The sequence below is a fragment of the Watersipora subatra genome, chromosome 4 (assembly GCF_963576615.1).
Source record: "Watersipora subatra chromosome 4, tzWatSuba1.1, whole genome shotgun sequence".
NCBI classification, from domain to species: domain Eukaryota; kingdom Metazoa; phylum Bryozoa; class Gymnolaemata; order Cheilostomatida; family Watersiporidae; genus Watersipora; species Watersipora subatra.
Window position 1 is genome coordinate 43795300 of NC_088711.1, and position 144179 is coordinate 43939478.

Genomic DNA, 144179 nt, shown 5'->3' on the forward strand with positions numbered 1-144179 from the left:
TCAGCCAGGTGGTTGATCAATCTATTTCTCTTGAATGATTTGATGATTGGTTTATTCAGCAGTTAATCCTAAACATTGACTATCCACTTCAAATAATCATCCACTTATGGTACTTGCATGTTTCCAGATTTGGTGTAGCTCTTCAGAGCTACACCAAAGAGCAACTGAGCAACACCCAATTCTTAAAGCACTGTGGGAATTTAGCCTTAATTGGAAGCCTGTATGAATTTAGTGCATCTTCCTGGAATTGCCGATATATCAACCTGGATCATCTTAAATTATTTGTTTGTGGCAGTGCTGTTGTTACTTCGGCAAGAGGGCACTTTCTAAACATAAAAAACAATGATCTCCCGCAGAAACTCTGAAGTTAGGTTGGTTGAAAAAGGTGCAGCCAGCCCAGCAAAAATGGAAAATATTTATGAACTTGATGATGATACCCTCAATCGATTGGTTGCTCCTGGGTAAGTTGTATGATCAACATTCGAATCCGTTAGAATGAGCGGTCAGCATGACAATAAGGAGCAGTTTGTATGACTGCTGTTCTTCACAGGAAACTCTCATACTTCCTTATTTTCAACTAATAGACTGCTCGAGTAAGCCAAGTAGATGGCCGTCTTATTGGCAGCATATATCTATGCTAAATTAGAAGCGTGCTGCCTCTGCTCAATAAACAGTAAGTAGTCCCTGATCTTCTATGGTCCTTCTTTAGCTTCATCTGATAAGTTGTCATTGGGCGGTGTGAGACCAAGGTTTGATGAAGCAAAGATTTTTTTAACCAGCCAAAACATGTGAGCTCTTCTCTCTGGATTATCGTGCAGCTGACACACAACTTCATATGATGTTACCGATTAACTCATCTGATGAACATCTCATAAAAATCCTTGTCTTTCAAAGTGTTTTCAGCACCTTAGAGCCGCTTGGTTGAAGGACTAGAACATGACGGAATTACCTTCAATTAAACCGTGAGCTGTGCTTTCTGGTTCATGGTGTTTGTCTGTTCATGTTCTGTTTGTCACATGAATGAGGAGCCTTTTTGATTTTTGTTGCCTGTTATATTGCTCAGCACATCAACTTGAAGGGCCTGTCATAGATCCTTTTTTTAAAAATTAGTCACATCTTCAAATTGAAACTGTTTGTCATTGTCACTAGGATTTTTAGGTTTCTATTGGGCTTTATAGACATTTAAACACGTTCATACTTTATGCCTTCAAAAGAAAGCAGCAAAACTTGAAAGCGATGCAAAAAATATTCCCACAAAAAATGTTAAATCATAAAGGCTGCCATTAAAGATCATCACACACTTTGTTACAAGTCATCTTGGTTTACTTTCTAGTGTCTAAAAATAAATGCATAATTCAGTAAATCATTCTTCCCTTACACTTTATGAAGAGATTTCAACTCTAAATATTGCCAAAATAGATGAATTCGCGAAATGACAATCAATTGGAGGGCAGTGCTCTGTTTTTCAATCCTTTCTTAAAAAGTGATGTTCAATTAGAGGTGGTGTTAAATAGCAATGACACTCAAATATATGCTTTATGGTATTTGGAAAGTATAGTCAGGCCTTCATACATTTAAAAAAGTATTATTTAAAGATTTATAAATAGAAAGTATGGTGCTTTCTCACAACCTATATTGCAATTTTAGCATCATCAAGTAGGTCCCAAAAAGTGAAACTAAAAATGAAACAGTACTCGCTAGCAGTTGTCAACAGGGCAACCTAGTAGTTTTGAGAAAAAGTATCGTTTTTCAAAACGATACTTTTGAATTTCTGGCAGAAGGGAAAAAGAAAGCTTATTTATTACTAGTTTGCAAATCTTTTAGATTTTTACACAATTTATTCTATATTGATCTGCAGTGATGCAGGGGAGCCTCTTTTATCTATCTCCAAAGTAGAGAGTAGTTTTTTTATAACATAATATCAATGAAGGATAACTTAACTAATAAGATGTTTGGTTGGTAGGCTTCTTGATTAGTGGATTTGTTGTATGATGCAAGCAGAAGACATTCTTGGCATTGTGTGATTCGGCATTCAGCATATCAACATCCGTCGCAATGGGGATGTTAAAGGTTGACTCGCAACAAAATTCACATTAGAGTTATTTGATATGAAAAGATTGACCATGTCTTACTCTGTTGTGTTGTAGGTGCAAAATATGTAGAAATGTGATTAAAAGCTCTTAAAAACGAACAGTTAATCGCAGCCACACGAGACTGCCGTAGTTTGGATTCGCTTTCCAAAACGGCTCAAATGTGACGTAGCATTGGTAGATGGTTTTTGTTTACACTTTCATGCAAATTTATTCGTCAAAACATTTTCACAAATATACTTCACACATTCAATAAAACCATGTCTATTGTTCTTAGGCATCTGTTTTATCGTCATTGTAAATGCTGTCACTTTTAGCAGTGATATCTTATAACTTACCATAAAAATTCATTTAATTTTTTAGCCTTACCTCGAAGGAGTACATATCATTGTCTGATAATCATGACGAGCTTATTGATCACCTGTGATAATCGAAAAGTGCCGCAAAAATTATTTGCGAAGTATTGGGTCACATGATCAGATTACGACTTGCCAATTAGACCAGGCCGAAACAAAACTGTAAAGTAGCGAGCATCTATATTTGATACGGGGTCTTCGGTAAAACCCGAAGTGTTTGTCATAAACTAGTGCTACGATAAGTTTTATATTGAGCTTTTTATTGGCCTTTCAATTCACGTAAGAACATCCGTGAAAAGACAATAAATAGATTTCATGACTACGTCAGAGAAATAAAGAGATTCCAGGCTAGCTGTTTTTCGTTTTTGAGCTTTTAAGAGCTTGTAATCACATTTCCATATATTTTGCACCTACAGCACAACAGAGTAAGACATGGTGAATCTTTTGATATCAAATAACTGTAATGTGAATTTTATTGCGAGTCAACCTTTAAGAAGGGATGCGATAATTAATCTTGAGATGGTGAAAGGAATATTACCACTCAAAGCCACCATTTTGAATTTATATCAAATGAATTGAAAATGTCTCCGATGTACTCTCATTTAAAATGGACAAAGGATAATTATAGGAACCCCTAGATGAAGTTTAAACACACCTTGAATAAAAGTATGCAGACAGTGGCTATCGGACGTAAAGGGTGTAAAGGATGTTATTGGAATAGACCAAGATGAATAATCATTTTTCCATGACGGCCTAATTTGACTACAGATAGAATATCTTTTTTTATCTTGTAAACACAAATTATAATAGTTTGATCGAAACAATAGCATTACCGCCCTATTAGTATATTCTACTTGCTTTCATTCGCTCATTCGCATAGAGTTCTTTGAACGAGTTAGCATTTACCTGAACCTTTATTTTTAGGCGGAGGCTCATGTAAATCTGCTTGAAAAAGGAATACCTGAGATTGCAATATATTATTCTTATGTGCTTTTCTTTAGGTTTACAACTTGTTTATACTTAAACATTAGGCATACTTGCTACGGAGAAGGCTTGCTTACCTGCCAGTGTGTAAATATTCGAGTAAAAGTCACTAGTTTATTTTGTCACTATAGGTCGACCAAAATGTCTATTTCTCAAGTAATCGATGCTCTGAGAAGTTCTTACATGAAGGGAGAACCATTGACAACTAATCAAGAAAGAGAACTTTTCCGTCAGCTACACACTTTGTATAACCGTAACAGTTCACATGGCCGTAAGGCTTCTTTCTCATACAAAGGCATGACTGTGACTGTGCGAAGGTTCGAGAATCTGAATGATGCTGATGATAGGCTCCCATGGATTGAATACAAAAGAGTAAGTACTATGTTTATATATTAATATGTCTTTATAGTTATAACAATTGGACTTTCATGTTATTTGAAGTTACACTCGCGAATGTTTAGAAATATTTCTATACATGAAGATTTGTAATTCACTTTTTTGTTGCTTATAGCTATCAACTGTATACTCAATCTATTGTTGATTATAGCTATCAACTGTATTCCCACAAAAAATGTTAAATCATAAAGGCTGCCATTAAAGATCATCACACACTTTGTTACAAGTCATCTTGGTTTACTTTCTAGTGTCTAAAAATAAATGCATAATTCAGTAAATCATTCTTCCCTTACACTTTATGAAGAGATTTCAACTCTAAATATTGCCAAAATAGATGAATTCGCGAAATGACAATCAATTGGAGGGCAGTGCTCTGTTTTTCAATCCTTTCTTAAAAAGTGATGTTCAATTAGAGGTGGTGTTAAATAGCAATGACACTCAAATATATGCTTTATGGTATTTGGAAAGTATAGTCAGGCCTTCATACATTTAAAAAAGTATTATTTAAAGATTTATAAATAGAAAGTATGGTGCTTTCTCACAACCTATATTGCAATTTTAGCATCATCAAGTAGGTCCCAAAAAGTGAAACTAAAAATGAAACAGTACTCGCTAGCAGTTGTCAACAGGGCAACCTAGTAGTTTTGAGAAAAAGTATCGTTTTTCAAAACGATACTTTTGAATTTCTGGCAGAAGGGAAAAAGAAAGCTTATTTATTACTAGTTTGCAAATCTTTTAGATTTTTACACAATTTATTCTATATTGATCTGCAGTGATGCAGGGGAGCCTCTTTTATCTATCTCCAAAGTAGAGAGTAGTTTTTTTATAACATAATATCAATGAAGGATAACTTAACTAATAAGATGTTTGGTTGGTAGGCTTCTTGATTAGTGGATTTGTTGTATGATGCAAGCAGAAGACATTCTTGGCATTGTGTGATTCGGCATTCAGCATATCAACATCCGTCGCAATGGGGATGTTAAAGGTTGACTCGCAACAAAATTCACATTAGAGTTATTTGATATGAAAAGATTGACCATGTCTTACTCTGTTGTGTTGTAGGTGCAAAATATGTAGAAATGTGATTAAAAGCTCTTAAAAACGAACAGTTAATCGCAGCCACACGAGACTGCCGTAGTTTGGATTCGCTTTCCAAAACGGCTCAAATGTGACGTAGCATTGGTAGATGGTTTTTGTTTACACTTTCATGCAAATTTATTCGTCAAAACATTTTCACAAATATACTTCACACATTCAATAAAACCATGTCTATTGTTCTTAGGCATCTGTTTTATCGTCATTGTAAATGCTGTCACTTTTAGCAGTGATATCTTATAACTTACCATAAAAATTCATTTAATTTTTTAGCCTTACCTCGAAGGAGTACATATCATTGTCTGATAATCATGACGAGCTTATTGATCACCTGTGATAATCGAAAAGTGCCGCAAAAATTATTTGCGAAGTATTGGGTCACATGATCAGATTACGACTTGCCAATTAGACCAGGCCGAAACAAAACTGTAAAGTAGCGAGCATCTATATTTGATACGGGGTCTTCGGTAAAACCCGAAGTGTTTGTCATAAACTAGTGCTACGATAAGTTTTATATTGAGCTTTTTATTGGCCTTTCAATTCACGTAAGAACATCCGTGAAAAGACAATAAATAGATTTCATGACTACGTCAGAGAAATAAAGAGATTCCAGGCTAGCTGTTTTTCGTTTTTGAGCTTTTAAGAGCTTGTAATCACATTTCCATATATTTTGCACCTACAGCACAACAGAGTAAGACATGGTGAATCTTTTGATATCAAATAACTGTAATGTGAATTTTATTGCGAGTCAACCTTTAAGAAGGGATGCGATAATTAATCTTGAGATGGTGAAAGGAATATTACCACTCAAAGCCACCATTTTGAATTTATATCAAATGAATTGAAAATGTCTCCGATGTACTCTCATTTAAAATGGACAAAGGATAATTATAGGAACCCCTAGATGAAGTTTAAACACACCTTGAATAAAAGTATGCAGACAGTGGCTATCGGACGTAAAGGGTGTAAAGGATGTTATTGGAATAGACCAAGATGAATAATCATTTTTCCATGACGGCCTAATTTGACTACAGATAGAATATCTTTTTTTATCTTGTAAACACAAATTATAATAGTTTGATCGAAACAATAGCATTACCGCCCTATTAGTATATTCTACTTGCTTTCATTCGCTCATTCGCATAGAGTTCTTTGAACGAGTTAGCATTTACCTGAACCTTTATTTTTAGGCGGAGGCTCATGTAAATCTGCTTGAAAAAGGAATACCTGAGATTGCAATATATTATTCTTATGTGCTTTTCTTTAGGTTTACAACTTGTTTATACTTAAACATTAGGCATACTTGCTACGGAGAAGGCTTGCTTACCTGCCAGTGTGTAAATATTCGAGTAAAAGTCACTAGTTTATTTTGTCACTATAGGTCGACCAAAATGTCTATTTCTCAAGTAATCGATGCTCTGAGAAGTTCTTACATGAAGGGAGAACCATTGACAACTAATCAAGAAAGAGAACTTTTCCGTCAGCTACACACTTTGTATAACCGTAACAGTTCACATGGCCGTAAGGCTTCTTTCTCATACAAAGGCATGACTGTGACTGTGCGAAGGTTCGAGAATCTGAATGATGCTGATGATAGGCTCCCATGGATTGAATACAAAAGAGTAAGTACTATGTTTATATATTAATATGTCTTTATAGTTATAACAATTGGACTTTCATGTTATTTGAAGTTACACTCGCGAATGTTTAGAAATATTTCTATACATGAAGATTTGTAATTCACTTTTTTGTTGCTTATAGCTATCAACTGTATACTCAATCTATTGTTGATTATAGCTATCAACTGTATACTCACACTATGGTTGATTATAGCTATCAACTCTATACTCACTCAATAGTTGATTATAGCTATCAATTCTATACTCACTCTATGGTTGATTATAGCTATCAATTCTATACTCACTCTATGGTTGACTATAGCTATCAACTCTATACTCACTCTATGGTTGATTATAGCTATCAACTCTATACTCACTCTATGGTTGATTATAGCTATCAACTCTATACTCACTCTATGGTTGATTATAGCTATCAACTCTATACTCACTCTATGGTTGATTATAGCTATCAAATCTATACTCACTCTATGGTTGACTATAGCTATCAACTCTATACTCACTCTATGGTTGATTATAGCTATCAACTCTATACTCACTTTATGGTTGATTATAGCTATTAACTCTATACCCACTCTATGGTTGATTATAGCTATTAACTCTATACTCACTCTATAGTTGATTATAGCTATCAAATCTATACTCACTCTATAGTTGACTGTAGCTATTAACTCTATACTCACTCTATGGTTGATTACAGCTATCAACTTTATACTCACTCTATGGTTGATTATAGCTATCAAATCTATACTCACTCTATAGTTGATTATAGCTATCAATTCTATACTCACTCTATGGTTGATTATAGCCATCAAATCTAAACTCACTCTATGGTTGACTATAGCTATAAACTCTATACTCACTCTATAGTTGACTGTAGCTATCAACTCCATACTCACTCTATGGTTGATTATAGCTATCAAATCTATACTCACTCTATAGTTGATTATAGCTATCAAATCTAAACTCACTCTATGGTTGACTATAGCTATAAACTCTATACTCACTCTATGGTTAATTATAGCTATCAACTCTATACTCACTCTATAGTTGACTGTAGCTATCAAGTGTATACTCACTCTCTGGTTGATTATATCTATCAACTCTATACTCACTCTATGGTTGATTATAGCTATCAACTGTATACTCACTCTATAGTTGATTATAGCCATTTACTCTATACTCATTCCATGGTTGATTATAGCTATCAACTCTATACTCACTCCATAGTTGATTATAGCTATTAACTCTATACTCACTCTATGGTTGATTACAGCTATCAACTTTATACTCACTCTATGGTTGATTATAGCTATCAAATCTAAACTCACTCTATGGTTGACTATAGCTATAAACTCTATACTCACTCTATAGTTGACTGTAGCTATCAACTCCATACTCACTCTATGGTTGATTATAGCTATCAAATCTATACTCACTCTATGGTTGATTATAGCTATCAACTCTATACTCACTCAATAAGTGGTTATAGCTATTTACTCTATACTCACTCTATGGTTAATTATAGCTATCAACTCTATACTCACTCTATAGTTGACTGTAGCTATCAAGTGTATACTCACTCTCTGGTTGATTATATCTATCAACTCTATACTCACTCTATGGTTGATTATAGCTATCAACTCTATACTCACTCTATAGTTGACTATAGCTATCAACTCGATACTCACTCTATAGTTGACTATAGCTATCAACTCTATATTCACTCTATAGTTGACTATAGCTATCAACTCTATACTCACTCTATGGTTGATTATAGCTATCAAATCTATACTCACTCTATGGTCGATTACAACTATTAACTCTATACCCACTCTATGGTTGATTATAGCTATCAACTCTATACTCACTCTATAGTTGATTATAGCTATCAACTCTATACTCACTCTATGGTTGATTATAGCTATCAACTCTATACTCACTCTATAGTTGATTATAGCTATCAACTCTATACTCACTCTATAGTTGACTATAGCTATCAACTCTATACTCACTCTATAGTTGACTATAGCTATCAACTCTATACTCACTTTATAGTTGACTATAGCTATCAACTATATACTCACTCTATGGTTGATTATAGCTATCGACTCTAAAATCACTCAATGGTTGATTATAGCTATTAACTGTATACTCACTCTATAGTTGATTATAGCCATTTACTCTATACTCACTCCATGGTTGATTATAGCTATCAACTCTATACTCACTCCATAGTTGATTATAGCTATTAACTCTATACTCACTCTATGGTTGATTACAGCTATCAACTTTATACTCACTCTATGGTTGATTATAGCTATCAAATCTATACTCACTCTATAGTTGATTATAGCTATCAATTCTATACTCACTCTATGGTTGATTATAGCCATCAAATCTAAACTCACTCTATGGTTGACTATAGCTATAAACTCTATACTCACTCTATAGTTGACTGTAGCTATCAACTCCATACTCACTCTATGGTTGATTATAGCTATCAAGTCTATACTCACTCTTTGGTTGATTATAGCTATCAACTGTATACTCACTCTATGGTTGATTATAGCTATCAAATCTATACTCATTCTATGGTTGAATATAGCTATTAACTCTATATTCACTCCATGGTTGATTATAGCTAATAACTCTATACTCACTCTATGGTTGACTATAGCTATTAACTGTATACTCACTCTATAGTTGACTATAGCTATCAACTATATACTCACTCTATGGTTGATTATAGCTATCAACTCTATACTCACTCTATAGTTGACTATAGCTATCAACTCGATACTCACTCTATAGTTGACTATAGCTATCAACTCTATATTCACTCTATAGTTGACTATAGCTATCAACTCTATACTCACTCTATGGTTGATTATAGCTATCAAATCTATACTCACTCTATGGTCGATTACAACTATTAACTCTATACCCACTCTATGGTTGATTATAGCTATCAACTCTATACTCACTCTATAGTTGATTATAGCTATCAACTCTATACTCACTCTATGGTTGATTATAGCTATCAACTCTATACTCACTCTATAGTTGATTATAGCTATCAACTCTATACTCACTCTATAGTTGACTATAGCTATCAACTCTATACTCACTCTATAGTTGACTATAGCTATCAACTCTATACTCACTTTATAGTTGACTATAGCTATCAACTATATACTCACTCTATGGTTGATTATAGCTATCAAATCTATACTCACTCTATGGTCGATTACAACTATTAACTCTATACCCACTCTATGGTTGATTATAGCTATCAACTATATACTCACTCAATAGTTGATTATAGCTATCAACTCTATACTCACTCTATGGTTGATTATAGCTATCAACTCTATACTCACTTTATAGTTGACTATAGCTATCAACTGTATACTCACTCTATGGTTGATTACAGCTATCAAATCTATACTCACTCTATGGTCGATTACAACTATTAACTCTATACCCACTCTATGGTTGATTATAGCTATCGACTGTATATTCACTCTATGGTTGATTATAGCTATCAACTCTATACTCACTCTATGGTCGATTATAACTATTAACTATATACTCACTCAATAGTTGATTATAGCTATCAACTCTATACTCACTCTATGGTTGATTATAGCTATCAACTCTATACTCACTCTATATTGATTATAGCTATCAACTCTATACTCACTCTATGGTTGATTATAGCTATTAACTCTACACTCACTCTATAATTGAATACAGCTATTAGCTCTATACTCACTCTATGGTTGATTATAGCTAACAAATCTATACTCACTCTATAGTTGATTATAGCTATCAACTTTATACCCACTCTATAGTTGACTACAGCTATCAAATCTATACTCAGTCTATAGTTGACTGTAGCTATCAACTCTATACTCACTCTATGGTTGATTATAGCTATCAACTCTATACTCACTCTATAGTTGATTATAGCTATCAACTTTATACCCACTCTATAGTTGACTACAGCTATCAAATCTATACTCAGTCTATAGTTGACTGTAGCTATCAACTCTATACTCACTCTATGGTTGATTATAGCTATCAACTCTATACTCACTCTATGGTTGATTATAGCTATCAACTCTATACTCACTCTATATTGATTATAGCTATCAACTCTATACTCACTCTATGGTTGATTATAGCTATCAACTCTATACTCACTTTATGGTTGATTATAGCTATCAACTGTATACTCACTCTATAATTGAATACAGCTATTATCTCTATACTCACTCTATGGTTGATTATAGCTAACAAATCTATACTCACTCTATAGTTGATTATAGCTATCAACTTTATACCCACTCTATAGTTGACTACAGCTATCAAATCTATACTCAGTCTATAGTTGACTGTAGCTATCAACTCTATACTCACTCTATGGTTGATTATAGCTAACAAATCTATACTCACTCTATAGTTGATTATAGCTATCAACTTTATACCCACTCTATAGTTGACTACAGCTATCAAATCTATACTCAGTCTATAGTTGACTGTAGCTATCAACTCTATACTCACTCTATGGTTGATTATAGCTATCAACTCTATACTCACTCTATAGTTGATTATAGCTATCAACTTTATACCCACTCTATAGTTGACTACAGCTATCAAATCTATACTCAGTCTATAGTTGACTGTAGCTATCAACTCTATACTCACTCTATGGTTGATTATAGCTATCAACTTTATACTCACTCTATGGTTGATTATAGCTATTAACTCTATATTCACTCCATGCTTGATTATAGCTAATAACTCTATACTCACTCTATGGTTGATTATAGCTATCAACTGTAGACTCACTCTATTGTTGATTATAGCTATCAACTCTATACTCACTCTATAGTTGATTATAGCTATCAACTCTATACTCACTCTATGGTTGATTATAGCTATCAACTCTATACTCACTCTATGGTTGATTATAGCTATCAACTCTATACTCACTCTATGGTTGAATATAGCTATTAATTCTATACTCACTCTATGGTTGATTATAGCTATCAACTCTATACTCACTCTATGGTTGAATATAGCTATTAACTCTATATTCACTCCATGCTTGATTATAGCTAATAACTCTATACTCACTCTATGGTTGATTATAGCTATCAACTGTAGACTCACTCTATGGTTGATTATAGCTATCAACTCTATACTCACTCTATAGTTGATTATAGCTATCAACTCTATACTCACTCTATGGTTGATTATAGCTATCAACTCTATACTCACTCTATGGTTGATTATAGCTATCAACTCTATACTCACTCTATGGTTGAATATAGCTATTAATTCTATACTCACTCTATGGTTGATTATAGCTATCAACTCTATACTCACTCTATGGTTGAATATAGCTATCAACTCTATACTCACTCTATGGTTGAATATAGCTATTAATTCTATACTCACTCTATAGTTGAATATAGCCATCAACTCTATACTCACTCTATAGTTGACTATAGCTATCAACTCTATACTCACTCTATAGTTGACTATAGCTATCAACTCTATACTCACTCTATAGTTGACTATAGCTATCAACTCTATACTCACTCCATGGTTGATTATAGCTATCAAATCTATACTCACTCTATGGTCGATTACAACTATTAACTCTATACCCACTCTATGGTTGATTATAGCTATCGAATGTATATTCACTCTATGGTTGATTATTGCTATCAACTTTATACTCACTCTATAGTTGATTATAGCTATCAACTGCATACTCACTCTTTAGTTGATCATAGCTATTAACTTGATACTCACTCTATAGTTGACTATAGCTATCAACTCTATACTCACTCTATGGTTGATTATAGCTATCAACTCTATACTCTGTCTATGATCGATTATAGCTATTAACTATATACTCACTCAATAGTTGATTATAGTTATCAACTCTATACTCACTCTATGGTTGATTATAGCTATCAACTGTATACTCACTCTATGGTTGATTACAGGTATCAACTGTATATTCAAGAAAGATGTACAACAAATTCTTTGTGCCAATCTGGGGATCAGTTACAGATAAGTCTCACTCTGTTGGGTAAGTTACTCAGCTGTATTTGCTCTAATGTATGTACAGAAAAGATTCTAAGTTCATCGCTGTGATTCTCTTGTATATCGTACTAGTAATATATTGTATCAATTCTTCATTGACTTAGAGCAGCAGATACCGTTCTTGTATATATGCTCATTGAAATACTCTAATGATGCGTTTTATGGTCCTCTAATAAGTTGAAACACAAGTCAAACCATATGTCAAATTAGTCTTAAAGTTCTCTTCCCCTCATAGTGAATAGGTGTCAAGGTCATTTATTTTCCCTTCATACTGAATAGGTGTCAAGGTCATTTATCTTCCCCTCATACTGAATATGTGTTAAGGTCATTTATCTGCCATCTTGGTTTCAGTTTGATACAAGAAAAAGAAATTGGGGGAGAAAATAATTTATAACATACATGTAGTATGTAAGTTTTTTTGTGGGCTAAAAATTTTTAGTTGTCAGAATTTTTATATTCATTTCAAGATCAGTTCTTTTATGTCATGTTATTCAGTTTGCTTAAATTGTTGAGTAGTTGAACTATGGTTATACTTTTTTTGATCATGTGACCAAAATGACTTTAACAATTTCCTTCATTGTCTCATAAGCTGTCAGTTATAAGTTTTTATCTTACTTTTAGCATAGTTCATCTGGCAGCAACTATTTCAGCTACAAAAGAAAAGATACTCACTGTTGTGCCTATATTGAAGTTTTGTAAACTTGTCATTGTTGATTTTACTGATAGTTCTTTAAAAACATCTCAAACTTGGAATATTTGAGGGGCCACTACTTCACACTTGATTACATGAATGTTCATTGTCAACTATCGAAAAATTTATTTCCTCATCAAACTGTTTAATGATAAATATGTAATAATTCTTTATATATGTCTACTAGCTGAATCCTCTGCATTGAACGAGTAATAAAAAAGCTTATGAACATTATTTTACCTACTAAATAACCTTTACACTACACTACTTGCAACCGTTTATAAGCTGTTTTATTACCTATGCAATGCTGGGTATTCTCTAGTAAGGCCAGTTAGTAATCGTAACATGTGACGCAACGTCGTTATGCGTATTTTAACCGATGTAATGAATATCTTCGATATTATTGATCGCCACGCTCAATTGAGAGCATATTTTAATGGGTAAGTTTGACGTTTTCAGAACTGATGGTTCTGAAATCGAATCATCTGCGAAATGGATCTTTTGTTACTAAAACTTTATTGCCATAATTGGACGGACAGACACTCATATATATATATATATATATATATATATATATATATATATATATATATATATATATATATATATATATATATATATATATATATATATATATATATATATATATATATATGTATATATATATATTTATATATATATCTATATATATATATATATATATATATATATATATATATATAAATTTTAAATTGTTTCTATTAAATATCGAATAAAGTTGGTGATCTTTGGGTAATTCTTCACTCAGGGCTCTGAAAAAAGGTTTTCCTATTAATATTGGTGGCAACATTTTTAGAGAAAGGGGGGTTATACCAAAGTATATTTTTCCTGCGTTTGTTTCTGGTGTTATGCAATGTTGTATTCTTACTGAATGTCAATTTAAGATGTTATTCACTTCTATTTAGGGCTTCTTGGTGTTCGTTCGTATTTTGTCTAAATATATCTTGATTGGATGATAATGCGGAGAGGCGCAGGTTGGCTGATGCTGGAATGTTTTTGATGATGGAGGGTGGGTGGTTAAATCTTGTGTGCACGTATTTAGGCATATTATTGGGCTTGCTGAAGGGTCTATATAATTCATTCTGTAGATCTAACGATATATCCGAAAAGTCAATGGTGCTTTTATTTGCATCTACAGATATAGGAAAGCTTTTTTTCAGAGCTCTGAGTGAATAATTTCACAAAGATCACAAACTTTATTCGATATTTAATAGAAACAATTTAAAACTTAGCTATAGCTGCATGAAGAATATTGGACAGATTATTGCAAATAACAACAAAGCGCATCTATCAAACGAAAAAGCCAACAGCAACATGCAACTGTCGAGATAAAGGTACATGTCCACCGCCAAATGCCTGCATGTCCAGTTCTGTCATCTATTAGGCTACAGTTATGACCAATGAACCTGATGCTACCAAACAGACATATGTTGGCCTGACAGAGGGCTCATTCAAGAAAATATATTACAACCATCGTAGCAGCTTCAACAATCCATCAAAACGAACTTCAACAGAACTAAGTAATTATATATGGCAGCTTAAAGATCGATCTATCCAGTACGACATCAAGTGGAGAGTATTGAAAAAAGCGAGTAATTACAATAAGACCAGTCAACGCTGTAATTTTTGTATTTGGGAGAAGTACTTCATTCTATACAAACCTGAGCTTGCAAGCTTAAACTCGAGAAACGAGCTTATGTCAAACTGCAGGCATTCAAATAAGCACTTAATTTGCAATGCTGTGACATGAACCAATTAAATTGTTGAATTATAGGTAGCTGGCCTTTATCGTTAAGCTACTTGATGTGTTTTTGCGTACAGTCATATGAGCTTCAGATCATTTTAATTTTACCTGATGAATGGTAACAACCATGAAACTTCAACTAGTAAAATGTTTTAAAAGTTTTCAGTTTTTAATATATTTTATATAAATGCTCTATTTTAATATTGAGCACTCTCGTCTAGTGAACTGCAACCTTCTTCTTCATCAGTATATTTATATATATATATATATATATATATATATATATATATATATATATATATATATATATATATATATATATATATATATATATATATATATTTATATATATATAAATATATATAAATACATAAATATATATAAATACATATACATGTAAATATATATATTTATATATATGAAGTTTATTAAAAACTACAGGTTAAAATCATTACTACTCATTACTACTAAATCATTACTCATTAGTTTCATGCAATCGCGTTGCAATCTTCAGGTTCTACCTGAAGATTGCAACCTGAAGATTTTCATATACTGTGTATGTTTTTGGTGATTGCACACGCTAACTGTGCACTTATTATCATCAATTTTAGTACCGTGTGCCCTCGGGTTACGATTCCTCTGATATAAGATTATTTTGCCTTACGAAATAGGACAGTGTTTATTAATCCTCGCCATACGAGGACTAAAATTTGTTCTTCTTTTCCCCCGCCATACAATATCAAAAAAAAGTATCGAAATAAAAATTTGGCAGTTGGTGTGCTGATTACGTCGAAATAACGCAGATAAGCTATTCGCCAAAGTACCTCTCACATCGCTTGACAAAGATACTATGTTCGCTCTCTCTTTCTTCGTTCAATGTTATTTGTTATTAGTTTTAGTGAAAACAAAATTGAAAACAGGTGATACAATTTTAATTGAGGACAAGTTGAAGTTTAATAAAATACATACTAAAACCTAGCATTAAGTATGTGTTTAATAAGCTATATTCTTTTAAGTTCAATTAAAAGTTTATGTTATACGCCTGCTTCGAGGTAAGAACTTCCTGTGGTACATATTTATATAAATACATACATACTCCACACGTAGTACATTGTAATGTTATATTTGATTGCAGATCATAACCACTAAACACACTAAAGTAGGTATGTTAATTAATAGGATAGGTAGGTAACTATAGTTACTAAGGTTAACAAATTATTTTGTAGCTAGTTTTCAGTATGTACAGTACTTATATAAGACTGCTGATTTCTACTGCCATATAGAAGTCTTATATATGTACAGTACATATATAAGACTTTTACATGGCTGTAGAAATCTTATATACTTACAGTACATATATAAGACTTCTACAGCCATATAAAAGGCTGGGGTGTTTGCATTAGATATGGGTTTCTATACTTTTCCATATGACATTTCTGCCTTACGATGCCAAAACTGGAACGAATTAAAGTCGTATGGCAAAGGCCCACACATGCATTAATTAACATTACCTTTTGTGTTTGTTACTTTAACAGAACATTTTTAAAACTAATTTTTACCAGTAAATCATATTTTTTAATTTGTAATTTTCAAATGTGCTGTTTCAATTTCAAATGTGCTGTTTCAATTTCAAATGTGCTGTTTCAATTTCAAATGTGCTGTTTCAATTTCAAATGTGCTGTTTCAATTTCAAATGTGCTGTTTCAATTTCAAATGTGCTGTTTCAATTTCAAATGTGCTGTTTCAATTTCAAATGTGCTGTTTCAATTTCAAATGTGCTGTTTCAATTTCAAATGTGCTGTTTCAATTTCAAATGTGCTGTTTCAATTTCAAATGTGCTGTTTCAATTTCAAATGTGCTGTTTCAATTTCAAATGTGCTGTTTCAATTTCAAATGTGCTGTTTCAATTTCAAATGTGCTGTTTCAATTTCAAATGTGCTGTTTCAATTTTAAATGTGCTGTTTCAATTTCAAATGTGCTGTTTCAATTTCAAATGTGCTGTTTCAATTTCAAATGTGCTGTTTCTATTTCAAATGTGCTGTTTCAATTTCAAATGTGCTGTTTCAATTTCAAATGTGCTGTTTCAATTTCAAATGTGCTGTTTCAATTTCAAATGTGCTGTTTCAATTTCAAATGTGCTGTTTCAATTTCAAATGTGCTGTTTCAATTTCAAATGTGCTGTTATACTCCTATTTCCGATTTTGGTAAGTCTGCAAAAGCTAGATACTTTTTAGCCATTTTATTTTTTGAAGTAGAAATTGCCTCTACATTTTCTCTCTATTTGGTCAGACAAAATATCGGACTAAGAAAGCGCGATATCTCATTTTAAAATTTGTACCAGTATCGACAGTTACCAGCGTCATCCATCAAAACTTTGAGTACAACGAGCTTCTGCTGCGACAGTAACCTTTTTTATACACACTTCGACGAACTCATTGTTCATTTTTACTCTTAACATCTCTTCTTTGAACTGCACAAAAACAATTTTTTAATGGTATGAAGTTTCAAAGTTAAAATGGGAATTTTTGTATATATTAAATATAGATGGATTTTCTGCGCAGATTTTTTATTATTACCCGAGCACTCTTTGAGTCTGTGTACACCGGTATTTATTTATTTATAGTATATTTATTTATAACTAGTGTTGAAATAGATTAATTCTACTTATCTTTTCCCAGATCTATTTTTTTCTTTTGAGTCACTATAGGTCTGTTTGGTTCTTCTGTACTTTTCAGGTGGCTGGTGGGGAATTCACCACCAGCCACCAGTTTTTAACTTATGAGAGATGTGAAAATAGAAAAAGTTTTTTGTCCTTATTTTGTTTTATCATAATCCTAAGTCGAAGTTTGTTTTTGTATCGTAAGTATATGGTATATATTGTAGGTACATCGTGTTTCCTCAACTCACCCCTTTAAAGGAGGTGTTGAAGGACTTCCGGGATGCCAAGTTACCTAACAATATATATTTAAGAGAGCTGAAGAAAATTTTGCGTCTCTGTTTTGCCCCAGTAGCTCTCGCCCTTGATGCTCTCCACACACCCCAGCCAAGCAAAAGGTAAATTCCTTAAGACATTACTTTAGAGGAAAAGGGGTGTACCATGTATGAAGAACAACCTGGTTCGTAATTACATGGTTGGATTGTACACGATTGGTAACCCTGAAATGTGGAAGGAAGTGTTGGCTACTTATTTTTTAGCATTGTTTTGATTAACCTGTTGACCTAACCATTGCGTTTCAATGCTTTGAATATGTTCAGAGTTGCCTGTTACATACGAATTCGCACCCTAATGTTTAAAAGGTTTGGAGTTGCCCGCTGCTGATGATTTCAAATCCTACTGTTTAACTGATTTGGAGTTGCACTATATAGATATTTCTAAGATTCATGATGTGTCCATCAAAACAAAGCTTGTAAAAGTGGACTCAGTTCAGGGTCATGGTCAAATTTTAATCCATGCGCAGTCAACTAGTTGCATTAACTTAGCCACGATGCTTGATGGCAATTAATTACAATGCTGAAATTCTTTACTTCCACTGAGGCGTGCTGAGCCAAGTACTATCGCTTTCTATCCATCAGCAGTGGCTGTTTCTATGATGTCCATGTCCTCTCACAACGAAGTTCCTTACACTAATTTAGAGCTGCAAATTGGTGTCGAATGAATTCGGATTTTACTGTTTCTGTGATTCAGAGAGGAAACAACTCTGCACCTGTTCAGAGCATGAAAAACCACTGATTCTTATCATACCTGGTATGCAGGCAACATTCTAAAATCCTAAGACAATCTATTTATGGCAGAGTGATGTACTACCACAGAGACGTGTGCCTTGGGAACATCTACATGAGAACCAGAGGAACATATGGTGGAGACCAGAGGTCCAAGGACTATGAGGATGCCCGGATCATGCTAACTAAACTCACCAGAGGTTCTCACAAGGAGTTCATCGCAGCACATCATTCATTGAAGGAGGTGTCCAAAGATATGTTTTGTAACCTTAATCTTTAATCATTAGCTAGAGGCTTAGCTTGTGCTCCTTCAAACTAAGCTAAATGCGCCGAGGTTTTGTGTAAGGCGCTGCCGAAGGTCTGTTACATAATTGCTGATTCAAAGAAGATTAAAAAACTGTTGCTACAGGCTGCTTTAAACTATATCGCTGTTTGTCGGCAATTTTCTTTCGATGTTCACCGTTGACTATGTGATCTGTGATGGCATTGATGAAGCAATGAAGATATGTCAGGAAAGTTTGCGGCTGTCAAACTTTCCTGATATTTTGCTGAGCATCGATGACTGCCTTTACTTTGTGAACCATTTCGGTGAACATGATTTGTGGTCGCGGATAGCGCGATTTATTTATTTCCGTTCATGCTAGTTGCTACAGGATTAGTAATTTGATTCAAGCGCGTGAAAACAATGAGGTTCTTCAGTGAAAAATTACCGAAAAGTATTAATTTGATGATCACTGAAGTATTGGGGCATCAATGCCGAGATATGCCGATATAGTGTGAACGAGCCTTTAGTCGCTGCCTTTCTATTATGGGCCACATTATGCCATTTTCTAACATTGTTAGTCAGCAAAGTTTTTTATTACTCACTGTTTATGATTTTTAAACACGACTTACTTATTGTTGTGAAAACAAAAGACGGTATTTTCCATTTTTGCTACACTAAAGCTATGAAAGCAGCCCAAATTGTCCCACACTTGCTACATATTCATACATGAACAATTATGTAGGCAGCTGTGAAAATGTGTAGTCATCAAGAGGCTGAACATATTTTCCGAAAAATTAGGTTTGGATATCACAGTGAGTATTTCATTAATTTTTGATGTGTCTAATTTAAATACAGAAGGTAAAATTTAAGGATACTGCTCTTACGGACTGTTTATACACCAGTAGGCCTAAGTATATTTATATTCCTTTTGTAGCGAGATAATTTAAATTTTGTCTGCACCCATTTAACATATCTCTGTAGAGCCTTGTGTAATTAGTTAATTTAAAATCTCTTTTAGCAAGTTGATTTAAAGATTGACTCGGTCTACTTTTAGCTCCAGGAATACCACCATAGACAGGCTTTTCAAACAAGCCGAGAGTATCATCGGAGACATGACTGGAATTCATTCGGTGTCTGTAAGTTATTACTATCCATAATGATTAGCATTCGCTTTCTTGTGTTAAACATATACTGGAAAGAATATTTTCTTACCAGCAGAAGTTGTCATGTAAGCTGTTAAAGATTATGATGACATTTGTCAGCTGTCAATGACAGGGTTGAAGATTATGGTCACAGTTGTCAGTTGTTGGTGACAGGGTTGAAGATTATGGTGACAGTTGTCAGCTGTTAGTGACAGGGTTAAAGATTATGGTGACAGTTGTCAGCTGTTAGTGACAGGGTTAAAGATTATGGGGACAGTTGTCAGCTGTTAGTGACAGGGTTAAAAATTATGGGGACAGTTGTCAGCTGTTAGTGACAGGGTTAAAATTATGGTGACAGTTGTCAGCTGTTAGTGACAGAGTTAAAGATTATGGGGACAGTTGTCAGCTGTTAGTGACAGGGTTAAAAATTATGGTGACAGTTGTCAGCTGTTAGTGACAGGGTTAAAAATTATGGTGACAGTTGTCAGCTGTTAGTGACAGGGTTGTCATTTCAGTGCTCATCCATCGACTATGAGCACAATAAATCGATGGCATTGTTGAAGCAACGTGAATATGTTGAGAAATATTGCAACTGTCAAACTTTTACAATAGTTTGTCGAGGATCTGCGACAGCCTATCCAATGTGTACCACTTTGGTACTGGTGATTGGCCATCGCAAACTGCTCGATCTATAGTTTGTTTCATGACAGTTGCTGCAGGACTCTAATTTCAACTTTGTCGTGTCTGCATTGTATAACGAAAATGCTCCTGCACGGAGTTTGTGAGTGTAAACACTGACGGGTTTGTGATAGTGTGAACAATGTTATCTCAGATGATCGCCGAAGTGTCTGACTAACACTGACATCTGGTGAATATTGTGAACCAGCCTTTACTTTTATGATAATGTTTCAACATTTCATGTCGAACTCGCCAAGATGGCTCAGATTTCTCAGATCATAAAGACTGAGTCAGGGAAGGAGTGGGCCGCAACCCCCTCCTTTCCTATTGGCTGCTACTTAGACTCCTGTGCTGGAGTTGGAACTTACCTGACCAGCTGGCAAAAATAACCGTGATTAAAACTGAAAAGTTTATAACACAAGAGACCCGAAACAAGGTTAAGAAGGCTCTGTGAGACCGACCCAACACTTGTGGGTTGTGCTGCTTTACCACAGTTGGGAGTACGAGCCGATAGCACGCCCTTCAGCATTTAGTCATATTTCTGTGTCCTTGCCAGTGGAAGCATGTGTCGCGTGATCAAATCATGTTGCACTAGGGGTGCATAAAAGTGGCGAGTGCAGAGGAGGCTGTCTACCATGTATACGAGGCCAAGTAGTCAACCTTCTCAAAAGTGAAAGGGTGGCACCAAGGACTTCCAGTAAAGCCATGTGCACCCACCTTAACTAGAGCTTGCCAACTCCAAAAAGAGGTGATGGTCAAGCCAGTAAGGGAGGACATACACGGATTGGGGGAAGACATAAGACAAAGACCAGCTGAATTGTCAGAACCATAGCTGAATTGGCTGTCTAGGGTCGCCTACTCCTGCATGACAACCTGGAGTCGTTGAGCAACTGGCTTGAGAGTAGATGAGCCAGCTACTATTCGACCAGCAACTCTGACCTGCTTTCTGCCTTGTCCTGAGCTCATCAGGACTGACTGGCTCAGGTGTTACGATGTCAGCTGACCAGCTCTTACACAACCACCAGGAACGTCGGACTAGACAGCTCTTCGAGAATAGTCACCACTGGCAAGAATTGGTCAAATGCATTACTGATTTTATTAGGGTCAGGAAACTCAGGGATGCAGACCGGGCTTTCGCCAAATAGCAGGTCCGTCATATTGAGCACAGCCGCCAACAGCGTTGGCTCTGGGCTCAGTTGATCTCTCTTCCTGGAAATAAGTTAAAGGCTTCCATGGCCTCTACTGGAGAAAGATTGTGGCGGCAGATCAATGAGCCCAGAGGTACGAGGAGGTAACTCAGAGAGATTGCTGAGATGAGACAAGGAGTTCGACCTGATCCCTCCGCGATGACCGGGAACGACGAAGCGATCGAGCTGGCCATTGTCTCGGCCAGAAGTATATCCCTCGACAGTGCCACCGAGTCGGCCACCGGGTTGGCCTCTGTGACTGAGGGGCGGAGCTTGTTGCTTCAAAGATGTATGAAAGGAGTGCGGATGAGCCATGACAGCAGAGCACCTGGCAGTCCCGTACCGCAGTTGGCTGTTGCTTATTGCATATTATGCTCATCGAACTGTATACTTACGTATTTGAGAAATGTATACTTGTATTGTGGATTGTACTAAAGTGGTTTGGTTATTTATGAAGCAGTAAAGATATGCCCGTTTTTCATTGTGAACGAATAATTGTGCACATACTCATTACACGGATTAAGATATCCATGCTTAATGCACTTACGAAAATACTATTGATTACTACTAGCACGCTTGAGGATCATGATTGCGTGATGATTGTGATCGTGACGATCACAAGCTGGCTTCACTGCTCTTATTATATAGTAAAGATTTAGACAGAGCTCAAGTTAATAGTTCAAGTTACTCAAATTATCCACTTTGCTTATTTTGCCATTGGCTAATTAGTCAAATTAGCCAATGGCAACTACACTACCTGCCACTGTTTATAACCTGTATTTGATGATTCGTGTAATGTCGGGCATTGAGCTAGTATATCTACATGTATATATCAGTGGTTTTTTAGTCAGAAACAGTTTTGCTTTCACATCCTTTTAGTACAGCATGTGCGTGTACAGCATGTGCGTGTACAGCATGTGCGTGTACAGCATGTGTGTGTACAGCATGTGCGTGTACAGCATGTGCGTGTACAGTATGTGCGTGTACAGCATGTGCATGTACAGCATGTGTGTGTATAACATGTGCGTGTACAGCATGTGCATGTACAGCATGTGCCTGTACAGTATGTGCGTGTACAGCATGTGTATGTACAGCATGTGCGTGTACAGTATGTGTATGTGCAGCATGCGCGTGTGCAGCATGTGCATGTACATCATATGTATGTACAGCATGTGCATGTACAGCATATGTATGTACAGCATGTGCGTGTACAGCATGTGCGTGAACAGCTTGTGCGTGTACAGCATGTACGTGTACATCATGTGCGTGTACAGCATGTGCGTGTACAGCATGTGCGTGTACAGCATGTGCATGTACAGTATGTGTGTGTACAGCATGTGCGTGTACAGCATGTGGGTGTACAATATGTGAGTGTATAGCATGTGCGTGTACAGCATGTGTATGTGCAGCATGTGCGTGTACAGCATGTGCATGTACAGCATGTGCGTGTACAGCATGTGCATGTATAGCATGTACGTGTACAGCTTGTGCGTGTATGGCATGTGCGTGTACAGTATGTGCGTGTACAGCATGTGTATGTACAGCATGTGTGTGTACAGCTTGTGCATGTACAGCATGTACGTGTACAGCTTGTGCGTGTACAGCATGTGCGTGTACAGTATGTGCGTGTACAGCATGTGTATGTACAGCATGTGCGTGTACAGCTTGTGCATGTACAGCATGTACGTGTACAGCTTGTGCGTGTACAGCATGTACGTGTACAGCATGTGCGTGTACATCATGTGCATGTACAGCATATGTATGTACAGCATGTGCGTGTACAGCATGTGTATGTGCAGCATGTGCGTGTACATCATGTGCATGTACAGCATATGTATGTACAGCATGTGCATGTACAGCATGTGTATGTGCAGCATGTGCGTGTACAGCATATGTATGTGCAGCATATGTGCAACATTTGCTTCTTCTATCACATCTCATTGCTTGTTGAAATGTACCTGATCAAATAAAAACGCTGTTGACTCAGCTGATGGCTTGAGCTGAACTCATCAATCTCATCTTGATCTCAAAAGCTCATAACTCAAAAATTGAGGCGGTGTACTAGAAAATATGCTTACAGTTACCTGAAAACAAAACCAATCTTTACTTGAAAAAGAGCCATGCCTGTCTGTTCAAAGCTATGGTGGAATTTTGAGAAAAAAAAGAGTGCATCGCATGGGATTCAAACTCTGCCATTCATCTTAATAAGTTAAGCATGCTATTGCCTGCTAAACTCGACCACTATGCAGCATGTCGGCATAATGTCAGAATAATTGTGCTGATACCGGTTACACATGACAATCTCCCTCAGCGCACTGGGTTATCAAGGTATTAGTATGTTATAAAACCACGGCGAAGTTGTAATGAGTTTTGAGGGGCTTTGGAACAGCAGATAGGAAAGAAGGTTTTACTTGTTGCCTTTGAATGAATTTTAGATATCTTAGAAGTGCTCAATCTACTGTGGCCAAAAACAACTGACTTTAAGGATATTAAAGATTACACCAACTTTGCTTCTGAATTGAAAGACTTTCTAATGGCTTCTGAAGGAGAAGCGCATTGCTTAAGTGGGCTCGTAGACATCAAGTCAGATGTTAAAAAGTATATAGGTGGGTACAGAACATATGATACTTATCGTAGGTATGTGGGATGTAATTTCATAATACACATTGAATGTGCAGTATAGTTGTTCTGGTACAGACTGCAGGTACAAAAGGTATACCTATGTATTTATGCAGTATGTATGTGTGTAGTAAGAAAATATACTCATTACAGTGTATGAGTATGTACTGTGTAGTAAGAAGATACACTCAATACAGTATAAAGGTCTGTAGTAAGGAGATATGCTAATCTATATATATATATCTCTCTCAAAGTAGCTGTGTTGCTCAAGCTATAGCTATTAAAATCTTGGAATAAAGAAGCCGTACCGAAGACGATTGGATCTTGGATTCTCCCATTCACCAGTCCGACACCGTACCTATTAGGTCACAGAGATTGATTTCTTGGCTAGCCAATATATGCCGCTATATGGGAGCAAATACCCAACGGCTTTGCGTACTATACAGGGTGATTGCGTAACGTGAGACGAATAGCTCTCATTAGTAAGCTTACTAAAATTTTCCATTGGTGATGTGCCAGGCTAATAGCAAGTGGCAGGCAACTCTCATTACATATATATGAGCAATCTTTATTGTGGTAACTAACAGTCATATTTTACAATATGTTTTCCACAAGGTACCACGGCAAGTAAACTAAATAAAAAGCAGTGTACAACAAAAAAATATAAAGGAACGCAAGGAAACTATAGTCTAACTAAAAAGCTAGTAAATAGTCTAACTAATATAATAATATTAGAACTGAATGCATAAAATATGTAAAACGCAAGCTTGAGGGTTGATATGAGTATTTTTTAAACAAAAAGTGGACAAATAATAGCTCTGTGAAAATAGTATACATATCTATGAAAACACTTTTCTAGTTATGAAAACAAAGTGTAATATAAAATGGTTAAAATAGGTAAGGCTAGATGGTGAATGGTATTATTGGTCAGAGGATAGTAGGTGTAGTTTGAGTTTTATTTTAAATGGTTGCGGAGGAAGAGTTCTTAAATGAGTGCAGAGATTATTAAATGAATTTAGCAGGTTACTGTTGAGTTTGTTGTGGTTTACGGCACTTCTCATTGTTTTATAAGCTGATTTTTAATACCCGGGCAATGCCAGGAAGCACAGCTAGCTGTAGTGTATAGGTGTGTAGTAAGGAGATATAGTGTGTGGTAAAGAGCTATACTTATTACAGTACAGTGCGCCCTCAGGATACGATTACCCTGATATATGGTTTTGTCATCTTACCAAGTGAAACTTAATGATTTTTTTTACCTCACCATACGAATCTTATTTCACCATACGAATCCATCAACAATTTTTGCTTAATTTTAAATTTGACAGTCGTTATATTTATTACGTATGCCAAAATAACAAAGACACCGAAATGCTGTTTGCCGAAAATATTTTCACTACGCTTGAAAGAGATTTGATACTGATTTTATCTCAGTTCGGCAATTCTTGTGTTAATGCGCTAACATTTTCCCTTTAAAACCAATATGTAAGCTGGAGTTGCGTTCCCTTCAAACTGGTCAGTGGTCAGACAACTTCCCTTAACCCATTAACAGAAATCCACTTCATTACGAAAACTGCATCGTTCAAGCTTTTTTGCCGAATTAGGTTGAAAAATGTTTTAAACAGCTAAAACTTATAGTGAAGACGAAGACTGATGAGTGATAAAAAGTTGAAATTCAGTGAAATAGTTAAAAGATATACTAAAACTTAGCTTCAAGTGTGTGTTTAGTAAGCTAAACTTATTTGAGGTGAATTCAAAGTTTATGTTATACATACGTCTGTCTTGAAGGTAAAAACTCTTTATGGTATGCACTGTGCATAGCACATTATAATATTACATTTTATTGCAGATCATAACAGATCATAACATTTTATTGCAGATCACTAAATGCAATAAAGTTACTGTAGGTTACTATAGTTACTAAAGTTAACATTCTATTTTGTTACTAGTTTTTAATATGTACCATACAAAGCACCCTCAAGATAGGATTTTAATCTGTTTTAGGGTTGAACATTGTATGGTGATAAAATCGTATTTAGGGGTATAGAAACCGTCGTAATTACTTAATTTGTATATAATGCAAAGATTCCTCGGTAAAAATCGGCAATATTTTATATAAGCGCTGTACGTATTAAAAATTAGTAACAAAATAGTATGTTAACCTTAGTAACTATAGTTACTTACAGTAATTTTATTGTATTTAATGGTTACGATCTGCAATAAAATGTAACATTGTAATGTACCACATGCATACGTACCATTGAGATTTTTTACCTTCATGACTGATGTACACATAACATATTTTTAGTTCATCCTACATAGATTTAGCTCACTAACTACATGCACTTAAAGCTAAGTTCCCGTATGTATTTTTAACTATTTTACTGAAGTTAAACTTTTTATCACTAACATTTTATCGCTTATTAATATCCGTTTTCACTTTTACTATAACTTTTAGGGGACCTGTTTAAAAACTTTGTCAACCTTATCCAGTAAAAAAGCCCGAATGATGCTGTTTTCGTAATGAAGTGGATTTTTGTTAGCACGTTAGGGACGTTGTCTGACCCAGTGATCTTCTTTTTGAAGGGGTCGAAACTCCAACTTTGCTACTGGCTTTAAAGGGAAAATCTTACCGTTTCACACGCAAGAATTGTTGAACTGAGAGAAATTGGTCATCGCGCCTCTTTCAAGCGTTTTGAAAATGTTTTCGGTGAACAGTACATGTATTTCGGTGTTTTTGATCTTTTGACGTATGTAATAAGCACAGTATTTAGGTAGGTAGTAAGGAAATATTCTCATTTTTCTAGAGATTGCCGAACACTGTTTGATTTTGGATTCGACTCAACCGAGGATCTACCACCTAAATGACAGGAAGTTTGAGTATAAACTTTCCCTTCAAACTGCTCAACTGTTGGTGAGCATCATGATCTTTCTTTTTAAATTTCAATCTAGTTTCTTAACATTTTATAGACTGTATCATGCAGGTCCTTAGCATTTGCAAACGTTCATCGTTTGTGTTTCTGCCTAATTTTTTTACACTGCAACAAGTTATTTATTGTTGAATTTGACATTGCTTCCCTTGTCATAGTCTATAATTCTCAGTGTTTGTTGGTTGTCTGTCATTCGTGTGTCCAGTTATAACGATAAAAGTCTAGGAATGAATAACCTGCTTTGCATTGCAATTGAACTCGTAACCTCCAGTTTGGCAGACAGTTGAGCTAACTAATACGCTACGCTGGCTATGCCGCACTATGGAATAATTGTGCACATACTCAGACCAGTTATGACACGCACGCTTAGAGTGTTTGCAAAAATGCTATTGGTTTCTACTAGCATGCTTGAACGTCATGATTGTGGGAAAGATCATGCCCTACAACGTAATGGTCACAAGCTATCTTTACGGCTCTTATTATAGTGAAGATTTAGACTAGGTTAAGTTACTAGCTTAAGTTACTCAAATACATCGGGTAACGAAACATCACCAATAGCAACTACATTACGTTCCACTTAATTCCACTTACGTTCCACATTACCTACCAGAGTTTATAAGCCGGTTTATTACCAGTTCAATGCCAGACATTCACCCAGAATTTGCTACTTGCATTATTTTTTGAAGGCTCCACCAACTCTAACCAAAGGCATATTTTTATGTACACATGATAGTACCTCCTACACATGATAGTATTCCCTACACATGATAGTACCTCCTACACATGATAGTAGCTCCTACACATGATAGTATCTCCTACATATGATAGTACCTCCTACACATGATAGTACCTCCTACACATGATAGTATCCCCTACACATGATAGTACCTCCTACACATGATAGTATCTCCTACACATGATAGTATCTCCTACATATGATAGTACCTCCTACACATGATAGTACCTCCTACACATGATAGTATCCCCTACACATGATAGTACCTCCTACACATGATAGTACCTCCTACACATGATAGTATCCCCTACACATGATAGTACCTCCTACACATGATAGTATCCCCTACACATGATAGTACCTCCTACACATGATAGTACCTCCTACACATGATAGTATCTCCTACATATGATAGTACCTCCTACACATGATAGTACCTCCTACACATGATAGTATCCCCTACACATGATAGTACCTCCTACACATGATAGTACCTCTTACAAATGATAGTACCTCTTACAAATAATAGTACCTCCTACACATGATAGTATCTCCTACACATGATAGTATCCCCTACACATGATAGTACCTCCTACACATGATAGTACCTCCTACGCATGATAGTTTCTCCTACACATGATAGTATCCTCTACACATGATAGTGCCTCCTACATATGATAGTACCTCCTACACATGATAGTACCTCCTACACATGATAGTACCTCTTACAAATGATAGTACCTCCTACACATGATAGTATCTCCTACACATGATAGTATCCCTTACACATGATAGTACTTCCTACGCATGATAGTATCCTCTACACATGATAGTACCTCCTACACATGATAGTGCCTCCTACATATGATAGTACCTTCTACACATGATAGTTTCTCCTACACATGATAGTATCCTCTACACATGATAGTACCTCTCACAAATGATAGTACCTCCTACACATGATAGTATCTCCTACACATGATAGTATCCCCTACACATGATAGTACCTCCTACGCATGATAGTTTCTCCTTCACATGATAGTATCCTCTGCACATGATAGTACCTCCTACACATGATAGTGCCTCCTACATATGATAGTACCTCCTACACATGATAGTACCTCCTACACATGATAGTACCTCTTACAAATGATAGTACCTCCTACACATGATAGTATCTCCTACACATGATAGTATCCCCTACACATGATAGTACCTCCTACGCGTGATAGTTTCTCCTACACATGATATTATCCTCTACACATGATAGTACCTCCTACACATGATAGTACCTCCTACATATGATAGTACCTCCTACGCATGATAGTTTCTCCTACACATGATAGTATCCTCTACACATGATAGTGCCTCCTACATATGATAGTACCTCCTACACATGATAGTACCTCCTACACATGATAGTACCTCTTACAAATGATAGTACCTCCTACACATGATAGTATCTCCTACACATGATAGTATCCCCTACACATGATAGTATCCCCTACACATGATAGTACTTCCTACGCATGATAGTACCTCCTACACATGATAGTACCTCCTTATATCATACTTATATGTTAGTGCTTATATCATACTTATAGATTAGTGCAAATATCATACTTATAGGTTAATGCATATATCATACTTATATGTTAGTACTTATATTGTACTTATATGTTAGTGCTTATATCATACTTACATGTTAGTGCTTATATTATACTTATAGGTTAGTGAAAATATCATACTCATATATGTAGGTTAGTGCTTATATCATAATTATAGGTTAGTGCATACATCATACTTATAGGTTAATGCATATATCATACTTATAGGTTAGTGCATATATCATACTTATATGTTAGTGCTTATATCATACGTATATGTTAGTGCTTATATCATACTTATATGTTAGTGCTTATATCATACTTATAGGTTAGTGCATATATCATACTTATAGGTTAATGCATATATCATACTTATATGTTAGTACTTATATTATACTTATATGTTAGTGCTTATATCATACTTACAGGTTAGTGCATATATCATACTCATAGGTTAGTGCTTATATCATGCTTATAGGTTAGTGCATATATCATACTTATAGGTTAATGCATATATCATACTTATAGCTTAGTGCATATATCATACTTATATGTTAGTGCTTATATCATACTTATATGTTAGTGCTTATATCATACTTATAAGTTAGTGCTTTATCATACTTATAGGTTAGTACTTACCATAAAACCTCTAATTGTCTTCTTCTAAAGTGGCGTTCATATGGAAGCGGCTTTCAAATAGAGACTGGCGGTCTATTTTTCAAATGGCTCGTCAGATTTTTCGGAAGTTAGATTTAGCCCTATCGCGGGCGAAGTGAATGTTGCCTATTTTTGCTCTCTCTTTTCGGTGGAGCGATATTAAACCTTTTGAATGCCATAAATCTGCTTACTTACCTCTAACTTGTCAAATATCTCTTAATAAATATGCATTGAGAAACTGAGAAGTAGCTCTACCAGTTGATATCTATTGCTTGCAATTGACCCGTGATGATTTTATAGCCGATGTCCTTCTTTACAATTGGCTGGCATTGTCAATTTTTAATTAATTTTGAATTTGAAGACATATTTTTATTTATATTTATCTATATATTTATCTATACTTAACATTGTTGAATAAAAGCTCATTGCACTCTTTGATATGTTTGGTACAGTTTGCAGCCAAAAATAGCTTTTTATGTGCAATAGAAGTGGAGTTATGAGCATCGATCCATCGTGAGCCGTGTTAAGATAGCCGCAAAAATGCTATTAAAAACATGCTATAAATCTGCATATTTATAAATTCTACAATAATAATCTATCAAATAATGCAAATATACATTTATGAACAAGTAACATAAATGAACCATACTAATATTACATTCAGAAACAAAAGTTAACGTTTTTAAAACAAAAATATTTCTATCGTTTGCTCGGATAGCTGCGTTCTGATTGTTGCTGTCGATGGAACGAACATCTTCTAGTTGTCCAATACCGTCCACATTATCTTCTGGCCTCAACTTTTTTCTTTACTGTTGAACTAGTCGATATTAGTGTCCAAACAATTTTTTACCAGAGCAAAACTTTCACCGCTGCATTTAGCACTAATGCAGCGCATAAAGGTTTTGCGCACAATAAACGTAATTTTTGGTTCAAAACTTGCGAACCGGTTTTTATACACACGTCCTTCGAGGGATTAAAACCGCGTTAAGCAAGGAACTGCTATAATTAGCCTGAGACAGTTAGTAATTATTTCTATGGCGTTGCTTTCGAAGTTCCATCTATGATCGTAAATTTAAACCGTTTTTTATATATGTACATGTACTTCAAAGTATCAGGACCGCATTAAACAAGGAACCACTATTAGCCTGAGACAGTAATTATTTCTATAGTGTGGCTTTGAAAGTTCATCTATCATCGTAAATTTAAGCCATTTTTATATGTAGGCTACTTCAAAGTAGAAAGATCGCGTTAAACAAGAAACTACTATTAGCCTCAGACTGTTATTGGTTATTTCTAGGGTGTTGCTTTCAAAGTTTTAGCGAAAAAAAACCAAAAGCTTTGGAATTGAACAACGAGAGAATTAACCGTTATTGATATAAACGATTTATTATTAATACGATTTTGTGGAAACTTTTCTACTGATCAGTTAATATTATGGGCTCATAAAGATCAAATACTGTCACAGTGGCGGTCAAATGAAGGCGGCGTTCAATTAGAGAGGGGCGGTCTACTTTTCAACTCTTCTCTCAGGGAGGTGGCGTTCAAATAGAGGTGGCATTCAAATAGAGGTGGCATTCAATTAGAGGTTTTACGGTATATCATACTTATATGTTAGTGTTTGTACCATACTTATAGATAGGTTCATGGGAATAATTTTTTTTACCATTTTATGGCAATTTGATTGCCTGCTGAACATGTCTTAATTATCTTATGTTTGATAATACAATGAAATGGTAGGCTCATGTATATAATAATAATGTGCTATTTATATTCTATATCTATATATAAATCTCCAAGTTTGTCGTCTGTCATTTCCTGTCCGCCCAGCTATAGCTATTAAAATCTACGAATGACAATTTCACTTCTTTCGTGGTTTTAACTCACAAAGATTGCAACTGCAAGTGTGTAAACATGCGCATCTAAGCACAAGGCTACGCAGTTTTTACCATTCCATCGCTCTCACCATATACTGTATACTCTTTTCCCCAATTGCACACGCTAAATTACGTATTAATACAATGAGCCCACTTGTTACGAGGTTTTATGACTGGTTTTATAACCACTGGTTTTATAACATCTGTTATAAAACATTTTTTGTCTAACTCTATGCTTTTTTATCTAACTCTATGCTTTTTTATCATCGCCGTGAGAGCAAATTTGCTTTCCACCATACGAGATCAACCCAAATTTCTCTCCATTTTAAAATTTGGCAGTCGTACCGACTACGTTGAAATCGCTGATGTGCTATTTGTCGGAATCTCTTCCACAATGCATGAAAGGGATGTTCATTGTTAATTGGTGTAAGTTATTGTGAAAAAGAAAAATACATGTAATCGATAACATTTTAGCTGGTGACAATTTAAAAGTTTAGTTTCGTAAAATACATGCTTTCACAATCATTAAATTCAAACAAAATCTGGTTGTTTATTTACGGCTTTTACGTTATACCTATCTCTTTCAATTAAGATTAACTTTTCAATCAGTTCTATTTAAAACATCTTTGTTTGAATGAATACTGATTATCTGTACTTTAATGTTTATTTTAATATGGGTATAGTATATTAACAGTCCTTAACATAATTAATAGTCCTTTCCTCAGATGAATATCAATTTCGTTACACACGCGGTTCACAAATGTTCATTACAGCGCTCGCTTTGTGTATTAGCTTACACATATTTCCTTTGAATCTAACGATTTTCTGACTCGTGATTGATTTCACATTTAATTTAGAACAAACATAGTTACAGTACTACTTTACTGTACTATCGTGTAAGATTATAAGTTTCAGCTATTATATTATGATTATAGTACGATTATATGTATCACTCTCTAATATTTATTCAATAAATATTTATTACATTCACAAATTTACATTTCTACAAATTTAGAAAATTATAATATAAGTTTTTAAAGTTTGTTTTAGAATTATTGTTTCCGAGTTGCATTTTTTAAACATAATTTGAATATAGTGTTTTAAGTTTAAACATTTTAAATTTTCCGATCACTGTTATTATCACTTAATTGGTTTCCATTCTTTCTTTATTATTAATATTAATTAATCATCTAACCAGTTTTTTTAGACATTTTTCTGATAAAATTTTAATTCTGAAATACTTCCATATTCAGTTATAGTTTTTATTTTAAATTAATCTGGTAATTACATGTATTCTGAAATGTCACAGATAATCTAATGCCTAAAAAAAGAACCTGCAATCATTCACCTTTTGGGTGATGTGGTAATAACATATGTCTACAAACATTAAAATTTATAAATAAATAACTTCATATAAAAGTTAAAATATAACATGTTTTACATGTTAAATGAACTTAATTTTCTGTGCACAAACTTTTTCAGTACCCGAACAACACCGGGTATTCGTCTAGCATATATCTATATCTCAAAGTTTGTCTGTGGTCGTCTGTTGTCTGTCCCGCTATAGCAATTAAAATCTAGGAATAAACCATGCTCTGCATACTGGATTTAAACTCTCAGAGATTGCAACAACTAATATGTAGGTGTGCGTATCTGACCGCAAAGCTAAGCCATTCCTGCCATTCCCATTGCTCTTACCATCTACCGAACAACCTTTCCGCGATTGCATACCCTAAATTACTGATTAATACAGTACATACTTGGGTTACGATGCCCCTGGTATAAATTTTTTTTGCCTCACTCTATGAAACACGATGCATTTTAGTCCTTGCCATACTAGGGCGACGACATTATTGCGATATAAACAAAAACTTTTCTCCAAATTAAAGTTTCCGATATGCTATTCCCTGAAATCCCTCCTACAACGCCCAAAGCGATATACGATTCTCGCTATCTCAGTTTAGCCTTATTCGTTATGAGTTATAGTAAAAAGGAATTCAAAACTAGATAAGTGATAACCTTTTAGTCTATGACAAAGTTGAAGTTTAGTTTAGTGAAATACATACTAAAACATAGGTTTAAGTATGTGTTTAGTAAATTAAATTCATTTGAGTTAAGTTTAACGTTTATGTTATACGTCTGTCCCAAAGGTAAAATTTTCTCTTGGTACGCACATGCGCGAATGTACTACATGGTAATGTTACATTTTTTTGCAGATCATAACCACTAAATACAAAAAAGGTCACTTCAGGTAGATATAGTTACTAAGGTTAGCAAATTGTTTTGTTACTAGCTTTTAATATATTAAAAAATATAAAAATGTAATAAAATTTTGATGATTGTTACCAGGAGGTGTTTACATTAGATAATTACTATGAATTTCTCTGCCACTCTATACGACATTATCGCCTTATGCTGCCAACACTGACACGAATTAAAATCGTATAATTGTATACCAAATAATTTTTCATTGGAATCATAGCACCCAGACTTTATTTAGCCATTATTTGCTAGTTATTTCACATTTACATTTAAGCACCTTTACAGTTGTTTTATCTTTTCTCTCAATTTATTTCAACAAAACACTTTCCTGATATGAAATTTAAAATGTACGGTTGTTTGAAAAACCTTTACGGTAGATTTTTTCTCCTAATTTATTTGAACTGCACAAAACACTTTTCTCATGATATGAAGTTGGAAAGTTAGAATTTTATATTAAATAAAAATAACTTTTTTTATTTAAAGACCTTTTTACTACTCCGGCAAGTAATTATATGTTATGTTAAATATTTGTTATATATATGAATAATCTAATATCATACACACTAATAATTGGTAGAATATTGCTAGAGACTACTAAGAAATGGAATAGTGGCACTCACCTCGCAATTATGACCATTAATTCTGAACTTGCTAACGCAAGGCTTCACTTAGAGGTGTATTTTAGCTATTCTATTTCCAATAATCTTTTCCTAGATTTGGGATTGAATTTGATGCAGAGACTCCTGTTATCTTGATTTCAGAACATCTATAAGTCAACAGCAACACCTGATGGTTATGAAGCCTACAATCATCCTTTGGAAGGTGAACAAGTGGCCGACTGTCAATCTTGTCTTCTATGCCCCCAAGGTGAGGATGCATCTGGCAGTTGTGTCTTCTGTGTACTCATGGTGAGGGTGTGTCTGGCAGTTGTATCTCCTGTGTCCCCAAGGTGAGGGTGTGCCTGGCAGTTGTGTCTTCTGTGTCCTCAATGTGAGGGTGTGTCTGGCAGTTGTGTCTCCTGTGTCCCCAAGGTGAGGGTGTGTCTGGCAGTTGTGTCTTCTGTGTCCTCACAGTGAGGGTGTGTCCAACAGTTGTGTCTTCTGTGTACTCATGGTGAGGGTGTGTCTAACAGTTGTGTCTTTTGTGTCCCCAAGGTGAGGTTGTGTCTAACAGTTGTGTCTCCTGTGTCCCCAAGGTGAGGGTGTGTCTGGCAGTTGTGTCTTCTGTGTCCTCACAATGAGGGTGTGTCTAACGGTTGTGTCTTCTGTGTCCCCAAGGAGTTTGTACCTTCAAGACAGATGTAGTGGTTAACAGCGGTGTGAGAGAAACTTGACAGGAATGCATTCGATACACTTAAAATTATGATCCTACATAATATAGCAAACTTTAAATTTAACTTAAATGAATTTATCTCACTAAAAACACACTTGAAGCTAAATTTTAATTTTTTACTAAACTTACTTTAATTTTGTCATTGTCTTAATTTTTTATTATTTGTTCCTGGTTTGGCGCATTTTGTCTCGCTTTCACTTTAACTTTTGGCCAACCTTATTAAAACTTTTTTCATTTGAGATGAGAAAGAGCAATTGATGTTGTTCTCGAAAGCAGCCTCTCGCATACTTGGCAATTTAGTGGCCATCATCAACCGGCTCGTATACTTGTATCTCAAAGGTTTTTTTTGTCTCAAGGAGGTTACTCGATCGATTTTTTGCTCATCTCTCGATTTTCTCATGTTAGGGTACTTGTATTACAAGGTATTGTATATACTGTATATATAGCGTGTACATGTATATAGCATATCTACTGTATATACATGTAAGTACACTATATAAAGTATATACTGCATGTATCCTTCGATTTTTCGTGATGTCATTTTATTGTAGTCGGCCATCTTTGTAGACAACTTTGGTCGTTAAAAAAGCGAAGCTTCTGCAATGAGTTTTTGAAAGCGATGCTTTTGTTTGCAATTTTTTTATTATAGTATCAAAACAACACCAAAAAATACTATTAAATAAGAGAATGACAATCGTTTTCTACAAATATGGTGGCTTTTTCGCGAATGAGCGCATGTGCAAACAGATTGATGGCGTCAACAAAAATGATGGATATGCTGTATATACATGTATTTACACTATATACACGTTTATGCTGTATATATATGTATACATTGTACATTTATATACATGTATATAAATCTCCAAGTTTGTTGTCTGTCCAATTATAGTGAGAAAACATTAGCAAAGAAAAATTACCTTCGTGCTGTATTTGAACTCGCGATATGCAAATTGCAAATTTGCTAACAATCACGCATAGCCACAAGGCTAAACCGCTCTTATCCTTCCTATCACTCTTACCATATACGGTATATCCTTGTCACTCTTACCATATACGGTATATCCTTGTCACTCTTACCATATACAGTATATCCTTGTCACTCTTACCATATACGGTATATCCTTGTCATACAAGGATATACCGTATATGGTAAATTAAAATTTGGCAGTCGGTGTATTGATTACGACAAACTAACAAAAGTGTCAATATGCTATTAGCCGTAATTCATAATGCTATGGGTCTGCCATAGCCATTATCATAGCCATATGGATAATTCCATGCATTAGATAATTACTATGGGTTTCTATTTTATTTTTAACAAAATATCCTTACGAAGAGCAACAAATTAAATAGAATAGTTTAAAGGTTGACATACAATAAAATTCATATTACAGTTATTTGGTATCAAAAGATTCATCATGTCTTACTCTGTTGTGTTGTAGGTGCAAATATGTGGAAATGTGATTAAAAGCTCTTAAAAGCTCAAAAACAAACAGTTAATCACAGCCATCATGAAAAGCCGTAGTTTGCGATCTCTTTATTTCGATGACGTACTCAAACATTGTGGTTATCTTGTAACACGTGATGTTATCATTATATAATTTGCAGATTAATAGCATATTATTTGATAGCATCATGCGGTAATCTGATCAATGCTCGTAACTCCTTTTCTATTGCACATAGAAAGCCAGCTTTGGCTGCAAATTAGCAAACAGATCAATGAGTGCAAGGAGATTTATCCAAAATTGGTAAATATAGATGTAAAATAAAAATTTCTTCAAATTCACAAAGAAATAAAAATTGAAAGCTCAAGCAAATTGCTCGGCAGGACACAGGCTGTAACGCAATAGCAGGTTAATTGTAAGCAATAAATTTCAACTGATAGAGATATTTCTCTGTTTGTCGATGCATATTTATTAAGAGGTCTTTGACAAGTTGGGGATAAGTTAGCAGATTTATTGCATGCAAATGGTTTTATATAGCTCTATCGGAAAAAGAGGACAAAATATAGCTGACATCCGCTTCACCAATAATAGGGCTAAATTTATCTTCCCAAAACTCCGACGAGCCATTTGAAAAATACACCGCCAGCCTCTCTATAAATGCCGCCTCCAATTGACTGCCATTATAAAATAAGGGCTGAAAATTAGAGCACCATGTCGTTCAATTAGAGGTTTTAAGGTATGGATGTAAGCTTGTAAAAACTATTTGTAAGAATTAGTGTAAGATTTATAAGCAAAAATCAGTGAAGAGATAGGTTTTTGGTGGTTCAAAATTCAAATAATGAAAATTGTGAATAACTAATTGCAGTGCTGCCGTTATTTCATTGAGTCCAATAGGAAACAAGAGTTATGGCACTATGTTTTCAGAAAGTTAGGTTAAGTTTTCTGCGATGATAATATGATAAAATGTGCCAAACTGTTTGTGGATCACGGTTTTAGCAGTAAACGGCCAATTTTGTTTTTGCTTAGCAAACAATACTGCATGAATTATTGCTGTATCGATTTTACATTTGTGGACTGCTTAAACGTTGTTAGGACTTAGAATTTATTAGTTATTGATTTACAGATTTTTACTGATGATCTTTCTTTGTTTGCATTGCTATGTTTTTTTTCTGTTTCACATCAGCTAGAATAGATTTGTAGTTTTTATTGCAATTTTGAACTCAGAGATGGAAACTAAAGTGCACAATGAGATGAGGTGTACAGAAATTTGCAAGCTCTACTGCTTTCAGTGCTACATCAATGGAGAGAGATTGTTTTGCCCCAAATGTGATGAGACTGCGAGTGCCTCTCTAGGTAGGTTCTAAATGATGTGTGCTGCTTTAGGAATGTACAAACTAGTGTTACTTTAGGTGTATGATAGAGATGATACAGCTAGTGTTACTTTAGGTATATGATAGAGATGATACAGCTAGTACTACTTTATGTATATGATAGAGATGATACAGCTAGTGCTACTTTAGGTATATGATAGAGATGATACAGCTAGTCTTACTTTAGGTATATGATAGATATGATACAGCTAGTACTACTATAGGTATATGATAGAGATGATACAGCTAGTACTACTTTAGGTATATGATAGAGATGATACAGCTAGTACTACTTTAGGTATATGATAGAAATGATACAGCTAGTACTACTTTATGTATATGATAGAGATGATACAGCTAGTACTACTATAGGTATATGATAGAGATGATACAGCTAGTACTACTTTAGGTATATGATAGAGGTGATACAGCTAGTACTACTTTAGGTATATGATGAAGATGATACAGCTAGTACTACTTTATGTATATGATAGAGATGATACAGCTAGTACTACTATAGGTATATGATAGAGATGATACAGCTAGTACTACTTTAGGTATATGATAGAGATGATACAGCTAGTACTACTTTAGGTATATGATAGAGATGATACAGCTAGTACTACTTTAGGTATATGATAGAAATGATACAGCTAGTACTACTTTATGTATATGATAGAGATGATACAGCTAGTACTACTATAGGTATATGATAGAGATGATACAGCTAGTACTACTTTAGGTATATGATAGAGGTGATACAGCTAGTACTACTTTAGGTATATGATGAAGATGATACAGCTAGTACTACTTAATGTATATGATAGAGATGATACAGCTAGTACTACTATAGGTATATGATAGAGATGATACAGCTAGTACTACTTTAGGTATATGATAGAGATGATACAGCTAGTACTACTTTAGGTATATGATAGAGATGATACAGTGAGTACTACTTTAGGTAAATGATAGAGATTATACAGTGAGTACTACTTTAGGTATATGATAGAGATGATACAGCTAGTACTACTATAGGTATATGATAGAGATTATACAGCTAGTGCTACTTTAGGTATATGATAGAGATGATACAGCTAGTCTTACTTTAGGTATATGATAGATATGATACAGCTAATACTACTTTAGGTATATGATAGGGATGATACATCTAGTCTTACTTTAGGTATATGATAGAGATGATACATCTAGTACTACTTTAGGTATATGATAGAGGTGATACAGCTAGTATTACTTTAGCTATATGATAGATATGATACAGCTAGTCTTACTATAGGTGTATGATAAAGATGATACAGCTAGTACTACTTTAGGTATGTGATAGAGATGATACAGTGAGTACTACTTTAGGTATATGATAGAGATGAGACAGCTAGTACTACTATAGGTATATGATATAGATAATACAGTGAGTACTACTTTAGGTATATGATAAAGATGATACAGCTAGTACTACTTTAGGTATATGATAGAGATGATACAGCTAGTACTACTTTAGGTATATGATAGAGATTATACGGTGAGTACTACTTTAGGTATATGATAGAGATGATACAGCTAGTACTACTATAGGTATATGAGAGAGATTATACAGCTAGTGCTACTTTAGGTATATGATAGAGATGATACAGCTAGTCTTACTTTAGGTATATGATAGATATGATACAGCTAAAACTACTTTAGGTATATGATAGGGATGATACATCTAGTCTTACTTTAGGTATATGATAGAGATGATACATCTAGTACTACTTTAGGTATATGATAGAGATGATACAGCTAGTATTACTTTAGGTATATGATAGATATGATACAGCTAGTCTTACTATAGGTGTATGATAAAAATGATACAGCTAGTACAACTTTAGGTATATGATAGGGGTGATACATCTAGTCTTACTTTAGGTATATGATAGAGATGATACAGCTAGTATTACTTTAGGTATATGATAGATATGATACAGCTAGTCTTACTATAGGTGTATGATAAAGATGATACAGCTAGTACTACTTTATGTATATGATAGAGATGATACAGTGAGTACTACTTTAGGTATATGATAGAGATGATACAGCTAGTACTACTTTAGGGATATGATAGAGATGATACAGTGAGTACTACTTTAGGTATACGATAGAAATCATACAGCTAGTACTACTTTAGGTATATGATAAAGATGATACTGCTAGTACTACTCTAGGTATATGATAAAGATGATATAGCTAGTATTAGTTTAAGTATATGATAGAGATGATACAGCTAGTCTTAGTATAGGTATATGATAAAGATGATACAGCTAGTACTACTATAGGTATATGATAGAGATGATACAGTGAGTACTACTTTAGGTATATGATAGAGATGATGCAGCTAGTACTACTTTAGGTATATGATAGAGATGATACATCTAGTCTTACTTTAGGTATATCATAGGGATAATACAGCTAGTCTTACTATACGTATATGATAAAGATGATACAGCTAGTACTACTATAGGTATATGATAGAGATGATACAGCTAGTACTACTTTAGGTATATGATAGAGATGATGCAGCTAGTACTACTTTAGGTATATGATAGAGATGATACATCTAGTCTTACTTTAGGTATATCATAGGGATAATACAGCTAGTCTTACTATACGTATATGATAAAGATGATACAGCTAGTACTACTATAGGTATATGATAGAGATGATACAGCTAGTAATACTTTAGGTGTATGATAGAGACGATACAGGTAGTACTACTTTAGGTATGTGATGGAGATGATACAGCTAGTACTACTTTAGGTGTATGATAGAGATGATACATCTAGTCTTACTTTAGGTATATGATGGAGATGATACAGCTAGTACTAATCTAGGTATATGATAGAGATGATACAGCTAGTACTACTATAGGTATATGACAGGGATGAATCAGTTAGTACTACTTTAGGTATATGATAGAGATGATACAGCTAGTATTACTTTAGGTATATGATAGAGATGATACAGTGAGTACTACTTTAGGTATATGATAGAGATGATACAGTGAGTACTACTTTAGGTATATGATAGAGATGATACATCTAGTCTTACTTTAGGTATATCATAGGGATGATACAGCTAGTCTTACTTTAGGTGTATGATAAAGATGATACAGCTAGTATTACTTTTGGTATATGATACATATGATACAGCTAGTACAACTTTAGGTATATGATAAATATGATACAGCTAGTACTACTATTGGTATATGATAGAGATGATACAGCTAGTACTACTTTAGGTATATGATAGAGATGATACAGCTAGTCTTACTTTAGGTATATGATAGAGATGATACAGCTAGTACTACTATAGGTATATGATAAAGATGATACAGTTAGTACTACTATTGGTATATGATAGAGATAATACAGTGAGTACTACTTTAGGTATATGATAGAGATGATACAGTGAGTACTACTTTATGTATATGATAGAGATGATACAGCTAGTACTACTATAGGTATATGATAAAGATGATACAGTTAGTACTACTATTGGTATATGATAGAGATAATACAGTGAGTACTACTTTAGGTATAAGATAGAGATGATACAGTGAGTACTACTTTAGGTATATGATAGAGATGATACAGCTAGTACTACTTTAGGTGTATGATAGAGATGATACAGCTAGTATTACTTTAGGTATATGATAGAGATGATGCAGTGAGTACTACTTTAGGTATATGATAGAGATGATACAGCTAGTACTACTTTATGTATATGATAGAGATGATACAGCTAGTGCTACTTTAGGTATATAATAGGGATGATACAGCTAGTACTACTATAGGTATATGATAAAGATGATACAGTTAGTACTACTATTGGTATATGATAGAGATAATACAGTGAGTACTACTTTAGGTATATGATAGAGATGATACAGTGAGTACTACTTTAGGTATATGATAGAGATGATACAGCTAGTACTACTATAGGTATATGATAAAGATGATACAGTTAGTACTACTATTGGTATATGATAGAGATAATACAGTGAGTACTACTTTAGGTATATGATAGAGATGATACAGTGAGTACTACTTTAGGTATATGATAGAGATGATACAGCTAGTATTACTTTAGGTATATGATAGAGATGATGCAGTGAGTACTACTTTAGGTATATGATAGAGATGATACAGCTAGTACTACTTTATGTATATGATAGAGATGATACAGCTAGTGCTACTTTAGGTATATAATAGGGATGATACAGCTAGTACTACTCTAGGTATATGATTGAGATGATACAGCTAGTACTACTATAGGTATATGATAGAGATGATACAGTGAGTACTAATTTAGGTGTATGATAGAGATGATACAGTGAGTACTACTTTAGGTATATGATAGAGATGATACAGCTAGTACTACTTTATGTATATGACAGAGATGATACAGTGAGTACTACTTTAGGTATATGATAGAGATGATACAGCTAGTATTACTTTAGGTGTATGATAGAGATGATACAGCTAGTACTACTCTAGGTATACCTATATGATAAAGATGATACAGCTAGTATTACTTTAAGTATATGATAGAGATGATACAGCTAGTCTTACTACAGGTATATGATAAAGATGATACAGCTAGTACTACTATAGGTATATGATAGAGATGATACAGTGAGTACTACTTTAGGTATATGATAGAGATGATACAGTGAGTACTACTTTAGGTATATGATAGTGATGATACAGCTGGTACTACTTTAGGTGTATGATAGAGATGATACAGTGAGTACTACTATAGGTATATGATAGAGATGATACAGTGAGTACTACTTTAGGTATATGATAGAGATGATACAACTAGTACTACTTTAGGTATATGATAGAGATGATACAGTGAGTACTACTTTAGGTATATGATAGAGATGATACAGCTAGTACTACTCTAGGTATATGATAAAGATGATACAGCTAGTACTACTCTGGGTATATGATAGAGATGATACAGCTAGTACTACTATAGGTATATGATAGAGATTATACAGTGAGTACTACTTTAGGTATATGATAGAGATGATACAGCTAGTACTGCTTCATGTATATGATATAGATGATACAGCTAGTATTACTATAGGTATATGATAAAGATGATACAGCTAGTACTACTCTAGGTATATGATAGAGATGATACAGCTAGTACTACTATAAGTATATGATAGAGATGATACAGTGAGTACTACTTTAGGTATATGATAGAGATGATACAGTGAGTACTACTTTAGGTATATGATAGAGATGATACAGCTAGTACTACTTTAGGTATATGATAGAGATGATACAGTGAGTACTACTTTAGGTATATGATAGAGATCATACAGCTAGTACTACTTTATTTATATGATAGAGATGATACAGCTAGTACTACTCTAGGTATATGATAAAGATGATACAGCTAGTACTACTATAGGTATATGATAGAGATGATACAGTGAGTACTACTTTAGGTATATGATAGAGATGATACAGCTAGTACTACTTTAAGTATATGATAGAGATGATACATCTAGTCTTACTTTAGGTATATGATAAAGATGATACAGCTAGTACTACTCTAGGTATATGATAGAGATGATACAGCTAGTACTACTATAGGTATATGATAGAGATGATACAGCTAGTACTACTTTAGGTATATGATAGAGATGATACATTTAGTCTTACTTTAGGTATATCATAGGGATGATACAGCTAGTCTTACTATACGTATATGATAAAGATGATACAGCTAGTACTACTATAGGTATATGATAGAGATGATACAGCTAGTACTACCTTAGTTATATGATAGAGATGATACAGCTAGTCTTACTTTAGGTATATGATAGATATGATACAGCTAGTACTATTTTAGATATATGATAGAGATGATACAGCTAGTACTACTCTAGGTATATGACAGGGATGAATCACCTAGTAATACTTTAGGTATATGATAGAGATGATACAGCTAGTAATACTTTAGGTGTATGATAGAGACGATACAGGTAGTACTACTTTAGGTATGTGATAGAGATGATACAGCTAATACTACTTTAGGTGTATGATAGAGATGATACATCTAGTCTTACTTTAGGCATATGATGGAGATGATACAGCTAGTACTAATCTAGGTATATGATAGAGATGATACAGCTAGTACTACTATAGGTATATGACAGGGATGAATCAGCTAGTACTACTTTAGGTATATGATAGAGATGATACAGCTAGTATTACTTTAGGTATATGATAAAGATGATACAGTGAATACTACTTTAGGTATATGATAGAGATGATACAGTGAGTACTACTTTAGGTATATGATAGAGATGATACATCTAGTCTTACTTTAGGTATATCATAGGGATGATACAGCTAGTCTTACTTTAGGTGTATGATAAAGATGATACAGCTAGTATTACTTTTGGTATATGATACATATGATACAGCTAGTACAACTTTAGGTATATGATAAAGATGATACAGCTAGTACCGCTATTGGTATATGATAGAGATGATACAGCTAGTACTACTTTAGGTATATGATAGAGATGATACAGCTAGTCTTACTTTAGGTATATGATAGAGATGATACAGTGAGTACTACTATAGGCATATGATAGAGATTATACAGTGAGTACTACTTTATGTATATGATAGAGATGATACAGCTAGTACTACTTTAGGGGTATGATTTATATGATACAGCTAGTACAATTTTAGGTATATGATAAAGATGATACAGCTAGTACTACTTTAGGTATATGATAGAGATGATACAGCTAGTCTTACTTTAGGTATATGATAGAGATTATACAGCGAGTTCTACTATAGGTATATGGTAGAGATTATACAGTGAGTACTACTTTAGGTATATGATAGATATGATACAGCTAGTACAACTTTAGGTATATGATAAAAATGATACAGCTAGTACTACTATAGGTATATGATAGAGATGTTACAGCTAATACTACTTTAGGTTTATGATAGAGATGATACATCTAGTCTTACTTTAGGTATATCATAGGGATGATACAGCTAGTCTTACTATAGGTATATGATAGAGATGATACAGTGAGTACTACTTTAGGTATATGATAGAGATGATACAGTGAGTACTACTTTAGGTATATGATAGAGATGATACAGCTAGTACTACTTTAGGTGTATGATAGAGATGATACAGTGAGTACTACTTTAGGTATATGATAGAGATGATACAGCTAGTACTACTTTAGGTATATGATAGAGATGATACAGTGAGTACTACTTTAGGTATATGATAGAGATGATACAGGTAGTACTACTATAGGTATATGATAGAGATTATACAGTGAGTACTACTTTAGGTATATGATAGAGATGATACAGCTAGTACTACTTCATGTATATGATAGAGATGATACAGCTAGTATTACTATAGGTATATGATAAAGATGATACAGCTAGTATTACTCTAGGTATATGATTGAGATGATACATCTAGTCTTACTTTAGGTATATCATAGGGATGATACAGCTAGTCTTACTATACCTATATGATAAAGATGATACAGCTAGTACTACTATAGGTATATGATAGAGATGGTACAGCTAGTACTGCTTTAGGTATATGATAGAGATGATACATTTAGTCTTACTTTAGGTATATCATAGGGATGATACAGCTAGTCTTACTATAGGTATACGATAAAGATGATACAGCTAGTACTACTATAGGTATATGATAGAGATGATACAGCTAGTACTACTTTAGGTATATGATAGAGATGATACAGCTAGTCTTACTTTAGGTATACGATAAAGATGATACAGCTAGTACTACTATAGGTATATGATAGAGATGATACAGCTAGTACTGCTTTAGGTATATGATAGAGATGATACATTTCGTCTTACTTTAGCTATATCATAGGGATGTTACAGCTAGTCTTACTATAGGTATACGATAAAGATGATACAGCTAGTACTACTATAGGTATATGATAGAGATGATACAGCTAGTCTTACTATAGGTATATGATAAAGATGATACAGCTACTATTACTATAGGTATATGATAAAGATGATACAGCTAGTACTACTCTAGGTATATGATTGAGATGATACATCTAGTCTTACTTTAGGTATATCATAGGGATGATACAGCTAGTCTCACTATACCTATATGATAAATATGATACAGCTAGTTCTACTATAGGTATATGATAGAGATGATACAGCTAGTACTGCTTTAGGTATATGATAGAGATGATACATTTAGTCTTACTTTAGGTATATCATAGGGATGATACAGCTAGTCTTATTATAGGTATACGATAAAGATGATACAGCTAGTACTACTATAGGTATATGATAGAGATGATACAGCTAGTACTACTATAGGTATATGATAGAGATGATGCAGTGAGTACTACTTTAGGTATATGATAGAGATGATACAGTGAGTACTACTTTAGGTATATGATAGAGATGATACAGCTAGTACTGCTTTAGGTATATGATAGATATGATACAGTGAGTACTACTTTAGGTATATGATAGAGATCATACAGCTAGCACTACTTTATGTATATGATAGAGATGATACAGCTAGTACTATTCTAGGTATATGATAAAGATGATACAGCTAGTATTAGTTTAAGTATATGATAGAGATGATAGATAGTACTACTATAGGTATATCATAGGGATGATACAGCTAGTCTTACTTTAGGTATATGATAGAGATGATACAGCTAGTACTACTTTAGGTATATGATAGAGATGATACAGCTAGTATTACTTTAGGTATATGATAGAGACGATACAGGTAGTACTACTTTAGGTATGTGATGGAGATGATACAGCTAGTACTACTTTAGGTGTATGATAAAGATGATACAGTTAGTACTACTATAGGTATATGATAGAGATATTACAGTGAGTACTACTTTAGGTATATGATAGAGATGATACAGTGAGTACTCCTTTAGGTATATGATAGAGATGATACAGCTAGTACTACTTTAGGTGTATGATAGAGATGATACAGCTAGTATTACTTTAGGTATATGATAGAGATGATGCAGTGAGTACTACTTTAGGTATATGATAGAGATGATACAGCTAGTACTACTTTATGTATATGATAGAGATAATACAGCTAGTACTACTTTAGGTGTATGATAGAGATGATACAGCTAGTATTACTTTAGGTATATGATAGAGATGATGCAGTGAGTACTACTTTAGGTATATGATAGAGATGATACAGCTAGTACTACTGTATGTATATGATAGAGATGATACAGCTAGTGCTACTTTAGGTATATAATAGGGATGATACAGCTAGTACTACTCTAGGTATATGATTGAGATGATACAGCTAGTACTACTATAGGTATATGATAGAGATGATACAGTGAGTACTAATTTAGGTGTATGATAGAGATGATACAGTGAGTACTACTTTAGGTATATGATAGAGATGATACAGCTAGTACTACTTTATGTATATGACGGAGATGATACAGTGAGTACTACTTTAGGTATGTGATAGAGATGATACAGCTAGTATTACTTTAGGTGTATGATAGAGATGATACAGCTATTACTACTCTAGGTATATGATAAAGATGATACAGCTAGTATTACTTTAAGTATATGATAGAGATGATACAGCTAGTCTTACTACAGGTATATGATAAAGATGATACAGCTAGTACTACTATAGGTATATGATAGAGATGATACAGTGAGTACTACTTTAGGTATATGATAGAGATGATACAGTGAGTACTACTTTAGGTCTATAATAGAGATGATACAGTGAGTACTACTTTAGGTATATGATAGAGATAATACAGCTAGTACTACTTTAGGTGTATGATAGAGATGATACAGCTAGTATTACTTTAGGTATATGATAGAGATGATGCAGTGAGTACTACTTTAGGTATATGATAGAGATGATACAGCTAGTACTACTTTATGTATATGATAGAGATGATACAGCTAGTGCTACTTTAGGTATATAATAGGGATGATACAGCTAGTACTACTCTAGGTATATGATTGAGATGATACAGCTAGTACTACTATAGGTATATGATAGAGATGATACAGTGAGTACTAATTTAGGTGTATGATAGAGATGATACAGTGAGTACTACTTTAGGTATATGATAGAGATGATACAGCTAGTACTACTTTATGTATATGACAGAGATGATACAGTGAGTACTACTTTAGGTATATGATAGAGATGATACAGCTAGTATTACTTTAGGTGTATGATAGAGATGATACAGCTAGTACTACTCTAGGTATATGATAAAGATGATACAGCTAGTATTACTTCAAGTATATGATAGAGATGATACAGCTAGTCTTACTACAGGTATATGATAAAGATGATACAGCTAGTACTACTATAGGTATATGATAGAGATGATACAGTGAGTACTACTTTAGGTATATGATAGAGATGATTTAGTGAGTACTACTTTAGGTATATGATAGTGATGTTACAGCTGGTACTACTTTAGGTGTATGATAGAGATGATACGGTGAGTACTACTTTAGGTATATTATAGAGATGATACAGTGAGTACTACTTTAGGTATATGATAGAGATGATACAGCTAGTACTACTTTAGGTATATGATAGAGATGATACAGTGAGTACTACTTTAGGTATATGATAGAGATGATACAGCTAGTACTACTCTAGGTATATGATAAAGATGATACAGCTAGTACTACTCTAGGTATATGATAAAGATGATACAGCTAGTACTACTCTAGGTATATGATAGAGATGATACAGCTAGTACTACTATAGGTATATGATAGAGATGATACAGTGAGTACTACTTTAGGTATATGATAGAGATGATACAGCTAGTACTACTTCATGTATATGATAGAGATGATACAGCTAGTATTACTATAGGTATATGACAAAGATGATACAGCTAGTACTACTCTAGGTATATGATAGAGATGATACAGCTAGTACTACTATAAGTATATGATAGAGATGATACAGTGAGTACTACTTTAGGTATATGATAGAGATGATACAGTGAGTACTACTTTAGGTATATGATAGAGATGATACAGCTAGTACTACTTTAGGTATATGATAGAGATGATACAGTGAGTACTACTTTAGGTATATGATAGAGATCATACAGCTAGTACTACTTTATGTATATGATAGAGATGATACAGCTAGTACTACTCTAGGTATATGATAAAGATGATACAGCTAGTACTACTATAGGTATATGATAGAGATGATACAGTGAGTACTACTTTAGGTATATGATAGAGATGATACAGCTAGTACTACTTTAAGTATATGATAGAGATGATACATCTAGTCTTACTTTAGGTATATCATAGGGATGATACAGCTAGTCTTACTATACGTATATGATAAAGATGATACAGCTAGTACTACTATAGGTATATGATAGAGATGATACAGCTAGTACTACTTTAGGTATATGATAGAGATGATACATTTAGTCTTACTTTAGGTATATCATAGGGATGAAACAGCTAGTCTTATTATAGGTATACGATAAAGATGATACAGCTAGTACTACTATAGGTATATGATAGAGATGATACAGCTAGTACTACTTTAGGTATATGATAGAGATGATACAGCTAGTCTTACTTTAGGTATATGATAGAGATGATACAGCTAGTACTACCTTAGTTATATGATAGAGATGATACAGCTAGTCTTACTTTAGGTATATGATAGATATGATACAGCTAGTACTATTTTAGATATATGATAGAGATGATACAGCTAGTACTATTCTAGGTATATGACAGGGATGAATCACCTAGAAATACTTTAGGTATATGATAGAAATGATACAGCTAGTAATACTTTAGGTGTATGATAGAGACGATACAGGTAGTACTACTTTAGGTATGTGATAGAGATGATACAGCTAGTACTACTTTAGGTGTATGATAGAGATGATACATCTAGTCTTACTTTAGGTATATGATGGAGATGATACAGCTAGTACTAATCTAGTTATATGATAGAGATGATACAGCTAGTACTACTATAGGTATATGACAGGGATGAATCAGCTAGTACTACTTTAGGTATATGATAGAGATGATACAGCTAGTATTACTTTAGGTATATGATAGAGATGATACAGTGAGTACTACTTTAGGTATATGATAGAGATGATACAGTGAGTACTACTTTAGGTATATGATAGAGATGATACATCTAGTCTTACTTTAGGTATATCATATGGATGATACAGCTAGTCTTACTTTAGGTGTATGATAAAGATGATACAGCTAGTATTACTTTTGGTATATGATACATATGATACAGCTAGTACAACTTTAGGTATATGATAAAGATGATACAGCTAGTACCACTTTTGGTATATGATAGAGATGATACAGCTAGTACTACTTTAGGTATATGATAGAGATGATACAGCTAGTCTTACTTTAGGTATATGATAGAGATGATACAGCTAGTACTACTCTAGGTATATGATAGAGATTATACAGTGAGTACTACTATAGGTATATGATAGAGATTATACAGTGAGTACTACTTTATGTATATGATAGAGATGATACAGCTAGTACTACTTTAGGTATATGATTTTTATGATACAGCTAGTACAATTTTAGGTATATGATAAAGATGATACAGCTAGTACTACTTTAGGTATATGATAGAGATGATACTGCTAGTCTTACTTTAGGTATATGATAGAGATTATACAGAGAGTTCTACTATAGGTATATGATAGAGATTATACAGTGAGTACTACTTTAGGTATATGATAGATATGATACAGCTAGTACAACTTTAGGTATATGATAAAGATGATACAGCTAGTACTACTATAGGTATATGATAGAGATGATACAGCTAATACTACTTTAGGTTTATGATAGAGATGATACATCTAGTCTTACTTTAGGTATATCATAGGGATGATACAGCTAGTCCTACTATAGGTATATGATAGAGATGATACAGTGAGTACTACTTTAGGTATATGATAGAGATCATACAGTGAGTACTACTTTAGGTATATGATAGAGATGATACAGCTAGTACTACTTCAGGTGTATGATAGAGATGATACAGTGAGTACTACTTTAGGTATATGATAGAGATGATACAGTGAGTACTACTTTAGGTATATGATAGAGATGATACAGCTAGTACTACTTTAGGTATATGATAGAGATGATACAGTGAGTATTACTTTAGGTATATGACAGAGATGATACAGGTAGTACTACTATAGGTATATGATAGAGATTATACAGTGAGTACTACTATAAGTATATGATAGAGATGATACAGTGAGTACTACTTTAGGTATATGATAGAGATGATACAGTGAGTACTACTTTAGGTATATGATAGAGATGATACAGCTAGTACTACTTTAGGTATATGATAGAGATGATACAGTGAGTACTACTTTAGGTATATGATAGAGATCATACAGCTAGTACTACTTTATGTATATGATAGAGATGATACAGCTAGTACTACTCTAGGTATATGATAAAGATGATACAGCTAGTACTACTATAGGTATATGATAGAGATGATACAGTGAGTACTACTTTAGGTATATGATAGAGATGATACAGCTAGTACTACTTTAAGTATATGATAGAGATGATACATCTAGTCCTACTTTAGGTATATCATAGGGATGATACAGCTAGTCTTACTATACGTATATGATAAAGATGATACAGCTAGTACTACTATAGGTATATGATAGAGATGATACAGCTAGTACTACTTTAGGTATATGATAGAGATGATACATTTAGTCTTACTTTAGGTATATCATAGGGATGAAACAGCTAGTCTTATTATAGGTATACGATAAAGATGATACAGCTAGTACTACTATAGGTATATGATAGAGATGATACAGCTAGTACTACTTTAGGTATATGATAGAGATGATACAGCTAGTCTTACTTTAGGTATATGATAGAGATGATACAGCTAGTACTACCTTAGTTATATGATAGAGATGATACAGCTAGTCTTACTTTAGGTATATGATAGATATGATACAGCTAGTACTATTTTAGATATATGATAGAGATGATACAGCTAGTACTACTCTAGGTATATGACAGGGATGAATCACCTAGTAATACTTTAGGTATATGATAGAAATGATACAGCTAGTAATACTTTAGGTGTATGATAGAGACGATACAGGTAGTACTACTTTAGGTATGTGATAGAGATGATACAGCTAGTACTACTTTAGGTGTATGATAGAGATGATACATCTAGTCTTACTTTAGGTATATGATGGAGATGATACAGCTAGTACTAATCTAGTTATATGATAGAGATGATACAGCTAGTACTACTATAGGTATATGACAGGGATGAATCAGCTAGTACTACTTTAGGTATATGATAGAGATGATACAGCTAGTATTACTTTAGGTATATGATAGAGATGATACAGTGAGTACTACTTTAGGTATATGATAGAGATGATACAGTGAGTACTACTTTAGGTATATGATAGAGATGATACATCTAGTCTTACTTTAGGTATACCATATGGATGATACAGCTAGTCTTACTTTAGGTGTATGATAAAGATGATACAGCTAGTATTACTTTTGGTATATGATACATATGATACAGCTAGTACAACTTTAGGTATATGATAAAGATGATACAGCTAGTACCACTATTGGTATATGATAGAGATGATACAGCTAGTACTACTTTAGGTATATGATAGAGATGATACAGCTAGTCTTACTTTAGGTATATGATAGAGATGATACAGCTAGTACTACTCTAGGTATATGATAGAGATTATACAGTGAGTACTACTATAGGTATATGATAGAGATTATACAGTGAGTACTACTTTATGTATATGATAGAGATGATACAGCTAGTACTACTTTAGGTATATGATTTATATGATACAGCTAGTACAATTTTAGGTATATGATAAAGATGATACAGCTAGTACTACTTTAGGTATATGATAGAGATTATACAGCTAGTCTTACTTTAGGTATATGATAGAGATTATACAGAGAGTTCTACTATAGGTATATGATAGAGATTATACAGTGAGTACTACTTTAGGTATATGATAGATATGATACAGCTAGTACAACTTTAGGTATATGATAAAGATGATACAGCTAGTACTACTATAGGTATATGATAGAGATGATACAGCTAATACTACTTTAGGTTTATGATAGAGATGATACATCTAGTCTTACTTTAGGTATATCATAGGGATGATACAGCTAGTCTTACTGTAGGTATATGATAGAGATGATACAGTGAGTACTACTTTAGGTATATGATAGAGATGATACAGTGAATACTACTTTAGGTATATGATAGAGATGATACAGCTAGTACTACTTCAGGTGTATGATAGAGATGATACAGTAAGTACTACTTTAGGTATATGATAGAGATGATACAGTGAGTACTACTTTAGGTATATGATAGTGATGATACAGCTAGTACTACTTTAGGTATATGATAGAGATGATACAGTGAGTACTACTTTAGGTATATGACAGAGATGATACAGGTAGTACTACTATAGGTATATGATAGAGATTATACAGTGAGTACTACTTTAGGTATATGATAGAGATGATACAGCTAGTACTACTTCATGTATATGATAGAGATGATACAGCTAGTATTACTATAGGTATATGATAAAGATGATACAGCTAGTACTACTCTAGGTGTATGATTGAGATGATACATCTAGTCTTACTTTAGGTATATCATAGGGATGATACAGCTAGTCTTACTATACCTATATGATAAAGATGATACAGCTAGTACTACTATAGGTATATGATAGAGATGATACAGCTAGTAATGCTTTAGGTGTATGATAGAGACGATACAGGTAGTACTACTTTAGGTATGTGATAGAGATGATACAGCTAGTACTACTTTAGGTGTATGATAGAGATGATACATCTAGTTTTAATTTAGGTATATGATGGAGATGATACAGCTAGTACTAATCTAGTTATATGATAGAGATGATACAGCTGGTACTACTATAGGTATATGACAGGGATGAATCAGCTAGTACTACTTTAGGTATATGATAGAGATGATACAGCTAGTATTACTTTAGGTATATGATAGAGATGATACAGCGAGTACTACTTTAGGTATATGATAGAGATGATACATCTAGTCTTACTTTAGGTATATCATAGGGATGATACAGCTAGTCTTACTTTAAGTGTATGATAAAGATGATACAGCTAGTATTACTTTTGGTATATGATACATATGATACAGCTGGTACAACTTTAGGTATATGATAAAGATGATACAGCTAGTACCACTATTGGTATATGATAGAGATGATACAGCTAGTACTACTTTAGGTATATGATAGAGATGATACAGCTAGTCTTACTTTAGGTATATAATAGAGATGATACAGCTAGTACTACTCTAGGTATATGATAGAGATTATACAGTGAGTACTACTATAGGTATATGATAGAGATTATACAGTGAGTACTACTTTATGTATATGATAGAGATGATACAGCTAGTACTACTTTAGGTATATGATTTATATGATACAGCTAGTACAATTTTAGGTATATGATAAAGATGATACAGCTAGTACTACTTTAGGTATATGATAGAGATGATACAGCTAGTCTTACTTTAGGTATATGATAGAGATTATACAGAGAGTTCTACTATAGGTATATGATAGAGATTATACAGTGAGTACTACTTTAGGTATATGATAGATATGATACAGCTAGTACAACTTTAGGTATATGATAAAGATGATACAGCTAGTACTACTATAGGTATATGATAGAGATGATACAGCTAATACTACTTTAGGTTTATGATAGAGATGATACACCTAGTCTTACTTTAGGTATATCATAGGGATGATACAGCTAGTCTTACTATAGGTATATGATAGAGATGATACAGTGAGTACTACTTTAGGTATATGATAGAGATGATACAGTGAGTACTACTTTAGGTATATGATAGAGATGATACAGCTAGTACTACTTCAGGTGTATGATAGAGATGATACAGTGAGTACTACTTTAGGTATATGATAGAGATGATACAGTGAGTACTACTTTAGGTATATGATAGAGATGATACAGCTAGTACTACTTTAGGTATATGATAGAGATGATACAGTGAGTACTACTTTAGGTATATGACAGAGATGATACAGGTAGTACTACTATAGGTATATGATAGAGATTATACAGTGAGTACTACTTTAGGTATATGATAGAGATGATACAGCTAGTACTACTTCATGTATATGATAGAGATGATACAGCTAGTATTACTATAGGTATATGATAAAGATGATACAGCTAGTACTACTCTAGGTATATGATTGAGATGATACATCTAGTCTTACTTTAGGTATATCATAGGGATGATACAGCTAGTCTTACTATACCTATATGATAAAGATGATACAGCTAGTACTACTATAGGTATATGATAGAGATGATACAGCTAGTACTGCTTTAGGTATATGATAGAGATCATACATTTAGTCTTACTTTAGGTATATCATACGGATGATACAGCTAGTCTTACTATAGGTATACGATAAAGATGATACAGCTAGTACTACTATAGGTATATGATAGAGATGATACAGCTAGTACTACTTTAGGTATATGATAGAGATGATACAGCTAGTCTTACTTTAGGTATACGATAAAGATGATACAGCTAGTACTACTATAGGTATATGATAGAGATGATACAGCTAGTACTGCTTTAGGTATATGATAGAGATGATACATTTAGTCTTACTTTAGGTATATCATAGGGATGATACAGCTAGTCTTACTATAGGTATACGATAAAGATGATACAGCTAGTACTACTATAGGTATATGATAGAGATGATACAGCTAGTTTTACTATAGGTATATGATAAAGATGATACAGCTAGTATTACTATAGGTATATGATAAAGATGATACAGCTAGTACTACTTTAGGTATATGATTGAGATGATACATCTAGTCTTACTTTAGGTATATCATAGGGATGATACAGCTAGTCTTACTATACCTATATGATAAATATGATACAGGTAGTTCTACTATAGGTATATGATAGAGATGATACAGCTAGTACTGCTTTAGGTATATGATAGAGATGATACATTTAGTCTTACTTTAGGTATATCATAGGGATGATACAGCTAGTCTTACTATAGCTATACGATAAAGATGATACAGCTAGTACTACTATAGGTATATGATAGAGATGATACAGCTAGTACTACTATAAGTATATGATAGAGATGATACAGTGAGTACTACTTTAGGTATATGATAGAGATGATACAGTGAGTACTACTTTAGGTATATGATAGAGATGATACAGCTAGTACTGCTTTAGGTATATGATAGAGATGATACAGTGAGTACTACTTTAGGTATATGATAGAGATCATACAGCTAGCACTACTTTATGTATATGATAGAGATGATACAGCTAGTACTATTCTAGGTATATGATAAAGATGATACAGCTAGTATTAGTTTAAGTATATGATAGAGATGATACAGCTAGTCTTACCATAGGTATATGATAAAGATGATACAGCTAGTACTACTATAGGTATATGATAGAGATGATACAGTGAGTACTACTTTAGGTATATGATAGAGATGATACAGCTAGTACTACTTTAGGTATATGATAGAGATGATACATCTAGTCTTACTTTAGGTATATCATAGGGATGATACAGCTAGTCTTACTATACCTATATGATAAAGATGATACAGCTAGTACTACTATAGGTATATGATAGAGATGATACAGCTAGTACTGCTTTAGGTATATGATAGAGATGATACATTTAGTCTTACTTTAGGTATATCATAGGGATGATACAGCTAGTCTTACTATAGGTATACGATAAAGATGATACAGCTAGTACTACTATAGGTATATGATAGAGATGATACAGCTAGTACTACTTTAGGTATATGATAGAGATGATACAGCTAGTCTTATTTTAGGTATATGATAGAGATGATACAGCTAGTACTACTTTAGGTATATGATAGAGATGATACAGCTAGTCTTACTTTAGGTATATGATAGATATGATACAGCTAGTACTATTTTAGGTATATGATAGAGATGATACAGCTAGTACTACTCTAGGTATATGACAGTGATGAATCACCTAGTAATACTTTAGGTATATGATAGAAATGATACAGCTAGTACTACTTTAGGTGTATGATAGAGATGATACAGGTAGTACTACTTTAGGTATATGATAGAGATGATACAGCTAGTACTACTCTAGGTATATGACAGTGATGAATCACCTAGTAATACTTTAGGTATATGATAGAAATGATACAGCTAGTACTACTTTAGGTATATGATAGAGATGATACAGCTAGTACTACTCTAGGTATATGACAGTGATGAATCACCTAGTAATACTTTAGGTATATGATAGAAGTGATACAGCTAGTACTACTTTAGGTGTATGATAGAGATGATACAGCTAGTACTACTTTAGGTATGTGATAGAGATGATACACCTAGTACTACTTTAGGTGTATGATAGAGATGATACATCTAGTCTTACTTTAGGTATATGATGGAGATTATACAGCTAATTTTAATCTAGGTATATGATAGAGATGATACAGCTAGTACTACTTTAGGTATATGATAGAGATGATACAGCTAGTATTACTTTAGGTATATGATAGAGATGATACAGTGAGTACTACTTTAGGTATATGATAGAGATGATACAGTGAGTACTACTTTAAGTATATGATAGAGATGATACATCTAGTCTTTCTTTAGGTATATGATAGAGATGATACAGCTAGTATTACTTTAGGTATATGATAGAGATGATACAGCTAGTACTACTATAGGTATATCATAGGGATGATACAGCTAGTCTTACTTTAGGTATATGATAGAGATGATACAGCTAGTACTACTTTAGGTGTATGATAAAGATGATACATCTAGTCTTACTTTAGGTATATCGTAGGGATGATACAGCTAGTCCTACTTTAGGTATATGATAAAGATGATACAGCCAGTACTACTTTAGGTATATCATAGGGATGATACAGCTAGTCTTACTTTAGGTGTATGATAAAGATGATACAGTGAGTACTACTTTAGGTATATGATAAAGATGATACAGCTAGTACTACTTTATGTATATGATAGAGATGATACAGCTAGTACTACTTTAGGCATATGATAGAAATGATACAGCTAGTCTTACTTTAGGTGTATGATAGAGATGATACAGTGAGTACTACTTTAGGTATATCATAGAGATGATACAGTGAGTACTACTTTAGGTATATGACAGAGCTGCTAGAGTTCATTACTTTACATCATAGGTTTGTGATTCTTTCAGATGTAAACACTAGCAACTCATAAATTTTATCATGTTATAACGGTAGCAATGATTTCCCATTCATGGTTTTCAGGACATCATTCTAGTTATGCTGTACTTTTCTATGGAGAACACTTCAATTCAGACGAGAAAGATGCTTTTAAGAAAAGCACTGAACTGGTTGAGAGAACATTACGGCACAAGTTGATATGTGGGATTCGGTACGACTACTTGTTTGTCCGTGTTGCTCGCGTGCTTGTGTGCATTTCCGTGTGCATGTTATGCTTTGTTTGAGGAATTTGTTTTCTACATTAAACTGCCTTATGGGTTTTTGTACCACCGTCTTTTGTATCATTTTTTGTTTTGGTGGCAATCCTGTTTATTATTGAATGACTGTGTCTCGGCGAATGTTACATTACAATGTTCTTGTGTATTATGTTAATGCGCACTGGAAACTGTTGTTTCTGGTGTGCTACTTTTATGTTTCGTGTTTTTTTGCTTATCCACTCTTTTGATGTTTTAATTTAGTCCAGGCATTGTATTCTTCTCACATGAGCTGCATTCTCTTTGCATCATTGAAAATGCAGCTTATTTATTGTTAGATAATAGAAAAAGCATAATATTATTATGCTTGATTAGTTATTTTGAGGTGTTGACTGATGTTCTAAAAAAGAATCAAGGCGATTGACCCACTAGAAGCTGAGATATAGCCAGCTAAACACAAGTCTACCTAATAACGAATCAGAGGAAAACCCTTCGAAAATCCCAAGAATTGTGACCTATGAAATTGGCTTATTGATCATGTGCCGGAGTTGCGCACCCTTACCGCCGTTACATATAACGATTGTTTTGGCTATGAGACGTGAAACACTTCTCGCGATAGTAAAGAATTTACAGACTAGCTCTGGTTTCTCAGGAAAATCAAGCAAACATTGTGTGGTAAAAGCATTTGCCCACAACCCCTCGTCATGATTTTTCAAAACAAAAGAGTAGATTTTGACTATTGTGTCTCAAATTTTATCTCGATCTTTACGGATATGCTTCGAAAATCCTCTGTTCAACGAACGGCGCGTGTATAGTCTATATGCGACATCCGCGATTTGCAGTTTGTTTAGAATAAGAAATGGGAATGTGAATTTTTGTTCATTCATCATTTTTCTACTCTGTAACTACTGCAGCATTCAGTTGATTTTCATGATTATCGTCACTATTAACAGACTGTAAGTTCACTACAGCCATAATTTTAAAAATAATAACTTGACCGTGCTGCTTTTGCTGTAAGAAAAGAAAACGATAACTTTTGATTTGGTTTTTCCATTTATCTATTATCTTATCTATGATCATTTTTTATGATTAATATAATAATCATAATGCATATTATACAAAATAATAATATAACTGTGTATAGAATAAATGATGTAACTAATATAATTTGTCGAAAATTCCAAATGATAACTGAGATTGATGATTGATTTAATTGATTCCATTTATTAGCTATAGTTAAAAAAATCTGAACAGCGCTAAAGATGAGTCTGAATAGGGAAGCTAAGTAGAACAACAAAACTGAGCTGAACTAGCAAGATAGCGAAATGTTGCGAAATATTAGATGCATGTAATTATTTTATGCTGAAACTAATCTACCCGTCTGAGGGACTGGTTCAGAGTTCTCAGAGCAATGATTGTTAGGCCCAATTTGATTGTTCTATACTTCCAGGGATTAAACCAATTAAAACGCCGTGATTGTTATAGGAGAGCTCATTGCTTGGCTTAATTGACCAATGGCACACAAGTCGATTTCATACGTCATATATTGATGATTATCAAAACACTTATGTTTTTTGGTAGACCTGTGTTTGGCTGGCTATATCTCAGCCTCTGGTGGGTCAATCTCCTTGATTCTTTTTTTAGAACATCAGTCAACACCTCAAGATAAATAATAAAGCATAATAATATTATGCTTTCTCTATTCTTTAAGGATAACGAGTAATCTTTAGCTCAATCTAATGAGTTGCATCATATTTTCTATGTATCATTGTGTTAGTTTTTCTTTTACATGTTGTCATATGTGTTTGGGACTACACCAATCCTACATAAATCTGGGACTACAGCAAATCCTCATATCATAATCTCTGTGAGCCACCATTTTAAATTCTCCAAGAACTTATCTTAAAAATCCACAAATCTTTAATTTAAAGCTTTTTATGGATTTTACTTTGCTTAAATATTTGTGATATTTAGTTTGATCATAAATCATAAAATAATGGTTTAAATGATGAGACGGAATGAATTTAATGTAAAACTTACTCGGCTAACCAGAAATATTTCATCTAGTCAATGTTAAAGCTGCCTAAATGAGTAATTTATGCTGTTTTTCAGTGTTTCAACAGAAATGTCTGATTTAGCATTTTACTTCCTTCTTTATAAAGAATCTCTCTACTGAATATGACTGCTTTGATTAAGGACACTTGCTTTCAGGAAGGAAAAAATTTTCTGCAAACCTCTGTTTGGAGTGGAGAGAGACCGTAAATCTGATAGTAAGTTTGACACGGATGAGGCAGAAAAACGTAAAGAGAAAGAGTGTCTAACTCCACGTGAAGCTCTTGATCAACATTGCCGAGCCATACAAAAACATATCCATTCAGATGAGAACCCTACATGCTCTACCAGCTCCAATTATACCATCTTTATACACTACTGTGGCCATGGTACTGATGAGAATCACAAAATAGTTGAGGCTGGGTCGTGGTATCCAACCGAAGGGGGCCATATCTCTAAAGACTATGTGGATGAATGCTTGCAGTTGATCTACCACTGTCCAAAACCAGAGGCTAATCAACCAGGATGTGAGGCTAAATGTGTGTAAGTCATAAATATTGAATGTTCTTAGCTTAACATCAGTTACATACTGAAGGGTTATCAGTTACATACAGAAGGGTTATCAGTTACACACAGAAGGGTTATTAGTTACATACAGAAGGGTTATCAGTTACATACAGAAGGGTTATCAGTTACATACTGAAGGGTTATCAGTTACATACAGACGGGTTATCAGTTACGTACAGAAGAGTTATCAGTTACATACAGAAGGGTTATCAGTTACACACAGAAAGGTTATCAGTTACATACTGAAGGGTTATCAGTTACATAGTGAAGGATTATCAGTTACATACAGAAGGGTTATCAGTTACATAGTGAAGGGTTATCAGTTACATACAGAAGAGTTATCAGTTACATACAGAAGGGTTATCAGTTACATACAGAAGGGTTATCAGTTACATACAGAAGGGTTATCAGTTACATACAGAAGGGTTATCAGTTACATACAGAAGGGTTATCAGTTACATACAGAAGGGTTATCAGTTACATACAGAAGGGTTATCAGTTACATACTGAAGGGTTATCAGTTACATACTGAAGGGTTATCAGTTACCTACAGAAGGGTTATCAGTTACACACAGAAGGGTTATCAGTTACATACTGAAGGGTTATCAGTTACATACAGAAGGGTTATCAGTTACATACAGAAGGGTTATCAGTTACATAGTGAAGGGTTATCAGTTACATACAGAAGGGTTATCAGTTACATAGTGAAGGGTTATCAGTTACATACAGAAGGGTTATCAGTTACATACAGAAGGGTTATCAGTTACATACAGAAGGGTTATCAGTTACATACAGAAGGGTTATCAGTTACATACAGAAGGGTTATCAGTTACATACAGAAGGGTTATCAGTTACATACAGAAGGGTTATCAGTTACATACAGAAGGGTTATCAGTTACATACAGAAGGGTTATCAGTTACATACAGAAGAGTTATCAGTTACATACAGAAGGGTTATCAGTTACATACAGAAGGGTTATCAGTTACATACAGAAGGGTTATCAGTTACATACTGAAGGGTTATCAGTTACATACTGAAGGGTTATCAGTAGAGATGCCCCGATTCTAAATTCACCCGCCGATTCAGATACCGATCCGATGTACCGATCCTAATTGAACAATAATCCGATTCTGATACCGATTCAGATATTTTGTGTTGCATAGATAGTAGCTCATTTTATTATGCAAATACAAACATAATGCAAAGAAAACATGAATATTATTGTATTTATTTGTTTGCATTTATGGAAATTTTTTTATACATATTCACATACTGACATACCGTGCATGTAGTAACAAAACAGTCCATGTTTCTTGTAATTTGTAAATAAAGGTAATTACTGTTAGTGGTACAGTTCTATCTGTGATAACGAAATCCCTCTTCTATTGTTGGATGAACTGCTGTGCTTATACAAGTTTAGGGCAAATCAATGTTTCTTTTAAAAACCGTTAGTGGTTCAATTATCTCAGTAAGACGTCTCTTTTCTTCCATCATTATCAATGTAGCCAAGCGTACTGAAGGGGGATTCCCTTGCAACAGATGTTGGAGGACAGGCTACACACCGATACGCCACTGGGGTTACCGTTTTTTGTACAATACAAACGATCCATTGTATCGTCAGGATCAAGAGAGTGATAGATAACTTTATGCGTCGACTGTTTAAATTACTTTCGTAATGCTAGTAAATAGAAACATTACACTGCGTTCATGTTTCCCATTTTTGTTATCTTGTTCGTGATTGCTTGCAATAAAACCTATCGCTGTAATTGGGAAATACCACACTTTTTGTTTACGTTCTGGCTAAAAAGTTTCCTTCGCTGTGTTGATCAGGCTATAGACATGAAATAAATTGTGTGGCTTACAGCTGATTATTTTTTATTAGTATAGCAGGCTAAAGTACAGTTTTCTGCTAAATGGTTGATCTGTAAAAAGTATCGGAAGGTTCAGATTTTTAAAGAAAAGATCGGCCGATACCGATTCAGATACTTGACACTCATATCGGCACCGATACCGATTCCGATACCAAAATCGGGGCAACTCTAGTTATCAGTTACATACAGAAGGGTTATCAGTTACACACAGAAGGGTTATCAGTTACATACTGAAGGGTTATCAGTTACATACAGAAGGGTTATCAGTTACATACTGAAGCGTTATACTATATACATGTATATTATATGTATATAATATATATATTATATACATATAATATATTCAAGTTTACTTGGGAGAAATCTCATACTTTACGACAAAGAGTTTTATTACCCAAGTGTTGGTTGTACCCATAGAGTTATCTCCCCCCTAAAGTGATAACTCTATGGTTGTACCTACTACAATATATCAAATTGTTATACTGCTTATTACGCTTCATGTTGTTTATTGGACATCTTTGTTAAATTTTCTAGGTTCACCGCCTACATTGCTGAGCATTGCTATCCTGCTGACACCCCGCAGGCTGTCCGTGATCCAAAGTTTTCCGAAACGTATGCGGCAGCAGCTACGCTTTATAAAAAACCTGTGGAAAAGCTACCTAGTTCAAAACCTGACATCAGTTGTTGGTTAGAACTTTTTCTCCGCAGTCTTTTCTCCAAATTCTGTAGTGATGGAAAATCAGAATGCGGTGTTAAACAAGGTAATACAGATGTTTGTAAACAAATACGAAATCATGTACACGATTTTTGGAGTGGAAAATACCTGGATGTGCAGTGCCTTGCGCTGCATGCAAAGCATACTCCATCGAATTCACCACATCAATTTGGTACCAAAATAGTTGTGGAATTGCGGGAATTACACACTGTTCTTGCCTATTACCATCCGGAAGGAGTGTATTTAAAGGTCTTTCCTTATATAGAAGGTACAAATTTCTTACATTAAACTCATTCGATATCAGCTGAGTTTATCTATTAACAGTTTTCATCTCTCTGTTGCAAATGCTGCCATGTTATCATCAAATTTTATTCACCAGGTGAGCAGACCTTAATGCTGGACTTTGACTCTCACATGACTTATGAAAAGCTCAAAAGTGAAATCAAGACGAATTTAGGAAAAAGAAGCTTATGTGTTTGTATGTTTGTACGATCATACTATTTGTTACAAGCAGTTGTACAAACGCTTTATTTTACTGAGCTTATATTACAACTGAGTTAGTCCGCTAGTCAGTTGAGTTATTACTAGTTTGAACTTTATCACTGATCACTCTAAGGGCTCTTATTCCCATAGCTAATGCTATTTCATGATGGCAAGTTCACTGGATTCTCCAAGATGACTGAGGATTTTGCTCATTCTTTACAACAACTTAACAACTGTTAGCTCTATTTGGTCATGAGTGCTACTTGTTTAAAGTTGTATCCGCTAGCTTGGTAGGATTCAGAATTTGCTCTCTTTCACGCAGGTTTGCTGACGAACAGATCAGATGATGAATGTGACCATGAGTATTCTAAGTACAATCTTTTACCCCACGATGCTGACAAGATCAATGATATCGTCGAGTCACAAGTCTTGTTCTACCATGTGGTTAAACACAGAGTGAAGGTATTATTCAATATAATGTTTGCATCTATAGCATATAGTTTCAGCATTTGATCTTAGATTACAGATGCTTACAGGTAAGATACTTCTTTGTCATGATTTTTTTCCATCTTGGTTTTTCAGCTCAACGTTTCAAAAATTGTTCACAACTGTAATCTGTTTGTATTTTAAGATCAAATATCCATCTATAAAGCAGCTTTGCGTCTACATCTATGTGCGACACTTAATTCATTGCTTCCTGCTACAGATAGAACAGAAGTCTATTGTTTTATTGCATTTCACTTTGAGAATTTTGTGACATCCATTAGCGAGGCTCATATCATCCAACAATCTATGTGTTGTTGACTTTTATTTTATGTAAAAATAGTGCTCTGAAAACAAATTTTCTATGGTTTATAGATTTCTTGATAACAAATTCTCAACTCTTTTATATGAATTCTGCAAGACTAGATTCATATAAACTTCCTCAACAGCACTAATTCTATGCTGATCTCAACTCTCAATTACTTTAATAAAAACATTACGCTTGTTCATGTGACTCCAAGTCTTTCTGTAAAGATTAACTTGCACATCATTTTAGTAGATTTTATCTGAAAGTGTTGGTATTTTTTAATATTTACGATTGTTTTTTATGTTTGAGGTGATCTGACTGGCAGGATGTTTCAAAATTAAAATTGACAAAATTTGATTTCAATTAAAACGCTCACAAGCAAAATACGGTGGACCCTCACCATTCGACATTAAATCGTTCAGGTCTTGGCATCGCAAGGTAAAACTGGCGTATATAGGGGTATTAGCAGAATACCCGTGTTGCACAGGTATTAAAAATCAGCTTATAAACGGTGATAGCAATGCCACACTTATTAACTCAGCTTATAAACAATGCCACTTGCTATTAGCCTGGCACATTGTCAATGGCTAATTTAAGTAAGCTGGTTATCTATAGCTCTTACTAATACATAGAATGATGTTGCGCTGTAGCGGAGAGCGGTAGGGTGTTTTCACCCACATAACGAAATATATCGCTCAATGAATCTATCAATTTCGTGCAGCTAAATTGGTAAGGCATTTGCCTGGTGAACATGAGGTTCCCAGAGCAAATCTCCTGTGAAACAGATTCTTCATTCCAAGAATGTAATAGCAATAACTGGACATACCAATCTACACAAGTACACATAGGCAAACTTTGAGATATATATATATATATATATATATATATATATATATATATATATAGGACCCCATAGTAATTATCTACCGCAAACACTCCCTGGTTAAAAAACATCAAAATTTTATATGCTTAATGTAAATATTAAACATTAGTAACACAATAGTAACTTCAGTAGCTATAGTTACCTACAGTAACTTTAATATGTGATTATGATCTGCAATAAAATGTAACATTACTATGCAATACGTGCAGCTCGTACCGTGGTGAGCTCTTACCTTTGCCACAGACATATACCATAAACTTTGAATTTAGGTAACTTAAATGAATTTAGCTTACTAAACAAACACTTAAGCAAAGTTTCAGTATGTATTTTACTAAACCAATTTTGTCATCGTTAGCTGTTAGCTGTTTGCAGTTTAGTTTTCACTACAACTTAAAAAAGATGATGCTGAACTGAGAGGGAGTGGGTATAGAATCACATTCAGGAATTGTGGGAGAGATTTTGGCAAATAGCATAACGACATCTTCGTTATTTGACGTATTCAGCATACCAGCACCAAATTGAATTTTAAAGGACATTTTTGTTGATGTCGTATGACAAAAAAATTTCTTATGGGTTGACAACAAAGCAGCGTGCTCAACATCATAAGGCAAACAAAAACCGTAAAACAGGGACGTCGTAACCTGGGGTGCATAGTACATGAAAAAAGGGCATCTTTGATTGCTATCATTGCTACAGTTAATATTGACTATTGCTTTTAATTTGTATCGTAATAATTGCACTTTCGCTTTATCTAAGCATTTTAACTGCGATCAAGTTTTGGTGGTTCTAAATTTGAAGCATCTGGCAGTCAGATCACCTCAAACATACTGAAACGCAAATTATAGAAAAATATCGATACTTTCTAATAAAATTTCTGATAAAATCTACTGCAATTTTGTGCAAGTTCATCTTTAGCCTCGAGAGAAACTTGCCTCATTATGAGTTTGTTTTTTTGCTCGTTATTATTATTATATTACTGTTCATAACATCACCTCATCTCTTCATCACTGCTCACTACATACTTGCATAGTTGTCTGTATGGGGTGTTTCTGCACACACAACTTTGTTCAGACAAGTAAATCGGCCAGTCTTTATTGTAACTTGGTAAATGGGTCACTGTGTATTGTAGATCACTGTGGATTGTAGGTCACTGCGTATTGTAGATCACTGTGTATTGTAGATCACTGTGGATTGTAGGTCACTGTGTATTGTAGATCACTGTGTATTGTAGATCACTGTGTATTGTAGATCACTGTGTATTGTAGATTACTTTGGATTGTAGATCACTGTTTATTGTAGATCACTGTGTATTGTAGATCACTGTGTATTGTAGATCACTGTGCATCGTAGATCACTGTGCATCGTAGATTACCATGTATCGTAGATCACCATGTATCGAAGATCACTGTGTATTGTAGATCACTGTGTATTGTAGATCACTGTGTATTGTAGATCACTGTGTATTGTAGATCACTGTGTATTGTAGATCACTGTGTATTGTAGATCACTGTGTATTGTAGCTCAGTGTATTGTAGATCACTGTGTATTGTAGATCACTGTGTATTGTAGGTCACTTTAAAAGCAAAGCTGCGAAATTATTCCTCTTCGAAATCAGTCAACATTAGGCTTCCTCTCGAGACGACGGACCTTCAAGATCTGGTAAACTTTAATTATTCTTTTATTCACATCGGTGAACACAGTGATATCAGTAACAATGATAGTAGGGATAATATGATGTTGACTTGAATCTCAATGCTCAGGCAACCAAATCAGGGGGTGGGTAGCAGGAGTTCCCCAACTAAAAACTTCCACAACTTTCTAGACACTTGATTCAACATACAGTGTGTAAATCATTTTTGTTTTTTCCATATATATACATTAGGTACTTACGCTATGTATCTATATATACATTTCTCAAAGTCCGTCTGTCGTTGTATGTTGCATTCCGGCTATAGCTATTATTAGAATAGCGTAGCTGGACAACAACGCCACGGTCTACCGCAATGTCATGGGCTACAGGCATGAGAAGCCTAGCGCTTATTAACTAGCTTACTGGAATTTTCCATTGGCAATGTGCCAGGCTAATAGTGGTAGGTGAGCAAGCGGTAGGTAACTCTCATCACTTCTCATTGTTTATAAGCTGATTTTTAATATCATTATCCATTGGCATTGTGCCAAGCTATCAGCAAGTGGTTAGCAACTCTCATCACTTCTAAGCTGGTTTTGATGCGGGCATAATACCCGGGACGCACAGCTATTATATATTTATATATATACTAGCTGCATTACCCGCCTACAGGAGCAGCTTAACGTGCAGCATGAGGTTTATTGAGAGTTGTCTTTCATACTGTAAAACAACTCCAAATATGCAGTCAACTGAAATTGTTGTCCTGATCAGCGTATGTATGCACATATACATGTCAACGTTGGGGAGAACAAGGGAAATCTGCAATGTGTCTTACAGCTAGATGTGTGTAAATTCTAGTAAATATTCTAGATTCATGTGTCTAGATTCATGCATCTGTTCATACCCGTCTATATTAGCAGTTGACGATCGCGCACTTCTACCGCTGAGCCCCCGTCTCGGCTGACCAGTCTTTACCCGCCGAGCAGTTGACAATCGCGCTCTTGCACTCGCCTCGCAATCAATCGGTTCGCACTCGCAATCAATCGCCTCACAATCAATCGGCCCGCACTCGACCCGCAATAAATCGGCCTGCGCGCCTCGCACTCTCCTCGCAATCAATCGCCATGCAATCAATCACCTCACAATCAATCGCCTCGCAATCAATCACCTCACAATCAATCGCCTCGCACTAGCCTTGCAATCACCTCCCACTCGCCATGCAATCAATCACCTTGCACTCGCAACCAATAGTCTCGCAACCAATCGTCTCGCAATTAATCCCCGCGCACTCGCAATCAATCGCCTAGCACTTAATCGCTTTGCAATCAATCGCCTCGCACTCGCCAACTCATTCATCTGGAAAGCCGCGCCTGGAGACTCTCGCTGTAGTCGGGGTGAAAAAGTTCTCCCACGCATCCCGTGACGCCACGGCCCCAAGCCTAGCTGTGCTACCCGGCATTGCTCGGGTAGTAAAAAGTCTGCACAGAAAATTGATTTGTATTTAACATATAACAACATTTGCCATTCTAACTTTCAAACTACATATCATGAAAGAAGTGTTTTGTGTAGTTGAAATAAATTAAGAGAGAAAATGAAACAACTGTAAAGGTTTTCAAACTTTTCTAAACAACTACAACTTTCAAACATCATATCACGAGGAAAAGGTTTTGTGCAGGACAACTGATTTAAAAATAAATAAAACAACTGTAAAGGTTTTCGAACCAATGTAAATTTAAAGTTTCATAACTTTCAGTAATCTATATCTTTTGATAACGTATAGTGGAACCTCGGTTCTCGAACATAATCAGTTGCAGAAGTTCGAGATCCGAAACAATTTTTCCCATTAAAATAAAAGAGTGTAAATTTCAAACCGCTTCAAGGCGAAAAAACAACTTCGGTAAAGTATTTTTTAAACATTTTACACCATAAGCTGTACTTGTACCCGGGTTATAAAAAAGTTTTTGCACAGAAAATCTATTGGTATTTTACTTATATAACAACATTTGCCATTCTAATATTCAAACTACATAGGTAACATGAGAAAACATGATAGGTAACCTATCATGAGAGAAGTGTTTTGTGTAGTTAAAATAATTTGAGAGAAAATCAAAACAACTGGTAATGATAAATAATAAAAGATAAAACAATAATAAAGATAATAAAAGATGAAACGGGATAGTTTCTGTCCCACCAGAAACTATCCATCAATTCTTTGAATACAATGATACTAATAAATATGACAGAATATCATAGTATTTTGTGATTGAAATTTTATTAGAACAATGTCTGCCAAAAATGGTTGCCTAAAAGAATAATATTAATAATATAGATTGGAAACTAATCAAGTAATAATAACAGTGATAGGAAAATGAATATTGTTTTAACTTCAAACACGATACTCAATTTATGTTTAAAAGAATGCAAGTTGAAATAATAACAACGATGAAACAAACTTTAAAAAACTTATGTTATAAACTTCAAAAGTCATAAGAAGTTTATAAATGTAATAAAAGAGTTTAAATTTATATATCTATATATATATTTCTCAAAGTATGTAAATGTATGTAAATATAACAGAGTGGAGAATAACTGATACTTGCAATCTTACACGATAAATCTTACAGTAATCTTACAAATGTTTGTTGTAAAATGTACGAAAAACTAATTGGTTAGGTTTAAAAGGAAAGATGTGTAAGCTAATACATTTAGCTGTACTACCCAGCATTGCTCGGGTAATAAAAATAATGAACAGAAAATTGAATTGTATTTAACAAATAACAACATTTACCATTCTACCTTAAAACAACTGTAAAGGTTTTCAAACTTACTTTGTCAAACAACTTTTAAACTTCCCATCATGAAAAAAATGTTTCGTGCAGGTCAAATAAATTTAAAGACAATAAAACCACTATAGAAGGGTTTAAAATTTTATGTAAATGTGAAATACTTAGCAAGTAATAGCTAAATTAAGTCTGTTTTGCTGTATTGCTACAATAAAAGATGATACGGTAATGATACAATTAAGATAAACTGAGAAAACTAAAGAAAAATTATGAATATGTTGAATTAATAGCAACAACTACGTAGCAACAATAGCAATAGCAACAATACAACAATACAAATTATGTGTGTGTGTGCACGCGTGTGTGTGTGTGTGTAAAAAGGTTACTGTTCTCGCAGAAGCTAACCATCAAAACTTCGAATAGGATGATACTGGTACCTCTCGATACTGGTACAAATGTAAAAATGAGATATCGGACCGTCTTTGTCTGGTACTTTGTCTAACGGAACAGAGAGAGAATGTTGAGGATATTCGTACTCTTAGCAATGAAACCTTACGAAAAACCGGAAATACAAGTATAACGCACATTTGAAATTGAAAGGGTAAATTTACAATATTCAAGGTGAAAAATAGATAATTGTAGCAAAAAACTTAGTTTTCAAGTTGCAGTTGCAACCTCTGTGAGTTCACATCCAGCACGCAGCGGGATTTTTATTCCGACATTTTAACAGCTCTATCTGGACAGGCAGACATCTGAACAGAGGATGAAGACAAACGTTGAGATTTATATATATATAGATATTTGATATAGATATTTACTGGTAAATCTATCTATATCTATATATATATATTTGAAAAATTATTGCGAAAAAAGTAAACTTTTAGTATTTGCGTTACAAATTTGTTTCGTGCGGAGCACTCATCAGACGCGATTGTACTAAAATGAAAAGCTTTACCGAATGTGCCAAAATATCAGAAATGGGCTCGCTGTGGTAATCATGTAATTCAGTGCTAAGTGTAACCGAGAAGATAACTCCTAGCATGTCTGCAATTAGAAGTCAATTCATTTCTTTTATTTAATGTGCCTATGTGTGGTTTGCATATTATGAAGTATTTTTCAAGTAAACATAATTTGCATCGTTTTGTTTTGTTTGTGTATGGTTGTGCTTGAGCATATATATATATATATATATATATATATATATATATATATATATATATATATATATATATATATATATATATATATATATAGACAAAGTGGACGCTGCACAGTTCGTTATACATATATATATATATATATATATACATATATATATATATACATATATATATATATGTATATATATATGTATGTATTTCTCAAAGTATGTTTTCTGTTTTCGGTATGTCCAGCTATAGCTATTATTAGAATAGCTTTAGCTGGACAACACTGACTCTATGTCATTGCGTACTGTCATTAAAGGCCTAGTGTTTATGAGCGAGCGTCATAGATATAGTAAACCCTATATTGGCGAATAGCTATCAATACAATGGAGCAAAGGTGAGGCCTATAATTGGCTGTTGTTTTCACGACGTTACGTAGTAGTGATGTGCATCACAGCATCAAAGCCTTCAATTGAGCAATAAGTTTAGTAGTGGAAGCACGCTTGGTATGCTAGTTTTTAAGTCATAAACATAACAATAAGACCAAATTCTTAGTGAAATGTCATCAGAAGAGACCACAACACCCCAGGTATATCCTGAATTGCCCATAACATAACAGAACTTCAACTCAAAACAAGAAGTTCTCAACAATATCATAAGCTATCTATGCTGATTAAGGACACCAAGCTGAAAGCTGCTAGTGGAAAATAATAAGAAAATCATCATCATTTCGTCAGTGGTTTTGAGTCAGCAGCCAAATCTGTACATGACATTACTCAATATCTTTTCAGCAACTACCCTTACATCAACTACTTCCTAACCTTTAAGATCAACCAGGATCATATTGAGATTCTGTTTTCCACAATACGATCTAAGGGTGGCTATAACAATAACCCGGATGTGCAGTGCTTTAGATCTGCACTTCGAGCACCGTTCATAAAAGCAGATATCACACCAAGTTCCAATGTTAACTGTATTGATCTGGATGTGAGCAGGGCTGAAAAAACTGGCCAACTCCTGCTACATTCTCTGGCTAGAAAGAAAAAGAAAGAAGAGACAAAAGCTGAGGAAGGTGAAGATGAGGAGTTCGGTGATGAGGATTTTTTTCTAACTCAAATGTGATGAGCGTATCAAGTTCTTGACCGATGTCGAAGTAGTGGGAAGTAGAAATAGTGATGACATAACCCTAATCTCAGTTAAAAACAGAGGAGGATTGGTGACCAGATTGATAGACCGAATATGAATTGCTGCAGAAAAGTGCCTACGTTCACACATGGAGAGCTGTGGTATCACACAGAAAGCTTTTAAACAAGTAACATCACAGACAGTAACATATATGTCTTATTACATAACCTCCATCAAGGTTTTACATGTACAGTGCATGCCAACAGTCTACTCAAAACTATAGTAAATCGCTATACTAAAATCAGAAAACACTATGCCACTTCAAAGCAGGAATCTAGTTCAACCAACCTTAGACAAAAACTATCTCGTCTAGTTATTTTCAGTCATGTTTAATGGGTGTTTAATACAGTGGTCCAGCGTAACTGCTTCTAAACCTCATTTGATTCATTAGTTTGTTATTAGTTTAATTTCTATTTGGTCACTCTTTGTATTATCAATAATATAGAAGCTTCTAAATCATTGATATTATTCATTACCATGTGTGTAAGATTCTTGCCTTTCTCATCCAAAGTCATTACAGTCATACTTCGACTTACGAGCCTAATGCGTTCAGAGACTGAGCTCGTAGGTCAATTTACTCGCATGTTGGTGCAATTTATTTATATATAGAACAATTAAATATATATTGATAGGTTTTCATACTCTGAAAATGCAAATAAAACACTCAAAACAATATATTGTAACAGAAAGAACATGTTGGTTGTTGTCCTAACTTACCACATGCTTTCAAAAAGCAACAAATAAAAATAATGCAAGGAAATGTGATTAATTAAAATGTAAAATTAAATACATACAATAGCGGCTAACGCTAGCATTTGCCAGAGAGGGAGAGATAAGTTATCCTCCATTACAACAGTTGACTTTAATAAATTTAGATTTTATCCAAGTCTTAAAAGACAAAATTAAAAGCAAACCTAAAAGCAAACTTTATTCTTTAACTTAACGTAATTAAAGTTTCTTCGGCGTTCATAGTTTTAAGTTTCTCGCTGGTTAGCTAATTTTTTTTTGTTTCGTTCTCACGACCAGCCGACCGTTTTAAGAGAAACCTATCTAAGGACGTTTGCCTTTGTCGCCCTTTCAATGTGTTGCGATCAGGACGAACACAGTTGTTGTCACCAAGGGTTAATGCACGACCGCTAGCCAACTTGTCCGAATGTCTATTTTTTATAGTTTTGATAGATAGCACCGGCCATTTTATGTAGCATCGTTTCAGTTACGTAGTCACCGGCCAATTGTTTGTCTTTTATCCAAAACCTGAGCAGTCTCTCCATCAGTGGTCGTGAAGATCGCTGCATCGTTTAGAAACTATGGTTAGTCCTTTTGCAGACTAAATGCCTTGAATATAATCCTTGTGCTTGATAATTGTGGAATGTATTTCTGTCATATTGTTGAGCAAGCTCAATCACGCATACATCTTTTGCATATTTTTCAATAATTTTCCATTTAATATCAATTGTTATCATTCACTTTTTCTTTGCATTATCTATCCTTTTACTGGCAAACTTTCGGTCTACGCACGGTACTTTTAATTCACATATTTCTGCACTGAAAATCACGCACAAAAGACATGGTACAAAAGTATAATCTGAGCAGTTGAAAAATACAGAGTGATGCTGTTCTCATAAAACACCTCCGACATACTTGGCAACTGTCTCATGTGCTCGTATTTCAAACATGGCTCGTATTTTAGTGCTAAAACTTGCTTAAAAGCTGGCTCGTACCTCAAGTTTCTCATACGTTAGGGCACTCGTAAGTTGAAGTATTACCGCATATAAGTTTTACATATTTTCAATAAAATATGCAGCCTCAGATGCACAAACTATGGAAAAATTGAGCAGTTTTTAGTGCCAAGTCAATAGGAGTTAATAGATAAGCTGATTCGCTTTGCACATCACTATGACGTTGCGTCATGCTAATTATAGGCCTCACTTGTTTTGATTATTCGCGTATCTAGGGTTTACTATATCTATGGCGAGCGTACTGGAATATTCCATTGGCAATGTGCCAGGCCGCTTGGCAATAGCCTGCCACTTGCTTGAGAGTTGCCTTCCAGCAAGTGACAGGCAACTCTCATTACTTCTAATTGTTTATAAGCTGACTTTTAATACTGGACAACCCCTGGAGGCACAGCTAGTAAATATCTATATATATTTCTCAAAGTATGTTTTATGTCATATGTCTGTCTGCATTCCGGCTATAGATCTTAAAATCTTGGATTAAGAAATCCATACCGATGGAGATTTGATCTCAGACCCTACTGTTTGCCAGTTTGACGCCCTTTTTATTTTGTTTTCTCAGTTCGTATTAATTGTATCATTACCGAATCATCTTTTATTGTAATGGTATCAAAACCGACTTAATTTAGCTATTACTTGTTAATTAGTCTGGGACGAGGCATAGTCTGGGAAGAGGCATTCTGGGAAGAGGCAGTCTGGGAAGAGGCAGTCTGGGAAGAGGCAGTCTGGGAAGAGGCATAGTCTGCGAAGAGGCTTTTAGTCTGGGAAGAGGCATAGTCTAGGAAGAGGCTTTTAGTCTGGGAAGAGGCATAGTCTGGGTAGAGGCATAGTCTGGGAAGAGGTATAGTCTGGGAAGAGGCATAGTTTGTGAAGAGGCATAGTCCGAGAAGAGGCATAGTCCGGGAAGAGGTATAGCCTGGGAAGAGGCTTTTAGTATGGGAAGAGGCTTTTAGTCGGGAAGAGACTTTTAGTCTGGGAAGAGGCATAGTCCGGGAAGAGGCATAGTCTGGGATGAGGCTTTTAGTCTGGGAAGAGGCTTTTAGTCTGGGAAGAGGCTTTTAGTCTGGGAAGAGGCATAGTCCGGGAAGAGGTATAGTCTGGGAAGAGGCATAGTCCGGGAAGAGGTATAGTCCGGGAAGAGGCATAGCCTGGGAAGAGGCATAGTCCGGGAAGAGGCATAGCCTGGGAAGAGGCATAGTCCGGGAAGAGATATAGTCTGGGAAGAGGCATAGTCTGGGAAGAGGTATAGTCTGGGAAGAGGCATAGTCCGGGAAGAGGCATAGTCTGGGAAGAGGTATAGTCTGGCAAGAGGCATAGTCTGGCAAGAGGTATAGTCTGGGAAGAGGCATAGTCTGGGAAAAGGTGTAATCCGGGAAAAAGCATAGTCTGTGAAGAGGCATAGTCCGGGAAGAGGCATAGTCTGGGAAGAGGTATAGCCTGGGAAGAGGCTTTTAGTCTGGGAAGAGACATAGTCCAGGAAGAGGCGTAGTCCGGGAAGAGGCATAGTCCGGGAAGAGATATAGTCTGGGAAGAGGCATAGTCTGGGAAGAGGTATAGTCTGGGAAGAGGCATAGTCTGGGAAGAGGCATAGTCCGGGAAGAGGCATAGTCTTGGAAGAGGTATAGTCTGGCAAGAGGCATAGTCTGGCAAGAGGTATAGTCTGGGAAGAGGCATAGTCTGGGAAAAGGTGTAATCCGGGAAAAGGCATAGTCTGTGAAGAGGCATAGTCCGGGAAGAGGCATAGTCTGGGAAGAGGTATAGCCTGGGAAGAGGCTTTTAGTCTGGGAAGAGGCTTTTAGTCTGGGAAGAGGCATAGTCCGGGAAGAAGTATAGTCCAGAGAAGAGGCATAGTCCAGGAAGAGGCATAGTCCGGGAAGAGGCATAGCCTGGGAAGAGGCATAGTCCGGGAAGAGATATAGTCTGGGAAGAGGCATAGTCTTGGAAGAGGCTTTTAGTCTGGGAAGAGGCATAGTCTGGGTAGAGGCATAATCTGGGAAGAGGCATAATCTTGGAAGAGGCATAATCTGGGAAGAGGTATAGTCTGGGAAGAGGTATAGTCTGGGAAGAGGCATAGTCCGGGAAGAGGCATAGTCTGGAAAGACTTTTTTTGTTAGAAAGATCAACAGGGTAACTGAGTGTAGATGCAAACTTTAAACAGTCAACTGGTAGTCCACAGACTCTATAGACCATCAGTTGGTAACCACTGCTTTAAACAGTTCTAGTCCTTGCACTCTTTAGTAGGCCACTCTATAGAATCTATCTATAGATTGTCTGTGAACATCTAAAGCGATGTTGGCATCAGTCACTGAGGTGTCTGTTGATATAACAAACTTGGCTCATCATCTTCTCTATTAGAACTAACAATACGAACAGACAGGGTTATTGATAACTAAGGTTACTTGCTCATGGAAGCTGTACATTGCTCTGTGCCCACGCCTACAATATATGGAATCATGTACAGAATACATATATATATAGAATACTTTATATATGGAATACCCTATTTTTGTTTTTTGTCTCATCTGCAGTATCATATCTCTTTGCTGTGCTACTGGTGAATCAGCATTTGTGTGTTTTAATCAGGTAGATGAATGTTCTTCCCAGAGAAGTGGAAGTGGTGATGCAGGAAACAGAAGAAAAAAGAGCCAATTACCAAATCTTCTTGTTCACATAGTCGATTACTGGCGACATGAGAAGGAAGCGGGGACTGAGGCTTCTCGACAGCCATTAAAAAAACATTCCCAAGATTCATCGAACTCCCCAACTAATCTAAAATCTCTAGCCACTCCAGCTGAAGACTCTGGAGCTGTTGAGGCATCTAAGGAATCTGATGAAGGTAACTTTGCAAAAAGTATCTCTTTCTGATTTGTGATTTTTACTTGCCGGTCTTTCATTGTATTGTTTATGAATTCCAGACTAAACAGCTACATTTTATATTCATTCCGCTATATATTCACACTTTTAATTGTTTGATAAAATATTCTATTGATTTCTCCTAATTATCTTTTTGATTTTATTGGCGCTAAAGGTTGGTTCACACTATATCACCATATCTCGGCGTTGACGGAACAATATTCCGGGTTTTGTTGATTATAACAATGTTCACACTATCAAAAACCGATCCACGTTTGCTTCAGCAAATACTCCATGTTGCAGTGTTCTGATTTTTCTTTTTAACATTTCATGAAGAAATCTCTTCATTTTCACGTGCTTGAATCAAATACTAGTACCTCCGGAACTATCATAAACGGAAATAAATAAATTACCCTATTCGCAACTGCGAATTCCTATAGCTGAAATGGTTCACATTGTAAAGGCCGTAATCGATGCGACGAAATATCGGGGCAGCTGCAAACTTTGGTTTGACAGCTGCAAACTTTTCCGCATATCCGCTTTGCTTCTACAATGCTTTAGGTTTAACATTCACATAGTCTACAATGAATGTCGAAAGGAAAACGCCGACAAACGGCGATATAGTGTGAACCAGCATCTAAGTGAGGCTTTGTTCAGCAACTCTCTTGGTCAACTTTTTAATTGGACTGGCTACAAAGATAAAACTTATAGAGTGAGAGTTGATGTACTATCTGTACAACTTTACTGACTTATAGAGTGAGAGTTGATGTACTATCTGTACAACTTTACTGAATTATAGAGTGAGAGTTGATGTACTATCTGTACAACTTTACTGTCTTATAGAGTGAGAGTTGATGTACTATCTGTACAACTTTACCGAATTATAGAGTGAGAGTTTATGTACTATCTGTACACCTTTACTGACTTATAGAATGAGAGTTGATGCACTATCTGTACAACTTTACTGACTTATATAGAGAGAGTTGTTGTACTATCTGTACAACTTTACTGAATTATAGAGTGAGAGTTGATGTACTATCTGTACAACTTTACTGACTTATGGAGTGAGAGTGGATGTCCTATCTGTACAACTTTACTGACATATAGAGTATGAATTGTTGTACTATCTGTACAAATTCACTGACCTATAGAGTGAAAGTTGATGTACTATCTGTACAATTTTACTGACTTATAGACTGAGAGTTGTTGTACTATCTGTACAACTTTACTGACTTATAGAGTGAGAGTTGATGTACTATCTGTACAACTTTACTGACTTATAGAGCGAGAATCGATGTACTATCTCTACTACTAAACGTTTTTCATTAGCTGCTCTTTTTACCTCGCTCTGTAGAGCTCATCCAGAAGAGTTTTGTTGAATTGTTGATGGGAAATCAGATGCCTAAGACTGAAGAATTAACTTGGAAAGATGTTGAAAATAGAGCCAAGGGGTATCTTGCAGAACACGAGCGACCCTTTGCAGTTTCTAGGCATAATAATAGAGCAATGTGAGTGTTAATTTTCTTATGCATATTATTAGTTAAGTATGAAATAGCATATTTACTAAAATATTATCTAATTCAGTCATTAAGTACTAATAAATAGAAAAGTCTTATACTGGTTTTTCAGCTAACTTTGTGCAATGTTTCTTTTAAGCCTGCTAAACTGATTTTTGTTATTTTTGATGAAATAAATAGTGCTCTAAATCAACAGTGCCTTTGAAAAAATTCAGAAGTCAAGTAAGAAGCTCAAAGCATGAGAAATCAGTTATTAAAACACAAATTATTAAAATACATGGCGTTTTAACATATATTTAACCTTTCAGTTAAATATCCAAGGGAGTAAAGTAACTCTCACATTTAAGAAACTACACACATTGGAATCTGGGTTCTCGAACATAATCTGTTCCAGAAGATTGTTCGAAAACCGAGTTGTTTGAGATCCGAAACAATTATTCCCATTAGAATTAAGGTATGTAAATTTCAATCCGTTCCAAGCTGAGAAAACAATTTCGAAAAAGAAAATTTCGAACATTTTACACCATAAACCTGCGTACTACATACTACATGTATAAATAAAAATGAATATATATAGATCATGTTTATTTTTAATGAAAGTTTTTCTATCTATGATGATGGAAAAAGAAAACAAAAAGTAAAGATTTTGTATGTTTTGCTCTTAAAACATAGAAAACATTCTAGGTTAAAATACGATACCAAAAATGGCAGAAATTGATAATGAAACAGAACAAATTCCATAGATCAGTTACATCAAAAATCTTGTGAAAAAGAAAATATAAGAAAGATCATAAGAAAATAAAAAAGAATAATTCTCATAAAAGAGAATCTCATAAAAAGATTAAATATCATAAGAAATATAAAAAGAAATAAAGAAATATCAGAAAACGTGTCATTGCTTGAGCAACAGCACTGCTTGAGACTGCAATGGCTGCTCAAGCAATGGCACTGCACGTGCCATTGCTTGAGCAATGGCGCGTTTACTTCACATCTTTGAAAGAAAATCCTCTAAAACAATTTAGGGTAATTCGACTGAATTTATGTTCGAGATCCGAGACCATCAAATCTCAATTTCTTTGGTCGAAAACCGAATTGGTCGAGAACTAAAGCATTCGAGAACTGAGGTTCTACTGCATTAGACTGTAGATGTATCTGCATCATACCATGTAGATACGAGTAAGATATGATCTGCAGCAGGTGTGAACATTTTGAATTTTATGGTTTCCTATGGTTTTTTGTTTTGGTTAAATATATATACAGTAGGATAGAGATTTTACATCATAGGAACCATAAAACACATGTAAGCTGCATAATCTGTTCCAAGATCTTTCCAAACTGACTTCTTTGGGCATACAAAAAGGAAAAACTTAACTTGACTTTTTTAATTTTTGGGCCCTACCGTAACTGCAGCAATGTTAGTTTCGTGATGATTCTCACTGGTTTTATAAACCATTATGGGATTCTACAAAAGGTTAATGGGGAGTGCACGTCTTTGACGTTCATTTATAATGATTTTCTTATTTTTCCAAACAGCGAAGTGTATTCTTCAAAGTACAACTAATAACAACTGTGACCCAGGCAGTCAGAATGTTCTATCATGCCTAAACCACATTTTTGAGTTATTTAAAGAATTGAAATGAGCAAATTCTGAGGATTTTAATGCATTGTAAATTTTTTAAATCGGGTTATTTATGCCCAGGTTATGCAAGATTTAGTAGAGAAGTTTTTATGATGAACTAAAACTGTTGTTTTGAGTTTAAGCAGGATAAAGTTGCTGATTCATGAACTGTAAATCATGGTATTTGTTTACAAATCAAAATGCCATAGCAACCAACCACTTAATCCCAACCTATATTGATGAAACCTGGCATTCTCCGCAATAAAACTCTGAAAAAGATGATCGTTGCTTTTTTATTCCAATTCGATTGACGGTTGACCTCCCAAAGGTCATGGTAAGGTTAACAATGTATGTGGCTAAAAGCTCACTGTCCTGGAGATATTCATTAAAAGGGTATGCTTCAAACTGGGCCCTTCTCATCAAGCTATATTGCTATGACTGCATCTAATGACAGTCCAACAACTTGGAAGTGTTGGAAATGTATTCAGAATTGTCCACTTATACAGAAGGTCGTAGTAAGGTCAACAAAAAGTGACAACAGAGGGCATCAGGATGCGGAAATATCAACCCAACTCATCAAATGACCATTCAATTTAGAGCTCTTTTTATGTAGTTTAAAACTCACACAGTGTAGCACGAGTACGCTGCAGAGATTTATTGTAGCGCATTGGAGGGGTTTGTTTGTTATGCTAGTGGCAATTTGTCACAACACAACCATATCCAATGTTTCCTTCGGAAATCCTTGATACACAGTTCTAAAGAGGCTTAATTGTTCAGATGACAATACTAGCGCATAATTCCCTACATTTGCACCCACTTATTAGTTTGATGTCAACAGCTAGAATGGGAATGTTATCAGCAGGGATAGGCTGATCATTATTCTCTGTAATTTGATTTAATTCATTCGCATTATCGTTAGCAGCCACATATTGCGTAAGCAGCTGTATTTATAAGGTTACCCTATTATCACAATCCTCATCATCGCTTTCACTATGATCTGGGGCAGCTGACTCAGATTCTAAGTAGAAATTCTCATCTAGCATCAATTAGCCGTAATTTTGCGATAGTTTTATTTTGTTCTAGCCTGAAGCATTAAAACAGGAAATAGCCACATACATGCGCCCATCTGCAGTTAAAGCCTATATTTATGATCTTGGGTTATGAAAATTCCATAGCAAAATTCCAAGATGGCATTTTATTTCAAAACGGTTTGGCAGATCAATTAAAATATAAAATACAAACATGAAGTGAATGTAGAGTGTTCAAAAGAAAACTTCTATCAAATCTGTTGCATAAAATGTAGCAAAAGGTTTGCCCAGGCAGTTCTACTTATACTGATATATAAAAGTTTGATTAGACTTCTGTCTCTATATTCATAACTCAAGAGGGGAATGAGGAGGCTCCCAATCCTTTGTAACTATCACTGAGACTAAGATAAAATTCAGAGTGGCGTTTCAATGTATGTGAACGTATTTACAACTTTTACAAACTATGGCTAATGAGTGATCAGAAAAACAACTATGAGAGTGAAAGAGATATCAAATTTCTATTTTAATAAGATGATTGATGTCTGGCAAGAAATTGTGTCTTTGATTTTCCTAATGACATCTCTGTTATAGTGCATCTATGAAGTTAGCTTGATAGTAGAGTGGTATCTCGTGTTAAGGCAACAATGATATTAGTGTTATAATAGCATGGAGAAGCCATGGCACCTTGCTGATGGTGTTAGCATGATAGCGCAATTTACGGAGTGCTAAATCTGTCAACAAAATACCCGTTAGAAATTTCCAAGACCAGTCAATTGATGCGGGTGTTTGAGGGAGGGTCTAACAAGCTGAATGTCACTCGTTGTAGTTTTATTGAAAGTGAAGCTTTATCTAGTTTTTAACCTTAGCTTTAGACAAACAGAAGGACACAGTGCTCTTATTATAGAAAAGATATATTTTGGTTTTTCTTTATTTTAGACATATATTTCTTTAGAGCTTAGATCTTGCTTCATAGAAAAAATGAAAACAACTTATTTAAATTAACATTTAAGCTGTGTGCTTTCTTTAATCTAACATAAAATTACTGTAATCATGAACCCTTAAGCAAGTAAAAACATTAAAAAAGAGAAAAGTTGTTGATACAAACCAATAACACCATAGTTACTGTCTAGCCAATAAATTAAAAATTGACATTTAGTTCTTTTTTGAAGGGTCAAAGGGGTAGGTTTGGGACGATCTTGGAACTAGATCAGCAATTTGCAAGTGTTCTACCGTTACTATAGCCTAAAGTCTCTATAAAGTAAATTTTCTTGGAACAGATTATTTACGTTATTGGAGCATCTATACTGTCTATGGATTCATGTGATTATTTTTTGACAACCTCTGAATATTTAAATTTTCGTAAAAAAGACGTTATACTTATCTGTCCATTTAATAATCTGTCACTAGCTGCATTACCCGTCTACAGGAATAGATTCACGCGCAGCATAAGGTTTATTGAGAGTTGTCTTTCATACTGTAAAACAACTCCAAATATGCAGTTACATCTCCCTCTCTCCATCTCTCCCTCTTTCCCCTCTCTCCCCTCTCTCCCTCCCTCTTTCTCTCCCTCTCTCTCTCTCCCCCCCCCCTCTCCTCCTCGCTCTCCCTCTCTCTTTCCCCTCTCTCCCTCCCTCTTCCCCCTCTCTCTCCCCCTCTCTTCGTCTCTCCCCTCTCTCTCCCTCTCTCTCTCTCCCCTCTCTCTCTCCCCCCTCTCCTTCTCGCTCTCCCTCTCTCTCTCCTTCTCTCCCTTTCTCCCTCTCTTCCCTCTCTCTCTCCCTCCCTCTTCTCCCTCTTTCTCTCTCTCTCCCTCTCTCTCTCCCCCCTCTCCTCCTCGCTCTCCCTCTCTCTCTCCCCCCTCTCCTCCTCGCTCTCTCTCTCCTTCTCTCCCTCTCTCCGTCTCTCCCTCTCTCCCCTCTCCCTCCCTCTTCCCCCTCTCTCCCTCTTTCTCTCCCTCTCTCTCTCCCTTAGTTCAACGCAACACATGCGGATAGACAACATTTTTGGTTTTTCTGTCGGGCGTATGAAGAAACAGTTTTCGGCGTGTGCCTACTTTTGAGCAGGCGACGTATAGCTGGTCATGGCTGATGCAGGGTGACAGTAAGTCGATAGCAGCTGCTCTCTTTCTTTTCACAATAGCGTATCACAACGCTCGGAGTACTCGTGAAAGTTCTGTAATAGTAAGTTACAGTAGGCCTACTCGTAGCTGGAAAAAAATTAGTAACTCGGCTGCTGAAGGAAATGAACATGACCCACTATCACGAACAGCGGCAAATCCAACGTTATTAAGTAGTGGAGATGTGGCAATTCATAGACAATACAACATCGTATAAGAAACACTTACCTTTTTGATGTGGAAATTTAGTAGGTGAGAAATGCGTTTTTCCAGTGGCTCCAAGAAACAAACGTTTACGTGACCTTCTCGGTACACGTTGGCAGCAAATATTAATTGCATGTAAATAACTACTCGTTAATTTATTTTATTTAATGAATAGTACATTTGTATAGCTGTATAGACACCTTTGTATAGGCCGCAGAACTCAGGAAAGGTGCTTTTAAACATGGCAGAAAATTTGCCGTTTAAAAAGCGTGCTAACCGGGGATTTCGGTTAATGCGCTCGAGCGGTGAAAGAAAAACAACAGAATCGCCACACCTTTATATAAGCCGCTTGGCTCAAATCGTCAGAGAAAATTAGCGGCTAATAGTCCATATTACGAAATTACGATATTACGATAATTAGTACTCATATTAATTTGGTTGGCTTCGTTCGACCGGATGGAAAAAGAAAGACCGCTCTATAATTTATTTACCGTTACTACACATATTACCTAATTCAGTTTGCTTCGTACGACCGAAATTCGTACGACGATAAAAGGAAAGACCGCTCTATAAGGCGGACAATCAATCAGATAGACAACGATTGCCGTTTATATAGTAGATAGAGAACAGCGTTTTTCTAGTGGTTGCAAGAAACAAATGTTCACATGACCTTTCCGGTACACGTTGGCAGTAAATATTAATTAGATGTTATTTACTACTCATTAATTTATTTAAAGAGTAATAAATTTTATTTAATTCACTACTAATATTTACTACTAATTTAATTTTACTACTTACTCATATTAATTAAGTTTGCTTCGTACGATCGAATCTGTTACAATCTTGCCACTATCAATACTCATAGAGGATCTATTCTTCAGCCCTGAACCCTTGTATATAGTACATATCAATCAATTTATCTTTGTATAAGCTATCCTGCATTACTTACTTGAAATCATCCTCTCATGTAAATTTTCTTTTAACTTTTACACAAATAATCTCAAACTAAATATGAATTGTTCACTACTATCTTGCATTCAGGATTCTTCTACAGTTTCCGTTTTATTGGATAATATGCCTGCAAATAGAGGCTTTTTGTTATTTTGTTATCAGCAAAATAAAAGATTACTAACTAACTAACGATCGAATCGAAAAAAAAGACCGCCATATAATTTATTTATACTGCTCATATTTGGGAGTTATCGGTGACTCAATATATCGAGAAGACAACTCATACTATTAGCATATCAGTATTTATCGTCCATCCCTACGATGAATAGCAGGTTACGTATTATAATAGAGGCGTGTACTAACCGGAGATTCCCGTTAATGCGCCCTAGCGGTGAAAAAAAAACCACAGAATAGACACGCCCATATATAAAAGTAGCGGCTAATAGTAGGAAAAGTACGGTACTCTATAAAGCGGACAGACAGATACACAGATAGATAGATAGATAGACAGACAGACAGACAACGATTGCCGTTTATATAGTAGATTGTAGATCTTTTTCTGGCAACTTGAGTATTTTTAGGAGGATGCTGCTTTTCCGCATGTTCGCCTGATTTCTTGGTTACTCTTGAAATAACAAAAGAAAATATGTCTTAGAATTTTTTCACTTGGAAGTGAGTTTTATTCCATTGTAAAGAACAACTAAGTCGGCTTCGTTGTTATACTAAATATTTCAGTCAAGCCAAAATTACATCTTTTGTTTACATTGTTGTACGCGTTGGCCTGTTTTAATACTTTTAATAAACTTTTCAAGCTTGGTTTTTGAATTTCCATGTATAAATGCGTTCTCTCAATGTTGTTGAATTTATTTACTATAGTTTGTAATATAGTTTTGCGATTGTTATACCTTGCTTCAAACAGTTTCACAAAGTGCTACCTTCTTTATCTCTTTATGCACAAATCTCTAAGTAAATACGCACATAAACAGCTTTTTTAAGTCAAGACACCAAGACTAGATCGCAATGGAGGATCAAAGCTGATGTAACACTATTTGTACATGTTTGACGCTGGCGAATACATTAAATAGAAATCTGGTCTTTTGATATTATGAAATTTGTGACCTGATCACTGAAGGCTCAGTGTCACTCTATTACAGACTTGCCATCATAAAAACTCGCATTACAATATTCTGCAACCGCAATAGATATTCACTCTTTTCCTTGAAGGTCATTTTTAGAGTTGCCCCAATTTCAATATCGGAATCGGTATCGGTGCCGATATGGGTATTAAGTATCTGAATCGGTATCGGCCGATCTTTTCTTACAAAATCGGACACTTCAGATACTTTTTACATATCAACTATTTAGCAGAAACCTGTATTTTAGCCTGCTACTTTAATAACAAATCATCAGCTGCAAGTTCCTTGCTTTTATCTAATGATTTCCGAGCCTGTCACACAATATATTTCATGTCTATAGCCTAATAAACATCCACACAGCTGCGTAATATTTTGGCTATAGTCAGGACGTAATCACCAAGTGCGGTATTTCCCAATTACACCGATATGATTTGTTGCAGCCAATCACAAACAAGAGAACCATAACGAGCAACAAGAATGCGGTGTAATGTTTCTATTTACTAGCATTGCGAAAGTAATTTGAGCAGTTGATGCATAAAGTTATCTATCTCTCTCTTGATCCTGACGATATGATGTATCGTTTGTATTGCATAAAATAACCTCAGTGGCTTATCGGTGTTTAGCTTGCCCTCCATCATCTGTAGCGTGCGAGTCCTTCAGTACGACTGGCTACATTGATAGTGATAGAAGATAAAGACATTTATTTGCTTTAGACTTGTACAGGCGCAGCAGTTCGTTCAGCAGTAGAAAAGAGACTTCATTATCACAGAGAAAACTGTACCACTAACTGTAATTACCATTAATAATAACATATTTCAAGAAACATGGACTGTTTTGTTATTAGATGCACGGTATGTCAGTATGTGAATATATATACATGTATATCTTTTTTCATAAATACAAACAAATAAATACATCAATATTTATATTTTCTTTGCATTATATTTATACTTGCATAATAAAATGAACAACTATCTATGCAACACAAAAGAATCTGAATCGGATTATTTTTCATTAAGAATCGGTATATCGAATCGGTATCTGAATCGGCTGGTGAAATTAGAATTGGGGCATCTCTAGTCATTTTTAAAAAAGAGAAGACAATTCCTAATTTTGTTCTTTAACATGTCATAGACCAATGTTTGTAATGTAGATGTATACATTCCCTGTTGACTACTCTACTTGAGTTTATTACCAAATTGTTTTTCAAGATACAGTGCACCCTCAGGATACGATTACCCTGATATATTATTTTTCCACTTTACAAAGTTGAACATGCTCTGGTTGAATCTACAACATGATGATTTTTTTCACCTCACGATACGATTCTTTTTTCGCCGTACGAATTAAATGAAATTTTCGCCAAAAAGTTTTGCTGTCAAATTTGGCAGTCGAGTTGCCAAATTTGGAGTTTAAATTCAGCGGTCGGTGTGCTTATTACGTAGGTCAAGATAACAAAATTTCACAACGCCTGAAAGAGACACGATGACCGACTTCTCTGAGTTCAGCAATTCTCCTGTGTAAAACGATAATATTTTCTAGAGATGCCCCGATTCTAATTTCACCAGCCGACTCAGATACCCATCCGATATACCGATTCTTATTGCAAAATAATCTGATTCAGATACCGATTTAGACCTTTCGTGTTGCATAGATAATTGTTAATTTTACTATGCAAATATAAATATAATGCAAAGAAAATATAAATATTGATGTATTTATTTGTTTATATTCATGGGAAAAAGATATACCTGTATATATATATTCACATACTGACATACCGTGCATCTAGTAACAAAGCAGTCTATGTTTCTTGAAATATGTTCTTAATAATGGTAATTACTGTTAGTGGTACAGCTTTCTCTGTGATAATGAAGTCTCTCTTCTATTGCTGAACAAACTGCTGCGCCTGTATAAGTTTAGCGCAAATCAATGTTTCTTTTATTTACCATTAGTGATTCAATTCTATCAGTGAGACTTCTCTATCTTTTATCACTATCCATGTAGCCGGTCGTACTGAAGAAGGGCTCACTTGCCACAGATGATCGAGGACAGGTTAAATACCGATAAGCCACTGAGGTTATTTTATGCGATACAAAAGACACATCATATCGTCAGGATCAAGGAAGAGATAGATAACTTTATACATCGACTGCTCAAATTACTTTCGTAACGCTAGTAAATAGAAATATTTCCGCATTCTTGTTTCCTATCATTGTTCTCTTGTTCGTGATTGGCTGCAATAAGTTATATTGCTGTAATTGGTAAATACTGCTCTTTGTGATTACGTTCTGACTAAAGCCAAAAAATTCCTCAGGTGTGTGAATGTTTATCAGGCTATAGACATGAAATAGATTGTATGACAGGCCCGGAATTCATTAGGTAAAAGTAAGGAACTTGCGGCTGATGAGTTTTTATTAGTGCAGAAGGCTCAAATATGGTTTTCTGCTGAATATTTGATCCTTAAAAGTATCTGAACTTTCTGGTTTTTTTAAGAAAAGATCGGCCGATACCGATTCACATACTTAACACCCATATCGGCACCGATACCGATTCCGATATTAAAATCGGGGCAACTGTAATATTTTCCTTTTAAAGTCAGTAGTAAAGTTGGAGTTGCAATCTCTTCATACCGAATATCTAGTGGTCAGACAACTTTCATTAACTTGCTAACAAAAATCTACTTCATTACGAAAACAGCATCGTTCGAGTTTCCTTGCCCAATTTGGTTAAAAAATGTTTTATATCTCGCTAAAAGTTGGGAGAATACTAGAAAATAACCCGAGTTACTTCTACTAATACAAGTGGTTCATAAAATAAATTACTCACGTGCTTCGGTGGCATGGAGTATGCAAACAGGTTAGAAAACATGTCGTCTTTGAAATGGCGAAAACAAAGGTAAGAATAAGCAGGCGAATAAATAAAGTTTGTCACATCCAGTTTCACCCAGTTGCTCCACGCCCGGTGAAGGTCTGGTCTTTTCTCTGCTCTTGGCCAAAAAAGGTGCTTCTCAGCTTGCCAGCTGCACAAACACGATGTGGCGCGTTAGAGATTATGACGAATTGAAATTAACAAGTTTAATACGAGAAAGCGTGTCTGTTATTTGCGATAGATCGAACTTGAACTGAAACTAACATTATCTCATGTGACTTACAATTCCCGCCATATGGCGCGAACAACTTCTACAGCATTTTTCGACCATCATAGCGGACCAAAAGGCTCATCATTTTTATCAAAGGATGATATGCAATCGTTCAAGCTAATTTTAAAAAATTAAACATATATGTATGCTATGTTTTGAGATATCAGTGCTCAAAGTTGCAGCAATACGATGCCGATAAAATAGACGCGTAAGAACAATAGACATGGTTTTTATCGCAAGCGTGAAGTATATTTGTGAAAATAGTTCGACGAATAAGGATGCATGAAAGTGTGAACGTAAACCATCTCCCACACATACGTCACATTTTAGCCGTTTTGGAAAACGAATCCAAACTAGGGCGGTCTCGTGTCGCTGCGACTTTCTGTTCGTTTTTGAGCTTTTAAGAGCTTTTAATCACATTCCCACATATTTGGCACCTACTACACAACAGAGTAAGACATGGCGAATCTTTTGATACCAAATAACTGTAATGTGAATTTTGTTGCAAGTCAACCTTTAAGCGTGTGTGTGTTTAGGAAGTTAAATTTATTTGAGGTGAATTCGAAGTTTATGCTATGTGTGTGTTTGTCTTGAAGGTAAGATCTTCCTTCAGTACATTATAATGTTACATTTTATTGCAGATCATGACCACTGAATACACTAAATACATTAGAATGACTCTAGGTAACTATAGTTACTAAGGTTAACATGCTATTTTGTTACTAATTTTTAACATGTACAGCACTCATATAAAATTTTGACGATTTTTACCCGGGGATGTTTGCATTATATAATTAATATCGTTTCTATAGACCTACATACCATTTTTTTACCATGTGATGCCAACCCTGGAACGGATCAAAACCGTATCCTTAGTGTGCATTGTATTAGTTACTAGGTAAGGAGTTTCTGCTGCAAAAACTGTGATGAAGAGGTAATTTCTATCTTCATGAAATGTAAGATCAGAATGCACATTTAGTACAATCTACTCCTGCAATGTACACTTGGGACAACCTATTTGCTTACATAAGAGTGTGCTCAACGTTGGGCTGGCGGTCATGTAACGAGCACCTTCGTCAAGATAAATCTAACTATCCATATTACACAAATACCTGTCAAATAAATTTGGTTAGGCCAATATTTTAATTCAAAGTATTTCTAACATTTTACCAACCGGTGCTAAAATATGAAATATTTTATAGTGTTTATAGGAGGCAGTCAAAAAAAGGCTGTCACACGTGGGTAACCAATTTGCACAGACTGATTTGCTCAGTTTTAATCCTACATTATTATGCGTTACAGTGTTGAATGGGCAGACATAGTTTTGGAGCCCTCGCTACAAGCTAACCAAAATCTGCAGAAGACGGATGCAACGAGCATTGACAGCGAAGCTGTTGTTCATCCACCATCTGATGGGCAAGAGAGTGATGGGGTTGCTGAATTTGCCGAAGACTATGAGAATGTATATGAAACAGACGTGACAACTGATTAAGCTGCAGACATGCCAACTGATCAAGCTACAAATGTGACAGCTGATTAAGTTACAGATGTGACAACTGATCAAGCTACAGATGTGACAACTGATCAAGCTACAGATGTGACAACTGATCAAGCTACAGATGTGACAACTGATCAAGCTACCGATGTGCCAACTGATCAAGCTACAGATGTGCCAACTGATCAAGCTACTGATGTGCCAACTGATCAAGCTACAGATGGGCTAACTACGCAAACCATAGATGCGCAAACCGAACAAGCCGCAAATGTGCCAACTGACCCCATCCCAGGTGCGCCGCTGAACTTGCCATAGATGTACCAATTGAGCAAAACACAACTATACCAGTCAAGTTTGTCACAGATGTGCCAGCTGAGCTAGCCACAAATATGCCAATTGAGCTAGGCAAATATCTCAAGTAAAAAGCCACAGACTTGCCAGTTGACTCACCCACAGGTGTGCCAATTGGCTAAGCTATAGCTTTGTTAACTGAGCTTGCTACAGACATCAACTTTACTCACTAACACATAGGTACATAAATACATGTATACGCTTGCTTTTAATTGTGTATTGAAGCCATGCACCGCATATATATGTTCTTTGGAAGGATGTAGTATTTCGTTTACATCTTTACCTTTTTGGTTGGTATTGCTGCTTATCAGGCGTAAGGTTTTTATGTTTGTACATATTAAGTGCATTATATAATAAATTGTCATGGTAACCAAAGCACTTGACACCACATGTCTACAAGCATGTTACACCCCAGGTGAAACAGTTGTTATACTTACACCCCAGGTGAAACAGCTGTTATACTTACACTCTAGGTGAAACAGTTGTTATACTTACACCCAAGGTGAAACAGTTGTTTTACTTACACACAAGGTGAAACAGCTGTTATGCTTACACTCCGGGTGAAACAGTTGTCATACTTACACCCCAAATGAAACAGTTGTTATACTTACACCCCAGGTGAAACAGTTGTTATACTTACATCCCATGTGAACCAGTTGTTATACTTACACCCCAGGTAAAACTAAGGCTGGACGGTTTTGGGCACCAACTGTATACCGAGACCGCACCTGTTTAAACCGATACCGTACCGCATACCGACATTGAGAGAACAACTCCCAAAAACATACGGTTCGGTTTACACACCAACAAATACCGCAAAATGAGACAAAAACGCATGAATTTTTGGGAGTTGTGTTCTACCTACCATTGCTACGCAGCACTAGCCAGCTCTACTTGGGTACAGGGTGCCTTTGTACAAGGGATGGCATTTAGGTTGCACAATCCACCTGTTGGTTCATTCCACCACTCTTAACTTCAAAGTTGGATATTGTGTATTCTTTATTTTAGGCGAGCGTGTAGAAAGCGAGCATAGAATACAAAATCACAGACACACATAAAATCATGTACCATGTTTGTTGAGAATAAACCCAGCTCTTCAGCAATGAACGACAATTTATTTTATTTATATATGTAATTACAAATACCATATATAAAACAACATTCAACTTGACAGCGTTTTCTGCAATCCTACATACATATACAAATAAATTGCGTGCTTATTAATAACTAACATGAGAGAAGTAAGCAGCGTGGTTTCTACATCTAATGTAATGTATCAAAGCATTGCCAAACATCGGATTTCGATGGTGTCGGTGTTAAAACTTCCAAATCTGCATCTTCGGTAGATTTCAATGATGATGATGACGGTGATAAAAACCCCAAATCAGCATCCTCGGTGTCTTCATCTACCAATGATGACAAAAATCAATTAGAGTACGAACTACAAAGTAAACAGAAACATAAAATATAGAGCAGTCCGCAATCGTGAGGAGAGTGAACAGCGAAGAGTAAAATTTTGCAAGCAACAATGTCTATATTAGTAATTGTCATTCTAAAAGCTTTGAGCAATGTCTATATCATAAAATTTTGTTCTTGAGAGCTTTAAAGAAATAACGCACATTATTAAAATGATAGATTTTATTTAAGTTCAGACGGTTAGTTAAGTGCAGACTGGAAACAAAACTCCTAATGATAAGGAATTAATTATTACAATTAAAAAAGATAATGCAAATGACAAAGTGTATGGTTTGGAAATTATCATTGACAGTCATAACAAACACGAAAATTTTGAGTTCGAGTCTTGAATAAACAATATTCTCATTAATTCTGCTGCCTAGCTAGTATTTCCTCTCCATTTAGATTTATAAAAAAATAGTACGGACACTAAAACTACAATAACTGGCAAGTCAATGTTCACGGCTGTCCATCTGATTAGCATCAATCTTTATTGAATCAAAAATAAAAAAATGATGATCCGCACCCATGCACACGTTAGATTTAGAAATTAGAATAAAAAATCAAATGCCTCCCAGCCATACCAACTGATGCACCAAGTACCGACACAAACCTTAAGTGTGACCACTCATGGCCTAACATCGAGTATAATAAGAAACAATGAAAGCATTTACCTTCTGCGATACCTTCGCCGTACATTCTAGCGTGACGACTCTTCTTCCTGCAAAGGATGGCCCCCTGCGACGAAACATCTCCATCCACCAATCAATCTGCTCTATTTTAGTGCTACTTTTACCATGTGACAACGGTTGCTCAGTCTACCTGAGTGCGTACCGATACCGCATGAATGTTCACATAATTGTTCGGTATTCTCGGTGCGTGAACGACCGAACCGCTCCGCGCGGTTCCACTGTGACGTTTTTACCGCTCGGTTTTGAAAGCAAGTACCGCAAAAAAAACGGTAATACCGACATACCGCCCAGCTTTAGGTGAAACAGCTGTTATACTTACACCCAAGGTGAAACAGTTGTTATACTTACACCCTTGGTGAAACAGTTGTTTTACTCACACCAAAGGTGAAACAGCTGTTATACTTACACCCAAATAAAACAGTTGTTATACTTACAATCCAAGTGAAACAATTTTGAGTTGTACCCGTTATACCTACACTCCAGGTGAAACAGTTGTTATACTTACATCCCATGTGAAACAGTTGTTATACTTACATCCCATGTGAAACAGTTGTTATACTTACACTCCAGGTGAAACAGTTGTTATACTTACACCCCAAATAAAACAGTTGTTATACTCACAATCCAAGTGAAACAGTTGTCATACTTACACCCCAGGTGAAACAGTTGTTATACTTACACTCCAGGTGAAACAGTTGTTATACTTACACCGAAGGTGAAACAGTTGTTATACTTACACCCCAAATGAAACAGTTGTTATACTTACACTCCAGGCGGAACAGCTGTTATACTTACACCCAAGGTGAAACAGTTGTTATACTTACACCCAAGGTGAAACAGCTGTTATACTTACACTCCAGGTGAAACAGCCGTTATACTTACATCCCAGGTGAAACAGTTGTCATACTTACACCCCAGGTGAAACAGTTGTTATACTTACACTCCAGGTGAAACAGTTGTTATACTTTCACCCAAGGTGAAACAGCTGTTATACTTACACCCAAATAAAACAGTTGTTATATTTACACCCAAGGTGAAACAGCTGTTATACTTACACTCCAGGTGAAACAGTTGTTATACTTACACCCAAGGTGAAATTTACTGTTATACTTACACCCAAGGTGAAACAGCTGTTATACTTGCACTCCAGGTGAAACAGTTGTTATACTTACACTCCAGGCGAAACAGCTGTTATACTTACACTCCAGGTGTAACAGTTGTTATATTTACACCCCAAGTGAGACAGCTGTTATACTTACACCCCAAATGAAACAGTTGTCATACTTACACCTAAGGTAAAACAGTTGTTATACATACAATCCAGCTGAAACAGCTGTTATACTTACACTCCGGGTGAAACCGTTGTTATACTTACACCCCAAATGAGACAGTTGTTATACTTACACTCCAGGTGAAACAGTTGTTATACTTACACCCAAGGTGAAACAGTTGTTATACCTACAATCCAAGTGGAACAGTTGTTATACTTACACAAAGTCTTGCCTCAAATCTAGGGTCGAGGAAATTTGCGGAAGAGGTCAGTCTGATCACAGAAGCAGGCTAGTATGACTAAGACAATGCTGTACACACTCAGGTGTTTTCATATTCACTTCGCTCTCAACTTCCAAAGATTGATACGTACATGTATAAAAATGACAATGATTTACTCTTTGTCATTTTTATACATGTATGTATCAAAATGGAACATAAGTACATCGAGAAAGGATTTAGTCATTTGCAAAATACCTTTCTCGATGCAGTTTACTCCCTTTAATGAATTTATCCTCCGAAAAATCCTTTAAAAATGTAAATGGTAATATTTGACTATGTTTACAGCCACGATTTATATCCGATTTGTATTATAGACCGTGTAATTGTTACCATGGTCATTCGTAACAGTTTGTTGTAATTAATTAAATAAGTTGATCTTAGAATATCACAAACTTGATAAACATCAAAAACAGTCATTTATTTAGCAGATATATTAGAATACATTGACTATTGTGTAAAACGCAGTCAGAAGTTTATAAGCGTAGAAGCTCCTTTGTTTTTGAAATAGAAACAACTAAAAACTGGAAAAAATAAATATTCAGTAAGTATATCAGTCAATACATAATATGGATTATAGCAGTCAATACATAACATGGAGTATATCAGTCAATACATAATATGGAGTATATCAGTCAATACATAATATTGAGTATATCAGTCAATACATAATATTGAGTATATCAGTCAATACATAATATTGAGTATATCAGTCAATACATAATATTGAGTATATCAGTCAATACATAATATTGAGTATATCAGTCAATACATAATATTGAGTATATCAGTCAATACATAATATTGAGTATATCAGTCAATACATAATATTGAGTATATCAGTCAATACATAATATTGAGTATATCAGTCAATACATAATATTGAGTATATCAGTCAATACATAATATGGAGTATATCAGTCAATACATAATATTGAGTATATCAGTCAATACATAATATTGAGTATATCAGTCAATACATAATATGGAGTATATCAGTCAATACATAATATTGAGTATATCAGTCAATACATAATATGGAGTATATCAGTCAATACATAATATGGAGTATAGCAGGCAATTCATAATATGGAGTATATCAGTCAATACATAATATGGAGTATAGCAGGCAATTCATAATATTGAGTATATCAGTCAATACATAATATTGAGTATATCAGTCAATACATAATATTGAGTATATCAGTCAATACATAATATGGAGTATATCAGTCAATACATAATATGGAGTATAGCAGGCAATTCATAATATGGAGTATATCAGTCAATACATAATATGGAGTATATCAGTCAATACATAATATGGAGTATATCAGTCAATACATAATATGGAGTATAGCAGGCAATTCATAATATGGAGTATATCAGTCAATACATAATATGGAGTATAGCAGGCAATTCATAATATTGAGTATATCAGTCAATACATAATATTGAGTATATCAGTCAATACATAATATTGAGTATATCAGTCAATACATAATATGGAGTATATCAGTCAATACATAATATGGAGTATATCAGTCAATACATAATATGGAGTATATCAGTCAATACATAATATGGAGTATATCAGTCAATTCATAATATGGAGTATAGCAGGCAATTCATAATATGGAGTATATCAGTCAATACATAATATGGAGTATATCAGTCAATACATAATATTGAGTATATCAGTCAATACATAATATGGAGTATATCAGGCAATACATAATATGGAGTATATCAGTCAATACATAATATGGAGTATATCAGTCAATACATAATATGGTGTATATCAGTCAATACATAATATGGAGTATATCAGTCAATACATAATATGGAGTATATCAGGCAATACATAATATGGAGTATATCAGTCAATACATAATATGGAGTATATCAGTCAATTCATAATATGGAGTATATCAGTCAATACATAATATGGAGTATATCAGTCAATACATAATATGGAGTATATCAGTCAATACATAATATGGAGTATAACAGGCAATTCATAATATGGAGTATATCAGTCAATACATAATATGGAGTATATCAGTCAATACATAATATGGAGTATATCAGTCAATACATAATATGGAGTATATCAGTCAATACATAATATGGAGTATATCAGTCAATACATAATATGGAGTATATCAGTCAATACATAATATGGAGTATATCAGTCAATACATAATATGGAGTATAACAGGCAATTCATAATATGGAGTATATCAGTCAATTCATAATATGGGGTATATCAGTCAATACATAATATGGAGTATATCAGTCAATTCATAATATGGAGTATATCAGTCAATACATAATATGGAGTATATCAGTCAATACATAATATGGAGTATATCAGGCAATACATAATATGGAGTATATCAGTCAATACATAATATGGAGTATATCAGTCAATACATAATATGGAGTATATCAGTCAATACATAATATGGAGTATATCAGTCAATACATAATATGGAGTATATCAGTCAATACATAATATGGAGTATAACAGGCAATTCATAATATGGAGTATATCAGTCAATACATAATATGGAGTATATCAGTCAATACATAATATGGAGTATATCAGTCAATTCATAATATGGAGTATATCAGTCAATTCATAATATTGAGTATATCAGTCAATACATAATATGGAGTATATCAGTCAATTCATAATATGGAGTATATCAGTCAATACATAATATGGATTATAGCAGGCAATTCATAATATGGAGTATATCAGTCAATTCATAATATGGAGTATATCAGTCAATACATAATATGGAGTATAACAGGCAATTCATAATATGGAGTATATCAGTCAATACATAATATGGAGTATATCAGTCAATTCATAATATGGAGTATATCAGTCAATACATAATATGGATTATAGCAGGCAATTCATAATATGGAGTATATCAGTCAATTCATAATATGGAGTATATCAGTCAATACATAATATGGAGTATAACAGGCAATTCATAATATGGAGTATATCAGTCAATACATAATATGGAGTATATCAGTCAATTCATAATATGGAGTATATCAGTCAATACATAATATGGAGTATAACAGGCAATTCATAATATGGAGTATATCAGTCAATTCATAATATGGAGTATATCAGTCAATACATAATATGGAGTATAACAGGCAATTCATAATATGGAGTATATCAGTCAATTCATAATATGGAGTATATCAGTCAATACATAATATGGAGTATAACAGGCAATTCATAATATGGAGTATATCAGTCAATACATAATATGGAGTATATCAGTCAATTCATAATATGGAGTATATCAGTCAATACATAATATGGATTATAGCAGGCAATTCATAATATGGAGTATATCAGTCAATTCATAATATGGAGTATATCAGTCAATACATAATATGGAGTATAACAGGCAATTCATAATATGGAGTATATCAGTCAATACATAATATGGAGTATATCAGTCAATACATAATATGGAGTATATCAGTCAATACATAATATGGAGTATATCAGTCAATTCATAATATGGAGTATATCAGTCAATTCATAATATTGAGTATATCAGTCAATACATAATATGGAGTATATCAGTCAATTCATAATATGAAGTATATCAGTCAATTCATAATATGGAGTATATCAGTCAATACATAATATGGAGTATATCAGTCAATTCATAATATGGAGTATATCAGTCAATACATAATATGGATTATAGCAGGCAATTCATAATATGGAGTATATCAGTCAATACATAATATGGAGTATATCAGTCAATTCATAATATGAAGTATATCAGTCAATTCATAATATGGAGTATATCAGTCAATACATAATATGGAGTATATCAGTCAATTCATAATATGGAGTATATCAGTCAATACATAATATGGATTATAGCAGGCAATTCATAATATGGAGTATATCAGTCAATACATAATATGGAGTATATCAGTCAATTCATAATATGAAGTATATCAGTCAATTCATAATATGGAGTATATCAGTCAATACATAATATGGAGTATATCAGTCAATTCATAATATGGAGTATATCAGTCAATTCATAATATTGAGTATATCAGTCAATACATAATATGGAGTATATCAGTCAATTCATAATATGGAGTATATCAGTCAATTCATAATATGGAGTATATCAGTCAATTCATAGTATGGAGTATATCAGTCAATTCATAGTATGGAGTATATCAGTCAATTCATAATATGGAGTATATCAGTCAATTCATAATATGGAGTATAGCAGTCAATACATAATATGGAGTATAACAGTCAATACATAATATGAAGTATATCAGTCAATTCATAATATGGAGTATAACAGTCAATACATAATATGGAGTATATCAGTCAATACATAATATGGAGTATAGCAGGCAATTCATAGCGTGTAGTAAGTGTATAGAAAGAAAGAGTAAAATGTACAGCCGCATTTTGTTTTCATTAACAATGTATGAAACACCAGCTATTGCCAATTGTTCACACCACTCTACATCAAATGTTTAGTAATAATCAGATTGAAGTTGATGTGAATCATATACTTGTACAGGCATTGTAACACCATATGCGTTACGAGCCAACATTCAGTATTACATCCAACTAGCCTAAACTTACATAAATATATAGCTCGAACTGGAGTTGTGTCCTCACTCACCAAGTACCATTTCATTAGTGTATCCCTAAACTGTTTTATGTCAAAGTTTTGGCAATCAAGAAACACGGATGCATGTCATCACTTACTAAACTTTACTATAATAAGAGTCAGGTCTGTCTGGCTGTGTGAAGCTACGGTAAGATCCGGAATACACGGTTCAAATCCGCATATTCGTCATCTCAGCAAAGTGCCTTGTCATCTGTACCACTCGACTACCTCCCTGCATCTAAGAATAATTGTGCACATAGTTATTACACATGACGATCTCTCATGGCGTATGAGACTGCCAGTTTACTAGTAAATATAATTTGGTCTACTTGAATTTTTATTTTAGCCAATAGGTATTAAAAAATTTACAATCTCGGTTGTCTTGATATGTTTTATACGAAGTAGACTGCTTGTGGTATTTGTTATATAACTATTTCTATATTTAGTATGCAATCTCCTAGCTCTTCGGAAAAGATGTAAAATGCTTATGCAGTATTCATTATAGACTCGTGACACTTGCTTAATCTGTCGCATCGCATAATTATATTGATTTCTGTGTCCCACTCGGCAATATGATGTAAATGGTTTTTCATTGTCCTCCGATGAGCTCGTCTTTAGCAGTAATGATAACCTATCAGCTCCCTAGACCAAGCGATTAAATATTTAGCATGGGTGCAGCGTAAACAATCGCTTCCTGCAGATCTTAACCTCTACTTAACGGTAAGAGTTTAACGCTTGCCTTTTTTACCTTTGTTATACATTCTTGTACAACCATTCTCTTACTTTGTGACAGCATAGGCTATGGCTATAAATAGAATTTCCATTCTTTGCCCAAAACAAGCCCATTCTACACTTAAATTTATGATCTCCTTCATGTTAGTATAAATGTTCTCTATCCTGGTTCACCCTTTCTATATCCTGTCTGCTTTTTTGTAATAAAAAGACGTCAGTGGTATAATTATATGATTCTTTTTTTCCTTGCAGCCTTTTGTTTGTATATCACTGTCTTGTGTCACAAACTTCTGGATTTATCTATTAACTTTTAATGTTTTTGATATTGACCTTTGTAATATGAGCACAAAAATCTACTTTAATGCTTTTCTAGGTTTATGCGTTTAGCTGTCATTTTCCTTTGCATCTTTCTAAAATTACATTGTTTTGCTATTTATGGCATACGCTTTGTCTTAGTTTAGACTATGCTGCAATCAGAGATGAGACTTGGCAGCACTTGTTAAGAGCTCTTTATAGAGGATAGTGAAAGGCAATGGGCAGCCAAATTGTTGACCTATTTCGAAACATTAGTACTAATTACTGCCAAGGGCAATGACTTTCAGCTTGGTTTTATTGTGTAGTTTATAAATCTGTGTAATCTTTTTAGACTGACTTCTTAGACTGACTTCTTAGACTGACTCAGGTTCTGTAGATGATAGTCCATCTACAACCATCACTCGGCTGGCTCTCACAGCTCTTCATCACTGTGTTTATAGTAGACTCTGCTTATAGTAGACTGTGTTTATAGTAGACTGTGCTTATAGTAGACTGCGTTTATAGTAGACTGTGTTTATAGTAGACTGTGTTTATAGTAGACTGTGTTTATAGTAGACTGCGTTTATAATAGACTGTGTTTATAATAGACTGTGTTTATAATAGACTGTGTTTATAATAGACTGTGTTTATAGTAGACTGTGTTTATAGTAGACCGTGTTTATAGTAGACTGCGTTTATAGTAGACTGTGTTTATAATAGACTGTGTTTATAGTAGACTGTGTTTACGGTAGACTGCATTTATAGTAGACTGTGTTTATAGTAGACTGTGTTTATAGTAGACTGTGTTTATAGTAGACTGTGTTTATAATAGACTGTGTTTATAGTAGACTGTGTTTATAATAGACTGTGTTTATAGTAGACTGTGTTTATAATAGACTGCATTTATAGTAGACTGTGTTTATAGTAGACTGTGCTTATAGTAGACTGTGTTTATAGTAGACTGCGTTTATAGTACACTGTGTTTATAGTAGACTGTGTTTATAGTAGACTGTGTTTATAGTAGACTGTGTTTATAATAGACTGCGTTTATAGTAGACTGTGTTTATAGTAGACCGTGTTTATAGTAGACTGTGTTTATAGTAGACTGTGTTTATAGTAGACTGTGTTTATAATAGACTGCGTTTATAGTAGACTGTGTTTATAATAGACTGTGTTTATAATAGACTGTGTTTATAGTAGACTGTGTTTATAATAGACTGTGTTTATAGTAGACTGTGTTTATAATAGACTGCGTTTATAATAGACTGCGTTTATAGTAGACTGTGTTTATAGTAGACTGCATTTATAGTAGACTGTGTTTATAGTAGACTGTGTTTCCGCAAATCAGTTAATCCACAAGTTTGCATCATCCGCAAGATGTAAACGGTAGAAACCCAAAATTCAAATTAGTTTTGCTACTCTCTAATTTTTGTTGAATATTTTGCCAACATATCAAAACCACCAAAGGTCAACGGTTAATAGAATATGAAAAAATTCTTGAAATTTGAATATCTTTCTATGAAAAGCTGCACTATTATTTATAATTTAATCATTAGTATCAAGGTATAGGTTGATCACATGCTATAGCCTCTGATCTTTCTTAATGTGACTGACCTGTCTTGACTCAGTAAAGTAGCTTGCAATAGATTTTAAAAACTGTCCTTTTTAAATTAACAGCGGGTGAGCAGTTCAGCCATTTTGATTAGTGAATGTACGAAGCTAGTGAATCTCACAGTGGATTTCATCACTGAGTATACTCAGCTTTGTCTGATTCTGCATAGTCGTAGTCAATGGCTGGTTAGAGAGTACATTTGGTGGGACAGGTATAGCATCTTCCTCTAGCTTCAGGCTCCTTAGGAGATATAAATGGATTGTAAGGCATGACTAGGGCCTTCAACTAAAAGCATAAAATATGTTGGTAAGTAGACTATACTTACATGCACGTACCTAAAGGATAAAAGAGGAACGGCTTCTATAGAGAAAAGATCAGTCGTGGTTCCAAAAGCAATCTTTACTATAATTTCTACTACAATAAGAGCAGTGTTTGTCTGTTCATCTACCCGAAACCATGTGAAGTACATTTGGAAAAAACCATGCGCCCCACAGGCATTGAACTCCAATATTCTGCTTGCAAGTTGAGCCCCTTACTCGTTTCGCAGGGACCGCCAATGTGCTAATATAAATACAATATGTCAGTAGTAGCGGCAATGGTTTGTGCTCTGTCCAATGTTTACAATCTGACATGAAATGGTTGTATCAGAGATGTTATGGAAATTTGTCAATGCGACCTTGTTAAGCATTGTGGTGAAACAATTTGTAACTGCCTGACAAATTAATACTGAGCTCTTTGATAGTGATTATTGCTTGAATTAAAGTGAAATGAAATAAATATATCTAGCGTTATATTTTGATAGAAAGCATTAAAACATGACACTACCATCTAGTCATATTAAACTTTGATAGCTACTCCTATACGATACTGTCTAGTGGTGTTTACCTCTCATTGTCTCTCGACTGAAGGATAAATGTAACTTCTTTTGCTGAAAAAGCTTAATATTAATAAACTAGCTTGGAATCTTATCAGCAATTTAAGCATATAGCAAAGCCATACAATCGTCAGCTCTTGCTCCGTACAGTATTCTAGTACATTATACCATATTAAAATATTTTATTTTTACTGTTATCATAGTTGTGATATTGCTTTAGAAGATGAACAGTCGACGCACTAAAACAGTTTGTTTAGAGGTATGCCTTAGCAACCAGAAGCGAGCAAAGACCTCTGAATGGCCTCTGAGGAGCTCGGCTGATGCCTATCATATCAATCTTTCAGAAAACATGGAAATTGATTATCCTACATTTTCCATGCTTATAGTCTTATTAGCTGGTTCATTGAAGTCACTATTAATCAATATTTAGACTTTTTTTGATAGAAAACTGTTATGTTTCTGCACAGAAGCAATCAAATAGAGTATTAAATTAGAGGAATGTGGTTTATTGCACTCTCCAGAGACAACTGATTTGATAACAGAAAACCCAAGTATTTATATGTTTGGTCATAGAAAAGCGGTGTAAAAAGCTACCAGCATTATTAATAGCTATAATGAGACAGTACTATAATATATTAGCTTTTATAAAGCTTTAGCTAATAAGCATAATGTTTGTTGGCAAAGTACCAATAATACTTGGCACTTGCATGACACCTCCTCACTAAGCTAAAGGTTCTTTCTGGTTCTCTTAGACCTTCGGGGTTTGTCTCTGCTATACTCATCTCCATCAGGTAGACGAGGGTTGCGTGGTCTTCTTCTAGACGGAGGTTGCTCTGTTACAGTTGTAGGGGTTGGTAGTTGCAGTTTTGTCTCCTCTGTTATATCAGGTTTATCTCCAGGGTCTTGATCTTCTTCTGTTGAGTATCTTGGTCTGAGTTGTTCAAAATGTCTTCTCCAAGTAGGTCCCTTTGGTACCACTTTGACATTGAGACTACGAGTTCCATATATCTTAGTAACAATGGCTGGAACCCATCTAGGTTGTCTGTTGCGTCTAGGTCCATGATACAAGGCATAGCATGGTGCTCCAAGATTGTAGCTCTGTATCTTGCTAACTGTCTTTTCTGCAGATCGGTTGACTTCTCTGGATTGATGAAACTGTGCTATGTGTGCGGGTGATGGCAATAGGGGGTCAATCTTGCATCTCATCTGTCTTCCATTCAGCAGCTGACTGGGAGAGTATCCTGTAGGAAGTGGTGTCCTTCTATAGTGCATCAGGAACTGTTGTAGTGCAGATTTAGGTGGGAGTGACGATTTCTTCTTGGCTTGTTTGAAGGATTGTACTAGTCTTTCAGCTGCGCCATTTGTAGCTGGATGGTAGGGTGCTCCAGTGAGGTGAACAATGCTTCTCTCTTGACACCACTGCTGAAACTCTCTTGAGGTGAAGCTGGTAGCATTGTCAGTGACTATGGCGTGAGGGTATCCAAAGTGTGCGAATATCTCCTCTAAGATGTCTGTGGTAGCTCTGGTAGAAGTAGATGAAGTCCTGTGTATGCATGGATACTTTGAGTAGGCATCTATCATCACTAGCCATTGGCTGCCCATGAAGTTTACTGCATGATCTAAGTGAAGACGACTCCATGGCTTCTCAGGTAGCATCCAGGGATGTATAGGATACTTCTGTGGAAGCTTCTGGTGTTCCGCACAGGCAGTGCACTGTCGGCTTGTCTCCTCTATATCAGAGTCAATGCGAGGCCAATAGACAGCAGTTCGAGCTAGCTTCTTCATTCTTTCCATTCCAAAGTGTCCAAGGTGAAGGATCTTTAATACTTCCTGTTGTAACTTGACCGGAATGACTACTCTGTTGCCATATAGAAGACAACCTTCAGTGATAGAAAGTGAATCTGAGATCTTGTGGAAGAGTGACAGCTGAGTCTCCTTCATCTCTTTGTTACCAGGCCATCCTTCTGCTGTGTAGCGCATTACTGTGGCTAGTGTTGGATCTTTCTTTGTCTCCTTTGCTAGAACATTGTAGTCTGTAGAGTTGAGCTGTTGTCCAATAGTGTGAATAGTGCATACTGTATCAACATCATCCTCATCTTCTCTTGCATCAAACTCTTTATCAGGTCCAACTGGCAGTCTTGAGAGGAAATCTGCATTTTGATGATGCTGGGTAGATCTGTATTCTATGGTGTAGTCATACTGATTTAGTACCAGTGCCCATCTTGCTAGTCTGTTGGCTGCTAGAGCTGGAACTCCTTTGGTAGGTCCTAGAAGTGTGAGAAGAGGTCTGTGGTCAGTTACCAAGATAAACCGTCGACCATACAGGTACTGGTGATACTTCTTTAGAGCAAATATGATTGAGAGAGCTTCTTTTTGTATTTGTCCATATTTCCTCTGTGTGCTGGTCAGTGTTTTTGAAACATTGGCTATTGGTCTCTCACTTCCATCAGGATAACGATGAAATAGTACAGCTCCCAGTCCAGTTTCTGAAGCATCACATGAGATTCCAATGTCAAGATCTGCGTTGAAGTGTGCTAAGACACTATCAGTTGATAGCATATCTTTCAGTTTGTTGAAGCTCTTTTCTTGTTCAGTGCCCCACTTCCAGGTCTCTCCTTTGCGTGTCAGTTTATGCAATGGTCCTGTGAGTTGTGACAGATTGGGTATGAACTTGCTGTAGAATTGTGTAGCTCCTAAGAAAGATCTTAGCTGAGTTAAGTCTGTTGGGACTGGCATCTGTTGTACTGCATCTGCCTTCTTTCCTTTAGTGATTCCCTTTGAAGTGAGTTTGTGTCCCAGATACTCTACTGTCGGTTGAGCAAAACAGCACTTGTCTTTTCTACATCTGAGCCCTCTTTCTTCTAATCTTTGAAGAAGTCGACGTAAGTTTTGTAGATGGCTCTCTGCATTGGCTCCACTCACTAGTATATCATCTAGGTATACTGCTACTCCTGGGAGGTCTTGTGTCAGTTGCTCCATGATTTCTTGAAAATACCCTGGTGCTGAGCTTATGCCAAAGGGCAACCTCTTCTGTAGTAGTACTCCTCGGTGTGTTGATAGTGCTAGTCGTCGTTGACTTTCTGGTGCCAACAATATTTGATTGTAGGCATCTGCTAAATCAATCTTTGTGTAGCAATAGCCTCCACCTAGTTTTCTGATTAGATCTTCTGGTAGTGGGATAGGTTTCCTATGTGTTTCTAGCTGATTATTGATAGTCTTGGAGTAGTCTCCACATACTCTGATCTTCCCTGCAGCTTGACCTGTTGTAGATTTGCGTACAGGTACAACTGGTGTTCCATACTGGTTGAATTGAGTTGGTTCCCATATGCCTTTAGCTACACCTGCTTCGTATGCTTGGTTGAGCTCTTCTGTCAAGGCAATAGGAACTGGTCTGGGTCGGCAGAAGACTGGCTTTGTTGAAGGTTTGAAGTTTATCTCTAATTCAAAGTTCTTGAGACATCCTAGCTCGTCTTTGAATATTTCTGGAAATTCTTTGCACATCTCCTTACACTTGATTTGTAACCTCCCATCTGGCTGGTTCTCTGTGATTGTTGATACAAAGTTCTGTTGTAGCTTGTCATCAATAGAGATGCCTAGTTGCTGTATAGCAGTTCTTCCTAGTAGGTTGAGATCTTGTACAGCACTAATCACAAATGGTAGTCTGACTTCTTTCTGTGCATCCAATTGGGCAGTTAGCTCACATCTGCCAAGCGTCTCTATGAGATGTCCTGAGGCTGATTTGTAGTTAACTGTAGTAGGTTTTAGGTTTGGCTTTCCTAGCTTCTCCCATATTGATTTGCAGATGAAGTCGTCACAAGCTCCAGTGTCCAGTTCGAGTGTGAAGTTGTCTCCCTCCAGTTTGATGTTTTCAGCAAGTTTCACCATCTTGGTTGATGTGCATTCTATCATCTTTACTGGTTTTCCTGCTGCAGATGATTTCTTTTTCTTGCATGCTCTTTCTATGTGACCTTGTTTAGAACAAAAGTTGCAAGTGGCTGCTTTGAATCTGCAGTCATCTGCTGTATGGTTAGTTCGGTCACATCTGTAGCATAGCTTTCCTTCCTTCTGCTTGTCAGGTGTAGAGTTGTTTTTCTGGAGTGGTTTGTATCTTGATTTCTGTTGAGCAACCTTGTTGACTTTAGACGAGTTTCCATAAACTGTCTCTTTGGCAACTTTAGCTGCTTCTTCTGTTTCCTGTGCTACCTGTATAGCTTTGTTGAAGTTGAGTTCATTGTCCTTGACCTTGAAGAGAGATTTGAGAACTGCTTCATTGTTTACAGAGCAGATAAATCTTGTTCTGAGAGCTTCATCTAATGGATCTGTAATGTCTATGAAGGCACATGTAGTTGCATCCTGACGAATTCTGGCAGCTAACTCTTGAATAGTTTCTCCAGGTTTCCTCTGCATGTCACTCCAATACTTGTAACGCTCTCTAACAATGAAGCGCTTAGGGTCATACTGGTCTTTGAGAAATTCCAGTATTTCATCCATGTTGAGGTCGTTGATCTGCTTGGGTGTTGAAAGCTGAGCTGCCATATTACTAAGCTGCTTGTAGAGTGTAGGCTGTTGGTTGGTGAGAAAAGTGCCAGCAATCTTGTCTTGATGAATAGAATTTGCTGCAATGAAGGTGTTGAATCTGTCTATGTAATCTGTTAGTAGCTCTGCTGTTGGGTCAAAACCTGGGAAGGCTGGAACAGCGGTTGCAGCTGTTTCTTGTTTCCGTTGTAGGTTTTGTAGTAGTAGCTCCATCAGTTTCTTATTCTCCTCCATTCTTTCATCTTGCTGACGTCTGTATTCCTCTTGTTGCTGCTTGAACTCCTCATGCTGCTGTTGTCTATGCTCTTCTTGCTGACGTCTGTATTCCTCTTGCTGCTGTCTCTGGTCCTCCTGCTGCTTCTGCATTAGCTTGATCAGGTCTGCTAGTTCTGCCATTGTAGTGGTGCAATTTTGAACAGTTACTCTTGTAATAAACTAGAACTCTTTGTATCGATTTTATCAATGATAAAATCTGAACAAAACTCTTTGTAACTGTTCAAAAGAGAAATCCTTGTCGCCAATTAGCTTCTGTTATGTTTCTGCACAGAAGCAATCAAATAGAGTATTAAATTAGAGGAATGTGGTTTATTGCACTCTCCAGAGACAACTGATTTGATAACAGAAAACCCAAGTATTTATATGTTTGGTCATAGAAAAGCGGTGTAAAAAGCTACCAGCATTATTAATAGCTATAATGAGACAGTACTATAATATATTAGCTTGTATAAAGCTTTAGCTAATAAGCATAATGTTTGTTGGCAAAGTACCAATAATACTTGGCACTTGCATGACAAAAACTTAGATTGGCTGTAAGCTTGAGTGCATTGCAATCGTAGAAACGTCAAGCAAAGTCAGCGCTTCAGCGTGACATCAAACTCAAAAATAGACTAGTGCCAACTTGAGGTTGACAATAAGTTTATTTCCATCTCTAGGGAGAACCATTTTATTGCAATGCATTGTGGTACCCTCGCATAACATGCTGAACTCACTAGATTAAAGCAGTGTATTGTGTGTCACCCCTATTGTACCCTGACTGGATAGAAGAGTAGTAAAGCTAACTCATAAGTAAATATATAGATAGACTTGTGAGTGTATAGATATAGGCAAGTGAATAGATATCAATACAAAATCACTGAAGCTTAAACTGAAAGTAAATGGAAACTGTCGCTGGAAATCGTCTCACGCAACTGCAAGAGGCTTATATAATAGATACATCGATATGCAGATAAAAAATTATTTATATAGGTATAAAACTATATTTACGTAGATGGACGTATGTTGATTGTTCTAGTACATAAATTGATAATACGAATATGAAGCATAAGTGTATATGGATGCATATAGATATACAATGCATGAATTTAAAAAAGTGTATAGATAACTAAACATGTTCAATATTGAATATCAATTTTTCCCGGTTTAAATTTTATTTATATTTTTAGTAAAATATATATTCATCCAAATGGTTCTTCAGTTTTTTCATAATGTTTTATAGAGCTTCAATTTCAGTAGTATTTACCGGTGTTTAGCGTTGTCCCCGCCATAATAAACCAGTTCCTGTACTGACAGATGTTCAGGTTACTCAAAATGAAATGCTATATTCAAACTCATGCACTGCATTTCCATTGAGCGAATTTGGAATTGTGCGCACCTTCAAAGGACATTCGCATGTTGCAGATTAGCTCGTGCGCTTTGTTATAAAAGAAGTTATAAGAACATTTAAGAAGTTCTATGCCAGAGGTCATAGCGATGCTGCCTCAGTTAGCAGCAAGCTTCCAAAACAGGAATGACTCAATTGTAGAAAAATGTTTCAACTAATCGTACATATTTTCGTACACATCATTCACAAGGGCCGTTACAATCTTTCGCAAATATGAATTATTCAACAAAAATTAGAGAGTAGCAAAACTAACTTGACTTGTGGGTTTCTACTTTTTACATCTTGCGGATGATGCAAACTTGTGGATTAACAGATTTGCGGAAACACAGTCTACTATAATTTCATTTTTTATTCAATAGTATTCTATCATGTGATAGTGAGTTGCATCATGCTTCTCTACCAGTACAGCATTCATAGCTGCTCTGTGAAAGGGCAAATGATTGCTTTCGGGCTGCCGTATCAGTACTTCAGCAGGGCACAATTTTAGAATGCTCCAAAAAGGAAATTCAGCTGATCACCACTCTCAGTATCGTCACTTGAGCTTGGGTAGACTGTAGCTGTCAAGGAAGCTTCAACCACATGTAATTTGCATGGCAACGCTTGTGGCATGCAAGCCATCTGCTAGGAATGCGCGTCATCATGAGATTTGTATGGGCGTTTCATAAGCGATACGTAACACATCCCGAGATGTCATGCACATGTTTTTATTAGTCTTTTCACCTCGTTTAGTTGAATAGCTGCATTAGAAGTCCTTTGATGAAGTAGTTTATACAAAGGAGAGCTCTGTAAGAAATATTACAACATGTCTAATTCTTAAGCCAGTTGTGCTGAAGAATACACTAGCATATATCACACTTTTTATATTTAGCTCAATGACATAGACACTTGCTATATCTAACTCAAAGACAGACATTTGCTATATCTAGTTCAAGGACATATACACTTGTTATATCTAGTTCAAGGACATATACACTTGTTATATCTAGTTCAAGGACATATACACTTGTTATATCTAGTTCAAGGACATATACACTTGTTATATCTAGTTCAAGGACATATACACTTGTTATATCTAGTTCAAGGACATATACACTTGTTATATCTAGTTCAAGGACATATACACTTGTTATATCTAGTTCAAGGACATATACACTTGTTATATCTAGTTCAAGGACATATACACTTGTTATATCTAGTTCAAGGACATATACACTTGTTATATCTAGTTCAAGGACATATACACTTGTTATATCTAGTTCAAGGACATATACACTTGTTATATCTAGTTAAAGGACATAGACATTTGATATATCTAGTTCAAGGACATATACACTTGTTATATCTAGTTAAAGGACACATACACTTGTTATGTCTAGTTCAAGGACATAGGCACCTGTTACAGTATGTCTATAGTGCAATACTTCATACAAGCATATAGTGCAATACTTCATACAAGCATATAGTGCAATACTTCATACAAGCATATAGTGCAATACTTCATACAAGTATATAGTGCAATACTTCATACAAGTATATAGTGCAATACTTCATACAATTATATAGTGCAATACTTCATACAAGCATATAGTGCAATACTTCATACAAGCATATAGTGCAATACTTCATACAAGCATATAGGGCAATACTTCATACAAACATATAGTGCAATACTTTATACAAACATATAGTTCAATACTTCATACAAGTATATAGTGCAATCTTTATACAAACATATAGTGCAATACTTCATACAAGCATATAGTGCAATACTTCATACAAACATATAGTGCAATACTTTATACAAGCATATAGTTCAATGCTTCATACAAGTATATAGTGCAATACTTTATACAAACATATAGTGCAATACTTCATACAACCATATAGTGCAATACTTCATACAAGCATATAGTGCAATACTTCATACAAACATATAGTACAATACTTCATACAAACATATAGTGCAATACTTCATACAAGTATATAGTGCAATACTTCATACAAGCATATAGTGCAATACTTCATACAAACATATAGTGCAATACTTCATACAAGCATATAGTTCAATACTTCATACAAGCATATAGTGCAATACTTCATACAAACATATAGTGCAATACTTCATACAAGCATATAGTTCAATACTTCATACAAACATATAGTGCAGTGCAATTGGGTTGCTTTTTATTTTTACTCAAGCTTGAAGATGAACTTATACAAAATCTTTGTTGATTTTATTCAAAGGTATGTTTATACGTTTCTATGTTTCAGCGCTTGACTGAGAATCCAAATAGTATATGGGTTCGATTTCCATGGGGTGTAATCTTTTTCACTAGCACTCTTAGCATGTCTTTGGACAGATGAATAAACACGGCTCTTATTACAGTAAAGATTATAATTATTATATATTATTATTTTATTATTATAGTAAAGACTATAGTGAGGATTAAGTTTACTCAGCATCTTTGGTACATTTTATCACACTCGATTAAAAAAGCCCACTTTTACATTTTCCTCTGATCGCTGCCAAGGAGTGCTCGAGTCTGAACAGAACCAGCGCTTCTGTTCTGGTCAGTCACGGGTATCGATCCCTTAAATTGTCTGACACAGTGTGACTGTTATAGTAGACACACGTTAGCGCGTGCCATTTATAATTGAAATACAAACATCAATGTTTAATTTCAAAAATCTATATTCATTTATATCAGTATTGAGCTAACGCTATTGATACAGTCTTGAGTGCAGTTGTGGGCAGCAAATAGAATGTTCCGGTAAGACACTTGTATGTAGGCAGTGATTGATTTATTGTCTACTCATTGAAAGCATAGTTTAGAACGGGCACTAATGATGATCCCTACTTCATTAGCTAGACTTTTGAAAAAGTAATTGGGATAAGAGATAATGTCTCAGTAAATACAGCTCGGTGCGACTAACTTAAAAAAGACAAAATGGTGTGAGTTGAACGAAATCCAGCTAAGAGTGATTTAATTATTCAATTTAATTAAAATAATTTAAGCTTAAACAGTAATTGTCAAGCTATTCATTCAATTTCAGTGGCTAACTGTTGACCTTTTTGTGCTTTTTTGTTTTGTTGTTGTTGTATGGCATAATTTAACAAACACTTCTATTCGAAATGAAATTATTTCCACTAGCGTAATATATGTCTATTTAATTATGTGACAATATTATTGCTAAATGACAACTGAAGAACTGTGTTATTAAGTTACAAATTGTTAGTTCACTGTTGATCAATAATATTTAACAAAAATGAATGTTGTAAACAAAGATATATCGTAAAGCGTATACGATTCTCCATAATGGCAGCATTTATTTAAAAGTCCTTTCATTTCGTACCAAATATGAATAACAATAAACCTACGAAATCGTATGAAACTGAGCAATAAGCTTTTACATGTAACTGGATGAAAGTTGAATTTTAATGTGACTTTTTGTGAAAAGTTATATTTCTTGTATTTTTACAATTTCTGTAAGCTTGATAAACTTTTGGCTGTTTTCACTAAAATTGTTAATAATAATATTTTTTGCTCAAGGCTGTGCCAAAAAATAAGATGTATCCAACTGTGATACAGTATTTGACAGATTTAACAATACTGTTTCTGCATAGTATTACTACACTGAACAAGTTTGCAAACTCCAATTTTAACCAATCAGATTTTAAAATTCTAACGATTAGCCAATCAGGTTACCAAAGCTCAACATCATTAACTAATCATATTCTTGAAGCCTAAACCTTTAGATAAAAATTTAAACTTCAACTTTGCTCGCTGTGTTGCAGGTTTTGTGGACTTGAAAGATGCATCACCCATGGCACAGGCTCTCAACAAGCGAGCAGTGAGTGTTTGGAATATGTTCGACAAGTTCGCTAAAGCGTTGCTTGGTTGAGGATCTGTAACAGGAATATTTTAATAAAGGTAATACGATTAAATAGTTTTCATATTTTTATAAGTCTATTTTCTTTCTGCAAAAGCTCACAATACTTTGAAAGGTTAAGTTAGTCATGTAGTTGATAGGAGAACTGGCATAAAATTGTGACATACAACTATGCATACCGCATCGCTGTGCACATACCACATCACTGTGTGCATACAACATTGCTGTGTGCATACCACATCACTGTGTGCATACCACATCGCTGTGCGCATACCACATCGCTGTGCGCATACCACATCACTGTGTGCATACCACATCACTGTGTGCATACCACATTGCTGTGCGCACACCACATCGCTGTGTGCATACCACATCGCTGTGTGCATACCACATTGCTGTGCGCATACCACATCACTGTGTGCATACCACATTGCTGTGTGCATACCACGTCGCTGTGTGCATACCACATTGCTATGCACATACCACATCGCTGTGTGCATACCACATTGCTGTGTGCATACCATATCACTGTGTGCATACCACATTGCTGTGTGCATACCATATCACTGTGTGCATACCACATCACTGTGCGCATACCACATCGCTGTGTGCATACCACATCACTGTGTGCATACCACATTGCTGTGTGCATACCGCATCACTGTGTGCATACCGCATTGCTGTGCGCATACTACATCGCTGTGCGCATACCACATCGCTGTGGGCATACCACATTGCTATGCACACCACATTGCTGTATAGATGCCACGTTGCTGTGTGCAAAGCCCATTGATGTGTACATGCCACATCATTGTGCGCATGCCACATCATTGTGCTCATACCACTTTACTGCGCGCATACCACATAACTGTGTGCATACCAGATGACTGTGCAGGTACCACATGACTGTGCAGGTACAACATTGCTGTGCACATACCACTTTGCTGTATGTATGCCACATCACTGTGCATGTACCACATTGCTGTACACATACCACATCATTAGGTCCATATCATGTTACCATGTGCATGGTTATAGTTTACTATATACTAAATTGAAAACTACTGTTAAAATACATACAATGGATGTAGCTGACTGCCCCTTGTGTTAAATTAATTAGTCCAGTGCAGTATGTCACCTGAAGTCTAATGGGCTATTTTGGGCTGATTCGTGTTTCCGAATCTAGCCAGTTTCGGCTGGATTAATGCTTTCAGCATTCTTCGCTTTGGGTGCCATCAATGGAGCAGCAATTATTTTGGAGCAATTTCTGGAGCTTGGCTTAGCGACTCTTAAAATTGGGTGGGTTTATATCCCATTTTATTGCCTCTGCTTTGGCGTTGTCTGCGGAATCGGTGCACCAGATGTTCAGCTCATGACAGTAACCCATTAACCATTTTTTATAACTTTTTACATGCCTGGTACACCATATAAATACACGTCAGCAACTCACCCAGACCAGTCTCTACAACTCATCAAGACGGCAAAGTTACAAGTTCGCTCTTCAAAACTTTATTTATCAATTTATGAACATGATACCTTTACTATAATATAGAGACTTTTCAAGCAATTATACCTGTTGGATAAATATTTTAAATATCTCCTAAGTACTAGCAAGGCTCCAATGAGAGGAGAATAGAGGTATGTTAATTTTTATTCATGACATTTACATCTGCTTTTATTTACCTCTTGTAATATCCGCATACTCTATTTGCATATTTTATTCATACATTTTATCCACTGCTGACATCATCATAATCATATTCTACTTTTTATAATTTCTAGTTTTTACGGGATTTACTGGTCAATAAACCAATTATCTCTGTCCAAAAACAACTCCAAAAACTCGATATGGGCCTCAGCTACAGTAAAAACTCTACTCCAGAGAGGTTGATGTAAAGATCCATCGAAGCTTACGAAATGAGTATATGCCCGGCTAAAAGTGACGTCGTCTCCGAAGCAGCCTTCACAGCACCAGAAACTCTAATATCGCAAACCCTAACTAACATTAACATTTAAGGATATCCTCATCTACACTATTCAACAATGAGAGCACCGGAACTCATGGTCGATAGTGAGCAATTTTAACTATACCAGGCATTTCAACTTTTTCAATTTTTAATAATTGTAAGGTTTATGTGTTCCTGTCAAGCTGAACTTGAGTGTACAGGTCCCTGTAGTTTTTGCCTTTGTAGTGGAGTAATCGGATATTTATCCGCTTTGCTCACAGAGTCGTTGTTGTTGGGTTCGGGTCGTTGCCCTTTGTGCTTGTTCCATTTATTTGTGGTGCTCGAGGTGCTGTGTGTTTGGGAGGGCTCTCTTTTGACTGACTGGCTCTGTTTTGTGGGGTGGTCAGCGTGGGATAAATCATGGCTTCAGGTGATAGCACTGACACTATTAGTGAACTGCGTAGAAGTGATAGGATTAGAACTAAAACTGAAAAGGCTCTGCAGTCCGAGCTGCTTGAACCCGTTAGGAAGATTAACTCTTGTGTAGTTAAATTTAACAAGGTCGCCGCAGGCAGTGATGTAAACAACCCTGTCATCTTTCCCCAGATTCAAAACGTTGTGTTAGAAGCTCAATCTGAGTTACATGTTTTTATGAAACTCCCCACTCTTGATCAAAATGATGAAATTCAAAGTTTGGCTAAGCAAGTTTCATTGATGTCAGATTATATATAAGCAGAACAGGCTAAAAATAGTGACAGCGTCAGCTGTCGCAGTGCAACCTCAAAATCATCACGCTCTAGGTCTGAAAAAGCAATTAGCTTATCTAACGCTTCTTCTAAAGGTTCTATTCGTGCAGTTAGAAACAAAATCGATGCTGCTAACATTGAATTTGAATTACAAACATTGCGTGAGCAGGCCGAACTCAAGGCCCAAATGGATAGAATGCAACTTGAGCTCCAGGCTAGTCAACTGGTAGCTAAACAGAAACGGCTTAGGGCTAGGGCAGACATTCTAGAACAATATGATCCAGAGGAGCGGGAGGAAATAGAAGACGCACTTGAAACTAGGTCCCAGCATGGCGATATTGTCATTACTCCTATCCAGTCGGTGGTAATACCTCATCCTGTTCAACCTAGTGTGGTCTCAATTGGCTCCAGCAGAGCTTCCAATGCTAGTAATATAGCTCAAACTATTAGTCATGTTAGTGATACTTCAGTTATTGCAGATCAAATAGCTAAGGCCATGCGTTGCAATCGACTGCCGGTCCCGGAACTGTCTATTTTTACAGGAAATCCCTTGGACTATGTAGATTGGGAAATTTCTTTCCGTACTCTTATTGAAGATTCTGGTATTCCTGTATCAGACAGAATCTATTACCTTAAAAAGTATGTCGGTGGCGCAGCCAAAAAAGCTAGAAGCGGATATTTCCTGCTTAGTGACAGTAATGCGTATTTCAAGGCTAAGAGAATGATCAAAGAAAGATTCGGCTCAAGTTTCACTGTAACTGAATCCGTGGTAGGCTAAATAACTGGCCCAAAATTAAATCTCAGGACAATGCAGGCATTCAAGACTTTTCGGATTTTTTGTCACAATGCGAAGCTGCAATGGGGTCTCTTGATAAACTGCAAATTTTAAATGACTCACATCAAAACCGTGCAATGTTTGAAAAATTACCCGAATGGGGGTCCTCCCATGTTTTGTGACGATTCTGACGACCCGACGACAGGGATATTAAAAAAGTGACAGACGAGACGACCATTTACCAATGTAGGTGACGAGGATTGCGTAAATAGGATTACTAAAGGTACGGCTGCACGTAACGAATTTTTCGTTGGTTCGGAGTTCTGGCCGAAATCACGAAAAATGCAGAATTAATCGGTCAATATTGTCAGAATTATTTGAGCTGTGCATGCCCACCGAGTTCGTCGACGAACGCTTTTGACAGATTAAACAAATTATTAGCGAGCACGATTCAAGCAGCTTTAGCAATTAGTATAGTCCAAGACATGTACCGTGACACACGATAAAAATACGAAAGCATTTCAACATAGAACACACGATGTAATTGTCTAAGTCGCGCTATTATTAGTTAGCGAACACGACTTTAGCAAATTTTAAGATATATGTAGTCCGAAAACATAATGCGACACACAAAAAAATTATTACAGAAAGTTATCATAGTAAATATGATGCAACTGACTTGTTTGCGCTAGAGATGTCGACATTCTCTCCCACAAAACTTATGCTGCTAAAAAGGAAATATAATTAAAAAATAAACAAATTGTAGCTATAGCGTCCAAACAATAAATACATTCAATAACGCAATCTAAGCAGTTGCATCGTGTGTACTATGTTGATTTGCACTTATACTTTTACTATTGTGTGTCATTATACGTCTCTTGGACTATACTAATTGCAAAAGCTGCTGAGATCGTGCTCGCTAGCACGATTCTAGCAGCGCAGAATAATTCCGTGTGTTTCAATCATTTCGTGATTTTGGTTAGAACCAACGGAAATTTTGTTACGTGTTGCCGTACCGTTACTAACTTATTATTTGTTCATAAATCACCACGGTCAACCGAAACTTCACTAGTTTTGGTTTGAAGCATCTGGCCCAGCATTTACAGACTGCCAAATAACTAAAGCAATGAAATGCCACGACATTGACAGCAAATCTGTTTCCAAGTCTGTGACTGACAGTGATTATTAAAGGCAATCTCGGTCTATTTTCAGTACAAGAAATATAGCTCTAAAAACCTAAGACGGCTGTCACTCTTCGCGGAGTAATCAGCAACGCTCCCAAACATCACTAATATATTTGTAAAGGTCGCTGGTTGAGCCATGCTTTTGGTTAGCAGAAGTTCAAACCTAGCGAGTTTCAGATTTTTAACGCAACCCGATGCCACCAGTATAGATATTTGTATTAAAATAACGAATGTGAAGAAAGAGGTTGTTTTGGTTACCAATTTGAAAAAGGTGACAGTGATTTTAAAAGTGACGACAGTGATTTTAAAAGTGACGACAGTGATTTTAAAAGTGACTATTCTGACGACAGCTTTGTGTGGTAGGGCCCCTCCCCCGAATGGCTAGCCAATAAATGGAAGCGTAAAGTTTTTCAATATCGCAAAACCTCTGGTGGCTACCCTAACTTTTCAGCATTTGTTAGTTTTGTTAGAGATGAGTCTGAAATTGCTAATGACCCTATCACTGGCAGTGCTCCAATCACGAGTCCTACCTATCAATCAGACAGCGCAAGTAAACGACCGGCTAGGTCATCAAATTGTCATTCACATGCAACGTCAGCTAATGCCAATACGGCTGACAAGTTTTGCGGCTATTGTGATATGAGTAATCATAAAATTTCTGACTGTTTTAAATTCGCTAAGCTCTCTCGCTCTGAAAAAAGCCAATACATTTCTGCTAAAAGACTGTGCTACCATTGCTTACTCGATTCGCATGCTAGAAGGGACTGCCAAAAGCAGTTCAAATGTCGAAAGTGTCAGGGTCCGCATTGCACCAGCATGCACTTCAATGATCCCCCATCCAGAGTAAATCAGCATCGGCAGACGACCAAATCAGAATCTGAACCCGAACCTAGTCATTAGTCTAAATCTATTTCTACAGTGAACAATGCTATTGCTAAAGTCAATGCACCTAAATCTGAGGAATCAAAGCCTCAACATGCTAGGGCAGAGCTACCACAGCCATCACCTAGCCGAACTAACGGAAAGAGTGAGCAAATCTCTTCTAACTGTAATGCCACAAACACCAAATCTGGTCTGAACTCTATGGTTGTACCTGTCTGGCTGTGAGACTCAAGCACTCCTGAACATGAAATTCTTGTCTATGCCATGTTAGATACAATGTCAGATACTACCTTTATAACCAACCATGCCGCTAGGGACCTCAACATAACTGGCAAATCCACTTCCCTAAATATGTCAACCATGAATAGTATTAACAGCGTGAAACAATGTGATGTTTATGGTAGTCTCATGGTTAGGCTTTAGGTTTTCTCTCTCTCTTCATTCTACATGATAAACAAATTCTACAAAACGTTTGTAAAGGCAGCTCTGATTGGGATGAACCTCTCAAAGAAAACATTGTAAAACGATAGTTCTCTTGGAAATCTGATTTGAACTCGCTTGGAAAAGTCTCAATTACTCATTGCATACACCCAGCCGATTTTGGTGAAGTAGTGAAAACAGAATTACATCATTTTTCAGATGCCAGTACTCTTGGCTACGGTCAATGCTCCTACCTTAGGCTTGTGAATAGCTCTGGTCAAATCAATATAACGCTCTTAGGAGCTAAATCCAAAGTCATTCCCTTAAATAAGGCAATTACAATCCCTCGTGCAGATCTCCAAGCAGCTGTTTTATCCTCAAAGATGGCAGCAGCCCTCAAATCTGATCTCAAACTCCCAAACATTACACAAGAGTTCTTTTGGACAGATTCAAAAGTAGCTTTAGGCTACATCCAAAATAAAACTAAACGCTTTCACGTATATGTGGCAAATAGAGTACAACAGATCCATGATCTTAGTGATGCCTGTCAGTGGCATTACGTAAGCACTCAACTCAATCCAGCAGATATTGCATCTAGGGGCGCTTCTATCGATAGTTTATTAGCATCCTGCTGGTTTCAAGGGCCAGCCTTCCTGTGGCAGCCTGACCTGTCAATCATGTTAACCTCAGCCAGCTTTGATCTCAATAGTGAGAATCCTGAAGTAAAAGCTAATTGTCATGCCAATATGGTCACTGAACCTAATCAAAACAAACCCATGGTATCTAGACTTGTCGCATTTTCAACGCTAAAATCAGCTGTTAGGGCAATTGTCAGATTGCAAACTGGCGTACAGCGTAAACTGAATCCAAGTGTAACTCTATCCAGCATCGCAAAGCAAAAGAAGGCCACAATTCAGATAATGAAATGGGCACAGCAAGATGTCTTTTGGGATGAATATAAACAAATAAAATGTGGAAAAGTTCTTTCAAACAGCAGTTTATCAAAACTTGGTCTGTTCATTGATTCTGACAATCTAATACGAGTAGGTGGTAGGCTTCAGAACTCCAACCTCTCTTATGACGAAACACACCCGATATTGCTCCCAAAGAAATCCGCCGTTACTAATCTAGTGATCGATTATTGTCACAAGAAAGTTATGCATCAAGGTAGAGGCATGACCATGGCCGAAATCAGAAATTCTGGGTACTGGGTCTTAGGATGTAATTCCATTGTCGCATCGTTTATACACCAATGCATAACATGTCAAAAAATACGGCGTCCAACGGCTAATCAAAAAATGACTAACCTTCCAATCTCTCGTACTGAGCAAAATCCTCCTTTCACTTACGTCGGGAGCGATTGTTTTGGTCCTTTTCACGTAAAAGAGAACCGAAAAGAATTGAAAAAATATGGTGTTATTTTTACTTGTATGGCCTCTCATGCGATTCATATCGAACTCGTAGATGATCTATCTACTGATGCATTCATAAATACTCTACGTTGTTTTATCGCAATCCGTGGTCCTATCAGACAGCTACATTCTGACCAAGGTACTAATTATATAGGTGCTGCTAACAAATTTGCCAAGACTCTCAAAGAGGGTACAAATACAGTATCTCGCTTCGCCATAACCAACAGTTTCGAGTGGGTCACTAACAGCCCTTACTCAAGTCATATGGGTGGTTCATAGGAAAGACATATCAGAACAATCAGGTCCATTCTAAATTCAATGCTCACAGTCCATGCTACTAAACTTGATAGTGCCACTTTTCGCACATTTCTATATGAGGTCATGGCTATCATGAATTGCAGACCTTTAACCACAGCTTCAGATGATTTTAACTCTCTGTCACTTAGCCCTAATCAAATTCTCGCCATGAAAACTAAAGTTGTTCTCCCACCACCTGGGAAATTCGATGACCATGATGTTTCTTCGCGAAAACGCTGGCGGGTCGTTCAGGGTTTAGCAAATCAGTTTTGGACCAAATGGCGCAATCATTATTTGCATGACATACAAGCCAGACAAAAATGGCGGAAAATTACTGACAACATTGCGGTCGGTGACCTTGTGTTAGTTTTGCAGGACGACAAAATACATCGCGAATGGCCACTAGCTAGGGTTGATACAGTGTATCCTAGCACGGATGGTTTAGTTAGAAAGGTTAGTGTACGAATTAGTAATGCAGCAAACATAACCAGCAAAGGTAAAAGAGTCAGCAATGAAACTTGCTTAGATCGGCCGATTCATAAACTTGTGTTCCTGCACAGACCAGCTGACTCATAAACAGTGGTTGTTTGTCTGTTTTGTGCATAGTTGTAATTTGAGCTTATTTTAATCTCACATTTTTAATCAATATTCTAATGGCGGTATAGTATTTTATTCGGAGTTGCTTTCTATTTCTTTCTATATTATAGTTAGCTTCAGTTTATTAATTTGGACTTCCGTCGTCAAATTAATGGGGGGAGTGTAGCTGACTGCCCCTTGTGTTAAATTAATTAGTCCAGTGCAGTATGTCACCTGAAGTCTAATGGGCTATTTTGGGCTGATTCATGCTTCCGAATCTAGCCAGTTCTAGCATTCTTTGCTTTGGGTGCCATCAATGGAGCAGCAATTATTTTGGTGCAATTTCTGGAGCTTGGCTTAGCGACTCTTAAAATTGGGTGGGTTTATATCCCATTTTATTGCCTCTGCTTTGACGTTGTCTGCGGGAATCGGTGCACCAAATGTTCAGCTCATGACAGTAACCCATTAACCATTTTTTATAACTTTTTACATGCCTGGTACACCATATAAATACACGGCAGCAACTCACCCAGATCAGTCTCTACAACTCATCAAGACGGCAACGTTACAAGTTCGCTCTTCAAAACTTTATTTATCAATTTATGAACATGATACCTTTATTATAATAGAGACTTTTCAAGCAATTATACCTGTTGGATAAATATTTTAAATATCTCCTAAGTACTAGCAAGGCTCCAATGAGAGGAGAATAGAGGTATGTTAATTTTTATTCATGACATATACATCTGTTTTATTTACCTCTTGTAATACCCGCATACTCTATTTGCATATTTTATTCATACATTTTATCCACTGCTGACATCATCATAATCATATTCTACTTTTTATAATTTCTAGTTTTTACGGGATTTACTGGTCAATAAACCAATTATCTCTGTCCAAAAACAACTCCAAAAACTCGATATGGGCCTCAGCTACAATGAACATGACATGACTATTGATCCTATCAAGGATCAATAATAATGTCATGAATAAAGGGTTGGTTCTCAAAAACCTCTTGACTGACAATGACTTCCGTTGTGAGCACTTTCTAAAGAGAAGGTAGCTCCAATTACCTAAAGGAAGCAACTCCAGTTACCTTCTCAGCTTTTATGTCGTTTTCTCCATCACTTACATATAAACCTGCTAAATTAGACCTGTTTGCACACTGCACAATACTCTGCTTTTCAAATAATCATCAGACTCCGACTTGGGTATACAGCTTTTTGATCTGGTAAATTTCACAATCACCATTACTTTACATCTGCTCTTGCAAGTAGGAAAAAACATCTCTCATCTTAGTTACATATAGATATATCTATACATATATATATATATATACATATAAATATATCTATACATATATAGATATATTTAAATATATCTATATATATATATATATAAATATATATATATATATATATAAATTTGGTAAGAAATTTATTAAAATTTGACTAAGCAAAAAATTACTAAAAGTTTCGTATTACACAAAAGGTGTGTAACACTCATCAGATAAAATGCTTAGTGAGGACTATACACAAGATTCTGCATTAGCTGGTAAGCTGAAATAAAAGCTCAGGTATTAAAAGCTAGATGGATAAGATCTATTATGTAATGCTATTTCGTAAAAGGTGTTTCTTAGCATGTCTACATGTAGATATAAGTTCACTACGTTTGTTAAGAGTTGCCTTCTCAGGTCTGTAAATGATGAAATATTTTTCTAATGTACATAATCTGCACTTTCCGGTGCTTTTAGAGTATGGCTTGGCGTGTGATAAAATCTTCCAGGCTATGTTGTAGTCAGCGCCGCTTTCCTTGAGTTCCCATATGTGGCTGCTTAGCTCGGTAGAGTAGCGTTTAGAAATGTCCTTGAATGTGGATTTGTGAAGGTTATATCTAGTTTTGAAGCTGTTTTCGGTTAGCCCTACATATGTGGCTGCAGGTTTATTGTTATCAGTGGTAGTTACGCTTGCCTGGTATATCACTGATTTTGCTAAGCAATTGTCTGGTAATGGGCAGGTGTTCTTATTCCTGCAATTGCAGCCAGGATTAGTTGTTTCTTGATGGTTCAGTGACAGCAGCCTCTGATTGTGAGAGTTGATCAAAAAGCGACCAAAAGTATATATAAATATATATATATATATATATATATCTATATATTTATATATATATATATATATATATATATATATATATATATATATATATTTATACTTTTGGCTTTGCTTCAGATTTAATTTTTGACTGAACTTTAAGCATTCCAAAATAAAATATAAGCAGCAAGTCAGTTACAAACTATTAACATGGTTTAAATGAAAACAAGGTATTACAACTCCATCAGCAGCTAGAGGCAAAACTACAACCAGCTAGACATGCATTCCAAGAATAAAAACAAGCTTTGTGGTTTGTAGCCAAAAAAATTATAGCTTTTGTTATTATTCAGCAGACTGCTGATAGTTAAAATACTACTAGGCATCGCTTTTTGGTAGTAGGAGAAATGGTTGAATATCGGTCATACCAAAGTATGTGTTTATTTCCCTTTTCTCACACTAGACCCATAGACTGGCAGTACTCTCAAAGGTTTTATATCTAACACAAGAATAACATCCTGAAGACTTTTACGCATAATGAGCTGACCTGATACGTGATCTAACTGCTAGAATGTTTCATGATTAAAATCGACAAAATTTGATCAGCAGTAAAATGGTCAGACCAAGCGAAGGTGCGTTTATGGCATCTATAGTTGCAAAGAGACCAACAGAAAAGAGATGCATGGCGCTGCAACTGGAACACAATAGTTGAAAAAAGCTATAACAATAATAACAGCTAGTGACATAATTTTGGCTCATACATTTTTCTGAGCGTTTGTCGATTTTAATCTTGAAACATTCTGGCAGTTAGATTTCTTCAAATATCAAAAACAACCGCAAATGATGAACAAATATAGATACTTTCTAATAAAATCTAGTAAAAATTGGTCCATGTTTATTTTTAAATAGGCTTTATGATATCAGAGTCATTGCAGTAGCTCCTGTAAATTCTGAGTAATTTGTCATTGTTGATTAAGAAATTTGGTGCAATAATAGCGAGCCTAAAAATATCAAAATACTGACCTGCTTTTGTTTTCATTCTGCTATCATAAGGACCAGTTGATTGCCAAATCTGGTGACCTTGGTCACAAGACTACTCGACCTCTCATAAACTGTTATTGGTAGTGACAATTTAACACAATTTAAAATTTCTTACTCACCGAGTAGCAGACGTTTTTAGTTTTTAATTGTCCTGGCAGTCAGATCACCTCAAATACCGAAGAAAATTGAAGTTGATAGACAAATGTCATTACTTTTTGAACTGTCATTGATAGTGACAAGTTAACTCAATTTAAAACATTCTACTTTCCGGATATATTTAGTTGCTTGTTTTTTAGGCTTACAAATATGTAACAGTTAGCAATGAGGTGAAAAACTGGGAATATGAAAACTACAAAAACTTGCATATTGAACATTACCAACAAGTATGTATATAGTTTGTTGCGTGTAAAACAATAAATCGTATGACAATGTTTTGTTAGTATGTCAGATGGCAGCTATAAATATTGTTTAGCTAGTTTAATGCAGATGGTTGCAAACATTGCATAACATGAATACACTGTAAATATATAACCACATAATTTACAATGAGCAGTAAGAACAATACTACGGATCAGAATATTATTAATAAAATTTAGGTATATCATATTTATATATTATAACCACAACTTGAACTGAATGCATTAGAATACATGTATAAAAATAAGAATAGATATAAATATCTATATTTATATTTAGAGTATAAAGTGCTATGCCATGCGCATGTAGTGCTATGTAGACAATTTATTTCGTAGGATAGCCAGTTGGACAGCGTAGTGTATTGGATAAATATCAGTCTGTCGAACTGGAGATTACAAGTTTAATCGCAGTACCAAGTGGATTTTTCATTGCTATATTTTAATAACTAAAACTGGACACAAGTATGACAAAAACAAAACGCAAGAGATAAACGCCTCCATTTAAAGTTTAAAATGATAAATGTGGTATGTTAAATAAAAATAAATTTTCTGTGCAAAACCTTTTTATTATTTATGCAATGCCGGGTATTTATTGAGTATATAAATATATGTACAAGTACACAGGTATTAGCATTAGCGACTGAAAGATAATCTCGTAGGATAGGGAAAGGGGGGGGGGGTCTGGCGTGTGTCAGTAAATTCTCTGGGCAAGGCTTAAGAAACGGAAGTAATGAGAGTACACAACCCCTTCCCCACCCCCGCAGAAAATGAGTAGTCGGTGTGACAGAAACTTCCTCTTCATCATGATAAGCTACATAACATTAATGCCAGCGGAAAGTTGTTTTGCTGCCAAACATAACTTTCATCATAACCCTTCATCATTGTCTGCTATTAGTTGATTTGGCGAGAAATCAGGGAACACCTCCACATTTTGAGGTTCTCCTAGAGACAGCACTGTGCACTGTGAGACATTGTCATGAGTAATGGTAGCACGCTCTTTTTTAATTTGACACTTCCCATGGAATTACCCTTGCAAAGCAATTTTTTCATAATGCTCTCAGCAGAGCTTCTGACAGACTGGGTCATGAAATCGTCGGTGGCTTCTGTCTTAGATTCAAACCAGGTTACTGACTGATGAACACTGTTCTTGTTATATTAAAGACTGGCTGAATGCCCGGCATTGCTTGAGTAATAAAAAAGTTTTTAAGCAGAAAACCGATTTTAATATAACATATACAACATTTACCATTATAACTTTTAAACTTCATATCATGAGAAAAGTGTTTTTGTTGAATTCAAATAAATTAAAAGAACAAGCAAACAATGAGTACATAGAAGGTATAAAAACGTTATTGCTGCAGCAGATGCTCGTTGTTTTGAAAATTTTGATGAACGATACCGGTACTTCTCGATAATGGTACTAACGTATAAATGAGATACCAAACTTCCTTTGTTCGATACTTCATCTGATCAAATTGAGAGAGAATATAGAGGCAATTCCAACTCCGGATAATTTTTACAGATTTACAGAAACTAGAAATAAAAATGTAAATTAAACTGGCACATTTGAATAAAACAAATTAAAAAAATAAGTGATGATGGAAATAGGCTTTAAAAAACAACAATAGTAAAATGGAATATTAATTGTTAAAAACAAGTGCATAATTTGGGTGCGCAATCGTGGTAAGGGTATACTTATATGTAAGAGCAATAGGAAAGGATAAGAATGGCTTAGTCTAGTGGTTATGCTCCCTTGCTTGTAGACTTGTGATTTAATCATAACCATGATTAGTCATCATGATAATAATAATTGTTATGAGTTGAAATCCTCTGCGAGGCAATTTTTAATTGTTATATTTTAATTGCTACAACTGGACACAGAGATGGTAACAAAAAATAAACACTGAGATTTATAGACATCGATTTAAATTTATCCTAATATTTACATTCATTCCTATATCTATGTATATTTATCCTAGTATTTACATTCATTCCTATATCTATGTATTTTTATCATAGTATTTACATTCATTCCTATATCTATGTATTTTTATCATAGTATTTACATTCATTCCTATATCTATGTATTTTTAACATAGTATTTACATTCATTCCTATATGTATGTATTTTTATCCTAATATTTACATTTATTCCTATATCTATGTATTTTTATCCTAATATTTACATTTATTCCTATATCTATGTATTTTTATCCTAATATTCACAATTATTCCTATATCTATGTATTTTTATCCTAATATTTACATTTATTCCTATATCTATGTATATTTATCCTAGTATTTACATTCATTCATATATCTATGTATTTTTATCATAGTATTTAAATTTATCCTAATATTTAAATTTATCCTATTAATTATGTTCATTCTAATATTTATATTCAATCCTAATATTTATTTTCATCCAAATATTTTTTATATAAGTTTATTTATTGCTTATTACTATTTTACATCCACTGTCTTAAAAAGAACAATTAATAAGAAATAGTAGCATATTACAGTGATCTCTTCACTGCGTATGATCTCATTAAAGAGACTAACCTCAGAGTCAGCAGTGAGAGAACTGAGAGGTCTGTGATTAACCTCTGTAATGACCCAGTGACAATGCCCGCTGCCAAATACTTTGTTGGTATTTATTCTTAGGCCCTGTTTGGCTACCAGATCCCCTTTTCCTATGTGAACCAACTACAAACAGACAGACAAACCCACGCGCTGAAGCAGAAGCTAAATAAGGAACTATAAGCTCAGTAGAATATAGAAAGTGAGATAAAAGTTGTGCCAAGTGGCCTACCTGTGCTTGTCTGCAAAGTACTTAGCCTATGAAAAAGTTGACAATTTGAAAGTAGCTATCAGTTTAGAGTAAAACCTCTTTGAATGCCATGGTACTTTATTTTTCCTGTTTTAAGGTTTATTTTTTTGTAAGAAAACTAAACCTTAACACATGCAATCTGGATTGGTAATCCCACAACCAAACACGAGCAAAGCGATTGTTTGGGAGATTTATGATAAATGCATATGTGCACACAACTCCCGAAAAATTATCCGTTGCGTTATTTCTAGTTTAGTTTTTAATGAGAATTAGACCACAAAGGAAATTGACTCCCATGTACCACAATATCAATATTTAATTTTATAACTTTTTTCTCACTATAATATGGCTGTTATGTAATATTATAAACTATACTAGCATTAAACCCGCACAAACACTGAAAAAATGAGATTCATTACTTTAGATCATAGTTGAACTAATTACTATAATATATAGGTCTCCAATTACTCCTTAACCTCATAGGAAGAAGTCTTTGCTGGTTGCTGATTGACTCTACATATACTTGTGTTGGAACACCTAAGCAGACAGGCACTGAAAGTACATGTAGGCCCAGTTGGTTGTATAGCTCATTCGAACACCAATCCGCAAATTGTTAGCTAATAGTTTTTTTGCAGTAGATTGCGCTGTGGAGTCACATGACACTGTTTCTACATACGAGTAGGTTAACTATGCTGCACTGCTTTAGGAAGTCTTTTATATACCCATATAATAGTAATGCCTCTCTTGTATGTATTGGCACACCTATGTGAAAAGGAGTATGTTCCCCCAAAGTCCTATGAGGAAGAAGATAAGTTAGATCAATGATTTATTTATTCAGATTGCTTAGTTTTAGGTGTGAACCGTTGTAATAATATTACACAAAGAAATCATTTCATGAAGTTATAAAAAATCCCCTAACACTTTCCTCTTTCGACAGAACCTTTGGCTATGACTAATATACACTCAGCATTGTTTCGATAACTTTTGACCGAAATTCTAAGATGTGTTACCAAAAGATCAATACGCAATTTTTAAAGTATGTTTATTTATTTATACAGCGATAATTAATCAGCTGTGAAGTATTTCATAGATGTAGAGTTTCGTTGCATTACAATTATTATTTAAGAAAAACATTTTTAAGAATTTTACCTCAATAAAATGCAAAATATAACCAAACAATAAAAATTTACTAAAACTTAAAATTTTTATTCAGGCTCACCTAAATGGCACTGAATTTTATGTAAGCTTAAATAGTTTAGAATATTTAACTTTGATGAATATTTTGCATGGAACTTTTCAGACTATTTGATGTTGTTATCCAGATAAACCATCACCTTGTGATTTAAGCTTATTTCCATTTTATGTTGTATTAATGGGCTTTTGCTATGCCTACATCACAAATAAAATTTTGAAAATCAAAACTTCCAATCATAGTAATATTTTAATTTAAACGCCAGAAAGTTACACCAACATCCAATCTCAAATGTTACCTTCATGTATTTTGTTTAGAACATTAGATGTTCTCTATCACTGACAGATATGTTAACATATTTTGCTAACATTGCTGGATTCCAGATACTGAATGGGTTAACTCCTTCATACATCACTCATATGTTTCAATTCTCTGGTACCAGATATCTACGGCATGTTTATTTTATTTTGTACTTACCCAAAGATGTACTTAACGATTATACCGCTAATTATTTTAATCTTTTGTCAAAAGAGACAAAATGTATACCAAAACCTAGTAGTTTCAAATCTTCTTTGTATAAATATTTATTTCTGCATTTATGACATCACATGGCAATATATTTTTATTGATTTATTGATTTATCCTTTTTAGTAGCAGTATATGTAAAACATTTTTAATAGAAAATTTTTTGCTCAATTGCTCAATAAAAAGGTATATACACAGTAAATGCATTTATGACCAATCACACAGTTGTTCTGACTGTTTCTGTAGCTGAACACTTACACTATTGAACATAGTTTGTCTTCTCTATCGCGCTATTGATTGTTAGTTACTATAGTTACCATGACTGCTAGTTAGTGATTTTACCATAACTGCGCTTATCTGAATGTTGCTTGCTCGGTCTAGCCAAATTGTTAGCCAATCAGCATTTGACTCGCGTCAAACATTTAATTGTAAATAATAGTTTGATTCAAGAGACTGCGTGGATGAGTGAATTTAAACAATTTTAGATCTATTCAATATTTTCAAAATAACCATCAACTCTATGTATTGAAAAGTTTATAATTGCATACTATATTTTAATAAAGCTGTTGTTTTTAAATCAGAAGCTTTTATGGCAGCACCTTGTAATCACTATTGTCTCATGACCTTTGTTTCTAGAAGCATCAGCATAATCTTGGCATGGTAAAGATCGACTTAAACTAAAGTTATTAAATTAATTCCACTACAATGACAAACTACATTCCTGGTTACCAACTATAGGATGGTAACAAGCAGTAACATCCATTTAAAGCAAAGCTGAGAGCTTTCGGAAAATTGATTGTTTCGTGCAGGAATAAAACCTGGGGGCATCAGATTTATAGGCAAGCATACTACAATTACACCACCCTGACACTTGATTGCTACATGAGATAATGATTTATATATTGATTACTCATGACAATCTCTCACAGTGCATGGAACTGGCAAATGTACGAGTAACACTAATTGTATGTTCAATGATAAGCAGTGATATTATAGTGATATTAATAAGTGATAACTATATTGCTAATAAATAATAACAACAATGATTTGTGATAACAAGTATATCAATGAAAACTCTAACACAATGTTAAGGATGACAATAAGTAATAATATTAATAATAATAGCACTAAAAATATAATAAAAATAAGTAATGTTGATAAAGCAAATAAATAATAATAGAGCATAAAAATAGAAAGAAATTCAAAACAAAGGAATATAAGTTTAACGATTATGATAACATGTTAAATGTCCTTCATTAGGTTAAAAAGTTAAGATTGACTTTGACAAGGGAAGCTTTTGCTGACTGGACGCTGTTAAAAAGGGAACATTTACAAAGCTAAGGCTGACATACCTTTGATAGACAGCATACCTAGCATAGCCAACTTTTCAATTATCTGCTATCTCTAAAAACATAGCATTTCTATTTAGATCTGAGTTACTTCAATTCTTACATAAACAAGGAAAACACTATTCAGGTTTGCACTGGAAGCTGTTGCAGCAATACACCAAAGGTTATATATATCTATTTTCCCTTCTTTTGAGTATTCAAGATGTTCCTTGAGGTCTTACATAGCGTGCAAGAGTATATCTCTCTTATAAAGCTTTACTGAAAAAGGAAGTTAACTTTTGAATCTTTCTTGAGTCATTTAAATAACATAATTTGACAGCAGTGAGTTGACAATTAGCCAATAAAAATGCACAAGGTTTCTTATAAAAGGTTCGAGCACAGCTTCTGTTGTCAGTTTACTCTACTCTGTCTGGCACCATGATTTTTACGTTTCTCTGCAATTACTTGTCACTTTTATGTAACGCACTGGGCATTTTCGCCACTACCACCACAAGTCCCAGCATACCCTGCTGTAATAAAGACTGCTGCGACGCATCATCTCTTGCTTCAAAGGAAACTTGCGAAAGTTATTGGAATGAACAGCGCTGCCGCATCGCAGGAGCTCCACGTAACCTGTCGATAGCGAACGTGTCATCGGCTGATGTAAACCTGCTGCTTCAAGGAGATCCATCTAGAAAATGCAGAACTAATGAATTTATTAACAAAGATCTCACGTGTCCAGGATGGTATGTACATATATAGATGTTTAATGTACATGTTGAATTATAAGCCTTACTGTGAGCTAGAGATTACTTGAGCATTATATTTATTTTAGTAAATATCTAGGTCAATATGACTCATAAATGCAAGAATGAATCATAAAGTTGTTATGACTTGCATTTAGGTAGCTAGCCTTATGCGCAATCTTTTTTAATCATAAAAAATAACTCAGAAAAAAAACTAAAAACAAATTAAAAACATGATCTATCTTAACTGGTTCCGATGGAGTTCTTCAGTTTTTGCATTCAAATTGGTTGAGGCAAATTTTTCCTTAAAACCATTTTACCTGAATATTTGAATATCTGAACACTTGAACGCTTGTATATTTGAGGCTCTGCTTCTGAGGCTATAAAATAGAGCCTTACATTTACCAAGTTTCTATACAGTGTTGAATATGTGGAGCTCTACCTCTGAGGCTATATAATAGAATCTCACATTTACAAAGTTTCCGTACAATGTTGAATATCTAAAGCTCTGCCTCTGAGGCTATATACTAAAATCTTACATTTACCATGTTTCCATACAGTGTTGAGTATCTGAATCTCTGCCTTTGAGGCTATATACCAGAATCTCACATTTACTAAGTTTCCATAAAGTGTTGAATATCTAAAGCTCTGCCTCTGAGGCTATATAATAGAATCTTACATTTAGCAAGTTTCCATAATGGTAATTTGGTGATAATAACGACACTTGGTAATTTGTTGTCCTTAATCCAATATATGCATTTGTTTACATTTGTTTTAGTCAAAGGCAAAAAATGATGTCCATTGGATGCGGTAGATCATCTTGTCAAATAATACCTTGGCAATTGGAAATTAAGATTTGCTGCAGCAGAACTCGATCGAGGCCATGCAGATACGGGAATAATGAACGACCAAGTAACGGCATTTTAAAACACAAGAATAGTACGCTAGTTATTTTCAACAGGACAGGTTTATGTACTGCAGGTAGAGAATATGAGCCTCTTTATCTCAATGTTGATAATGGCTGTGACTGTGTATCACAGTTCAATTACAGCGCTTCAGCACATAGCAGACACGTCACTTGCGATGAGTGGAGTCTTGGAACACAATAACTTAGATCACGAAAATTCTCTATATCACTTTGCCAATTCTCTTGACAGAAAGAACCCGCTAGCTGTTCTATTCTAAAACATTTCATTTCTTTGGATTTCTTTATTTAGTTTTTTTAACTTCTTGATGTACTATCATTTCTAGATAAACTAACTTTATTGTACAAACCTTACTCTTTCATATTTCTTTTACCTACTATATATGCTTTAGTTGATCATTCATATGCTCGTTTTTACTGATAACTTTGAATTGGTTTTTCCATACTCAGTCCATTTCTGTAATTTGATTATTTGTTTGTGGTAGCAGTATTTAATGAATGCAACTCTAAAAAATATGAATGTTTGAACAATGTTAGTACTATTCTGCACAAAATAAATTCTTCGAATGATTATTTCTTTTTTGGCAATAATTCCTTTCAAACAGAGCCAACAGAATTGGTTTCTTATGTAACACCATACAAAAATCATAAGAAAGAGCAACAGCTAGTCAAGCGAAGCAAATACGGTAAATGGTTTGACATATATTCCATGTTAAGAGGACGGATATTAGGTGAAACCTTGCTAAAAGAGCTAGTGATAATATTTTAAAGACAATTGTTAATAGTTGTCTGTGCATGCACATGTACTTTCCTTTGTTTGCTGATGAAATAAAGTGTCAGTTTTAAAAGATTTCTCCTTCGATAAACAGAATCTATGATTAACAATCAATTATTCTCAAACAAAACTACATCTAAAAAATTTATAAAAAATATAATTTCGGTAAGGAACTGAATTTTGTCAATAGCCTAAGTTCTATAGAAACATAGATGAGAAACATCTATTAACATTTAGTGATGCCCGCGGTGCACTGTTAAGGAACTGAATTTTGTCAATAGCCTAAGTTCTATAGAAATATAGATGAGAAACATCTATTAAAATTTAGTGATGCACCGCTGTTTCTGTTAAGGAACTGAATTTCGTCAATAACCTAAGTTCTATAGAAACACAGATGAGAAACATCTATAAACATTTAGTGATGCACCGCTGTTTCTATTAAAAAATTGAATTTTGTCAATAGCCTAAGTTCTATAGAAACATAGATTAGAAACATCTATTAACATTTAGTGATGCACCGCTGTTTCTGTTGGAAGGCAATACAGTTGTACAAGCTGTACTATTTTCTATACTTGTGTCTGTTCTGGTCTTCTAAAGCCTAGTTTCCATATACGTTGCAAAGGACCGACAACTGCACTGCAGGCTATTGCGGTGAATTGTGAACCTACACGCCGAGTACCGCCGAGTACTGCCAGCAGTTGTTGGCGGTCAATGCAATAGTTTAGCGCTGTTCAAATTTCGTGAAAAGCCGCTGGCAAAACCTTCCCGAAATGCACTGTACAGGGGAAGGTCACCATTATCAAAACGGCACAGCGAGCGAACATTTTATAAGATTATGCGATTATGTTTAGCAATGCAGCTTTATATGTGAACAGAAGCCGCCTAGACTAAAAGGCCTAGCGTCGCAGGCGTTTTGCTGCAAAAGTTACTGCCGGAGTCTCGCAATCGATATGAAAAACAGGCTGAACAGACCTATTAGCAGGAAATAAAATCAATACACTTGTGTTGCTAAGAATAGTTAAAGAGAACCGACTTTATAGTTATTTTTATGCCTTGAAATCAATAATAACATACAACCTGTTACAAAAATAATCTTCATAAATTCCTTGATTATCAGTGGGTCACTTCAAGTCTTGTGGATTAGTTACGCCAATTCTTTGGTAAATAACTATTATCCCTAGGTAATGTTTTCTGTGAGTGACAGTGGTTCATTGATCATAAAAATAGCGAGCCAGCTTTGCGAAGAGGGTGTGCCTAAAAATATTGCTATAAAATGCTACTGAATGTAAACAGAAATACTCAAACATTTATCTAGAGCTCACTGAGAAGTCACTAAAAGTTAGCTTTTGGTGTTGAAATGCAGAATGGGTAAGATGAGCCATATTTACCAGATGAGCTTGAAGTTGTCATACCTCTAGTCTCTATGCACCAAAAGAGTTTTTTGTGTGTTGAAAGCAAATATAACCATGCAACCTTCTCTATCTGTCTGCTTGTGTGTCTGTTTGTTTGTATGTGTCGCTCTCTCTCTCCCTCTCTCACTCTCTCCCTCTCTCCCGCCTCCCTCTCTCCCTCTCTCCTCTCCCTTCCTCTCTTATTCGTCTCATTATTATTATCATTAATATTATTATTATCATTAATATTATTATTATATTAATATTATTATTAATATTGTTATCATTATCATAATTATTATCAATATTATTATTATTTTTATAATAATCATTATTATAATTATTATCATTTTCATTATTATTAATGTTATTATTATCGCTGTAATTGCTATCATTATTATTATTACTACTATTAATAATATTATTACCTCACGACCAAACTAGCGGAGCGAAGTTTGAGAGTTTTTATGATAAATGCATGTGCACAAAATTTACGAAAATTATTCATCATCAATGTCGCAAACCCTTGTATCAAAATCTCATCAACAAATTTAACCATTTTTTTGTAGAGTCGTTTAAGTATAATAACAATAAAAAACACATATAAACCTATTTAAATATATTACCAAGTCTTTGAAAAGTGTCGACAGTATATTAAAACTTACCCATCTGATCGGATTATACTTAAATAGAAAGATTAATTCGGCCAAACATCGCCACAAAAAACTTGAAAAGCTTGGTTTAATAAAAGTTAAGACCGGCCTACGATACACCAATAAAGCCGTGCGACAGATAGTAGAACTATTTAGCAGTGCGCATTTCATGAGAAAACCATGCTAATTTTACCAGTCTATGGCATTGTTTACTTGTAATCGAATTTATCCGAAGGAAGAACTTACACAAAGCTTCAGTAGATTTTATCAGAAAGTATCGGTATTTTTATGACTTGATATTGTTTTTGACGTTTGAGGTGATCTGACTACCAGGATGTTTCACGATTAAAATTGACAAACTTTGAGCACGGTTAAAACACTTCAAAGGAAAATACATGCGAAATGAGCTCATTAGTTGCTATCGTTGCTATAGTTGCTGTAGTTGCTATAGTTGCTATCATTGCTATAGTTGCTATCGTTGCTATAGCTGCTATCATTGCTATCATTGCTATAGTTGCTTTAGTTGCTATCGTTGCTATCATTGCTATAGTTGCTATAGTTGCTATGCTTTTGTTTGATTTGATGGTTTTGATCACACTCATGATCTATTGATTTACTGATTTTAATCTCTAAACATCCTTCTTGTCAGAACACCTTACACATAAAAAGCAATCGTAAATTATAAAAGAACTAGCTGCATTACCCGTCTACAGGAATAGATTCACGCGCAGCATAAGGTTTATTGAGAGTTGTCTTTCATACTGTAAAACAACTCCAAATATGCAGTTACATCTCCCTCTCTCCATCTCTCCCTCTTTCCCCTCTCTCCCTCTCTTCCCTCTCTCTCTCCCTCCCTCTTCTCCCTCTTTCTCTCCCTCTCTCTCTCCCCCCTCTCCTCCTCGCTCTCCCTCTCTCTCTCCTTCTCTCCCTCTCTCCGTCTCTCCCTCCCTCTCTCTCTCTCCCTCCCTCTTCCCCCTCTCCCTCTCTCTCCCCCTCTCCCTCTCTCTCCCTCTTTCTCTCTCTCTCTCTCTCTCCCCCCTCTCCTCCTCGCTTTCCCCTTCTCTCCCTCTCCCCCTCTCTCTCTCCCCCTCTCCTCCTCGCTCCCCCTCTCTCTCCCTTTCTCTCCCTCTCTCTCTCCCTTAGTTCAACGCAACACATGCGGATAGACAACATTTTTGGTTTTTCTGTCGGGTGTATGAAGAAACAGTTTTCGGCGTGTGCCTACTTTTGAGCAGGCGACGTATAGCTGGTCATGGCTGATGCAGGGTGACAGTAAGTCGATAGCAGCTACTCTCTTTCTTTTCACAATAGCGTATCACAACGCTCGGAGTACTCGTGAAAGTTCTGTAATAGTAAGTTACAGCAGGCCTACTCGTAGCTGGAAAAAAAATTAGTAACTCGGCTGCTGAAGGAAATGAACATGACCCATTATCACGAACAGCGGGAAATCCAACATTATTAAGTAGTGGAGATGTGGCATTTCATAGACAATACAACATTGTATAAGAAACACTTACCTTTTTGATGTGGAAATTTAGTAGGTGAGAAATGCGTTTTTCCAGTGGCTCCAAGAAAGAAACGTTCACGTCACTTTCTCGGTACACGTTGGCAGTAAATATTAATTGCATGTAAATAACTACTCGTTAATTTATTTTATTTAATGAATAGTCCATTTGTATAGCTGTATAGACACCTTTGTATAGGCCGCAGAACTCAGGAAAGGTGCTTTTAAACACAGCAGAAAATTTGCCGTTTTAAAAGCGTACTAACAGGGGATTTCGGTTAATGCGCTCGAGCGGTGAAAGAAAAACAACAGAATCGCCACACCTTTATATAAGCCGCTTGGCTCAAATCGTCAAAGAAAAGTAGCGGCTAATAGTCCATATTACGAAATTACGATATTACGATAATTAGTACTCATATTAATTCGGTTGGCTTCGTTTGACCGAATGGAAAAAGAAAGACCGCTCTATAATTTATTTACCGTTACTACACATACTACCTAATTCAGTTTGCTTCGTACAACCGAAATTCGTACGACGATAAAAGGAAAGACCGCTCTCTAAGGCGGACAATCACTCAGATACACATACAACGATTGCCGTTTATATATATATTATATGAGTTATCGGTGACTCAATATATCGAGAAGACAACTCATACTATTAGCATATCAGTATTTATCGCCCATCCCTACGATGAATAGCAGGTTACGTATTATAATAGAGGCGTGTACTAACCGGAGATTCCCGTTAATGCGCCCTAGCAGCGAAAAAAACCCACAGAAGGCGCTAATAGTCGGAAAAGTACGGTACTCTATAAAGCGGACAGACAGATAGACAGACAGATAGACAACGATTGCCGTTTATATAGTAGATAACTATACTTTCTGACAAAATCTACTAAAGTCTTTTCAACTTTGTTTTAAAACGGTATTAGAGACGGTTAAGGACACACTTGGTTGGTCTTTTGTTGTCTCTACCTGAGATTTAAAATGTAATAAGAATGCAAATATGAAAGCTGTGATGTAAATTTCAGTAAAATTTTATTTTTGTTAAAATATGCTAAACATTGTATCAAATCTTTATTATAATACGAGCCATGTTCTTTCATCACCATGATTGGAGTTTAGTAAAAAAGTTTGCATCATACAGCATTTGAACTTGTAGTATTCTACTTAGCCAACTGGCATGTTTCCATGCCTTTCAGGCGTTAAGAATAGTTGTGCGCATACTTATTATCCACTCTTAATTGGCATACATGATGATCTCTCATAGCATACGAGACTGCAAAGTACTTGTAATTATAATATGAAAACCTATCCTAGTGAAACCATTATCTTTTCTGAAATACTTTAAACATTGTATCCAATATATTTAAAATGACGGACTATATGAATGAATGTAGGATATAATTGCAAAGAACACCAACCGCTACATGTAAACTAGAAAAGGAGAAGTGTTTACATGCCAAGTATTGGTATCACTGATATGATGTAGACCCAAATGTCTTTTGAAGCAGGTTTCACCACTTTGGTAACTTGATGTGTTACAGTTGACTAGTTTTATTTTTTACAAATAGGCCTAAGTATTGATATAAGTTAAAATTAATGTGCCATTCCAATGACTTTTGCCTAGTTGACTAACGATTTACCCTCCTTTGAACAAATTTTGTAACCGAGAGACCTTAAACTGAGAATATGAAACTAATATTTTTGCTATTTATAGTGTCTATGGATTTCATGACCACGAAACTATTTTTAACATACCGGTCGACTAGCAGAGCTGCTGTTCTGTAATTTAAAGAGAAAAATGACAACAATAGTTGCTAAAATTGATAGACAAGACAACTCCTGATTCACTTTACAAATTTCGTATTTATCTCTTAGCCTTCCATACTTTAAAAAATCACTATCAAATTTATTACATATAACATTCTTTGATTGCTCTACCCCTTCACCTTCTTCCTCTGCGTTGGGTCATAGGAGGGTCATTGGGTCATAGGGAGGTCATGTTTTAGGGTTGGCAGTATAAAATTTTTTGTCAACTCACCTCCGACAAATAAGAAATTTTAATCATTTCAAATCAAGTCTCAAGCAACACCTCCTTGATTTATTTGTATGTATAGTCATTGTGTATTTTTTCATCTCCATAAATTAACTACCTGCTAATCAGGGCCTATAGCCATGACTAGCTATGCTACAGCGCATGTGGGTTGGCATTGCGTCTTCTGTTTCTTTTGTTTCTCACTGTTATGTACTTTTTTCAATGAGAAAAATACAATCAAACAAAACACCTTCACTCCTATTATAGTGTGGATGCTCAATCCTAATTTTAATAGCTCTATATTTTAATATTTACTACACATTTTATATTCAATATTGATAAATGTAAATAAGGCGAAATTTCATTATCATTTATTGTACAATATTTGAGAATCAGCACAGAAATTGGAATTTCAACTTGATTGCTGACCAAGTCCTCTTTAAAAGCTTTTGATGAAAGTTTTGCAATCACATGAAAGCTTTTATAATACATCTTTATACAAAAACTATGGAACAAAGTCTAAACAACTAAAATGAAAATACTGAAAATATGTGCGTATAATAACATGATCCAGAAAATGACTACAATACAGAAACGGCATTCCTCTGTTTGAAAAAAATAATAAAACAATTATTACACACATGAAATGTTTTGGGTTGACAAATAAATAACATACTCTTTAAGTTACTATTGTTGTAATAAATTATAAATCTATATGTAAAATTATTAAATAGAACTATTTAAAATCAAATGTTTGCGCAAAATTGGAAATAATATCATAAACCCAGTAAAAATACTTCTTCAGCAATTTACCAACACATTTCTTGGATAGATAAAAAGATGAAATAATACGTTTACTTAGTGACAAGTCCACTTTCTTGTTTTGTAGACTGTAAACCTAACTGGTTTGAGAACATATTCTGTACCATCATCATTACATCCATCTGTTATAAGAACTAGGTCTGATTCTTCTTCAGTTGGACTTGCATAAAAGCCATTCCTACATTTAAAGCTATTATCCCCCTCCTGAAAAGCTGGACATCCTGCATATGTGAATACTGAAGGTCCAAATACTATCATCTGTCCATTCTCTAAGTTTGGTTCAAACGTTATTGAGTACCTGTAAATATCGCAAGCTACATTATATATGCATGCCTTTATTAGACTTTTTGTTGTGAATGTACGTGTATGATCTCAGCTATATGTATGTCAACATACACTAGACTGATGGGCAATATAAGAACCACATATTACAAATAAAGTTAAAAACTGAGACTGGAAACAATCTAATGCATTCTTAGCACGCGTTCCTTTTTTCAAACAATATGATTGTTTTTATGAAGGACAAACAAAGATACTTACGTTGGTACTTCATCATCACTCCGATAGCTTAAAGGGCAGAAATCAATGCTGCTTGATGCTTCAGCCAGTCCTTCTGTTGAGAGAGTGTCTATAGTAATTTCCTTTCTCTCTTCCTCTTCTAAGAAAGTGTTATACATATATTCAATGTTGGGTGGTAGATGAGCATTATAACCACATAGTCCAGCTGATAGTGTTGACCTTATTGCTCTACAGTCAACCAGCTGAGTAAAACACCAGAGTATAAAACTACCAATCGGGATATTTGCTGTAGATATCATTTTCTAAAAGATTTTGGAATATAAAAGAAAAAAGTAATATTTGAATTCTGTTCTCATTCATTAGAAAATGAATTGTGTGTAAGAGTCTAGCTCCATTTCTCTTTTAAACGGATGTTGGAGTTGCACCATGTTTCCTTATTTTACATTAGCCAATTGCGATGCAGAGTAAAAAGGAAACCTGACTCATTAGTTTAACATCTTTACTTTTATAATGTCGTAATGATCCTTCGGCCAACCATCATGAATAATTTTGACAATTATCAGTTTCAGCTGAGTGAACCTCAAAAAATAAATTATCCAACCTGGCATCAATGACGCTAAAAATATTGACTCAACACAAATTTGTGGCTGAGATTAAATTAAGGCCAGTTGTTTTACGTAGCAAATATAAGCGGCAGGTGGAGTTTCAGATGTGGGGAGTTCTTTCTAGCTTTGCATGAAATTAATGTGATTCCATAATGTGTGTATGTGTTTTGCACAGCGTTATATTTATGTAACGCTAAATATTTTAACTCGCGTCACAAACACTTAAATGAGCAAAGTTAATCTCTACTTCCTCCTTGTTCAAACTCAAGTCTATGCTCATCATAGAGACGCTACGCGTAAAATTTTTTCAGATAACACTGTTACTGATTAACTTACAGAAACTGTAAAAAGGTTTGACTTCATAGCAAGAAAGAATTTTCACATTCCTTGTTCAAGTATAACAGAAACCCATCTCAAAGATCCAAGAAAGTCCCTGGTTTAAAAATGATCAAGTCTGATAATTGGCTTCAAATTTTCTTTTTCTACATTTTTTTATTCTTGATAAAAAGTTATCCTTAAGCTATACAGACACCAACACTTTAGTTGCTGACCTGTCCTTAAGCAAAGGTATTATTACCAAACATTGATATCTAAAATGGCGATCACACCAGCCGATTTAATGTTGATTGCCTAGACGATTTGGCCCATGGGCCAAAAATTGCTTCGCATGAAAAGAGCGAACGAGCCCAAAACCAATTTTGTTCAGAAAGAAATTTTATTGCGTATGTCTGATCGGTGGTTGATCCTAGAAAATTTTTTAATTTGAGTAGACAAGGAAATCACTTTCACAGTGAATCATAGTTGTCATTTAAAGTGAAAGCCATGTTTGTTTTTTCATTGGTGCGCGTTTTTTGTAATAGCTTGAAAAGCAAGTAATAATTCTGTTGATAGCACCCCTGAAAGATGCTATCAACAGAATTATTCCTCACATTCAATAATAATAATTAATTAACCTGCTTCACTTATCATGCTGTTGCTACAATAATTGAAGCAGATGATGCGCGCAAAAAATCGTTCCCTATAGTTTCCTATTATTTGTGATGAACTGGGTAGTACAAAATACTTGGTAAACTTGATCAAAAAGAATTCACGAGAAAATTTATAGGAAACATTCAACAGAATGTAAATCTTGACTCACTAAAATATATTAGCTAAAGTGCTCAGATTTTGCAGATAAAAATAGCAAAATTGCCACTTTCGGTCCAACTTGTCCTGACGGGAAAATAAAAATCGGGTCAATAACTCCCATAAAATCGTTCAGGTATCAGCCACAAAAACTCTGTGTACGTTTCGTCTGGTGTGAACGCAGCTTAAATCTAAAGAAACTTAGAAGCTCTACAACCAAGTGACATCGACCAAACGACATAAAAAATATAACACTACACTGCTACCCGGAACCTCACAGCCTCATACCTATGATGTTTGTGCAAGTTGATACTTATCTTGCACAGGCACATTTTATACAGGTGAACTGGGTCTGAGGTATGACCTGCTTTCAATTTCTAGTTAAAAATACTGCAGGTTCAAATCAAAGGTTTGCCAAAAGACTTTATCAATGACACCAACTTATGTAACTCTTTTGAATTATGATCGCTGCTAGATATTTCCTCCTGTTGGACTGCAGGTGGCTAATTGATACCTTCATCTGTCTATTAATAGAACGATACTACGCAATTGGTTCATCTGTGTTACATTGTCTTCGTACTAATGTTTATACGTTAGTTTGTTTGTTTGTTTTATCCCAGTTGAGGTTATGTATAACTGGCAGCATTTCGTTGAGTCTCTGGACTGTAATTGGTCAATTAGAGGTGACACTGATCAAACACTCCCACACAGCCATTACTCTTATCGCCTAGTGTGTTTTCACCTTAAATTGTTTTCACCTATGTGACTAGTTTTCCCAAGGTGAGCTCCCATTGGCTGGCATAAGATTATGTAACAGTTTATCATTTCATGAACAATTCTATTTATTATTTTAAAACAGAAAAAAGATGTCAAGCACTATACTGAGTCATGTGAAAGTCCTGTATTTGTGAAAGTGCTAGCATACTGATATCAACACATCACCATGGGTGGTCTTATACTCCAGTACTTTGTTTACCTGGTTTAAACTGGTTAAAGTTCAATCCAAAAGGCCAGCGGTATCGGGTGGGGAAAAGCAGTTATACAACTCCACTACAGTAGAACCTGCTATTTCGTGGTTCAGCAACTTCCCTGAGTATAAATAGCAATTTAAGAACTATGCATCAAATAAAACTAAGGAAATAAAATAATGAAAAACCAAAACACAAATTTCTTTCATAATCTAAAAGGGTGATGAATCTTCAATTTACCGCAATCTATCTACAATTTACAACATTCTATTTTGGGCCGAAGATTAAATAAACCTAATGAGCTGTTGGTTTAGTGGCGAGACCACTTTCGAGTTTTATAGACTGTGAACCTCACTAGTTGAAGGACATACTCTGTACCCTCATCATTATTGAGAATTCATACTCCTGCCCAGAGCATCA

General features: G+C 35.0%; 1 protein-coding gene and 1 pseudogene across 1 annotated transcript; both read left to right on the forward strand.

Moving 5' to 3' along the window:
* Nucleotides 1-3571: 3571 nt before the first annotated feature.
* LOC137394277 (uncharacterized) lies at nt 3572-92409 on the forward strand. Its single transcript, XM_068080996.1, has 19 exons — nt 3572-3802; nt 6361-6543; nt 12585-12670; nt 18042-18212; nt 18951-19122; nt 20198-20279; nt 24586-24756; nt 27574-27680; nt 35594-35699; nt 38837-38965; nt 59619-59745; nt 62000-62383; nt 64814-65262; nt 65374-65472; nt 65800-65939; nt 68720-68809; nt 78210-78462; nt 79834-79987; nt 91491-92409. The coding sequence occupies exons 1-19, from the start codon at nt 3572-3574 to the stop codon at nt 91678-91680; spliced, it is 3324 nt and encodes a 1107-aa protein (XP_067937097.1). The 3' UTR covers nt 91681-92409.
* A 24495-nt stretch (nt 92410-116904) lies between these two features.
* On the forward strand, nt 116905-121669 carry LOC137394278 (uncharacterized; annotated as a pseudogene).
* The last annotated feature ends 22510 nt before the right edge of the window (nt 121670-144179 follow it).

Coding starts and splice junctions, on each gene's coding strand:
- LOC137394277 (XM_068080996.1), top strand. CDS start 3,572: ATGTCTATTTCTCAAGTAATCGATGCTCTGAGAAGTTCTTACATGAAG. Junction 6,544..12,584: donor CATGGATTGAATACAAAAGA/GTAAGTACTATG, acceptor GGTTGATTACAG/GTATCAACTGTATATTCAAG. Junction 65,940..68,719: donor TGGTTAAACACAGAGTGAAG/GTATTATTCAAT, acceptor TGTGTATTGTAG/GTCACTTTAAAAGCAAAGCT.